General features: G+C 45.2%; 2 protein-coding genes and 1 long non-coding RNA gene across 12 annotated transcripts; 2 read left to right on the forward strand and 1 right to left on the reverse strand.

The window, feature by feature from the left end:
• Nucleotides 1–14,583: 14,583 nt before the first annotated feature.
• On the forward strand, nucleotides 14,584–19,582 carry LOC148051636 (uncharacterized). Its single transcript, XR_015699721.1, has 3 exons — nucleotides 14,584–16,251; nucleotides 17,405–17,671; nucleotides 18,564–19,582. It is a non-coding gene; the product is annotated as an uncharacterized LOC148051636 (long non-coding RNA).
• Nucleotides 19,583–37,686: 18,104 nt separating this feature from the next.
• Nucleotides 37,687–103,465, forward strand: BMP2K (BMP2 inducible kinase). Of its 8 annotated transcripts, XR_015699772.1 has the most exons (18): nucleotides 37,687–37,985; nucleotides 62,725–62,843; nucleotides 63,847–63,964; nucleotides 64,156–64,257; nucleotides 65,965–66,107; nucleotides 66,406–66,527; nucleotides 67,566–67,647; nucleotides 68,305–68,437; nucleotides 70,779–70,882; nucleotides 73,057–73,136; nucleotides 74,798–74,958; nucleotides 76,323–76,501; nucleotides 77,522–77,617; nucleotides 78,361–78,548; nucleotides 80,629–80,786; nucleotides 86,850–86,963; nucleotides 97,929–99,783; nucleotides 100,087–103,465. XR_015699772.1 is itself a non-coding variant. In XM_087736866.1 (17 exons), the coding sequence occupies exons 1-17, from the start codon at nucleotides 37,820–37,822 to the stop codon at nucleotides 99,359–99,361; spliced, it is 3,498 nt and encodes a 1,165-aa protein (XP_087592992.1). In that variant the 5' UTR covers nucleotides 37,687–37,819; the 3' UTR covers nucleotides 99,362–103,465. The 8 variants fall into 8 exon arrangements, 7 of the variants coding, with proteins under 7 accessions (XP_087592992.1, XP_087592993.1, XP_087592995.1 ...); XM_087736866.1 differs by having other exon boundaries at nucleotides 97,929–103,465; XM_087736867.1 differs by having other exon boundaries at nucleotides 74,798–74,940; nucleotides 97,929–103,465.
• A 1,877-nt stretch (nucleotides 103,466–105,342) lies between these two features.
• On the reverse strand, nucleotides 105,343–112,940 carry PAQR3 (progestin and adipoQ receptor family member 3). Of its 3 annotated transcripts, none has more exons than XM_087736878.1 (7): nucleotides 112,572–112,934; nucleotides 112,314–112,476; nucleotides 110,970–111,125; nucleotides 110,018–110,152; nucleotides 108,433–108,523; nucleotides 107,959–108,107; nucleotides 105,343–107,488 (listed from the first exon to the last, which is right to left on the reverse strand). In XM_087736878.1, the coding sequence occupies exons 1-6, from the start codon at nucleotides 112,754–112,756 to the stop codon at nucleotides 107,965–107,967; spliced, it is 873 nt and encodes a 290-aa protein (XP_087593004.1). In that variant the 5' UTR covers nucleotides 112,757–112,934; the 3' UTR covers nucleotides 105,343–107,488; nucleotides 107,959–107,964. The 3 variants fall into 3 exon arrangements, with proteins under 3 accessions (XP_087593004.1, XP_087593003.1, XP_087593005.1); XM_087736877.1 differs by having other exon boundaries at nucleotides 110,018–110,215; nucleotides 112,572–112,928; XM_087736879.1 differs by lacking the exon at nucleotides 108,433–108,523 and having other exon boundaries at nucleotides 110,018–110,166; nucleotides 112,572–112,940.
• Nucleotides 112,941–121,896: the final 8,956 nt, after the last annotated feature.

Genomic DNA, 121,896 nt, shown 5'->3' on the forward strand with positions numbered 1-121,896 from the left:
AAAAAACGTAAGGTAATGTAATGCACTTGATGGAAAGAGGGTGTAAATCAAACACTTTGTGGCATTCTGGTATTACTTTTCTGTGTCTGCCTAACAGAAAACAAGTAGCTTTCTTCTGACGATAGAGCACTCACGCTCATTTTCTGAGGCTGGTAGGAGGAGTTGTACGTGACATTTGGTCTTGTACAGTGGATGATCAGTACCTGCTGCACCAGGTGCTAGACAGGACAAAAAAGTAATTAGGTAGTAAATAGCTCTGAGGTTCCTGTGGCTGTGCTCCAACACTATTGAACGACCGTTGTTCTCTATGTCTGACAAGCTGAGAGCACTTTAGTGTGGGCTATGAAAGGGTCTCTCTTGTCACTGCTCCTAATAATAACAAAAGCGCAGGACCTTAATGTCTTTGAAACAACTGTCAAGTGCGAGTTCACCTTTCAAGCCATGCTTCATAAGGATCTTACCTCGGCTGGCAGTTGAGGTAGGGACTTGGGTTAGGTCAGCGTCAATTCAAAGTGGGAAGGAAGCCGACGGGCAGCATGTACTTGTTCTTCTTGTCCCTGGGTAAGCTGGATTCGTAAGTTATTGAAGAGGGAGGGGGAGGAGGTAAGAAATGAAAACAGCTCTAACCAGCTGGAACTAGATCTCCCCTAGCTGGACAGTTACAATTTGTCAGACAGAAACAATGCCTAACTGTTTGCCTTGCGAGTAAACATGACCAGAACAAAGCCCCAGCTGTATGTGCGTGTGCTTGTGAACCTCCTTGCACTTACTTTACTGGCTGTCCACGTGCTGGCCAGTGTGTGGCTTGTATCTTTAATCAAAGACAAAAGGAGAGGGATGGGCAGGCAGCGACAGGCAAACATAACCCTTCCACGCACTGGGAGGCCTGCAGTTTGTCTATGCCGGGCCTATGGCATGCCTCTGGTGTGTCTGAAAGGTTTCTGTATGTAGTTCCACACGTTAGTAAAAGCGGAGTCGGCAAGTAAGTTCAGAGGAATTAGGACCAGCTACAGTTGCCTCATGGAGCTCTACAAACAAATGAGCTATCCTGGCGAGGCTTATGAGCATAGCTAGTTTGGTTACTAACACGGTCATTAGGACTGCGTGGTGAGAGAGGGTGCGATGAGCAGCTTGGTGCTACCCACGCACCTCGATTCTCCCTGCGCTGCAGCACTGTTCAGCTGCCCGCTCTGTCACCTAGAACGCTGGGGAGCTACCTTGCTGCCTCAGTAGTCTGAAATTCCCCTTCGATTTTGTACAGGGGAACATCTCAACCATTTATCTGCAGCTAGTAAGGCACAGAGGTGTGGTTGCTGATAGAGAATCCGCTCCTCTGCTTCATCTCTCTTGGCTCACAACACAGCTGCTCTGTTCTGATTGTGAAAGCTGGAAACAGTGAGGTTGATGCTTTATTTTCCAATGTCGTTTTCAACTGTGGAGTCTCAAAACAGTAACAATGTGTAACTCGTTTGTCACTGCTCCTAGTGATGGGAGGGAAGAATGAGGGGAATGTCTCCCGTGGTGCCAGAGTGAATTGGAAACAGAACAGCAAAGTTCTGGTGAGATGAAATAAATTAGTCTAATTAGCCTGTCCACTTCATTAAAATTATTGTCTTTGTGTCAGTTTGTCCAGGTTAAATGACATGAGGGAGGAAGAGCTGATGTGTGTCTAGGAGCGTCTGGAAAGCTATGACATTAGGGAGGGAAAAGAGGCCGTCAGGGAGTGGCGAAGTGCAGGACAGGGAACAGGAATGCTGGAATGAGAAAAAGAAGTATTGGGAGTGATGGAGATGGGACGCTCAGTTTAGTTTACTTGCAGACAGTGAAGGATTCCTCCTCCCAGGAAAGGCAAGATGACTCGGTGCTTCAATCTGGATCCAGCACTGAGAATAACATGTAAAGGAATTGCCCTCCCCATAGGTGCAGGGACAGGCTGTGTGATTTAAGTCCCTGCAAATGGAGCATTAAAATCCTCGCTCGTTTTCTGTCTGCTTTCCAAGATCCTTGAGGAAGCCGAAGCGCTATGTTCTCTAGTTATGCCTCAGCTACGCTGTTCTCTCAGAGCCTTTCAGTGCCGAGGCCTCTGCTACAACAGCGGTCTCCTCCTCAGCTGCCACCTTTCAGTCTGTTCTGACCACGGAAGACGATGCCAAATGGCAGCATAAACTGATCCTTGGCTCACGGTACTTGGCAAACCAACCCTGGAACTGATTAGCCTTTAACTTCACTTATCTGCTTAACAGCCCGGCTCTCTGAAATAAGAGATTGGCACTGGCGCCAGCAGACTCAGGAAGGTGACACTGCATTGGCTCGTACTGACCCTATATCCAAAAGGTTTCCTTTAGGGGTATAAGGAAAGCACTTGACGAAGGCTGAAGAATGCATGGCTTATTTTCTGATCTGTACGGGACTAAGCTTGCCAATATCCAAAGGCAAGAGAGGCTTTTGAAGCCCTATATGATGAAACAAAAGCCTGGGAGCATTTAAGTAGCCAAGGGGATGCTTTAATGGGTTATAAAAAGTTCCCAGCACAAATGAGGCTAACATATCAGGCGCCCAAGCTTAACATCTGAAGCCTTCAGGAGATGCAGCCGCAGCGCTCATGCAGTGAGCGAGTAGTCTTTGAGCCATCTGACGCAGGTCCCTCACTGTGTACTTCACGGATTTCCCCTTAGGCCAGCCCTATCCTTTAAAGCACTTGCGTCCCTTTTCCAGCCTGTGCGTTGCGAGTCTGGAGTTGTGCGGGTTGGGGACTTTGCTCAGTTGATCATTGTAGAGGAAGCAAAAAGCTTTTGAAAACTTCCAAATTAAAAGAGGTAATTGTGTCAGAACTGAGAAACGGGGCATTGCCAGGCTCCTGTCATTGAGGGGAGCGGGAGCAGGAGGAGGGGGACACGGAGAGAGAGCACAATGGCAGTTAGTGGCGAGTCCTCGAGTGGAGCAAGACTGTCTCCTGGCAACGCGTGGCGATCGGTGGACGGAGCGACAGGAGCCTGAATGAGGCGCCAGGGTCCATTTCAAGTGTTTTGGAGAAATTTGCTGTTGGCTTATTGCAGACCTGCCTAGCTTATTAATAACGCTGCCTTCTGATGTAACCCTCGCTGCTACAGAAGCGCTGACAAGAAGCATATGTAGGGCACGGATCTGCCCGCGGAAGAGTTGGGCAGCGCTTTCGCTTGGCCCTCTTCTGGACCCGTTCCTTGGCCGTGACATTTTGTTGCCAAGCGTTTGGTTGCCATGCCAACTTTTCAGCATTAAATCATAATCTAAGCACAGCAGGAGGCCAAGAGGCTTTTCAGGTCTAGCTCCTGTTCTCTCCCCGTTGATCGTATAACTGGTCGTGTGAGCAGGATTGGCCGGACCCTTCGATGCCTTGTCAGCAACAGCCCAGATGAAAACTTACCAGCGGGGAAATGACAGTTCCCTTTGGAAATGGGTGCAGAAGTTAATGGGAGTTATGCCTGGAAGATTCCTGGCTGCCCAGCTCTGCCACCTGTCTGAAATCAAGCCCTCTCTGCCAGGCAGCTCGCAGGCTCCGCTGACAGGAGCTGCTGCAGGGCGCCAGGGGAGCACTCTCGCCCAAAGCCCGCCCGGGTGCCGGTGGGCTAGGAAAGGCTTCCCTTGCCCAGGTTCGCTGCGTTCATTAACGCGTGCTTGGCGTTAAGCGACCGCACAGATCCCCTCGCAGTAAGGCTGTTTCCGGACTATTAAAGACATGCTTCAGACTGTCAGGATCAAGGTCTTAAAACAAGAAATACTCCATTGATAACGGTGTGTATTAGATCATTACAATGTTGAAATGTGTTGAGTGCACAGTTCGTGCGTATTTTCCTTCCTTAACGGGTCAAGGAAGAGGCACTTAGTCAGTAAGGCTGAAATGGCTCAAAATGAAGAATCTGCTCTGGGAATGAAAGAACTGAGAGGATGGTTAGAAAACCTGTGAGGTCTGTTTTAGCCAGACCGGATTTCGTGTTATTCGTATCGCGTGAAGGCAGCTGAACATATATCTTAATATAACTCTAAGCTTGTAAGAGCAGGCTGCTTAATAAATGAGGGGTGAATCAGTGAGTGGAATCAGAGCAATTCTGATGAAAAAGCACTTGGTTAGAAGTAAGGCTGTGTGTTGCAGAGAAAAGATGGGACCTGAGTTCTCCCTCCCAACTACTTCTTTAAACTGTTTTGCAGCAGAAAGCTTTTTGTTTGATCATTTAATGAAACTGAATACCGGCAGCTTGTAAGTTATCAGGTGCAGCTTGGAAGTTACCAGGTGCATCAAAACACAGGTCAAAAAATAGAAAAGGATTTTCAGACGAACTTTGTCAGGAAAAACAATTGGATTGGCCCTGTCTAAGCCTTAGGACCTCCATCTGGGCTGTCAGGCGTTGCTGGGGAGCAGTGCATCAAAAGTCTGTGTTTTTTGAATACTTCAAATCTCACCCTTGATTTTGGTGGGGTTTTTTGGGCATTTCAAGAATGAATGGAAGATTTCTCTTTGCCTCCCTCTGGTTATCACAACATGGCTTTGAAGAGCATCCCAACAATACAATTACATTATGTTTTTAATTTCGCTGTAGAGATTCCTGTTAGGCAAATACGACTGCTCTTTACTTGCAGCGTGGGGCAAAAGCGGAGCAGCTCTGCTTGCTATTTTCCTGTTTACCGCAATGTGGTTCAGTAACGATCAACACGATCTCCATGTCACTCTGCCCTAGATTTTACCTGATTTTCCACTTAAATTACTTTGCTAAAACTGTATTTGGAACTAAAGACAGAGTCGAGTAATACCTGTGCAAGAAAGAGCAACAGCTGCCCTGGCATTCGAGAGACTTGCTTCTCAGTCGCAAGGGAGATGAGATCTTGGGTAGCTGAGGGAGCCTGCTAATGCTGCTGAACCAAACAGAAAAAGCTGATGCCGTGTCTAAGTCTGTGAATGACTGAGAGAAAACCGTGTCCTGTAGGTAAGGGGTCCTGAGTAAGTTTTTGTGTGCTTACTGAGTTTTTCTCTTGTTTGACATTCAGAGAGCACATGTACGTGTTGCAGTCCAGTTGATTGTATTTGTTTCCAGCTTACGGACTGTGTGCCATCCGCCCGACCTTCGACTACACCTTATGCTGTCATTTCAACCTGCTCAAAGAGGGGTACAAAGCACTCGGGCTGCTTTGCGCTCCTCTTGTGCTACAGTAAAGCCGAACGACTCCCTGGCATGATCTGGCATGGTGGAAAGTAATGGAGAATCTGGCCCTTGTGCTGCACAGAATAACGATCTTTTCTTTTGCTCTCTTGTCTGAAATGCCATCTTAGGTGTAAATAGAGACCGAGAGAAAGAAAAGGACTGATGAATATGTAGGGCAGAAGGGTTAAGTGAGTGCATGTCAGATGTTACCAGTCTGATCGAGATTAATTTTCATGTCTCTCTGCGCTGGTACAAATGACTATACAAAGAATAAGATACACGAGTAGGGGACAAACCTGTTAAATACAGATACTCATGGAAGCCTAATATTTAAGGTCAAATGCAAACCGATAACTTTTGGACCTGGCCTGCTGTGTTGGGTCAACGAATTCAGGCCATGTTTACAATGAATGCTGTACTTAACTTGCTCTCACTCGCCAGTTCTGTTCAACAGTACGCTAGCACCTGCCGCACTCAAATACTGAACTGTACGCGGGCATCAAGTGAAAGGGAGCCTAACACTGCATCTTTTCTAAATGCCACCTTTTTTTAAAAGTATTCGTAAATGAAAGGGCTCTGTTTGTCCCTAAAAAGGAAACAATGAAGAGTCACGCAAAATGCAAGATCCTCTGAAGGACATAATTCCCGCACTAGTAGATGGCACTGGGAGAGTTTTTTTAAAAACAAATACTGCAGCAGCTCACCGGAGCTCTGGCTGCGAACCAAGACCCGTTGTACTGGCTGCTGTACCAACACCGAATAAAGGCAGTGCTTTGAGTGTCCAAATTCTGTTTGGTTTTGAAGCTAAAAATACCTATTCAAAGGTTCCAAAGATGCTGCCACTTAAAAACACATGTTCTTAAAGAAAGTACTAATTATGTGGTGGATGTTAACTGTAAAGGCACATGTTGGGAAACTCTGATTTCATGCTCTCTAGATAAGTATAGTTCAGTAGCTTGGACACGGTTTGCTCCTTGCAAAAACAGAAACAGTCTAGTGAAGCATAAGTAGTAAAAGAATTTGGTAGTTTGATCATAACTGCAAGTGAAAGCTTGCATGCTAGTTGTACATATATTTTTATCTCGCTTAGCTTTCATCTATGATTTACAAAGGGTCTCAAGCAAAATCATCATTTCTGCTTGACACTGTATTCCACCTCTCCTTTTATACTGTTAATCCTGACATATTTCAAGGAACATCATTGAATTATTCATGTATTGGATGTACTTCAATGAAGTACATAGGGTTTTTTATTACATGAATTAAGGGGGACTTTTTGACTCCAAATGCTTTAAGTCAGAATTGCCAGCCCTTGCGTATCATCGCGTAGTCCTCCAGTGCCTGGTTCTTTTCTTATAGACTAACCTTCTGTGTTAATACACCGATAGGAAAATCACAGTTACCGTGTTAAAAAGAACAAGGCAAAAAGGTTCAGAAATGCGGCTGATGCTTACCTTCAGGGCTCAAAAATCAGAAGAGTATTAGAGGGGAAAAAACCCTGAATTTCTATTAATGTTGTTTGACTGATGTCTTCAATGACTGCCTTCTGAAAGGTGGATACTGGCAGTACATGAATGCGAGCCGCTGGAAGAGACTGCCTGGAGTTTTGCCACGGCTTTTGGCACAGCAGACTCAGGTCTTGGCGATGGCCAACTCTTCAGGACAAGGTTTCCTACTTGACTTTGTTAATTACTCTTCAGCTGTTGTGCAACATAATATGGTACTGAAAACACAGGGAGAAATCAGAGGAAATACCTGTAACACGGCATGGAGTAACCACTGTCAGGACTGGTACGTGTACATCGGCGATCACATATCACAGTTTATCTGCACTCCTCTTCATTTTCATGGCGTCCAGGGGACGGTTGGTGCAGCCCCTAAAGCCAGAGAGCAGTCTGGGTTACTCAACCCTGATTTGCTTCAGGGGACCATTTATATATGTGCTAGGCAAATATGCAGTCACCAGCTGTGATTCTGTAGAGCTCCCGGTCTAAAGCAGCACAAGGGAAATGCTCAATTACTCAGTTTCATGACCGGTCGGAGGCACGGCCGGCAGTGTGAGGGTCTCCTCCCTTGCAGAGCAGTGTCCTATCTCCTATTCAACGCTACTTCTTTGAGTCAGGGTTCCCCTGAGCTGAAACAGAAATGCTGCGATCAAGAGGTAGAGACTGTGGAGAGGGAGGTGCGGGGGGGGTTCTTACTGTAGAAAAAGAAATGTCACTAAGCAAAAATTCTGTCAGAGGAAAAAAGGAAGTGAGAAGGAGATTGCCTTTATGCAGCAGCTCTGTTGTTCTGTTTTGCCGAGATGTTGGCATGATTACAGAAGTGTAAGGAGGATCAAAGAGGCAGTCTTGCAGATGACAGCAGCTCTTGCCAAATCCTACTTCTTTATAGCCTTTGCTTCGGGGAACTCTGACAGCAGTGCTAAAGCTCTCTACTTATCAGGTGGAAGGTTAAAGGAAAACTTGTCTTGCAGGCCTCGCGCTGTAAATGCGAGTGCTTTCTTTGCCTGTGGAGTGTGGTGTCTGCCTTAAAGGTTAGACGCCTTTATACACCTGATTACAGGGACAACCTAGACAAATTTTCCTGGAGGATTAGGGCTCCTGGACGTGGGACCTTCAGGAGAAACAGGATGACAAGCAAGAGGCTACAGGAGGCAGAACTATCCTGTGGGACGGGGCTATCTGAACGGCTGGTCATTGGTAATCCATCACTAAAGTTAGCTTCAAGACAAACTCCCAAATCTCGTGGGGGCAGAGGCAGGCAGAACTGCCACGGGCTTTAGCTAGAAAAATAATCAGAATATCATAATCCTTGGCATGTAAATGGAGGCGTGAACAGAAATGCCATGTCAGTAAGGAATCATGGCTAACCTGGACGTCAGTTAGTATCTTGGCGGCCGGAGGAGATGACTGCAGCTGGTTAGCCACCCATCCTGAAATGGGTGGGAAGGCCTTGATCAAACAGGCCCTAGGAGTTAGCAGCAGCGCTATACCTGGCATCACTAAGCGGCGGTCCATTACCAGTTGGAGGGAGGGGGGTTTTCCTGCAGCATCATCTGTTATGAAACAGTTGAGCTATGTGGAGATGGGACGGTTTTTCTTTTGTCAGGCAACACGTCTGAAAAAGGACCGTCTCTAGCTGGGTGCAAACTGCTCACTGTACATGAAGCTCCAGAAGGCTTTTTTGGAAAGCAGCTGTTGGAAATGTGCGCCCATTTTGTTCGTATGTGCTTCCCTCTGTCTTCGTAGCAGCTGTCCGTAAGGCTGTGAGCAGGCACCAGACGTAGCCTGACCACAGAATGCTGAAGAGGGGCAACTTCCAGAGCAGGAACAGAAACATCGAAAACCACCAACGGCTTCTCAGTGATATTCACTTAGCAAAGAGGAAGCTATCCTTGGGCAAGGCTCTGTACTCTGGCTCCGTCAGCCAAGCCAGGAAACAAGTCTGGTTTTCAGCCCTTGCAAAATGCTCTGCAGCGCTTGACCTGATTGATTCAGGTGGGAGTGGGAAGACAGCAAGTAGGCCTGCTAGTGTCGCTGATCTGGGTTCTACCTGAGCCACACGATGGGGAGTAGGTTGCATCTTTATTGTGTAAACGAGCATCAGTGGACAGATAATATTTCAACGGTAAGGCACAAAAGGCTGTATTCCAGTCTGACACAGAAGCAGTAAATTGCATAAACCAAGCAAGTTGCCAAGGACTGTATGGGATATGTAACCTGTTGGACCCTCAGAAGTTAGCTGGTACCTGCAGGATAGGTGGGGTGGTGATGAAGGAATTAAATCTTCAGGGAAGGAGCGAGGGAGGACTGGGAAAAGGGATTGCCTGCAGAATGCGAAATAACTTAAAACTGATACGCTTGCTCTTGAGCTAGGGGAAAGGAGGAGGAAGGGAGAGGCTGAACTAGCCAAGTAAAGGGGGAGTACGGGGCTGGTCAAGAACTGTATTCTAAAAACGTACTTGCACCCTTGTTTTCACTTGTAGAAGAAAGGAGGAATTGAAGCTGCTCACCATTCTTAGCGTTCCCTCTAGGCTACAAGATAAGTCTCAAAGGGACCTCACAAGCTCATCCTGTTTCTTCTCCTACCCCAGAGCAGGATTAACTACACCTGTTTGTCTAACCTGTTACGAAAACCTCCCTGTGCTGGAAACATCACCATCTCCCCAGGCAACTCATTCAATACTTAATTATCCTTGCAGCTACAAAATTTGCCCATGATGTTTAACCTAAATTTCATTTGATGTAAGTTAGGTACTCCTTTATCTGCTCTAATTAAAGGGAGCATGGCTGCACAGACCGTCCTCTTCCCGTTTGCTATTTTTGTAAATAACAGGCTATGTACTGACGCCGTCTTCTCTTTTCTGGGCTAAACCGCTCCTTCCACTTAATATTTACTCACAGGCCGGGCGGTTTCCAGACTTCTGATGGTTCTCACTGACATCCTCTGGAATTGATCCTGTTCGTCCACACCTCGTTTTGAAGCGCAGCAGGCTACTTGGACACAGCACTCCTGTGGACATAGAATAAAAGGGAAGGGTTACTTCACACCGCTCACATCTTCTATTCTTGCTTAAGGTAGCCCTACTCAGTGCCTGCCCCTTGCCAAAGCCACACGGTACAGCTGACTTGGGCCCAGTCTGTGATCCGCTGCGTCCCCTTGAGCCCTTCCTGCAGAACGGTGGAGCGACAGGTCGCCTCCCTTCCCCTGCTCCGGCGCACTGAGCACTCCACTCGTCTGTACCTAGCTGCACTCTTGTTTTTCAAGTCACGCTCAAATCTAGTTCTATTCTTCTGTGGTACATGCAGGCCTCCTGGCTCAGTGTCAGGTTTTAGAGGCCTGATCTCTATTTTTTTTTTTTTTTTTCGTTAAAAGTATCACCCAGATTTTCTGTGGAAATATTTAACAGCACTGAGGTAGGAAAATACCCCTCTGGAAACTTGCAAAATACATTTTTCCATCTGGAGAGTGGATTATTAATAACTAGAGTTTTCTAGCAGTTTTTGCACTTCCATTAAAATATTTTCCCGTATACTGTTTCTTTTGCTTGTTTAGAACATGAGACAGCCAGGTCCCAGGCCGGAAAGGGAATGCTGCCCTCTCCTCGCTTATCTATGGAGTTCCCAGGATATGATTCAGAGCAGCTGCTGCTTTCCAGGCAGCACTGCGCTGGCTGACCCTCACGTGCCTACAGGCTTCGACCCGTCAGGATTTTCCCGAGGTGCAAAAGCAGGAAAACAGTTGTTTGGGGAGCTGTGGCTCTCAGCTGTTCATATCCCAACTAAACCTGACGGGGATTTCTGGGGGTTAGGAAAAGGTACTTCTTGGGCCACAGGGCACATACCCTGACAAATAATTGGAAATGCTGTTGTGCAATAGAAGCGTGAGGTCTTCTTTAAAGACGGATTTGTTATAATGCAGTATAACAGGCCAGCCTGCTCTTCCTTCTCTAGAGATCTGAGTTAGTACAGATGTTGCAGCACTTTGTGCTGGACTGTAACAGTAGTATTATTATTTCTCCCAAGCTTAAAACAAAAACACTGTGTGACTGCCCACTCTAAATGAGAAGATGTCACTTTGCAGCATTTCTCAGCAGCTGGATCTGAGACCAGTTTCTTTTTGTGGTTGCTGAGTAATGGGTTCAGCATCTCACAGAATCCTTGGAGTTTTTCTTAGCCAGTGTCTCAGGCTTCTCTAGAAACTAGAGTTTCTCTCTCCCAGCAGTCTGTGGTTGAGGAAGATGACCTTATGTGACTGGTGGAGCCCCACGCCAGTCCCCTTTGTCACTGGAGTGGCTCTGGGTAAGAAAAGATAACATGTTGCTTCCATGAGAAATCCACTCCCTCGTACAGATCGCTTACCATAGAAAGCTGTATTACCAAGGCCAGAGCCTGTCTGGCTAGCGTGCCTGCGTGGGGAAAGAGTTTGGTTTTTCACCCTCTGCCCACGCCCATGGAGCCATAAGGAGGGATTTCATGCTTGTTTTACCTTGCGTAGCAAGAGCGATATTCACGCCTGCATCTACAAACCGACCGGTACTAGGCTTACGCCTGGGAGGCACCCCTCCTCTGGAGCTTCCCAAGGCTTCGATCACGGATGCTTAGGGTCGGGTGGGGGGAAATGTGTAACAAATCTAATCTGTAGTGATGAGCGTGCTCCTCAGCTCCATGTTCATCTGCTGCTTCTGGCTCAAGGACTGTGTGTTGTCCTGGGTATCCCTCCTCTCCCTTCCCTTAACACCGAGGCGGAGGTGTGGTACAGGACTGGATTGCGGTCACTTGCCGGGTCTCACCATATGCTGTTGGTGTGACAGGCAGCTCTAGCTTGTGTGGGACCCTAGGACTCTCTCCAGGTCCAGAAGAGTTAAAAGGCGGTTATGGGCTTGGCTGACTAGCTTTCTTAGAGGAAAATATTTTTAAAAAATAATAAATACATCACGTACAGGTCCTTCAGCTTTATTTCAGGAACACCTTTTCTATGCTTTTTCACAGAAGCAGGGCTAGGCTTTCCAGAAGACGCCGCCCTAGCTGCGTTCATCCGGCTTAGGAAATATAACACCAGAACTTTGCCTTGGTGTGCTTCACGGTACTAGGAACCCTTGTTCAACCTAACACCGAATGCACGGCAGGTTGGCCCTCGTGCTAATAAAGGTGAACGTGAGAGGCGTGTGACGCAAGCGGCGCTAAATCTGAACGTGCATTAACGAAGCAGCGCAACTGAGACCCGGCTCTGCTGAGGGTGCTGCTTTTGACCTCCCTCTGTTGAGCACTGCGGAGGAAGCATCTGCTCCGGAGCTCTGGAGCTCAGGGGGCAGGGTGTATCCTCCCTCTTGCCCCTGCCTTCCCTCCTCTGTCTGAAGCGCGTGCTTCTCCAGTCAAATGAACTCTGAGACGAGCCATAAAGAGAAGAAGAAGGCGATGAGTTCCTGGCCTCTTGCACCCCACCCAGTTCTCGCTCTGTTGGCTTTTGTTCGTTTCCAACTCCAGTGAGTAAGGCTATGGCTGACCTTAAGCCTCCTCAGAATCAGGGCTGTGGTTTGGAAATTGCTTTAGGATCTTCTGAAGTACAGAACCCGAAATCCAAATAAAACAGATATTTCTACAGCAACGCATGTTACTTTCAGTCCCGTAAGAAAGCGATGGTTTGTTATGCCTCTGTTTTGCCTTTTCTTTATGTGATGCTCTTGGAACTTTCTACCTGTAAGGCTTACAATAATCTCGATGGTTTGTCTGCACACACCCCAGGTAATGCAGGAGGGAGGCTACTAGATGATTTCTGTGTCCAAGATAAAAGGTATCTGCTGCCCAGGGAATGGTCCTTTAATTGGAAGGCAGGCAGCTATGTTACCTAGAGTGACTGATACTGCCTTCTCTTTCTGGCAGTAGATGATCTCATGCAGCTTTCACTTCGATTTCTGGAGGATTTTGTGCTTTACAGAGGAAAAAATATCCTTTGTTATGTCAGTTAAAGAACGTGAAGCTACTGAGAGGTGTGGCAGGTCGGTATTATTGACTCCATCACTGTAAACCACAAATCTCATGTGAGCTGTTCCTTGTTTGAAATAGCAGCTCTGGAAATCTTATAATTAAGGGAGAGTTTTCTGGGGAATTTTAAATAGGCCTCTTGCATGACGGTGAAGAGAAGCTGAAACAATGAATCCTAGAAGCACAAAATCCGGTAAGCTGAGAAATATTCCTGCTTGAGAAAAGCAAAACCACTCTGATTTGGGTGGCAGTTGGGACTCTCTGGCTTAACAATTGCTTGAATACATGGTCTTCCTACTTAAAGCACATTGGAGTCGTCGATGTGAGGATGTGGGCATCTTGGAATGGGAGGAATAGGCTAATGGTGCAATGCTAACGTAAGCCCTCTCGTATGAGCTGCCATTTGCGCTCGGATCAGTCCGTCAGTGTGCAGTCCAGCCAAGGGAGCACACCTTACTCTTTACATTCGAGGGCTATGGCCTTGAGAACAGTCAGAGAGCTGAAAAAAATCTTTTTGCTAAGAGTCACTTCTGGTAGGTAGCAGTGAGGACGTAGAAATCTGAGCTTTAAAGCAGAGAGGTAACAAACTAGTTAAGACAGTCAGTAGCATCAAGGCTCTTGAGGCAGGGCAAAACATTTCTTGATTTTTTTGTTTTTTAATGAAAAGAGGTAGCTCCTGAAGTATTTACATAACCCTTGCTTAAGAAGCCACCAGAGTACAGTGAATTTAACCATCTGCTGGTTGTAACATTTCTGCTCTGCTACAGCCATCAATGCAGAAAGTGTTGTCTATCCCTTAGGAACAATTGAGCATCCTAAATTACTTGGCTGAGGCCGGGCTCAGGGCTGAGTTATTGCTCTGTGACAGTGCTCCTCTCTCTCCCACAGTTGCTTCCAGCTGCCCCTTGAAGAGAAGGATTTCGATGCCATTTCCAAGCTGACGGGCAGCTGGGGTAGCCAAAGAATGTCTCTGTCAAAACAAGCCTAAGACCCTATCGTGTTCTTTTTCTTATTCACAGTGTGAGTTTTGCGCTGTCCTTTGTTGAATAGTTTCTCAAAAAGCCCATTTTTAGTCTGGCACTTATGTCAGAAGATTTTGAAATGCAGTCCTAGTCCTAAAAGAGACTGTTTAAAAGAAAAGGGGGGGGATGGGACCCACGTGGAATCAAAGTGTTGAGCAGTTCCCTGTGTGTCTCCCTCAAGCAAACCCCGGCAGCTGACGAGCAGAAAGTTTTCTTTTGTTTTTTTAACTGTCAATGTTGAAATGTGGAAGCTGACATTTCAGCTAGGTTTTCTCGCACACATCCTGAAGAGGAAAAATAAAGTCTTTCTGAATTAATTAGCATCTCTCACAGGTGAGATGACAGTGGAATAAAATTCTGCATGCTGTGAGTAACAGTACTGCAACCCATTCCTTGGCAATGTGAGATGAAAAAAGTCTCGCTCCTGTTACTGTGTTTGCTCTTCAGCTCCAAGAGGAGCAGCGAAGTAGGAGACTCTCCTTTCGATTAGTCAGTGGCTCTGGACGCTCACAGAAAAGAAACAAAAATAAACAGATAACTTCATATATGGACTCACTCTGCAGGGTGAAGCTTCCGCTCAAAATTGCATAGGGCGCTTACGAAATGATTTTGTACGGAAGCAGGGGTTAGACTGAAGTCCCAAACAGTTTTTTAACGAGTTATGCACATTGCAACATGACACGAACAGCTGACATGTTTCCGACTGGGACTGAACGCTTTTGCCTCCCACGTGTTGTAGTTCTAGGAGTTATTTCTGATAAAGTAGTTGCTCTGTCTTAAAACTTGCTTCCAAAACAGTACACCGCGTGCAAACTGCTTTAAGATGTGAATCTGATTGTCCGCTCTGGAGTTGCCGTAAAAGAAAGCTTCCCAATGGAAATGGTGTCTGTTTCATTTTAATGCTTTTTTTTTTCCACCAATGTGGACTTCATTACTGACGGAGGTGAAATTTATTAAGTGTTTATGGTGATGTTTCTTTTTGGCAGATCACTAGAAGAAGTCTCAAAGGAGACGAATCTGGCCCTACTTCTTTCAGTGTCAGGCAGGAAGCAAATATTTTTTTTCCGGGGAAAAGTTATAAAACAATATGTGAATCCTTGCAGGGGATCAAGCACCGGAACTAAACCGTTCTTTACAAAAGAGACTTCAATTGCACGTCATCAGTTCGTCTTTGCGGCACTGCTCTAGCCGACCTTCAGTTTATCTTCTGTCCAAACGTGAGACATCGACGCGTCCTGCTTGGCCGCGCATTTACATTTGCACGCGTTCTCTAGCAATTAGCTGTCTCTCTCTTTCCTCTCTCCCTTCCCCCTTCCTTTCCTTTCAGCGTTTGAGCTTCTCGAGTCATCTGCTTCCTGTCCAAAACTCACGGAGTAAACTTGCGCAAAGCACTCTAATAGAAACAGGTATCTAAAAATACTGTGGGTCTGCTACCTTCCCAACTGTTACAGCTCTGAGCGCACGAAACTTCCAAATGAGCTGATCAGATGGAGCGTTGCTATTTTTCGACTGTTTTTGCTGTGTGTCAAGTCTTGACACTGAGCCAGTCTGAATTGGCAGCAGAACTCTGGAATAAGCCGTAGGGAAAGCTGCAAAACAAAGTCATTTATCTCTGAAACAAAAGCCCTGACGATGGAATGTCTGATTCTCTTCTCGTTTAGACTGGTGTAAAGCAGGCGCAGCTCCTCTGAAATCGGGAACCGAACTGCAGGAGGAAAGAACTGAACTCCTGCGCCGTATGCTTCGGCAAAAGCAAAACGGCAATTTTGTATGATAAAGATCTACCACTTCACTGGGTGGGAGTGGAACGGTGAAAAACAAACACTTAACGTCCCTTAGCAAGCTTTTTTAGATTGATTTGGATTTTTTTAAGGTGTATGCTCCTTACAATGCTGGTGTAATTCCATGATCGGTGAGAGCTTCTCTAGGTTTCTGACGGTGACGCTGACAGAGTTTGGTTAAAGCTCTTCAGTTCTCTTGATACCAGGATTTCTTGTCTTAAAAAGTGTCAGACTTCAATCACTTGCAGAATGCCGTTTATACTTCTTGCGAAGGAGCGTGGATCGGCTTTTCACCCCTTCTACTCTCATAGCAATCCAGAGTAACTACGGGCTTAGCGATGTTTTGCTGGCTCGGTGCTGGTGTGAGATCACTCCCGGTGCTTAAAACTTTCCTGTGTTCAGAAGGGCGCTATTTTGAAACAACCCGATCGTGACTGCCAGTACGTACAATGCGGAAGCGAGAAAATGCTGAGGAAGTAAAATGAGCTGTTGAATGACACAGATCTCATCAGATCTTAAAGGGAAACTCCAAGGTTTCAGAAGAGCAGTTTTGAGCAGCTGATGACTCAGAATAACACCCGTGATACGCAAGGCATCTAATACAGGCTAATGCAGGGATGGATCCTGGACTTATTCAACTTGTTATCAAGCGCGACCACTACTGAAGTCAGTAAATGGGACTTGAGCGATATGTACCGCTTTCATGTTACAGAGAGGCAGTCGGTATCTTCGTGCAAGAAAGGGATTTTGTTCTAGCGTCATCCAGTGAATTAGCAGCAGAGACCAGGTAAACTCAGTCCTGTGTCTCAGGGACCTGAGCACAGCACAGGCGGCTTGCGGATTTAGAGCCTGAGCCTGAGCACGTGATGTTGTGTGGTTTGCAGTATTAGTTTGTTTCAGCTTTTGTGGTCACCTTGTTATGTAAGAAATGTAGCTTTTCTCTGTGTGTTTATATACACGTGCGTTTATATACATGTGTGTGTTTACATACACGCGCACAAGTAAACCGAGTACCAGAGGAAAGGAAAAACCCCAAAGGCAATTCAAGACAAATTAAGGGATAACCAAATTTTTAGTTCAAATATGCCATGTATGTTAGATTAAATATATCAAATATTAATGAACAGTCTTAAAGCAACTCTTGACTTTTTGGGAGCTTTAGTGTCATTCTTCTGGCTAGAGTTAAGCGATGTGGGTGATAGAACTCTGCTGACAATGCTATATGTCATATTTAAAAAGAAAAGAACATAAAAGTTTTGTGTGTGTGTGTGTGTGTGTCTTGTAGGGAACTGAGCCGTGTTTATAGTTTGTTCCTAGGTGCTGTGAACTGTGCTAAAGCCCGGGCTGTATAACCATATAATCATTTTCAGCATGGTTGTTTTGTCAAGTAGATGGGACCCGGTACGACACGGAGACCGACCGCAAACAGGCAAACTACGCTTTCCAGTGGATAATTGTTTTGCTCGTCTCCAGCATGAAGAATCTGTTGTTTGTTTGTTTTTTTTTTCCTCCTCTTAACTGCCTGTTTTACAAAAATGCAGCTACACCAACTACGAAATAGGCCCTGCGCTAAGTACAGTACAAAGAAATGGAGAGCTTTTGCCTGAAAAAAAACCCATTGCAAGGTGGGCACAGGGAAAACCAGGGTTTTTAAAACACAAACCAAGCCAGGAAGGTAGCGGCAACACAACTTTTGTTATGCCCTAGTTAAGTTTTCTTTAACTCCACGGTCAGGTAGGAGATGGCTTGATCAAGAAGGGGCTCTGCTACAGAGGAAGAAAAGTGAGGTAAGCTGAAGGGAAGCAAGTAGGATGAAAAAGGCAGAGGAGAAGACAGATGTGGATTATGTTGTCCATCGCTATTAAGTTATTTACATTAGGCAATAAGAGAAATGGATTATTAAAAAAAAATATTTTGAAGATGAATTTTTTCTTTCACAGCATTTCCAGTATAATTTTAAAGAAAATGTGGCTTGTCTATGAAATGAGGATCTGTGTGGTTCCCTCGGAGAGAAACCTGGTCCTGCCAAAGAAAAGAGGAGTTTTGCTTTGTCTCGTCTATGCGGCAGGCACGTGCATAACGCTATGCCGGAGGCAGTTAAGCCGCCGCAGCTTCTCGTGTGGAGGTCCTTGGGTTAAGAACGGCTGTCAGCTACTTTCAGCAGCTCCGTTCACAGTGCAATTACCCGGATAGATGCACTAGCCTAGGTAAGGGATGGTATTTCACAATGTGAGAATTAATTCCGGGACGGGAAAGCCAGAGACAGCTATTCCTTAAAATGGTATTGCCTTTGGCAATTTTCATACTGCTAAGCTTAAGACTTAGTTCGGAAATGCCTACTTGACCCTGTTGTTTTAAGCACAGACCGAGCTGGGAAGCCAGAGCTCGGTACTCTCTGTTGATACTCTCTGCCTCGCGGTTCTGAGACAGGAAAATAAACACGGTGACAATTAAAAAAGGAATAAGATAAAAGATCACATGCTTTAGAGCCTGTATTTCAGACTAAGCAGATGTATACGAGTTGGTGTATATTTACTTAAGTGAGTGAATTTCTACAGTTTTTGGCTTTTGGGGAGGGGAGGAGGGGACGCTCTTTCCCTGAGGAACTGTCTGTGGCTTTCTGCATTTTTCAGTCTTGAACAAATTTCTTCTTTACAATACAAAAATAATAACTAAGCTGCACATTTTTCATTTTGACACGTGAAGGCAAAAAGAATTGTGTTTTGCATTAGTAGGCCAAGATGGTCTGTAGTCTGGGTTCATTTTTAGTTCAGGTTAAAGAAATTCCTTTGCACTGTGTTGGGTGGGTTGAAAAGCTATATTACAGACTTATCTCTGTTCCCGTAACAGTGTCAGTAAAGGCTAAGAGTAATTTTGGCCACGTCTAGACAGTGGTGTAAGACATAATGTTGGCATGTGCCATGACAACCTTCCATTTGAAAACAAGGTCAGTGAGTGCTTCTGGCATTGCTACTGATAATTATCTATCTGAAAGTTGATAGCAATAGCAACAGACAGAAATTTTTATATGAAGTGCTGTTCAATAAGAAGATGTAATCTAACCAGCTATTTATTTGTTTTACTTGGTACCCCTTCCAGGGAAAAATAGCAAAAATTGTTTTCTCTTACTCTGCAATGTGACTAGAACGTCATTTCCACGGCGGCAGGGCAAACGAGCGACATCACAGACAAGAGAAAATGGAGTATGTTTTCTTTAAGAACTATTTGGCATGCAAAACAGAAAAACCTCTGTTTGAAAATCTGGCAGCTCACCTTACAGCATCTTCAAACACGCGAGCAAGCACATCAGCAACTTCCTGTTGCTGGCAGCGCTGTTTAAGTGTACCCTAACAGTATGGAGAGATAATGCAAAGCCCATCTGGAAAGCATGCGACGGCCTCTTCAGAAAGCACTTTGCCTTGGAACAAATCACATCCTATTGCTCTCAAAAAGCAGAGGACTCTCAGAGCAAATCGTCCTCAGAGATTCTGTTCCTGTGGCGAGAGACGGCAGATCATCCCCTCCTACTAAAAACACATGACTCTTCTTTAGATTTGCAGATTTCAGGGCGGTGAAGTAAATTGATGCATAAAATATTTTTTTTCAGCGTAGGCAGCCGGATCACAGACGTGTTAGCCTCATGTCGCCGCAGGTTGTCTGCAGAAGCAGGAAGAGCACCTGGGTCTCCTCACTGTGAGTCCCATGCACGGTTCACTACGCTGTGCACTTCTCTGCCTTAAATTTCCTGCGCACTGCAAAGCGGGGTGACTATATAAGTCTTGTCTCTGCAGCCTGTATTTTTCACAGAATAGAAGTCTAGTGATCGTGAGCATGAAAAGAGTATAGCCTGAAAAGAGCTTGCAAATAACAATTTTTTTTCCAATGCAGTCCTGTCAGAGAACTTGTGATCAAGGGAGGAACTGAAAGCAGCGCTCCCTGAAGGGACAGAAATGCTGTGACATCTGAAAGATCCTTTCAGGAACAGTTACCGCACTGGAGACGTGCAGAGCAGCAATCCCTACATTTGACAGCTACTCTGCATTTATAGCCCTACCGAAAGACTAACTTTTTTTGTAACTAACTCCATTATCAGAATAAAATGCTTGTTTTAGGTGTGACTGCTGCTTCTTTGCTCCTTCTTGTTGAGACCAAATTCTGAGTGACTTTCAGGGAAGCACGAAGTGAACACGATGAAGGGCTGAGCCTCAGTCAAGCCTCCTTTCTGAGGTCTGCGGTGCTGCCGCAGTTCTGCGAGACAGTGTTCATGCTGATTTGAACCTTGTGGGATAATTTTAATTGGCCTGCGGAGTCATTAACCGACGGCAAACAAAAAAAGGCACCGCGCTTGACTGAGCCCTGTTAACAGATGAAGTCTTTGTAGGATCCCTCTTAGCACTGCTGTGGCAAATCGTTGTCCAAGCCCTGTGGCTTCGGCTTCTAAGGTGCACCTCAACTTGCTTTTGCCGCTGCCATCTGCAATGATGTGAACCCCTCGGGAGAGAGGAGTTACAAGGAGTTAAAGGGGAACTGCAGATTACGACCAGAGAAGCAAAAGGGAGAGTCAAGAGGAAGGGGTGGAATTGGAAGGCAAAGTACAAAATCTATGAGAGCGCTAAGGAAGAAGAGTAACATGCAGACAACTGAAGAGAAGGATGACATAGAAAAGGGTAGGATCAAGTGTTACAACATTCAAGAAGGTACAGCTGAGAAAGAACAATGGAGGAGGAGGGAGTGATAATTGATGGGTTTTTCTCCTTGGAATGCTTCTGTGATGACTTACCCTAAATATTCTCTTAAGGGAGACAGGAACGGAACAAGAGGAAGTGGTTTCCTTAGGAAGATGGGAGGTTCACTTTGCTGTCCCCTTTACGCGCTTCTGACCTCCCATCTCTTCCCCACTCCCCATTATAAGTGTCCTAATTATCATCAAACTGATCGCCCTACCCACCGAGAGATATTACCCCTCCTCCTTAATGCTCCAAGGCATTTTCCCCTTCTAGGCAAAACCATCCTGTCTGTGCTTGTAATTGTGTCTGCGTTGTTATGGACAAGGGTCTTTTCATTCCAAGACTCAGTGAGCTATTTTGGCCGAGCACACTGAATGAAGCATTTATTGCTTTCCCTCTAATGCAGTTTCCTTTTACAGGACACTCCATTTTTAAAAAGCTGAGATTAAATAGCCCAGGAAATGTTGGACCAAAATATTACAGAAGAGATTGCTTGTCACAGCATATAAAATATTCCATGATGCTATCCCGTAAGGGACACTGATGATACTCCTGCTGAGTCTCAGGTAGATGAGGTTCAAGAGACATACGCATTAAAACACACCACTTACTTAAAATAAAACAAATGTGTTTAGATGAAAAGGCGGCATGGAAGGAGTCCAGTTCTGGAAAGGACTTTAGAGCACAGAGAACGGTTTGGTTCATCTCTTTGGGAATAAACAACTTGTATGTGTGCATTTTTTTTAAAGCCTTTGAAATCAGGTTATTTTGGGAAGTATCTATTTAGAGAGATGTGTGTAGGCTAAGTGAACTCACTTCTTAATAATTTTCTAATAAATAGCTTCACTGGGACTCGATCTTGCGGTGCAAAATACTTGCCTTCCTCATGGTAAGTTTCTAAGAAACAGAGGCACCAGAAATCAGCGGGGCAACATAACTCACTGGAAGTTACAGATTAAACTAGAGAGAGTCGGTCTTCTGTCTCCTCCCGGCTTGCACTACGTCCAGTCGGAGTCCCTCATCTGTATAGGCAGCGAGCCAGTTATCAGCTGTGTTGTATCAGTTATCAGATACGTGCCCCGCTGAAAGCTTGCTGCATTTCAGTGCCGTGGGGTCTTCCAGAGGCAACTGTACCAGCATGCTTTTGGGCGCAGCGGGGGGACACAGGCTCGAGGGGAGTTCGTCTGAAACCTGCTATTGCTGTACAGTCAACTTTTTTTAAGAAAACCGTTGTTACATGAAAATCAACATACTTCAAGAATTTATCTGCGGGCATGTTTTGTAACGTGGCTGCTCCCTCTCCACCCAACCCCAGTCTAGGGAATCGTGTTCGGGCTTGCATCAGCATGCAGAGTGCCTCAGAAGTACAACTACAGTATTGCTTTCCCAGATGGAGTTCACTGACAAGTCAGGCAGAAAGATGTGCCTCGGGAGTCAGAACTGGAAGTGGGATTTGTATGTCGAATTTGGAAATAACCGGGTAGATACCCGGCTGCTGCAAACATACATAGCTGTTTTCTACAGCCTCATGCTGGTCGATGGCACTGTGTGGATTTAATTAGCTTCGTTAGAGGTAGGTGAGAAATGCCTGTAAAAGCCATGCCAGCGGTGTTTCGAGGTCTGCAGTCCCAGTGTGCCGTCACCGGGATGGAAGAGACCTGCCGCAGGGAAGGTACTCAGGTTTTATCTCTGGCTGTCTTAACACCGTTCTCCCAGGAGGAGGTCAACTGGATGTGTTGCTTGTGCCAAAAAGTAGTATCAACCCTAAAGCAGGATCCAGGCCTCGGGCTCACAGGGCAGCGTGCTTTGGCTGGGAGGTGGCTCCCCTGCCTGCCTTTGGCGCTTCCAGTGCCCTCAGATGCACGGGGACCGCTCTTCCCTGTCTCCCCTGAGCGCTTGTTTCCTCAAAGTATTGCAGAGCCAGGCAGCAGCCGTATTGTCCCTCTGAGACAGCGCAGCGTGAGCACCCTTCCCCCCTTGTTTCCTTGTTTCATCCCGCATTTGTAGGGCGAGTAACTTGGACTGAATTCTTAGGAAAAACTGAGATTAAGTTGTGGAATTATTAGTTCTGATAACCCCGTGATCTTCTTTACTTTCAACTGCAGGGCTGCTGTCTTCATACATTCATTTACAGAATGACTCAAGGAGCTATGTGCTTTCCCAATATGAGAAATTATGCTCCTTCTTCAAAAGAGTTCACCAAACAAGGGCAAACGCCGCAAGATGGAAGTTGGAGGAGAGGGAAAACTAAACACAGGATGCTGGACGAGCTAACAGCAAACTGGACTCTGCCTCTAAGACCGATTTGAATACGGAAATGGTAGGGTTCTTACATGCACATGTGGCGTATTTCATTCCCCTTGATTTGTTAAAGGAACTCCTCCTGTTCGAATGACTTAGAGCTAATGCAACATCTGTGGGAACCTGAGCATTTTGTATTTCCTATATTTGGGGAATGAGGAGAGAAAGAGCATCTAATTTTTTCATCCTCAGTGTTTCTCTTCTGCGGTCAGATATTTGCCATTTACGTTGTGGGGAAAAATTGTTTTGGAAGATGCTAAGCATCCTTAAGTCTGCAAATAGTAGCAAGTCTCCATATAGTGTCTGTACAAAATTAATTTCTGCAAATGGAAAGCATGAACTTACATAAACACAAACCTCACAGTAGCATAAAAGGCAAATAAAGCCTTATATTTTAAATGGGAAACAAATGAAGATGATCTTTGCCAACTTTATCCAGCTTTGCCCAATCGGTAGGCGCTAACAAAGCTTTACTTTTCTTTTTGGAAGATCTGCTTGCTGGGGAATGAAGAAAACACTGTGCTGTGGGAAGGATAAACCAAGACAGCTGTTTAAATTGCTTACTGTAGTATTAGGCTGTTCCTTGTACTTTTGTTTTATTGTTTGTGCATTTTTTTTTCTGTAGTATCCTAACATCGACTGGTGTATGAGGATACAAAGCAAATGGCTGGAAATATATTTGCGACCACGGCTTAATTCTCCACTCGAGCAGGCAGCGGAAGAATAGAAGAAGTTTGAGATGCGCTGCCTGGTTTAATCATCGTAAGCTTGGCTGGGCAGAGGGAGCTTTGCTTGTTACTAGGATAGCAATTACGGAAACAAAAAACAGTCTAACAGAAGCTAGCTTGTGCGTTGATACTCGCCGAGAGAGACACCAGAGACATCCATCTTCATTGTTCAAAATATAAATGGTTCACAGGAGGTCAAGTAGTAATTTCTGTCTTAAAATAATGCTGCACATTTGCCTACCTTATGCAGACTTGAAACCTTCTTTTAACTTTCTATCAATTAAAAGCAGACATGTAGACAAGCTATTGTTGAGGTAAATGACAGAATAAAGGTCACTGAGTTTCAGGGTAAGGATGGCTCAAGCTCAACCTCTCCTGAAAAAACAAACAAAAAAAGAATTGATTCATTACAGATATTTACTCTGGGAATTACAATAGTCAACAGTGAAATTCCCACTGGGTCCCGCAGCAATAATATAATTATGTATGCCACCTGGGGAGGGAAAGCCTAAGAAATGATAATGCCAAGTTGAGTCTGCCACCTTAAGCCTGCTCTTTTGCGCATTAATGTGTCTTTAATAATGTGACATATTGTTTCTCATCTAGAATATATTGGGCAATTTATTCTACACTCTTAGATATGCTGTGTGTTCTGTACTTCAAAGAACTTCAAGCCATTCTTTATCTACTTCATCAATGACAGGCAAGCTCGTATCCTGCTTTTAATGATGCCGCACGTGCATTTTTCCAGAGACGAAGCACGTTCGGGGAAGAACTGTAGAGCACAGCTCAGCAGAAGATGCGTGCTCCCATCAGATTAGGGTATCGTGGTGGTTGTTTATCAGGGTGGTACTCTTTGCAGCATGGTTTTTACCTTCTCATAGGCTTTAGCTGTAGGATGCTAATATAAAGAGCGTTTGCTGCTTACTCTATGTTAGATGCTGAGCTCTCCCGCTTCTGTCCCAGGGACGCAAGCTGCGTGGGATGACCGCGCGCCACCGGCCTCGTTGGGACGAATGGGTGTAGTACGTGCTCTGGCCCTCGGGGTGGGGAGGGCCCCCACCGTCGCATTTTTTTTATCAGTCACCACTGCGGTTCCGTCTCCTTCGGTGCCTTTCGGAAGGCCCAGGCTTAGCATTTGCGTATCGGAATATTGCAGTATCTGCGGATGTATGCGATCGTCAGAGCTGACGAGACACACCGGGGTATAAGCCGACACCGAAGGATACACTCGCTCTCCTTTCTGTGCCTAAAGGATGCTGATGAATACAAACACCGGTTCGGTGCTGTGGTAAGAGCCTACGATGAAACTTGTGGGCAAACGCTTCTTTCTGTGCTTTGGCAGAAAACAGCGCAACCCCTCTCGGTCTTTCATTGGTTAGCAGCATCAGTGTTTCTGAATAGCAAAACCACATTTACGGGTTTGGTTGTCTCCAAGTTATGCAACTTACCTCGTTTCAGAGGAGCAATGATTTCATTTGATAATAGAATGTAGCTTTGAATCTCAGACGTAGCTGCAGAGCAAAAGAAGAAAACCTGTGCTGCAGTTAACTGTTCTCAACGGTTTTCTGTCACGCAGGTTTTTAGCGTATGCCGGTATTGACTTCTGTCCTAAACGTGTACACGCCTTCACCAGGGATACGGAAATGTTAAGTTGATGACTTGCGTTACATTCTCCCCTTTCTCAAAAAGCTGAGTCCGTATCATTGCACACGTGGCAAGTTAGCTCCTCGCCCCCAATTTTCTTTTATACAAGCGTTACACAGGACTACAAGGAAGAATTTATTTCTTTTTTTCTGGAAAAAAGAGGCAACTTGCAAATCTCTGGGTCAACATCTAAAATGTACACGACATCCCACTTTACTCATTTAGCCTTCATGAATGGGTTCTGCCGGAATAAAGGCCTGGATCCCGTTTTTATAGACTACGCAGAAGTCTATCACGAAGCTGTGACTTTTGCCACACGCTTGTTAAAAATGTGCATCATAACGTGCTTTTCTGGTAGACATAGGTGCCTTCAGTAGCCAGCCTATGCTAAGACAATCTAGGCTGTGTCTTCTTCCGTGTCCTAAAGCATTTTATGCATGAAAGCACAGTATTCACAAATGGAAGCAGAGGTCATCTTCTCATCAGCAGCTAAGGCTGACAGAAGCCCAACTACAGATTTCCATACCTTATCTAAGGAATAATATATTCCCAGCTTAATATATATTAGAAAAAGGGAACTTTCACAATGCAACGTACCAAACGCTGCATTTGAGTGTCTAGTGTTACTCCTGGCCCAAACAAGTAAATGAAGAAGCGAAGATGATGGTAGCAACAGTGATTCCCTGTACTGTTGCCTTCACTTACAAGCCACGGGACTGCATGTGTTCCACGCAAAAAGACGGTTACAGCTGAACCACGTTAGCAGACTCAAAGAGAACCGTAATTAAGGCTGAAAAGCTGTTCGTGTCTTAGCTCTGGACAGTTGTCCATTTTAACAAAGGAGGTGTCAAAGGCACAAGAGGGAAAATGTGCTCAACTGCCCTTTGCGCTTCAGCAACCTCTCCCTTACGATCTTTAACTACTAAACTTTTCTCAGCTTCTGACTGCTTAGAGACCACTGCAGTTTCTCGAGCTGTTTGGTGGATCCAGACCGTAACAGGCAGCATTAACAGGCACTGTAACCGTAAGCTTCTAGCAGCCCACATTGTAAATAAGTCCGGATTTGTTGCCTTCTTGTGTAATGTTATTTCACCACAGATATTTAAGCATAGAGGCAACTGTCAGCAAGCACCTCTTGGTGACAGAGAAAAGCAGGAGGATATGTAGGAAGGTTCTGCTTTCCTAGGTCACAGACCGTGTTTTTCATTTCCGGATAACTCCGAGTTATTAACTGAAAAGTAAAGAGTCTGGCTTCATAAGGACAGTGGGGCTTGAAAAGGCTTTTGGAAATGACACTTATGGAGTCAATGAATCTAAACTAAACGAAGCACAACTGTGACATTTTTTCTCATTTCTCAGACTGTATCTAACGTAAGAAAGCTCAGAAAACAATAACGCTGTTTCCCTCAACAGAAGACAAATCCCCCCGGTGGGTTTTGCTTTGAAATAAATGGACCATTTTTTGGAGGAACGTTCACATCTTATTACTGTTTAAAAATCCTAGCACACACAGATATGTGTTCTGCAGACAGATGAGCTGTTTAGGTAAATTAGAATATTTACACGGCGATATTAGAATATATGGTTGTATGAAGTATAATTTGGTAACTGACACTGATTCCTCTAGACTTTCAAAGTGAACCGCACCAGATGCTAAAAAGGAGAAAGTAAACTAGGAGAAATAATGAAGACGCTTTTCCCATTACCTGGAATGAAGCACTAAAGTTAATAGTGCTCATTAATGACTGAATAATTTATCAAGCTGCTGGAGGTAATTGTGACTCTTCTCATTATCAAAATAGATGTCTCCTTTGCATATACCTAAGCTCTTAATCTCCATAACCTTAGTGGCAAAGAGTTCTACAGGTTAGTCCAGTATTATACGCATACATAATCTTATTTCTATGTATATTTATGTATATCTGCTGTCGTATATTTGTATTTTTTTCCAGAAGCAGTTTAAACTGTCTGCTTTTGGGTTTAACTGGCTACCTTATTTTTGGAATACAAATACAGAGCACGCTAAATAAATATGCTTATATCATTCGTTGTTTTACATACCAATACCAGGGTCATAGCCTTATCAACATTGCCCAGTCCAATCTTTACTAACTTTGCTCACGTAGTCTTTTCCTGGGGTTTCTTACAGTAATGCTAACAGATATTAGCTATGGACATAGCTGTCTTAGATTTGGATGTGGTGCTTTGCTGATTTATTTTCTAGACATTTGAGTTTGATACAGGGCAGGATAGCAACAAATAAACGTGACCGCCGTGCTACTCTCCGGGTGTACCCACTGCTCACAGGGAACAGGGGGAAATGATCTCTTTGATCACAGATGAAGTACTTGAGCAAGAGTCTGAATAAAGACTTTGCCTTGATTGATTTAATTAAATCAGTTTAGAAACTGCTTGAGCGGTGTGCATACTGCAGTGATTTAGTCAAGCTCGCATCTACGCCAGCGCTGCTACACTGGAGCGAATGTGAGCCCCCAGAATTCCATCACTATAGGCAGCGGCAAACGTTTGAAATATCAGCTAACGTGTAACGCGTTCTTATCGTTGCTGGATGTTGCTGTCAAACCTGGACTCGGCCCAGAGCATAGCTGGGCTGTCCCTAAAATCAAAATGAAAGAGCAAGCAGAAGTCGAGGGTTTCCCCTTGCTCCCACAGGATAAACAGCTGTGCCAAGCCTTGATCCTTTCTCTCCTAATCGCCTCTCGTGCTGATGCTGCTCTGATGGTGCGTGCGTGTAGAAGCACCGTCGATGCCGAATCGGCTCCATTTTCCCGTGCACCGGCTCCCCATTCGTGTTGATGAGAAGGGGAGTTGTAGCCCCATGGAAGATGCTTTTGCCATTGGGATTACTAAACTCAGTGCGGACAATGCAGCATTCCCTTTATGTCCCAGCTGGAGCGTGAAATTACAGACGATAATCGTGACTAACATCCTGGGCCGGTTGGCATCTTCTTGTCTGATCCCAGGTTTTCATGAATGGTTAGAAGTTCACAGCCTTTTAACTGTGGACAAAATCAACTAGAGACGATGCAGCATCTTCATGAGGCAGGAGGTCTGGAATAGTGACGTCACAGAAACGGTCATAATGCTAAGCAGCTTTTGACAAGACTGCCTGTAAAATTTAGGGGACAAAAAAATATATGTAGAATTTAAATGCTAAAAACCCGCGCCTGGTCTGTTTGAAGGTCTAGAGGTGAGTAGGAATCGCTCACGAATGATGAATCACTCGCTGCTAGAGAGCCAGGGTCTGGTGGCTGCAGTCTAAACCGCTCGTGCCTTTTTGTTTCTTTCTGCGCTTGTCAGCAATAACCGTGTTTATGTGGGCAGTGCCCAGGTTTTGTTCATGGCTCGTTGGACTGCTTTTACTCATCTCCTCTCAAGGACACTGCAAGTCTTAATTCATCACCCTTTCTAAAGATGAAAAGCGTTACTATTATGGGGTGACACTCCAATTAAACAATAATGACTAGGTGTAGGCATTTCGTAGAGACTAATAAAAGGCTGGAAGGAAGCGATGGGCCAAGAGCCTGCAGAGAAATTGCTATTGCAATCGTGAGCTGAGAAAAAACAAGGGAAAAAATGCAGAAAGGATTTTTTTAACAGATTACACAATTTTATTGGCATTGGAAAGCCAATGCATGCTCTGAAAAGAATGTATGTCCTGAAAGCTTGTCAGATTGTTTCAATCATCTTTCAACTTCCCAGCCAGCTTAAAAAGTGAACTTGAAAAACATGTCATGCTTTTGCTGCGTTTAGCTCACAGTCCCTCCTTCCAAACATATCCTGTCACAAATCTGTATTTATGGGCCTATGTTGGTATTTCTGCCGCACGACTCGTTTTTCCTTCTACTGTTAAAGCTAGTTTTCATGTGTTTCGAAAGCTAACCTATAGGACTTGACTGACTTTTCCATAACAATTGGAATAATTTCCTCAGTAAAGTCAACATTACAGCAGTTTGAAGGCCCATTCCAACCAAGCATAGAGGAACACGAGAGTAAATGAAAGCAGCCAGCACGTTGCAGGCTGGACCCACGGATTCTTAAGGTCTGTGACATCTTTGCTACATGTCACATTAAACCGGATTGAGTTAGTGTTTCCTTGTCCTGAATGCATAGGTAGAAATACAGAGTTGAGAAGAACCTGCTGAGCTCCTCTGTCACCATGCACTAAGGAATATCACGCGTATCTACAACTCAACTTTAATCTTTTCTGAACCGATACTTGTCTATTCACCCTTTAAAAAAACCCAAGTGAAACACTGAAAAGTTTAAAGCTTCTACAACCTTTTCGATAAGGGTACCGCGTTTAATGAGTTTTCTTCTATTGCTTCCTTACCCTAATTATAGCAAAGGTTTTCCCACTGTCTAGTTTAAATTTTCTCTCCTGTAAATTAAGACAAATTGTTGTCTTCCTAGGAGTAAATATTGAGAAACATTGATCAATTTCTTGTAATTAACAGCCTTTCCATCACAGAAAATTAACTCACTCTTTTCTCCTCCTCTCTTCTCCAGAGGAATACGACTTGTTGAACCTCTCTTCAGAGGACATCCTTTCTAAACTTCTCGTATTTGCTACATTTCTCTGAACTAACTGATCTTAAAGAACTTGTCTTAACGTGGGATACCCAAAATGGGATGTGGTCCTCCAGATGAAGCCTCAGCAGATTAATTAATTACCTTCATGTCCTACAGATGTCATCTCTTTCAGTATGGACTGAATTTTGCCTTTGTTTCTCTATTGCAGATTTCCGTTCGGACTGTGAGCCGCTGTAGCCCTCAGACCCTTTTTGATAGACTCGCTCCTTTGACAGATACTTCTAATTTTGTACTTAAGAATTTTTCTTCCTCTCGCCCTTAGCTATTGCATTTGTATTTCTTGAATCCTATCGGGCTATTTTCAGACCATTTCTCCATTTCTAAAGATCCCGCTGACTCTGGATTCTCCCCTCCAAATTACTTTCAGCTCCTCTCAGGTACCGAGCCATCAAAACAGTTTGGAAGCGTACATTGTTCCGCCATGCAGGCTATCCAGTAATCTCAAATAAAATCCATCCCGGTGGAGACTACTGCAGTGCCCCAGTTCACAGTCAAACAGACAACGGTAGCCCTAACAGGCGTTCTTCCACATCTTTCTATAATCCTTTAAAATGTTTCCGTCTCAGATTTTTATATCGTTTCCTTACCAAGCTGCCCGTCTTTCCACTGCATCAGAAAATGTTGCTGCTAAGTAAGTCTGTCATGTACCTTTTGGAAGTCATCAGGTGTCCTGCGCTCCTTTATTCCTTGACTTACTATCCCAAGGTCCCATCCATAAGCATCGCGATGCTTGATGAAGTTTTCTGAAGTCCCTCACCCGTGCTTTGCCACTGCTACTCCTTTCTTTACATGGTGAGCTTAATCGTTTTGTGATCACTTTCATTCCATACGCTTCCCTCTTCCCGATTTACAACTACTTTCAACATATTATTCAAAACCAGATCCAACATAGTTCTTCCCCTCATCATCTTCTCTGCTTTCCAGAACGGAAAGTTATTCCCATCTCGTGCCAAAGACTTATCTATCCTATTTAATATGCGCTTGGGCTGCAGAGCATGAAATGACAGTCATTAGGACGTGCAATAGCTCTGTCTCCACCTTTTTGCATAGTGGAACAATGGACAGCCTACTTCAGGAAAGGCTATTGCAAAATTGTGAACAAGTGCTACAATATTTCTGTACCTACTTAGATCTGGCATAAACTTGCAGCAATCCTCTTTTCTCCATCTTTCCCACTACCTCTGTTGCGGCACGTAACTTCAGCTAGGCTAGCGGCAGATAAAATTCTTCCCTTTCCTTAGCCTGGATGCAAACGCTATTGGCTAAACAACTCGCAAAAGTCTTAATGATTTTTCTAACCAAACAAAGCTAAAACGAGAGTTCGTGCCTCCGCAGTATTTCAAATCTACTTTCAGCAAAGAGCTTGTGAGTGGAAATAACACGTTTGTAAAATTAAACAATTGAAAAGCAACCTAACTGTGTTTATAAGTGGGCTTTTAAAGGTACGAGTCAGCCAGCACCGACATCTGTAGTCACTGTAGTTGCACCATTTCGATGTTTTAACGTGCATCAGCACAGAGACTGTTGGTTGTAACCCAAAAGCCATTCTTACTTCCCAGGCTCTCAGTTCCAAGGATTTTTTCCCCTCCCTTCAAGCTTATAAGACTATATAAAGAAGTAAGTATTTTTAGCATAAGGACTGATGACCGGGGATATTCTTGCAGTTCTCTGAGACTCAAAAAATACACGGGGGGAAAAAAAGTCCATTGCTCGTTTTATAGAGCAACTATAACAGTAAAACCTATCTCTGCAAACAGGGTAAAGAGAAAATGGTTTGAAATAAAATAATTTCTTGAACCTCAGTGGTTGTGGCTTTTCCATGACTTTTTACTGCTACAAGTAATTTTGGGGCATACCTATGCCTCTGGGGGTTTTCGGTGACGCTGACGCTTGCATTTTCTTTGTGCTATAGAATGATGTATTTACATCTCAAAGGTACTTAAATGAAGGACGCTACATTCTAATTTGTACGCTGCTGAAATTAAGCTATGATTCAGACTTGCCATTTGTGCTTGACCTTCACCTTTTGTCCTTTTTTTTTTATCTCAATAGCAGTGGTAGAAGCAGGAGAGCAGCATTAGCGTTGCAATTTGGGCTTTCCAGTTTTCTCCTAACAAAGTTTAGCTTTCAGGAAGGGGAACGTTGTGCCACCAGCCAGATCGCTGTGGACTATCAGCAGGCCCTTTACAAACCGTTATATACCACGGTTTAAGAATATCTGAGAAAGGCCACGTGTTTTAGTCACACGCCTAACTTTTTTTTCAAGGAAGAAAGTCACTTTCTGAGACTTACTCATTAACGAAGTTAGGATGGTGGCCTTCCTTCAAAAGGCTGCACAGAGCACACTTCATTCCTGTAAGAGAAACTTTGTAGACGCCTTCAGGGCTGCAAAGGTTAGTTGTTAAAGCGAGGGTGAAATCAGGTTTTGTTTATAAGAGCGAATGAAATCAACTAGACTGCCGGTGAGCTGGGACTACCCAGAAGAAGCCTGGGCAACAGAAGGCAGGGACGAGTTCGACGTCAAGAAGTCAAACATGGGTCTAAGAAGGCTCTTACAAAGCGAGCAGGAACATGTTACCCTATCAAACGAAGCAAGCGTCCCGGTGATCAGGACAAACACAGGAGGCCGTTCTTGTCCAGAAAGGAAGCAGATTGTTATTGACGTGAAGCAATTCACCAGGTCAAGATGCAAACTATTCTCAGCCTGTTATAACCTCTTTCCTCTACCTTCCTCTAGGATTTCTACCTAGGACGCTTACAGATACATCTGCCTTTATGTTTTCCCCGCTTTCTCTTGCTGTTTTTAACCGGCCGAGGGTTGTCATATCAACAAGCAATTTATATTTTGTTTGGTCCCCACGCGGGCTGTAGTACAAATGACCGATTCTCGCGTCGCAATAAAAGACTCTTGACCTCGGCGCCAACGAGAGTTGCGCTGGGTGTCACCAAAGCTGATGCCAGCTATTTGTACCTTAAATACTTTCACCAGCTCGCTCCGCAGTTTGTTTCCATTTTAATGTCAGAAATCAGTGACTTAGTTGTTTTCCACAGCTCCTTTTGTTTCTTTCCTGATTAGAATAGCTGATAGAAACGGAAATGAATGAAAATTTGTCTCTGTTCACAAGGTCAATGCAAAGCCTCCACCGCTGCTCAGATCTTCAAAACCGGAGGAGACGTCAGAGAACGCGCTTGCTTTCTAGCTGGTTTGTGCCATCCCTCTGCACCGAGTGATTTCAGTCTTTTTCTGTGTTTGTTTGTTTGTTTGTTTGTTTGTTTGTTTGTTTTTCCCACGTCAACATATTTTCCATGCCAACGTGTTTCACAACATACCAAAATCTTTCTGCTATTTTGTATATATAGTTAAGCAAACAAAAAAAGCCTTTCATTACTACTACTGCCGCTGAGACGCGGAGCCGGGATATGACTTGATCCTAGAAAAAAGCAAAACCAAATCCAAACCAGTTGTCTCCTGGGGTTTCCTTAGCTTTTAGCTCATCATAAACATTGTGCCTGGCTTTAGTAACTGTGTCTAAAACAGACTCCATCAGGGTCAGCAGTATGAAACTGAGACACGGTATTTAGTAAGATAGGAAGAATGTATAGCTACTTCTCTGTATAAAATGATGTTTCTCACGGCTCCCAGGGGACCAGAAGGAAAACAAACATGCAACAATGAGGCGGTAAAAGGGAAAAAAGAATTAAAAGTGCTTATTGGGAAAACCTTCCCTCTGGCAGTGCTTTGTTCACACTGACTGAATTATTACAAAATAGGAAATAACCCTCACATACCCGAATAAAGACAAAAAAATTCTGCTGCAGTAATTGCTGAACACTTGAGAGTCTGCATGACAAAGACACAGATCCGTGTGTTTTAAATGAAGGAGAAGAATAATGAAGTGACACTTAAAAAAAAATTTTATTACGTAAAGGACATATTTCTAGAAAATTAGAATTTGTTTTCTTTCCTTTCTAACACTCAGCTTGGGTAATCAGAATGAAATGAGTTGGTCCAGAAACAGCAAGAGACAATTCCAAAACAACACTCACACAAAGAAAGTTTTCCACTTCTGTCTTGCCTTCGTAACTACTTTCTGTAAGGGATATTTAATATTTTTGCAGGAAGCTGCTTTATTCTCACGGGATTGATTTAAAACCAATTTATGCGTTGTACAGAGGAAAGAGTCATGAGTAGGGAGAGATGTAAGGAGAGAAATGCTTAAGAAACGGTAATCAAGGCAAAGGCATTTGAACTATTCAGCAGTTTAAAGAGGATTAAATCATCACGTTTCAAACTCCAAGCACTGCCGTTTCATTTTCAAGCAGTGTTCCCACCTAGAACTTTCCTCCACAAATCTTCCAAGTTTTTTACAACGGAGTAAATAATCGCTACGCTAATTTTATAGATGGGAAAATTCTTCATATATGGAGGCGAAGCAGCACACTTAAAGCTGCCTTATCCTGGTTTTATAGGTGGGAAACTTTTTTGTATACTGAGGTGAAGCATCATGCTTAAGGCTGTCTGGCAGCCAAGAGTCGGGAGAGGGACCCAGATTTCCAGCACTCTGAAATAAAGTCACGGGTACGTTATCTGACACAAGCTGTGACTCTCGCCGTCTTGACACTGCGAATACAATTACTGTTGTATTAAAAAACAACTCCGGAGGTTTGCTTTTCTGAAACGAACTGAGAGAAGTTTCAAGATGCGCATTACGTGCTGAATAAAGACAATAAGCGGAATAACTCATATGCCATTATAGATCTGCCATTACACAATTATTTCAAAAGGAAGAACGTATCAGCATTTTAGAAGCCAGGCAATTAAAGACAGGAAGAAGCAAGGCGTACCGATATTGTGACGGAGACGTACACAGCGTGTGACTGGGACTTTTTTGTTTTCTCTCCCGTTTTCATGCAGTGAAAGTTCACTGTTGACTCCACAGCCATAAAAAGCAGAAGCTGACCTTTATTGCTCTTTTACTTTTTTGATAATGAAAGCCGAATATCTCCTTCATGATTCATCGAGTCGAAGGTTTAAGAAAAAACCATTATATAGCAACCCCTCCCCCCCCAATAATGATAACGGGTATCTCGGCTTCAGTGCAGCCTCTGCTTTGAGATTCCCCATCTTCTCCACCTTTGCAGTTGATCTCTCCTCACTTTAGGATTCACACTTCTGATGTTCTGTGCTTTGTCGCTGGATTTTTCTTCACGCCATCTACTGTTTCCCATCAACCAGAAAATAACTGTGCTTGTGGCTACTTTCAAGGCTTTAACATTAATTTTCTGTTTTTTTTTTTTTTTTAAGCAGTGCAAAGACTTTTCCGATCTGTTTGTCACACTGTCAAGCATGCATCGCATTCAATAGGCTGGTTTTACTGCAGGCGTTCCAGATGCAGGAGACGGAAGCACCTCTGCTCTGCCTGAACCAAACGAGAGGTTTCATTCCAGCAAGGGAGAGCAAAGTTTACTTTGGGTTTCATACCTTGAGTGAAAGAAGTCTCACAACTCTTCCTTTCTGGAAACTAATATATCTTCTAGAAACGTCAAAATCTCATTCCGCTGAGGCGGGGAATTAAATCAAAGTCAGCGGGCCTATTCTCGTATTCAAAATTATCACTCATTTACCTGCTTGGAGGATCGGGCCCGTATTTTTTAAGTGATCTTTCAAAATCGTCTCTGTTTTTTAACTTTATTGGCCTATACTTAATAAAAGGGAATCCTTAACACGAAATCTCCTCGCAACGTGCTGGCGTCTTACAGAAAAAGACCACTTGGGTGCCAAGTTTGCGATTAGATGGGCTGTGGAACATCGTAAGGTAGCTGCAGCCTGGCTCTTGCGGATTACTCACGAGAGACTAGTAGTTCTGCGGCCACCTACGCGTTCATGACCGCAACTCGGTGCGCAATACCGATGTACTTATTTGCCGGCGATGCCTAGGAGTTGACCTCCACGTCCTGTAGTATGTCAGGACAGAGATTAGTAGCGTTAATCCCAGCATAAAAAGAGCGCTCATTTTGTCCGGCCTATAAATAACTCAAGCAATAATTCAATCTCTTTAAAAAGAACTAAAATACACAGGCAGGGATAGGGACCCCCAAAACAAATAAAATCTAACCAGCTAACCTAAAAGCCAATCCTACCTCTTGCAGTGACTTTTAGAAAAGACGTTATTTTTACTGAGGACAAGCAAAATTGTATTACTTGCTGGCATTAAACTTAGGTGCTTTTAACCTAGCTGCATTTTTTCTCAAAGGCATAGCTGAAAGCCTATATCTAAGGAGTGCAGGCATGTATCACTGTAAGAACGCCCTCATTAAGGAAACGCTGCTGATCACGCCATTCCTCTCACAGTACTCTGTCCCTTTCATCTGCAGTCAAAACACCTTTCTCTTCTAAGGAAAACTGTGAATTAGAGTCTCTATATGCTGCTGAAAAATTGATCTCCCGTTACTGGAAGGATGGCAACGACTGCACAGATAGGGGACTACTCATGCAAATAGCTGTATCAGTGCTTTCAATGTATGACACGTTGTCACTGCGATAGAGAAATATTGTCATTGTTACCGACTAAGAGGACGGCATTATGATTAAGTCAAAACTAATTTGATTATTGAAACGTTGTTATCCCAAAGATTTAAGCTTCTGACTTCTGCAGAGATTTTATTGAACCGATGGCTGCAATCGATATCCATCCCAAACCTAGGTGTCTACTGTGAAAGGCTGCGCTGTTAAATTCCCTCTATAGATGCCAAAAATGCAGCTTCATTCATTCATATGAGCGACTGACAGGAGATCCTGTATCAGTTTTGGTTTTATGGTATGATGTCATTCGGCAAGGGAAGAAAGAAATGCACGAGTGCCTAATTTGTATTTGCACAGGGGGGGCTACCCAAGGAGATCAGGCTTGGAACGAAGTTACCTTTTCAACGACTCGCCTCTCTCACCATTTGTGCGTGACTAGGATCACTGGTTAAGTACAAAAACTGGCTGTCATTGGCATTGAGGAGTTTGAAATTTGGTTTCAGTCTGAACGTGACTTTGAATTGGAAATTTGAGAGAAGTGATTTGGAAGCGCAGGGTGTTTCCCGAGCGTTGTTTCTAAGGGACTGTGACAAATATTGCCTTAAATAGCCACGCTTGCCGTCTAGCAGCACAGTGAGAACGACGTACCTTACAGTCAGCGGCTCCCTGGCTGCCGCGGCTCCGCGCCTTTCCCATCGAGCTGATAAACTTAAGCAAGGGACTGGGGGACACAAGGCTTCTTGCGGTTCAGAAACTGTTTTTCAAATACGGTTCTTATTTTCCTGAGAATTTCACAGGTGAAACAAAGCTCATGTTGGAAAATTCCCAGGGTTGCTTTGTCAGTGTCTATGGGGAAGAACTCCACGGACGGTACATTTCACACTGGGAAATTTACAGCTGATGTTTTCCTGTTCAGATCCAGCCTTTTACCACTTCCTTTCAGTCAGTTAACTCCTAACCTCTCCTTAGTGCATGCGTGGAGACCCACCACTGGGAATTTACACTCGTCGTTAACGCTTTTTACAGTTACTCCAGTTACTACTGGAAGCGCTCTGCAGACCACAGAGGTTCCACAGGCAACGGCCGGCCTGACCAGGGCGTGCGGAGCCGTTTTTACCACAGCTCTGCTTTCCCCCGCCGCCCCCGCACCTCGCCGGGCTGCGCCTCTCCGCGGGCCCCCGCTCCCGAGGGCCCGTCCCGCCGCGGCTGGGTCAGCCCAGCGCCACCAGCGCCCTGAGGCGGCCGGGGCCGAGGGGCGGCCCGCCCCGCGCGCCTTTCCCTCAGCGTCGCCTCAGGGGGGGAAGGCGCGAAGCGGGCACGGCCGTTGCAGCCCCTAACGGTCGCCGCGCGCGCACGGAGGGGCGCGAGGGAGAGCGCGCGACGGGCCGCCCGACGCGCCTCGCTCCCCCCCGCGCCCGCTCCACGTGCTCGCCCCGGGCTGAGCACCTCACTTCCGGGCGGGGGGGGTGTGGGGGGGTGGGGAGCCGGCGCCGCGCATGCGCGGTGGCGCCGCGCCCGGGCGAGGCGGTCTCTGCCGGCGGCGGGCGCGCTCCCTCCCCGCCCCGGCCGCCGCGGGGCTGTGGCCGGGCTGCGCCCGCCCCCTTCCTCCTCCTCCTCCTCCTTCGCCGCCGCCGCCGCCTCACGGAGCGGCGAACCGGGCGAGCGGGTGGGGAGAAGCGGGGCGGGGGCGGCATGTGAAGCGGGGCAGCCCCCTCCCCGCTCCGGCCAGCCCCTGGGCAGCGGCCGCCGCCCGGCGGGCTTCTTCCTCGGCCGCCGCCTGCGCCCCGCGCCCCGTCCGGCGGGGCCCCGCTCGCCATGAAGAAGTTTTCTCGGATGCCCAAGTCCGAGGGGAGCGGCGGCGGCGGCGGGACGGCGGGGGTCGGCTCCGGCGGCGGGGGCGGCGGGGGCGGCGGCGTCGCCTTGGGCAAGGTGTTCGCCGTCGGGCGCTACCAGGTCACCCCCGAGGAGCTGCTGGCGGAAGGTAACGGCCGGGGACCGGGCCGGGCCCTGCGCGGGGCCGGGGCGCGGGGAGGCAGCGGCGGAGGCCGGGCGCGGCCCTGGGGGCGGGCGGGGGCCCGCTGCCCCGCTCCCCGCCGCCGCGGGCTCCCCCTCCCCGTCCGCAGCCGGTGGAGGGGGTTTGGGGTTTCCTTTTTTCCTTGTTTCGGTGGGTGCCTGGGGCTCCTTGGGTGGCTTAGAGTTTGCTGGCGCGGCGAGCGAACCGGTGCGGGGTGGCCGGGAGAGCGGCTCGCTGCCCGCGGGGCCGGGGCTTCCCCGGGGCGGAGCGGCCGGGCTCGGCGGCGGCGGCGGGGCCGCTGCCTGGGAGCAGGGCGGCTTCACCCTGCGGCAGGCTTTTGCCAGCTAATCTGAAAAAAAAAGAAAAAAAACCCAAAACAAACCAAACAGAAAATAAAAGCCGTGGTCCTCCTTGCTGGCACGCAGTAGCTTTCTGGCAGGGTGACGAGTGAAGTTGCAGTGTTAGCAACTTCTGCTGTGCAGAGCCGCTGTCCTCCCCGTGTCGCGGGGTGCCCGGCGCCTCGTTGCTGCTATTAGCTTCACCTTGGTGCCCTTGGACCTCCAATGGGTCTCAAAGAAGAGTTGCATGAATTCAGGTAGTCGTAGAATCGGCTGAACTTTACTCAGTGTACGACTTTGATAGACGCTGGCATGGGCCGTCATCAAAACAGCCATATTTGAGTTCTGCTCTGCGTGTTTTGGGGGGAAACAGTGCAGTATTGATCTCTCGTAGTTGGTGGCGGCCGATGTTGTAATGTATAAAGTGTAATTCACTTCCTAGGTCACCGAGCGCAGGGCTAGTCCTGCGTTCTTCGTAGCTGCCGAATTTCGCAGCGCTGCAACGCGCTGCTTTGGAGTTTGCGGGTAAAATCATTTATCTTTGTCATTTTTATGTCTGTGCGTTGCTCAGACTAGTTTATGCATATATGTACTGGTAAACTTTCATTGCTTACGTGCATTTCTTGATGAAGATTTAAGATGCGGTTTTAACAAGTACATGCAGATAGTATTACTATTTAAAATAGCAACTTATAGGTGGTACTTAAATTTTCATTGCTGTCTGGAAAAGGTTTGAGTAGAATAGTGGAACCGGTACTTACTATTTAGAACGCATTATGTTGTCTTTGGCTTATGAAAATGAGGTCAGGGCTTTGCCAACTGCATACCCGGTTGCCTAAAACCTGAGTGGTCCTTGCTGAGAGAGCCTTCGAAGTCGTCGTGGTCATTTTTCTGCAGGGCTAGTTGCAGGATAGAGACTTCTTAAAGAAATTATAGAAATAGGAGGTAACGTAAAAACCGTGTATGTAGTGGAAGAGAGAAAAATTGCATGGTGCTTGACTCAGTTTAGCATATTATTAAAAGCTGTCTCATAAAGTGCTGTTTTAAGAGTCACTATAGATCGCTATTCTTTGTTTTCCTCTTCTGCGTCCTGTAGCTTGCAGAAACAAATTCATAGCCCTTAAGGTCTTGGGGGCAGGAGGAGTACAAATTTTAGCAGTTGAGCGTTGTGCAAATTGGCTTCCTTGGTTTTGAGACTAAAATAGAAAGATTTCTACAGCTTTTATGTGGTCTCTTGAATATGGACCCTTGGGACTAGAAGCGATAAGAGTCAGGGCGCTGTAACTTTGCTGCATCTGGGGAAAAGTCTTCCAAGCCAGCACCAGAGCTATTCAGTAGGGAGGGCCCAAAAAGGCTTACAGGAGAAGAAAATAGCAGGTGGCGTAACTGCGTGGTTGGGGTGGTAGGGAAGTGAGGGGGCTGGGGGAGCGATACTCTACCAACTCCTCCGACTGTCGGGAAGCAGCTGGGCTGGCGGGGTGTGTGTGGAGCAGATGTGTGCCTGAGGGTGGCTGTGACCGAGTGTTGAAGTGGCAGCCGGGTACTCCGAACTGACCACAATAGTTTATGAACGAAGAAGTTGCTTCTTCACAGTCAGGTTTTCCCTTGACTTAGTAACAATTAATAGTAAGTAATGGTATGTTATTGATGTTATATTAGTCACGTTGCAATCTATTATCACTACTTAACACTTCATAAATCCCCTGTTTAATAATCCTCCTCCTTAGGGGGCAGGGGGAACAAACAGGTTGGTTTTCCTAGTCCCTTTGCATAAGGCATTATTTTCTTTCATTTTCTGAAACCCAGTTTTACTGAGGGTCTTAGGCTTGTCGGGTAGTTCCTGTTCGAGTGACTTGTAAATGGTGTTTCATCAGCACTAAGAGGCTCATATCAGAGTTTTGGGTTATGTGACGAAGCGTCATTAATGAGTCAATGAATATAATGAACGTAACAAGCCTGTTTCAGAATGGACATATAACGTTCTGTTAGCAGTGATGTGGTACGGATAGGCCTTTTACTAGCTATTAGAATTAATAGCATTATGTATCTGTCGGATTCAAACTGTTAAAACACACACATCCCCGCCCCTAGAAAACTTTGCCTCTGAGCTGTCTTGGGAAGCTAGCTCTTGGTTTTGCGGAGGACTTAGGCGCCCGGTAACTAGAGCGAGTGGCAATAGTGGAGCCAAAAGGCTCAAGCTGTAACTGTCGTGTTAGGCTGCGGTAACGAATGGTTGGTAGATTTCCTGCCTTGGTGCAGATGTTGCCCTCAAAATGCTTTTCTGTAGTCTTTGACAATATTGTTTTATTGCAGTGTTTTAAAGGCAGAAGTAGGTAGCGTTATAATCTAGGGTTTTTTTATGGTATGGAATATCCCCGGGGGCAGCTGTCCCGGCCGTGCCCCCTCCCAGCTCCCTGTGCCCCCAGCCTGCTGGCTGCTGGGGGGGGGGGGAAGCGGCAAGGCCCCGGCTGTGTGTAAGCACTGCTCAGCAACAACACAAACATCCCTCTGCTGGCAACACTGTTTCCGGCGCAAATCCAAAACATCCCCCATGCTACTGTGAAGGAAATTAACCCTAGCCCAGCCAGAACCAGCACAAACGTGCATAATGCTGCCTAAAGCAACGGCGTCCTTTTGTAGTGAAGTAGGTGTAAAGGTTGAAGTGCTGTAGCTGGTCGAGTGTTAGAGGGTTTCTTTTGTTTTGAACACCCCTCTCTTCTGGTGACTTCTTAGCCTTCATAACCCAGTGGTCAGGATGTTGTTGGGTGGAGGTGTTTGTTTTTAAGGTTTATTTCTCAGAGATGGGGGAAAAAACCAATCAATTTGGGTTTAAGGTTTGATGTAGAAAATGAGTTCCTGTCAATTTGGAGGGTGTAGTGGAAGTATGTGGAATAAATGACGGATACAGGCCGAGTGAAGGCCTGTTCTTTATATCTGTGTTGAACGAGAGTATGTGCAATGCAGCTGAAGTTTGGGAAGTGAGATCTGATGAAAATGTGGACGATTCTCTCTTGAGAGTTACAGATGGTGCGCAGGGAGCTCTAGTTACGGTGACTCCAATATCGAAAAAGACTTTGTAGTTGAGAAATTGCAGCAAACTCGATGTGACAAAGTAGAAAGCATCCTTTTAAATTGATCTCCAATGTCAATGCGAAACAATTAATGTTGTGAAGAGTGAAATGGTAAGTAAAAATTAGCAACTTACCAAAACGTTTTTGGTTTATATAATGAGGAGGTAGAAAGTTGTGGCTTGACATGGGGATAATACTACTTCAGTGTTTGCGTTGACTTAAACAGAAAGGAGTTATTGAAGTGTAAGAACTGCGGTAAAACTAATTTTTCTGGAGAGTATAAGGGAAGATACCTCGTTGTCTTATCGTCTTGATTGCTTGGCAGGACTTGGGGGTGGTTACAGTGGGTAAATAAAGACTTGTCCACGTTTGAAGCTGTCTTTGTACCCTGAGCAGACCAAAGCGGGCCTGCTAAGTGTTGTGCTGAAATTCAGTATGTAGGTATGTTTTTAATGAGCGCGGATAAAGCAAGCAGAGATAGTTAGGGATGTTTTAAAAAGAAAACAAACCACAAAAACAACAACAACAACAAAACAAACAACAAAAAAAAACCCCACCAAAACACCACCCCCCTCCCCCCCCCAAAAAAAAGGAAAAAGAAAAAAGGAGACTGTACGTGAAATGTGCAGTGGACTGTAAAGCTTCGCTCTGAAACATGACTGGCTTGGTTTGGAAGCAAATTTGTGGGCATGGGAAGACGATGGTCATACTGCTTTCATTGGTTCCTATGCAGAATTAATTAATGGAATCATGGGGTATATGCTCTTGCCTCTTATTTAAAAAAAAAAAAAAGAGTCGTACTGTGTAGTGTTTTTTCCCCCCTGTGGTACAGGTAATAAACTGTCATCCAGTGTCCTGCATGTCTTGATCTGGTGTTTAAAGTGACGCAGTTTCAAGCGGTTCTTCAGGCTGGCTGTTTTCCTGTTGTCCAGGACAATTAGTACCTTATCTGGATGCTTCCCGATTTCTTAATTTGACTATTTGTAGTCCAACAGAGAAATGAGGTAACTCCACGTCGGGTAGTCGTCCCCTGTTTGTCCCCATCCTGGCCCCCCACCTCGCTTTAAGGGAACAGCCTATGGAGGCACGAAATGTTAGTCCCGTTGGAGGTACTCCACCAAAGAGGCAGAAATCCGTACCTCTCCTTGTTCATGAAGCTAGATGGGCTTCAAAAAAATGAGTTGGGACTTGGTCCCCTACTAAAAGAAGAAGGGCCATGATGGAACGTAGAGCTTAGACCATCTGGGGTTTATACTTTTCAGAGAAGGTAAGAGGGTTGGAGCTTGCGTGTTCTGATGGGGCCCTCTTTTTATTTTCTGATAAAAGCATTAGGTGGCTAGCAGGTAGTTGTCAGCATCTGCTGGGACGCTGCTACTGGACTTGGAGTCATCTTCAACAAAGAACCTGGAAGTAAAAGAAGCAGTGTCCTAGAAAGAAGCATGAGGGCTTTTTTGTTTTGTTTTTTTGGCACATACTGGGAATGCTAATCAGGCTGTGGGTGAGCTTTACTGAACTGGATTTCACAGGATTATCCAATAATTACTGTTTGCCTATGGTTCAGATGTTAACCCTAGTTAGAGATGAGGAATGGCCTAGTGGGCTCTGAATATAGCGCAAGAGGGTGATGATCTTGCCCCTGAAAACCTTGTTTTTTGGGATGCCTTAGGCTGACTGTGTTTGGAGGAAGTGAAACTCTCTTGTCATTAATTCAGTACAGTTTTTTCCATTTTAACCCTTCCACCAGCAAATGCATTGCTTATGAAAGCGGAGGTGAGATGCTGCAGACTTACACAGAAGCAACTCGGTAATACTCTATGCAGCTTGCTCCAGAAGTACCCAAAGTGGATGTGAAGTAGCGGTAGGTAGTGTCGTCGTGTTTAGAAAAGGCAAGAGGTTGAAGCTTTGGATAGGAGGGGTTGAACGCGACACATTGCTGCTCTTGTGCTGTGACTTCCTCTATTTCCTTTGCCCTAGTATATGTGGAAAGAAGTTATGTGTTAGTGGTTATACTGTAGGTTTTTTATCGTTCTAGCTGATGAAATGGTGAGTTTGAAGCTGTTGAGCTTTCTGGTGCTCTGTCTTAGAAAGCTGCTGTTTCTCTTAGTGACCTTATATCTAGGACTAGAGAGGCAAGGAAAAAGCCACTCAAGTGGTGATTGCTTATAAGTTAATTACTTAATGTTTGTATAACACAAAGTTTGCTTCATTTATTTAATGTGATGATTAAAGCATAGTTTTCTGTGAAGAGGGACCTCTCAATAGGGAGGACAAGTGAAAACCTAGAATCTCCCCTTTATGAAATTGTAAATTCACTAGCCTTTCTTTTATAATCCATCTCACACTGCAACCTCTTGGAGTCATTACTGGCAAACTAGTGAAGGAATGAGCTTCTTGCAAGCTCTACCGTCCTACCTAGACTGAGCGCGCAGTCTTTGCAAGTACTTGATGACATTTATTATTCGCTTGGTCTCTTCTTTTTGTGCTGTTCTGGTTGAGGCCTAAGACGACTAGCGCCTTAATGGAGAGGAATCCGAGTCCTGTTCTGTGAGATCGTGTGCTGTGCGTTTGTAGATTGTCGTGCTGTTACATTTTTATCGCGAGTGTCTTTTCCTGGAGGTTTTTATTCAATACATTGTCTAAAGGAAGAAGGGGATTCTTAAAATTTCATCAACGTGACAGCTGTGGTAAAGGTTGAATCGTTTATTGTCCAGAAAGGAGGCATAGTTAAGTTTTTCAAAATCAGTCCTAAAATTAGGATAGTCTTGAAAGTTTTGTTGCGGCTGTTGTTTTTTTTGGGTTTTTTTTTTTTTTTTGTACCTTAGGTGTCTTAGCAATAGCAGTTCAATAAGTAATCTACATAGACGAACTTCCTGATGTACATAAGGTTGTTCTTGCCCTTCCAGGATGCTTTGTTAAGCCCCATTTCGATTAACTTTTCATACCTGATTTTTAGGTCTTCAGGGTAAGTTATCTTGGTGATTTGCAGCTCCTGCAGCCACTATAAATTCTTGAGCGTGCAGCTGCGCAGCGTACGCTGCTTTCTCTCGGGTGAAGCTGTGGCTCGTTTGTTGTGCTTTGTCCTGTGGAAGCAAAGAGGGAGAAGTGCTGTTGTAATGGATCTGTTAACTCTGGTACTTCAAAGCCTTTAAATGTGGTGTGGACTGACTTTTTAACTCCGACATTCTGATTGTACAGTGGGAGAGCTTATTTTTGTGCCAGGTGTTATGAATATAGCTGGTGCGGGGTCACTTTTGTCACGACTATGTGGCACGGCAGTCTCCTCGTGCGCGCTGAGCTGACATCTTCGTTACTGGCGTTCTTCGTTAGTTCGGTGGTTATGTAGCATCTGACTTGCCGCTCTTTGCCGTAGCTACGGTTTTGTTTTCAGTTGGAATCTAGTTCAGTTGTTCAGCTGGATTATGAGCTGGAAGGTTGTCTGGAAAGGTAACTTGTGGAATTTGAGTTGGGATTGGTCGTGTCGATTTTCTTTCAGTGTAACATTACTCAATCTGTGTTCACACGTGACTGTAAAGGTCAAGCCTGTTATTCTGTCTTAAACAGTTTTGCTTTGGTAAAATTTGAGTAGCAGAAATGGTTTATTTGAGTTCAAAGGGAGAAAAAGCGCGGTGCGAATACTTGCAACTTTGTGATGTAAATTTTGGTGAAGTATATACTGTAATACACGTGAAGCGCTCGTGCAGTCCTAATAATGGGCATGGCTGCCTTACTTCAGGTGTAGCTTCAGAGTGGCAAGTGGTGAGATGCTGAACCCAGTTTTGGTCTCTGGGTAATGGAAGATAGGGAGCCGATGCTGTAGCGCTTGGGATGTATCTTCGGGCTTCTCAGGCCTAATGAAGGCAGCTGACAACTTGAAACAAAAGCATTTTTTGGCCTGTTACAGGATGTAGCTGTATTCTGTGTAATGAAAAAGAAAACAAACCAGGAGGCAGTTAGGCTATTTGCGTGTCATCCTGGTCTTGCGTCAATATGCAGGTGAAAAGATCTCTTCATGTAATGTAGCGCACAAAATGAATGCTTTAATTTCAGTTTTGTTTGTCAGATAACTAGCGTACTGACTCAACTTTGGGGTACTTTGGGAGAAGAGTCATTCTCAGCGTACTCTCCAGAGCTGTCCTGTGCCTCATTTGCACAGAAGGAGAAAATAACGGGTTAGGAAACATCCGTGGGCTGACGAACTTATCTGTTGTACAGCTAAGACCAAGTTCGGCTCTTACGGACACGTGGTCTAATTAATGCTCTTCGATTGTCAAGTTATTAGCCTTTGCGTCCCCTAAGGACAATCCTTTCTGCATGGCCACGTACGGGAACGTGTAATATTGCGCCTCTGTTAACTGCACACAATTGTTCCGTTCTTCAAGAACGTTGTCAAGTTAACTTCTGTGTGCCCAGAAGTAGTTAAATACTGAGCAAGTGCTTTGGAATCTAGGAATTCTGAGCTAAGCTTTTAGGATAGTGGCCAAGAGTCAGATGGTTATATGGGAGAAGCAACTTGATTTGTAGTGGTATCATGTTAATGCGATGCACAAACTCAAGCCATCTTTCCTTTGCCAAATTTTGACGAGACACAGATGTAACAAATGTGTGTGCCATCTACTTGCTTTTTTTTTCCTTGGGGATGTGTTTTGATGAAGTATGCTAATGTTACGGTAGTCGTAAAAGGGGGTGCATGTCTGCAGGTGTTTTTACGGTGAAACTCCTGGACACGCTCAAAGGGCAAGGCGGCACGTAATAATAGAGGATATATTAGCTTTGTCGGGGAAAGACTTGGCCGGGCTTTAAAAGAAGCTGTGCGGGATCTTACTTTGGGGGTGTGTGTTTTGTTGGTTCAACTAAAAGTGGTTTTTTTTTTTTCCTTTTTTAATTTAGATCTCAGTATTTTGCATGTCAACATAGAGAAGAATAACTTCGTTAGGCAATGAAAGTAGAATTCATTTTCAGACAGGTGTTAACTAGAAATCAGTGATTCTGGGAAGAGTGTGTTTATGTCTCTGGGCTTTTGTTAGGGTAATATCAGAGCTGTCAGTCATTATCTAGTGTGTTAGCCATATGGAAGTATTTGTACAGTTCTGCTGTGCACGGAGAACTGAAGATAATGCCGGGGATGGGACTTGGCCTCTACGGAGCAGCGTAATTACAGGCTTGCTTCCCTTTCGCACCTGGGATGAAAGGGCATGCTTTAATATATACAGGTGAACTGTGTGAACTTGGACATCTTTCTAGCTGTAGATGCTTGTTTGTTTTCGCTGTAAATGTGCGCACACATGCTGTCTGATGAGCGCTTCACTTCTTGTTGAATAGATGTCACTGGGGGTTCAGAGGAGGAGTGGCCGAGGTCATCACTTTGGTTGTGCTTCTTGTCTCTGGCACTGTTTTGGTTTACAGCACTCTTTTTAAGTCTTCATTCTCAGAACTGTTTAATTTATTAACCTTGGGCTATATTTTGCTTGGTGTGGCTATTTTTTGCCTCCGTAATAGTCCAGATAAGTGGGTTACCACAGTCAAATGAGTTGCTGTTCGTACGCAGCGCTATGTTAACTGACACTATGAATGCTCCGTGCCTGCCAAAATGCAGAGCGTAAGAGCGGTGGGTAACAGGTGGTTCTAGTAAACCCATTTTATTCTGCTTTTAGGACTAAGGAGGAGCACAGACATGGTCGGTCACCTACGTGTAACTTGGTGGCTTGAGATGCTGTCCGTTTCCTACGAAACTGTTAGATTTGCAGGCGTCTGTTTTGGAATGGAAGTTTTTCCTCACGTGTTTTGATAGGTTTAGCTTAGAAGCTGTTAATATACTGGATGAAGAGCTGCTTCCGGAAACGTTGGGAATATTTGCCTACTTTTAATACCTTAAGCTGGAAGTTTGAGCCTGGTTTGGAGATGCCAGCGACGCTAAGCAGCAGTACGCTGACGCGGGTCACGTCGTCTCTAGTCTGTCATTCTGCTGCAGTAGAGATGGCTTGTCCTGTATTTTCCTCTCCAGCCTCAGAAGTTAGGCAGTGAACGTGAAACCCCTGTTCTTTTGAAGGGCTGGGTTCTGTGTTTTCTCTTCATCGTTGTCTAGCTGCTGACAAGGAGGGAAGATGAATGCCTCTTCTCCCGCCTTCCTGGTTGTCTCGGGAATGGATTTCAGTCTCTTGAACGTTTGCCTACTGGTGAAGAAGGTAGGAAACTTCCCCTTCCTCTCCGCTGATTCATGGGTTCCTTGCTCACGCTTGTCTAGGTTAGTTACTTTTTACTGGTGGCAGTGGGATGTCTTGGAGCTGGGTGGGGCGAGTTGTGAAACTGGGTCTCTGAACAGAAGCAGGGCGGAGGAAAACGCACAGAAAAGTACAGGTTAACAACTGGAAATGAAAAAAAATTATTTGATCCTAGGGGTCTGTTTTAATTCAGTGGAGAATATTTCTTTTGGTATGAGTAGCAAAAGACATGCTGCTTTGTTCTTGAGCAACACCAACGCAGGTGTTACAAAACACGAAGTCTGTGTTGTGGAACTGAAAAGGAGCTAACTTGCAGTGTTCTCCTCGTAAAGGTACGATACTCTTTTCTTGGCCTTGATTCTCGTTACATCTGCCTTGCTACTTCTGATGCAAATGGTAAAAATTCTGAAGCAAAGATTATGTAGACTCATGTGAGAGTGAACACTTCTTAGAATTTTTTGTCTTGCTCTTCAAGAGGTGTCAAAGCTGGTATTGATCTGAAGAACATCACATCCCCTTAGGGAGAGTCATGATTCCGCAGATGGAGAAATACAGGAAGACGAAGGGATTTGCCCCAAGTCATACAACAAGTCCGTACAAGAGATACGGGTAGAGTTTGGAACGTCCCGGCTCTGTGATGGTTTCTTCCTCGTGGCTTCTGTAATACGCTATGCCTTGATTGCCATATACAAAACGATGAAAGGAATTCTGATTTTCCAGGACTTGAGGAGATCTTACTCGGAATAATGTATATGTTGGGCTTCCTTCCAAGCTTGAAAGTTACTTTTAATGGGTGAATTTGTTCCTGTGGCGCCTTGAAACTGTAATGTGCAAGTCTTTAAGGGATAGGTGCTAATGTACAGGAATGGTCCAATACTTGGTTTAATTCCTGCTCTGTTGTACTGAGTCCTTCTCTTTTTTTTCAGTCGTTATTTGGACTATGATTTCTATCTGTGCATCTTGGCTTTCCGTAGCAGTTCTAATGACTTACTATTGCAGCATTTTGCCACTTTTCTTACAAAACAAAAGATAGTTTTAAAAGTCAGTGATTAATATGACATGTTCTTAAGTTCTTTCACAATTCCTGTAGGCTGAAAAACTGCATGTGCTTTTATTTAGAGAAATCGTTGCTAAAATTTTTTTTTCTTTTTTGTTTTGGATTATTGTTAAATTACTTGCGTGAAACTATATGAAAGCACCGAGTCTTTGGAGAGACCAAGTATGTAGGAACAAAACTTGGAGCTGATCTTCATCTAACTGCTAAATGTGCGTGGGCCTGACCCGTGCTGTTTAAGAAAACTGACAGAGCGAAGTGCTCTTCTGGATTGCAGTGGTGTAGACGCAGGTGGTGATTCCTCTTCGTACCTTGGTTTTGAACTCTGTCTCAGATACAGAGCAAATAGATCGTGAAAGAATACAAGACACTTTATGACTCTGCTGATACACGTGTGTAAGGACCTTAGTTGAATATAGCATGTGTCCCGTGAGACAAGAATAGGAAGTGTGAATGAAATTTGTCCTGTCAGCGTTAGACATGGGATGAGTTCTGTTTTGTGCATGATTTGCAGGAAAACAAACTTTAAAAAAAAAAAAAGGGGGGGGGGAAATGAAGTAATTATATCCTTTGGAGCCCTGCTGTCTCTCCGTAGAGCTCGGTAGCACATTCTGTGTCCGTAGAGTTGAGACATTGACCTTGAGTTCAGCGTAGACGGGTTCTCACTTACGTAGTATCACTTGGCTTTTGCTTAATGAGAGCTCATGAAAGCAGCAGGATTATTTGCTCTCAGAATGAGCTATCCAGAGATTCCTTAGGCACTCTGAAGATGGAAGAGACAGCTTATATTGTTATGGTAGTTCTAAAAGCAGCGTAACCGTACAGGACCTTATGAAAAGAAAACACCGTGTGCTATATCTAATTTGGTTTAGTCATGTGGACGTCTTCAAGTTTCTACCATCTTGGTTTGAATTTACAGCTTTTTTTTTCGTGCTTTCTTGAAATGTTTGATTGTTTCCATCACACGGACTATTTCACTTCTTGCTTTTGACTTGCTGTTCTCTTAAGCTGACATTGAATTATACAGCTGCATTTGTAGGAGGAAGTTTTTGTTAAAGGACATGTTTGAGTTTAGGTGGTAGATGGCTCGTGATGTTTTGATTTTTTGAGACTAACCCAAAAACATGCGGGCTTCCCGACTGGTCCCTGTAATGAATAACTGCCTTGTTCAGACTTACCGCTGTTGACTGGCTCTGCCTTGAAACACAGTAGATATATGATAGGTATTAAATGTTTTGGATAATCTTGACTCTGATACTGAGAATCCTGTTGCCATTGCAGCATAGGTTGTTGATTTTAAATGATCGAGCTGCTTATACTGTTTGGATTTTTCGATGTCTCTTTTTAAATCCTCAAATGTCACAGTGTGAAGTTGGAAAGTATTATTACCAAATGAATCCCAAGCATACAAGTGATGTGAAATAATTTGGATAGCAGTCTTAATGAAGAGGTGTTTTGTATGCCAATTGAAGTATTCAAATTCTTTCAACAGGTACCAGATAGAGCTTTATGAACTGCCTGCCCCCTTACAGGTGCCAAGGAAACATTTTTACCTAAAATATTTATACGTTATGTTTATTGGAATAAGCAGGTCAAATCTCAGATATTTTGCTCTTAAAGTTTATTGGTCCCCTGTTGTTCATGTGCCAGATAGGTCTCTATCTGCTCCTTCGGTATGCTCAGAGGTTAAACACATAAAAGTATTTGCAGACAGCTCAAGAAGGTGAGGTGAGATAATGAAAATCCTTATACTGATAGCCTCAAATAATCTTATCAGATATTCTTAACAACTCCGTCCAGCCAGTTAATCCAGTTTTGATAATGCCCATGTATGGAAAAGGCTCAATGAGTTCACTGGTGATTACACTCAGCTGTGGAGACGTGAGTGAGACTCTCTAGACTCCTCCTAGCAGTGAAGAGGTATGTGTTTCGTCTTGCTAATTTATGATGTGTGTGATGCCTTAGAAAAACAGTAAACCAGAGAATCTTCCTGTGACATCTGCCTTGGTCTGAAGCGCTTCTGCCATTATGAATCGCTTGGTTTGTCTCGGCACGGCCTGGTGAGTCGCTTGTTTCTGTTGGACCCGAAGGTGGCACTTCTCTCAGGCGCTGCAGAACTAGCCATTTTGCTGAAGCTGCGAGCCTTATGCTTTGCCTTGCTTGCCTGCCGTGGTAGCTTTGTGGTGTTCAGTGGGTGAGTTACTCATGTGTGAGGTGTTAGATCCATTCTCTGACTTCCTCTGCTTTGGGTTCTTATGCTTGCATATTGAAATCAGAATTAAAATAGTGATTTCAAGGAAGATTAAAGACAAACTACAGAAGTAATAAGAGTTGGGTAAAACACAGGTGTGGTTTTTTTTTTTTCAATTGCGTGGTAGCCATTCTGTATGAAAACGGAGTTTAGTTCCAAAAAAGTTGCAGTGGGTGCATATTAGGTATATAACGTATCTGTACCCACTGATTTAACCATTCTTTAAGTGTATTTTATTTCAACACTTGTTTACTATTTTGGAATTAAAATCAAGTTTTTTTTTAAAAATAACTGTTGCGTGCACTAAAAATGCTTAGCAAATGACATTTGAAATCAATCTATAAAACGAATTGTATTCGTGAGTTCTGTTGATGATAACCTCAGTGTTGTAGAACGAGTAACTTCATTTTCCTGTCTATTCTGTGTTCACAGATGATGCCTTAGTCCTGCTTGTCAAACTCCTTTTGCTCTCAGTTCAGAGTAAACTACGGTTGGAGCTGAATTCAGTGCACAACGTCGGGAGGGATGGTGAAAAAAAAACTTTCCACATGTTGAAGATAAAACTACTGTTCAAAGTTTTTTTGGGGGTGGTGTTGTTGCTGTCGTAACCATGGTAGCGCATGCTCGTGATAAGTGTCTTAGCAATGTCATGGACAAGTTGAAAAGCTTTCTTGAGAAAAGTTGGGCAGGAAGCACATCCTGCTACAGGCATCACCTTGGTTATGTCTTGAGTAACATGCCTAGCGTACTGAAGCTTGAGAGACTAGAGGTGTAATGGCACAGAGAAATGGAATTGTGTTAACTGTTCTGGGCTAGATGACACAGCATAATCTCTTCTATAAAAGTTTAGTCAACAGTCTTGATCTTGCCCAAAACAAAATACAGTGTTCAAGTTGGTTGGTAGGGTTCTGTTGTGTGGGTTTCTATTTGTTCTTGAAGCTTACTGTTGGGAAAGGGAAGCATTGGTGACGTGAAGCTCTGTCTCTCGGAGAAAAATCTTGCTTGCTCCTGCAAACAGCTCTCGCTCTTGACAAGTGTTTCTTGGCTTCGGAAATGTGGATCGTGTTTCTTGAACTTCTCTCTTTCTTTTTTATTTAATTTCCAGAAGTGCTTTGTGCCAGCTAGGGAGATCCTAAAAAAGACAAGTTAGTAAGGGATGCAATTATGAGTATTGGACTGCACTGTGGATGGGAAACTCAACAGCAGTACTCGACAGAACGTCGTAGGCCTGTACAAAGCACACTCACTTTGAGAATGCTGGCCTGCTCTATCAAGGGAAAGCATGTTTGTTGAAGGACTTTGTGAATGAAGCCCAGGGGATTGTGACTTGTTGCCAAATTTTACCATAATTTCCTACTTCTAAGTTTCTGTCAGTAGAGATAATGGACCTGTTTAATGCTGTCAAGTAATTCCTGTTACAATGTGATTTCAGCATCTGTAGGTGAAAAGAGGTTCACGTTTTGATCTTCACGATCAATTAATTGAACTGTTGGTGATCTACTGGTGGTGTTCTGTGCTCTCCTCATTATCGAGAGAATGTAAGTATTAGTTGACTCAAATAGAAGAATCGGTTCAATACAGTTGTAGAGGTAAATGCGTTACATGTTTTTTTTCAGTGAGTAGCCAGAGGAGGTGATGACAGAACACATGAAAGGAGTACTGTGGTTGTGACTCATTGTCAGGCAGCTTGATTCAAAATTAAAATGTAGAGAGGTTTCTCATGTTTCTCGTAACAAGAGTATGTGGTAAAGAAGGGATCAGTTTTACCCTAAGAAATACTATGTTTTGTCTTAAGTGCATAAGATGTATGACTTACAGGGTGTAGCAAATGCTTGCCACTTTTTTTTTTAGAGCATGCGTTAAGTCAGCTATTCAGTCAATGTGGTTTCATCTTCCTTAAACTTGACGGAATGTTGCAGGAATTGCAAGTGCGTCTACTTCAGTAGCTGTGTTCAATTCAGATGGTTTGCAAATTTATCTGCGTTAGGAAATTGGGCGGTTTTTGTTTCCCTAGAGGCAAAATAGCCGAGGCAGACAGTCAGAAGATAGCACAGAAGCGATGTTGTTGTTATAGTAGTCAACTATGGGTAGCAAGTCACCCGGATGCTCCGAGAAGCATGTAGGGTGAGTAGCATGGTCATCTGAAATGCAGGGCACTGAGCTTTATTCCTTTTGTTGTTGGCTAGATGAAAGCTTGAGCGTCTCAATCGGCCAGCTGTCAGACAAAATTTGCGTAAATCTAGAGCTATAATGTTAGCGTGTAAATTTGGAAGTTGCTTGTAGTAGGTCTAGTTGATGATCCAGCGTAGTGCTGTAGGAGTCTAGCTCACTAGAAGAGGTTTGCTCCGTACAGAAAAAGTATGTTCTGAAGTCTGTGTTACGTCAGTAAAGTCTTGTTTTCAAAATGCACCTAATACTGGGTTGACAGAATAGATGTCTGTAGAAAGTCTTTTTGTGCATGGGGGCGGGGGGCTTGATCCCAGCTTCTCTCTGGGACGTTCTCACAAAGAAGTCACACTGCCAACTGCAGTAAGAAAAATGACATCTTCTGCAGTCTGTGGAGGCTTGCCTGTTACAAGGCCCGTTAATGGTATCCTAGTTTGTTGCTCTCTCACACACACACACACACTCACACACTTTTCTTAGGCTTGTTCGTCTTTAGATATTTTTTCCTTGAGTGAGAGAGATGTTGCCTGGTAGGAGGCGAGCAGAGGCTTTACAGGGGACAGGATTTTCAAAATTTAGCGTACTGGACGCCAACAGCTGAAATGTCTGTCCATTGACTATTTCAGCCTTCCTCACTGGTCCTTACGGGCCAGGAGGGAATGACGGCGTCGTCAGAGGTGATGATGGCTAAAAGTTCTTGTTAAGGCTTTTTGATGGAACTTCAGCACCGTGAGGAAAAACCGTCAAGATGAGTGCTGTAGGAATGCTTCTTGGGATTTATAAGAAGAATAAGATGTCAATTTGGGATGGATAATTTTAATGTTCCTTTGTATCCCACCCCCTTGTGTGTGTTACCTGTTGCCTGTCCTGATGTGAGGGGATTTCCTGGGATCTCTGGGCAGTCTCCTGTAGCAGGTTTTGTAGCGCGTAAATTTGCAGAGAGTTCATTTTTTGCATTGTAGCAAGCTTTTAGGATCTTTGGTGTTAAGAGAAAGTGTAGTTGACATGTTGAAGCCTCGAAGTCTGTGAACTCTGCTGGGGTTAAAGGTTTAGTACTGCTTCATGATAAAAAATACTAGTACCTATTGGCATCACGGAATTCTGTGGGTTTTGGTTATGACTGCACGCTGTATCAATTGATCTCATTATTTTTAAATGGCTAAAAAATTAAGTGATTTCCGCATTTGGCATTTGTACGCTCTCCTTTGACGTAACTGCTTCTCTTTTCTTCCCAGTAGGAACGCCAGATGAGTTTTTCTTTTTCCAGCTCGGTACCTGGGCATGTCTGGTGCGTAGGTGTTACTAAATGAGAAGTCTTTCCGCAAATATCTATATCAGACCTGAATTTGTCTTTCCCAGAGCACCTAAGGAACGTGAAGTGTCTGGGATGCCCCAAATATTCTCAGGTGCTTGTGTCAAAGCTTTTTGCGGAGTTGGGCTGCGGTTGGTGCTCGGGGAAATAAAACGTGAGAGTGCCTGCCCATCGGCAGGGCTAACAGTCCGATTAGCGGGTGGAGGTGTGCGTAGCAGACCCGCTTTTTACGGCGCGTGCTGTTGGTATGCCATTCACAGCTGTTATTTTCGCAGCGCTGCTTTAAAAGCAGATGCCGGTTTGAAGGAAGCAGTGCGTCTTGTCTAAACTAGCCCCGATATTCAGATACTTACACAGCGGGAATTTGCGGGGGCAGTGGGAAAAGGAACAATGGTATGTGTGTCCCTTGGAATGCATTGTCTGCACGCTTAAAATAAAGCGCAGAAATATTGAACTCCAGAATGCGTGTGTGTAGACATGGATTATTTTAAAGGTAGGAAGCTATTTCTGCTCCCCTGTTTGGGAACACTGAGCTCTCGAGCTTGCAGGCAACATCTGTCAACTGCTCTTCCGAATGGAGCTGAGTCTCAGAGCCTTGTGCTCATGACTGAGACTTGTGGAATAGGCTTTACTAAAAATAGATGCACACATGTGTGCACACATAAGAGCAGATTTATAAAGATATTAAAATGTAAATGTGTGTGTATATATAGATGATTAGTGTAATTTAATACTGCCTTTATTCAGCAGGAAGGCCTCATTACGGTGCTTTCGGGCCAGTGAGTACACACAGATGTTACGGCTTCGGTTAGCAGCCGTGTAGCCAGGGTGGTGGGACAGCTGATGCGTGGCACCTTCCCGGTAGCTGGAAAGCTCTGGCTGAGCTCAGGGCTAGCAGCGCCTGGTGCAAGGAGGGAGCAGCGTAGGAGCGAATAAGTGGTGGCAGCGTACTGGCCTGATGAAAGCTGGATGACCTTCAGCCACCCTCTGGAAGCCTGGCATGCAACGTGAGGTGTAGACCAGCTGTTGCAGCAATTCTTGCCGCATAGCTGGGAAAGGGATGCCTTCATTAGTGGGGTGTCCCATCATCTTCTCAGGCAGAGGTGGTTCCGGAATGGAAAAGCAGAATCACGGTCAGTGGCTTCCTTGCCCTGTGGAGGTTTGGACAAAAACGGAGCGCTTGAGCAAAAATTCTTCATGAGGCTTGAAAAGCGCATGATAAGTTTCTGTTAATATGTAGCTTCTCAACAATCACACGCTGTTTGGAGTCTGATGAAAAATTTTCAGATGTTTGAGTTTGGTGTGTTTTTGAAGGTTTCGCTGTCACGGGTAGATGTATGTTTTGTTAGCTTGAAGAACTAGTGTTCTTTGCACAAAACTGAAGTATTTCTTGTGTATGCTTTTAGTCTGTCGCTCCCATGAATGTGCCTGCGATGCAACATCCGTACTGACTAACGGAAGACAGGGCTTCCTTTGCTGCGGGAAGGAGGGAGTTTCTGATCATTTGAAGAAGTGCCCTGTAATTATCCTTATAGGATGCCGGTGAACGTACGGAGTTGTTGGCACTGTAGCAGTACACCAAGAGACGAAATGGAGCAGCAGGATGGAAGGGGGGCTGTGTGGCACGATAGCAGTGTATCAGGATCACCAAAGTACTCTCTGAGCTCCAAGAAAGCGCTGTGTTGATTACATACCACGTGAAGAAGTGATCAGAACTGAGCTACAAGAAATAGCTCTTGATGTGGGTTCATCTGGAACTGGCAGAAAGAAGCATACTCAAAATTCCTGGTCAAATAGCCCATCGAGGTGGTGCTTAACGCTTACTGAAAAAGGGCCTTTCCCAGTGCTCTATACGGAGGCGCACGTGGGTATTAAGAGCTGTTTTTTCATGAGGTCATGCTTGCCTTGTGGAGAAGGATTACTACTTTCCTGGTTTTCTTCGTAAGTGTCATGTTCTTAAGGACACTGGCTTTTTTGGTGTCCTGGTACGTCATAAAGCTATAGCGGTCACAGTTGTGTTGGTTTTGTTTTTGTTTTTTTTTTTCTCCTAGCAAGGAGCGTGCACTTGAAATGTTTAATGAGGCCTTACTGCTGTCCTTCATTATGGACTTGCAAGAAGCTTTTTATTTCTTGATATTGCTTGGAGCCTATCTGCAGGGCGTTGATGGTGCTACTTTGAGAGGGACTGGTTTTATTCTGTATTTTCAGTGGATTCGTAGTCTATAAAATGGTTCGCGCTTGTGCATTGGGCTTGCCAACTATAGCGCTCAGACGGCTATGCAATTTCAGGAGGCGTGTAACTTCTGAAGGAGGGTCTCTCCGGCTGCAGGTCAGCCTGGTTTTGGGGAGGTACTTGAGACATCTGGATGCCTTTCGGCTCTAGAATTAACGGAGAGCACATGTGCACAAAGTGATCCAGGCATCAAGTGGCCCAGGCTAAGATAGCAGCGGAAGTATTGCTGAAGGCCGACGCTCATTCAGAACGCAGATGAATACACCTAAATTACTGTTGTGTGTTAGATCATCTGAAATGCAAAAAAGCCAGATCTGGTATTTTAGAAAACATTATCATGTGGGCGGATAGCCATCTTGTTGGAAAGGGGCGGGGGGGAAAGGTTAGCAGCATTTGTGTGAGTAGGTGGGTCACTGGAAAAAAATTTGCACTTCAACCTGTTTATCCAGCTTTGCGGAAAGAGAGACACAAGGCCGCCTTGCTGGCCAAGGTCATGCGAAGCTGAGAGCCGAACTTGCAAACTGGCTTCACATTAGAAATAAATTATGCCTTAGGTTACTCAGCTTTATTAAGAACAACTTTGCATAATGACTACAAAGCTAGTTATGGGACGGTGCCGTAATGGAGACAGTCGTGTTGGCCTTACAGCCCCCTCCTAGGGCTCCCAGCTCTAAGGATTAGTTTTTTCAAAAACTGTCCTTTTTTAACCCAAGATTACATTTAGTTGTTGAGGAAGTTACTAAACATCTGACTGTCCACATTGTGTAGGTATGTAAGAACCACTAGGATCTGTTCCTTCCCACATGTATTTCTTCATTCATTTCAGATTTTGGAAATGTACGGGAAAACTGGATGTTAATACTGTAGCTGAAAATACAGTTTTATGTAAAGATTAGCTTTATAAAAACTTATTTTTGAGTAGTTATTTGTGCCTACGTGACAATGGATGTCGAAATTCGGCCGCCTCTCCGTCGCAGCCGGGTTTTAATGCGTTGGTAAGGAAGCTTTTTTTACCTCGCTGGTTTGTGAGAGCGACTGCAGTAGCTACTGTTCCTGGTTTCAGCGCTTAGAGGTGTGGGTAGTGGTTATTGCATATCAGTATACCACTAAAACCCTTCTGCTCCTGACGTTCTGTTCTGCTTGTCTGAGACTTGAGTATGCAGTCGAGTAGCTCACCGGCTGGAGGAACAACATTTGGTGCTTCTGTATGTTTTGACGGTATATTGAGAAAATCTTACTGTCTGCATATCTGAAATAGGCATAACTTTGTTCAGAATATCTTTGTTGACATTCTTCTAGTCTGTCTTCACAAACTGATTGTCAGCAGTCTGAAAGATGGTAAAGGTACTGGAAGATTCCTCAGCCTTATTTTGTTCTACCTGAGTAAGCAAATAGGATATTTTGAATTCTGCCAGCTACACTGTTTCCTGGTTGGAGTTTCAGGAATGTGACACGGTAAAGCATAAATAGGACATGGAGGCCCGTGAAATTTTTCAAGGTTGACCTTAAATATGCGTAGGAAAAAAAAACCCACAAAAACTCCAAAACATTGCTAGTTAGCTTGTTAGTAAGATCGCAAAAGTGGATGGATAAGATGAAAGAAGTGACTGTTCGAGGTGAGAAAGAGGTGTGAATTTCCACTTGCTGAGCTTTGTAATGAGTTAGTCTGTCAAAGCTTTAGGGTTTTACTTCTGCTAAGTATCTACTGGCTCACATAGCGGTAAATGCTATAGAAAGTCGTTTTAGCAAGTATTTTAAGGACAAGTCGTTTGTGCAGTGTGACGGTCCTGTGCACCTTTTGAGTACTGAAGTCTCGGATGAGTTCGATGGAAATGGAAGGCTGTAAGGTACAGCTTTTACAAGTCTTCAGTGGTTTAATCCTGGACGGCAGCTAAGGCCGACACAGCCGCTTGGTCCACTCACCCCCCGTGGGATGGGAGAGGGAATCGAAAGGGCAAAAGTGAGAAAACGCATGGGTAGAGATAAAGACAGTTTAATAGGTAAAGCAAAAGCTGTGCGTGCAAGCAAAGCCGAATAGGGAATTCATTCGTTACTTCGCATCAGCAGGCAGGTGTTCAGCGACCTCCGGGAAAACAGGGCTCTGTCATGCAGAATGGTGACGTGGGAAGAGAAACGCCATTACTCTGAATGTGTCCCCCCCCTTCCTCCTTCTTCCCCAGCTTTCATTGCTGAACACGACATCGTATGGTATGGAAAATCCCTGTGGTCAGTTGGGGTCAGCTGTGCCGGCTGTGTCCCCTCCCAGCTTTCCGTGCACCGCCACCCTACTCGGGGCAGGGTGAGGAGCAGACGAGGCCTGGGCACTGTGTAAGCGCTGCTCGGCAGGGACTAAAACACCAGCGTGTTATCAACACTACCTCCAGCACGAATCCCAAACATAGCCCCATGTAAACTACTATGAAGAAATTGAACTCTATCCCAGCCAAAACCAGTACCGAGTCTCAAATGCGGGAAAGGGGATAGAGATAAGTTGATTCTAATGGTACAGCACATGATGAAAAGGATGTGGGTATTTTGAGGGGAAAACAGCGTCTTGGTAGCTCTTTGTGGCAAAGTGTGAGAGTAACAGAGATGAGTCGGGGTTGTGAGGCCCAGGGATGCAGTGCCTCCTTGAGTCACACCTCGCAGGAAGGCTGTGGGATGTCCTTGCCAAGTTTACGTGGGCCGATACAGGTTGGCTGGATGCGGTGCTGCTGTCATCATGCAAAATGATACTTTCTTTGCTTTTGCTTTGCGCGTGAGTCACTTGGGAACTGCAGTCAGTCCATATTCAGGTCTGGAGTGCTGGCTGTGTGACCGGCCCAATGGTTTCTTCAGTCACTTTTTCTGTGGCCTCTCAATTTATATTTGAGTTGGCTCTTGAGGATGTGGAACAAAAGAAGGAAAATGGGATTGTGGCGTTGTGCTCTCTGCCTATGCCTGGTAGCCTGATGTACTGTTGTCTTGAATATGTTAGTGGCAATTTTTAGGTGGTATCTAAAATTTACTGACAAGTAAGCTCTTTAGCTTCACGGAAATACTGAAATGGCTAAGGGTGACGAGGTTCATATAATTGTATTGCCAAAGCCGTTGACAGCCTGAGCACATACGCAGTTTGCTAGGTGATTACATTGGGTCACTGTGCCCTTTCTGTCAATTTTTAAACAGAGGTAATGTAAATTTTGGTGCTCTGGTAAAGAAGACCACCCCATTTTATGTTACTTTTCAATGGAAAGGCCTCAAAGTTGGCGAAGCTGTTGCTCGTTGCCCGGTAGGTGTAAGGATATGTGCTAGTCAGTCAGTGCCTGCATACCTGTCGTGGGCCCAGCTGCGGCGTGTCGTGGTATTTCTGGTCCGTGGGAAGATGGGGAGGTCCTTGGGGGATGCTGTGGGGCAGTTGTGACTTAACTATATCAGGAGTTTAGGCAGCAACCAGAATTGTTGTGATGGGTGGTAAAGAATGGAAGTGTGTAGAGAAGGTAGTGGCTTAACATCTAGAACTTTTTTGTTATCTTCTTATGTGCCATAGCTTATGGCAGGTTTCTTTAAGCTTTTCCAGATACATTGTATTATGGAAAGCCGAGGGTATTTTCTGTCTTCACTGATACAAGATAAGAGAAATTTTTTTCAGCTTCTGAAAATGTTGGTGAAATGCCAGCTCCTCTGCTGACGGGCACTGCAAGCGTGGTTCTGTCCAGTCTGCGATCTTGAGTCTCTGGGCAAAGCAAGTACTCGTTATTTCTGGTTGTGTTTCTGTCCAGGACAAGGCCGTGTACGTACCCACCTCCTTCCCCCCAGCCCTGCCACAGATAGCAGTGTTGGATAGGAGTTTCCATGAACACTTACAGCACTGATTATTGCTTGTTTCGGTGCATCCAGTGCAAAGTTTTAACGTCAGAAATGACTTAAAAGGTTTGAAGTGTAATGGTTCGGGGTTTTGCTGAATAAAGATTCCCACACGAGTGGTGGCTATTAACTTTCCTGTACATACTAATATACTCGTTCAAGCTTTGTTCAGAGTTACGCCAGTTGGCTCTTTGATGAAAGGACTTCTATAACGGTGATATTTACTAATGGAAAGTTATTCAAGGTCACGTATCTACTCCTCAGCAAAATGGGGAATAGGTCTGCTTTCAGAGCTCTTGCAGGGTTCGAGTATTAGTTCATATTGCCACCTAATGGCGAGAAGAGCAGTTGGCTGAGTAGGTAGATTTTTTTCCACTGCTTTCTATGGATTGTTTTTTCCCAGTCGTGTCTGCCGCGGTTACGCAAAAGCAATTCTGAGGGAAGCCTGACATCTGGCAATTTGTTCTCGTCCTCCTGCTAGTCATAGAGAATTTTAAGGCTATAAAACGGGTTAAAAAGATAAGAAGTGATTTTTGTCTTTTAATCGTTAGGCTGTTGTGCTTTACTGGAGTATTGCTTTATACTTTTGGTCAAGTATTGCTGCTTAAAAAGGAAGTCTCTTTTTATTGAGAGGACAGTACAAAAAAGTCTTCCGCTAACGAAAGTCTGCACGTCACTCTTAACATAATTCCCCAGGCTGGTGTTAGGGCAGCCCTATAGGATCGTTTCAGCCCCAGCTGGAGTTTGGCATTAGAACTTGAGTAACTTCAGAGCAGGCGTCCTCTTAATGTTTTGGCAAGGCCCTATGTAAACTAGGTTAAATATAATAATTTTGCAGAGCTTAGGCTCTTGTGTTAAAGTTGGCAGTAATTCTGTTTTGACGGCATAGCATCTCATTCGGCTAAGTGAGCACTTCACTTAAAAAATAATAGATATTGAATCTTCAAGAAAATTTCCTAATAAAACTTCTTCAATTGTAAATTTTTATGTGCACGTTTGTTCGAGCACATGAGACTTGGATCCAATGAAGTGCTTTCTGCTTGATGAACGCTGCTTGCAGGTGATACCAGGGAACACGAAACGCGGGCATTTCAGTTGACTGCCTGATTACCGCAGTAGGTAATCATTTTAATGTACGTATTTCTGTCCTGATTGTACACCTGAGTTTTTCCACTAGTTGAAAGTTCCCGTGGTAATAGTTGGCTTACTATCAGACAGCAGTTAATTAAGGAGAGCATGGATTGACATGAGCTCTTCCGTGAGATGGGTTTTCTGCAACTGTGGGAAAGCTGTGCGTGTGAACCTGGAGGTGATGCTAATGTAATCTGCTTGAGGCCTTGAGCGGCAGTTAAGACGAGCAGAAGACAGATAAGACAGGAGAGCGTTGCCGTTCGGTTTGCCTGAGCGTTTGGAAGTACTTTGTGTAGGCTGTTTCACTTTGCTTCTGTCTGTAATTCCTGTCTGCGTGATTCTTCGCTGCCGGCGAACAGAAAAAGAAAAACCTTATAGTGGGAAGCTGGGGGGTGGGCTCGAGTATATGGCTCACAGTTCATGCCGCTGTCGGACTAGGAATGCGCCGGATGGGAGTAGTTGTGGGAAAAACGTTAATTCTTAAGTGCCTATTTAGTATGGGTTTAAATAGAAACACTGCGTTAGAGTTGGTTGCTTGCACCGTCTGTGATCGCGAGGAGGCTCTACCTGTCGTGAGGCTATGCTGAAACGTTGCGTGACTTCGCCGGTATCTCTCAAGGCTTTCTCTTCTCTTAGTATTTTAATTTTTATGTTTTAAAATGCAGGTTTAGGGAATTAATATTAACCTTTATCAAATATTGGGGGATTTAGAAATTGTGAAGATCTGGAGAATGCCTTCACTTTGTTCAGGTTTCTGGACGACTCTGAAAGTACTTCAGGGTTGATACCTGAACACATAGTTTGCACTAGGGTTTATGAACTTATTTGAATGTGAAAATCCTTTTCAAATATTTTCGTTTAATGTTCCAACAAACCATTAGGATCCTTACGTTTCTGGCAAGAATACTTCACCGATGTGAAATGGATTGAGGTAGCAAATATTAATAACTTTGTAAGTGTTCGTTACTCTTCACTCAATGACTGACGAAAAGACTTTCTTACTCATTTCTTAGCATGCAGTGATGTTGCCTAGAGGAATAGCAAAAACTCAAGTAGCTTCATATGCTTCTACTCGTTTACTTCCAGGTGGCTTCTCAACTGTGTTTCTGGTACGTACCCATGGCGGGATACGTTGTGCACTGAAACGAATGTATGTGAACAATGTGCCGGATCTCAACATATGCAAGAGAGAAATTACAATTATGGTAAGAAGCCCATTATTCGTAACTGAAGAACATACCAATTTGTAATATACGTATAGCAAATGCCTCTTTAATGACAATCGCTTTTAGAATCCCTTTTCTTTGGACCTTGTGGTCCTGATTTTGCACCGTTAGTTTCAGAACCTAATGCTGAGTTTAGGGGTGGTGCGTGATTAACTTCTAAAGCAATTCTGAAAAATGCATTTGATACCGCAGTCAATTTGGTCAGTACATTTCTTTCAGTTCTGCAGTGGTGACTTAAATTCTCGAGGCCTCTGTGTGCCACAGCCTGGTTAGCTGAGTGACGCTGCTGGTGGCTTCCACAAGTATTGGCATCTTGAGTAGGCGCAGGCACGTTCTTGAAGTTGCCGTCCGATGTTGAGGTTACTGATGCGAACGTAGCTCAACTCTCCTACGTTACCGCAGTTTCTGTTACTTTTCAGCAGATGACTAGCAAAGAAGGAGAAATTGGAAGGTTTAGTGAGGCACACTGGGGTTTATGATTGTTTGGCAGGTAAAAAAAAAAAATAAAAAATTAAGGAACAAAAATTAGTTGCTTACTGGGCAAGAGAAAATCTGATATATTGCTTTCCAGCAGATACTATGAAGACTATTTATCTCCATCTTCATACACTTCTAGCTTACCTGCGTTCTAATTGTAGCAACACCTGTTTTATTATCTGATAGAAGAGGTACTTTTATGTTAACTTATCTTACAGGCAACAACTCTGTAGTACAGATGCAACGCGTGTATAGTCAGATGTGAAACAAGCATTGTTTAATTCTGCATGTAAAATGATTCTAAAAGTTGTTTTTTTTTTTTTTCCTTGGTGACACCTTCAGTTGCTTGTGTGTAATAACTTTGTAAAACTTTGTAATAGTTCAGACTGTAACAGTTGTGGCTTTTTTCTAGCTGCCTTTTTTAATAACTGAGAGAGACTGTTCTTCAGTTCAGTTTAAGATGGGCACAAGTAGCTTGATTCTTCCGTGTCTCCTACGTGTCCAGGCTCTAGCTATGGCTACTGCACAAGGTTCTTGGAGAACGCGACTGTTGGGATGTGTTTGCACGGTCCCGCCAGTAGCACGGCAGTGTTCCTTTCTGAGTGGTCATGGCATTGTGTTTGGTAAGGAGCAGTCACTGCGACATGGCTGGCAGCGGTGACGTTATGGTCTGTCCTTGTGCAGTCTCTCAAGAGCAGCGGATGTGGGACGGGGAACTTGAAATCGTAAATGGTTGTCTGAAAACTTGTACTGTCTTTTATCCGTTTAAATTTTGCGGTGCTGAAGTGTAACGTGCATTTTCTTTTCCAGAAAGAATTATCTGGGCACAAGAATATTGTGAGCTATTTGGATTGCGCTGTTAACTCTATAAGTGATAACGTTTGGGAGGTACTCATTCTCATGGAGTACTGTCGAGGTAAGAGTAAATGCAGGGAAAATGTTTGTGTTGATCGCCTGGGGTTCCTTACTTAGCATTGTTTCCTTAATATAAAAGGTGAACATGGATATCTCATAGCTGGAATCCAATTAGTTCTTCTTGCTTTTCAGTTTCTCTGGCTGTTGGGGCTCTGAGCTGTTGAACACTGAGAAACCGTAAAAGTCGGTTTCACATGGCTTTGTAATTAAGTATGATTAGAAATGGGTAAATTATTTGTGTAAGAGTAAAGTGAAATTGTTCTGTTCTGCTGTTTGTGCTAATCAATGTGTAGCTAGAACATAGCTCGATAGTAAAGATTGGCAAGCTTTTCACTGCTGTTCTCTGTTATTTTTGTTTTAGATGACAGTATTAAAGATGCTTTACTCTTATCTGACAGGTGACTTGTTAGAAATGAGCATAGCGTAGTTCATGTTGATAATGCTGGCCAAAAAAAATAATAATCCTGTGGTCCTGCGTTATAGTGTAACTTTGTTTCAAACAATCTGTAAAAGCGGGTAGTTTCTAGTTCGAGTTTTTTTTTTCCCCCGCCTCACATACGCCTTGGAATAAACTTGCCACTGAGTTTAACTTTGGAACTTTTTCTAAAACTTAAGGTAACTAGGCACTGCCCTCGTAATACGAGACGGTGGCTAACCCAAATAGGTCATGATATTAGAACAAGTGCTACCAGGAGAAAGTAAATATTTCTAGACGAGAAAGAAAACCCACCCCATTGTCCGTAATGCTCGAAGAGTACTTTGAGTTGGGATTGACGCTGGCTTTATTTGCAGTAGAAGCGGCAAACGTAACAGCTTGTGCGATCTGTACCGTAAGGAAGTAAAGACAGTATTCATCTATGTTTTGGGGAAGGGAATAAGGAGATGGCCAAAAATGTGGCCGTTCATTTTCAAGTTTCCTACCCTGCCTGTGTGGGTGAATTTCTGTACCCTTGTGGGAGCTCACTTTTGACTCCCTGTTGGTAGCACTCTTTCCTTAATTGTAATGGTCAATAGGCACGTGGATGTCAACTGACAGATGACTTGACACTGTTAGGTTTTTTGTTTTCAGAGCATCCTTGTTTCGAGGGAATGCTCACTGAGGCCCTGCAGATATTGAGTCTTGCTTCATCTGTTAGTGTTAAGTGAGCGTTGTGGTAGGAAGAGCCTAGTGTTACCTGGTAAAATTACTTCAAGAAACAGGGAGATAATGATTCCCGGTCTTAGAGAGAAACTTGTGAAGAAGTTAAGTGAGGTCATTCTGGAAGGGTGGATTCAGGGCTCGTTTTTTCCTCTTTTTTTTTTTTTTTTCTTTTTCCTTTGCCTCCCAGAAAGACAAAGAGACAGGGTGTCTAGAATAGGAGTTAAATTGAAGTCAGTTGGCTGACAGGATTTTGGCTATGGATCTAAACGCAAGAGACACTTCTGAGGTAACGTCTTTGTGTGATGGGTGCTTCTTTGGGTTTGTGACAATTCGTCCCAAATGGGTTTCAGTCATAGAGACTTTCTTTTCATTTGAGACAGAAATTCTTCTGTCTAGGATGATAGAAGAGTGTGCATTTGGAAAACCAGGTTTGTTTGATTGAAATATAGTGACTGTGGAAATCTTCCTTGCATCTTATTTGTGGACTTTTTGCATATAAATTAGTCTTTACTTCTGCACCTGATAGTAATTACTCAAAAAACCCCCAAACCCTTCTTGTTTTTTTAGCTGGGCAAGTTGTGAATCAGATGAATCGGCGTCTGCAGACAGGCTTTACTGAGTCAGAAGTTATGAGAATATTTTGTGATACCTGTGAAGCCGTTGCCCGGTTGCATCAGTGCAAAACACCTATAATTCACCGGGATCTAAAGGTAGGAACTGAATAAAAAGGAACATCTAGGTTAAAATCAATGATCTACTTAAAAAGCATTGAGAATATAGGATGCATTTCACTAAGACTGACTTCTAGTGAGGGAAGCGCTTGCTCTGGGTGGAGCTGTATACAGAGAAACTAAGCCATAGGGCATCACTCATTGCTAGTGCCAAGTCTATCAGTTGGTTTTTCTGGAAGCTTTCCCGTCTGCGTGCGGGAAGGCGTAGTAACAGTGAACTCGGAATTTAATGCGGTTACTTTCATCTCAAGTTTCTCTGTGACCATTTCCTTTCAAGGTGGAGAATATACTGTTAAACGATAGCGGGAACTATGTTCTCTGTGATTTCGGCAGTGCCACGAACAAATATCTTAATCCTCAAAAAGACGGCGTTAATGTGGTGGAAGAAGAAATTAAAAAGTAAGTTCACTTCTAAGTGGCCTGTCATAAGCAATGATTATGCTGCTAGTAAACTCCGTGTGCTATGGTGCAGTGTGTACGTATCTTGTTAATATGAGTTAAACTTAAGGGTTGAACTTAAGGGTTGAATTTGAAGGAATGTTGACATAAATATAGTAAAACAGTGGAACTACATGGTAACGTAGATTTCTTCCATTTAAGCGCAGATTGTTTTTGCAAAACTGAGACTCTTCAGAATAAAACTGTTGGAAAAAAGCATGCTGCTTTGAAATTAAGTCGTTGAAAAATATAGGTCTGCTTACTGGCCATTTTAGGAGTTTGATATTTTAAATTCGTGCTATTTCAATACAGCTAACAGTTTGAGAGAAAAAGAACTGATGTAAATAAGAATTGGATTGGATTTACGTAGAGTCTTATTTATACAGTGAGGTCTGTGTTTATTCTCCTAAAAGGGACGAGAAAAAATTTTTACCTTGTATTACAGGTGCACTCTTGAAAACCTGTACTAGTGTGGTTTTACCCCTTCAGGCTAACTACTACAGAGGAATAAATACAGGCTACTTGTTCTCAAGTTATACAGAGATACAGGGTTTTTTACCAGCTCTGAAAAATACTTTGACTTCCAGTTTAGTAACTATTTTGAAATGTTAGTTTTTTGAAGTCCACATTCTGTATGTTTCAATACACGATAGGGAATACTCTTGTAGGACTCGTCCATGACATGTGTCAAATGACTGGTTTTTGCATTATTTAAGCCAAGTGACTCTTGCAGAAGTCACGTGCTGGGGAAGTAACATGAAAAGCAAATTTTAGCTGACTAAATATTTATTCTTGTGCGTGATAATTTTATGTTACTACTCCAAATATTCTCTATGATGCTGCAAATGCAATGAATGACTTGCATTGCATAAGAGAATTCCAGGCGCATGTATGAAACGCGGGTGTGAACGGTGTGTGCGTGGCAGATGCAGGAAAACCACGCTTTCCGTTCTGAGGCACGCTTTTCATCTATCTCCTTTTTTCATTACATACTGCTAGGTATACAACACTATCGTACAGAGCTCCCGAAATGATCAATCTTTATGGAGGAAAACCAATTACTACCAAGGCAGATATCTGGGTAAGCAAAAAATCAGGTACTATGAAATATGGAACTAATTGGGGGTGTGTGTGTGTGTGTGTGAAAAGCACCGTTGACTAACTGAAAAACTAATTCTTTGGAAGTGAAGTACATCATGCAGCTATACAATGCAGAATATAGTAGAGGTATCTTTGGTAGCTGTGTTTTGTGTCAAGAAAATGAATGCCACGTACAATGATCATTTTGAGTCAAGGGGGTCGTGATTTAGAATTTCACACTTTCCGTCGGCTCAGGTTGCTGCTTAATAGCGAGTGGTGTTTCCTCCTGGAAACCTGTTGGCAGCATGGTAAGGGAAGGTGTGTTCATGCCGTGATGTGCAGTGAAGTAAATGAAGACTGAATTCAGGGGAAACGCTGGTGGTATATCTGGGTGGTGGGACAATGTGCATGCAGCTCTTGGGCGTGCTCTCATTTTGGTAGTTTGCGGCCTAACGTAGGAGTCAGTAAGGAAGAAAGCCTTTGTAGATCTGCTTTATGTATCGGCTTGTCACAGCAACAGCGTTTTGTAATGCAGCTTCTACATAACAATGTGAGCATGGGCTGTAGCTAGGATGCAATTTGTTTCTTGTTGGTGCTGCTTTATTGTGTACAAGGCTTACTCTCATTGCTTTACAGTGCCTGTATTTGTTTTTTACAGGCACTTGGCTGCTTGCTGTATAAACTTTGTTTCTTTTCACTTCCCTTTGGAGAAAGTCAAGTTGCTATTTGCGATGGAAGCTTTACCATTCCGGACAATTCCCGATACTCTCATAGTATACACTGTCTGATAAGTAAGTATCTGGGCAGCAGAGCAATTCTTATGGCTCATAAATCAAATGAAACACAGAAGATCCCGCTAGTGTAGGCGTGTGACTTGGATGGGTGGTGCGGACTGGCTGGGTTCTTGAGTGAGCAGCGGGAGTTGCTCCTGGCTACCGTCCGTCCTGCAACTCCTGCGCTTGCCCTTGAAAGGAGGCTTGCGTATCCCTTTGCTCCACGGAGGACTGTGCCCCAGCGTACAGAACTCAGGTGCCCGTCTACGGAGGAATTTCAGAAACCTAGAGGAATCTTCTTTGAAATGGCGCTAAAAGTAAGCCAGGTGAATGAAGTACAAACAAGGTTTTCTCCTGGACAGCTGACATGCTAAAACCGGCTCCTGTCTTGTGGGCGTTTAATGGATGAGTTCATGATAACTTCAGAATTGAAACAGAATAAAACAGTGCAAAGACCCGCCAGATCAAATTGTACTTCTCAACTCAGAAGAGCTTTGTTGGAGTTAAAACAACTTTTCGGTTTCTTTGGGAGGCATGGATGATTTCTTTTTTTCCCATTAGGTGGCCATAAACCACAAAGGGACATGGGGAATGGAAAGACTAGCTCTTAATTTAGTCATAGTTCCTATTTGCTCTTAAGTGTGTATTTTCTATGGAATGTCAGACGGCCAATAGTATTTTCTGTCCAAGTCGGACAGTTGTGCTTAGATGAAATTGAAGTGCAGGTTTAGTTTAGAAACATAACTGTACTGAGGTGAACTGTGCTGGGGGAATTTTACAGTAGTTTCGTGGTTTATGAAAGAACAAAAACCTGATAGAAGTTTGTGCAACCTTAACTGTCAGAAATGAACTCTGACAAAAGTTTGAAAACACGAGTATGAAGGAAAACTTTGGCCAACAACAAGCTCTGACGCTAGCGATTAGTCTGTTATCCAAGTACAGAGGATCTAATATTGACGGCAGTAATGGTGTTTTCAGTTGTCTGTGGTTTCGACTTTGAGCACGTTAACTTGAAAGTGCGACTGACAGGATATGAAAGATTCGGCAAGTTCGAATAGGACCTCTTTTAATTTATTTCTTAGTTACAAATGTGTTGACCACATAGTTTATGCTTTTATATAATAGGAAATACCGAATCCAAGGTACTTTTTTGAGCACACATTCATAATTGAGAAATAGCAGTTACCACGGTAAGCGTTTACCTTCTGCAAATACTTAACTGACAAAATGAGACTGATTTTCACGTGACAAAGTTCTTTTCTCTGTGTCACTCTGCTACTTTTAGAAGAGTACAGGTTTTAATCCTGTCTCCTTGTAAGTATGAATGCTGATTTATTAAGATTCGATGAACTGCGGTGCCAAGATGAGCATTACCGGCACGGAATAGATGTGGGTGGGTAGGAATCTCATCATGTAAACTTCCCATCTTTCCATTTGGAATGGAAGCCAAAAAAAGCTGCGGTTGGTCATAAAAGGTATTTCAGGGACTTCTGGCTTCGTCTGAACATTCTCCACCTCCGAAATCTAATGTTTCAGAATCAAGTGGCAGGAGTTGCGTCATGATAAGTGTTGTTTCCACTTAATGGTGCTGTCACTGTTAGTTTAAATCGGCTTTATTTTGTAAAACCCATTAAAAGTAAAACTGTGCGCTATATTGGCCATGAAATAATGGCTTTGAGTAAAATTGTGAGATCTGTCTAAAGTTATACTAATTAAAAAAAAAAATACTTCAAGACTTTTACAAAATCTTGTTTAAGGTTGGCTGTACTACTGAACAGTTTCAGAAATGTAGCTCAATTTTTCTCAACAAAACGGAGAACTTAGATTATTTTTTTTTTTCCATAGGTTGTTCGTTTTCTTTGTAGCTGAACATATTCTTAGAGGCTCAGCTTGTTTAGAAAATATTCTTAAATATACGACACTGTGCATAGCCTACTAAACCTGCAAGACAAAAGATGCTGTAGAACCTTAGCCTGACGCAGGTAGATGTATCTGTTAATCTTCTGTTAGCTACGTGGGATTTCGTATTAACCCTAGGAAATTCTAGTACTATGAGTTGCTTTTACATTGTTTGTCTCTGAAGTTATTAATTACTTCCTCATTTAGCTACCTTTTCCACAACTGAGTGTCAAAATATCAAACAGCATACATCTTCTCCAATTAGATTTGACCCTAGAAACTGTTTGATTTGACAAAAAGGACTGAAAAACCACCCCAAAACCAACAATAAAAATTACTCTTCCGGGGGCAGGCTTGTTTGGCGGAGGTGCTGAATTTCTTCTTGCTGGTAGCACGCTGTCTCAACAGACGTTTTGATGAAGTGATAACAGTGATAACTTGGTCTTACCAATTTTTGCAGGATATATGCTTGAACCTGATCAAGAACAGAGACCCGATATCTTTCAAGTATCTTACTTTGCCTTTAAACTTGCCAAAAAGGATTGTCCAGTGTGTAATATTAATGTAAGTAGTCTTGAATTTTTTCTGTGTTTTTAGTGTAGGTGGCATTGAGAAAACTCCATCAAATCAGCTGAGAAAGATCATTTCAATTTCCTCATAAATCTTGTTCCTACATGTAAAACATAGAGCAGAATACACTTCAGGTTGCTGTTGCGTACGTACAATATCAGCTCTCTAAACAAAATATTTTTTTATTTTGAGGGCAAGGCTTCATGAATTATATTTATACACACCAATACATGACTTGTGGTTTTAACCGTTGCTAATACCTTGTGTCTAATACCATTAGTATGAAGTATACTACAGAACTTAAACTTGTTGACAATAGAAGGTTTAATGTCTTAACTGTAGTGTCATGGGCATTTATGTTTGTTCTAGATAAACCCTTTGCCTTAATCGTCCTTAGCAATTATGTTAATCCATTGGAAGGACTACAGTGAAGTGGAAGGCAAACAGAGTAGTGCCTCGGTTAGCCTGCGTTCCCACCCTTGCTTTCCATGTAGTTTGAACTTGGTTGGAAAGCCTGAACTGTCTCTCAGAGATCATCTCATTCGCAGAGCTAATGGCTGTGCAATGGAAGTTGAGGGCACATCAATAACGTTCAGGATTATACAGTGATACTCGAGGTGGGCATCAGGACAAATCCATCTCCAAGTTCATTTTGGAACAAATGTCAGTTAGAGTAAACTCTGCCTTCAGAGGCAGGCGAGTGGACTTGCTGAGACCCCTTTGAATTCCCTTATCGTTGATCCTTGGAAATGTGAGCGCTCAGTCAATGTGAGCGTTGCTTTTTGGAACCTTAGGTTAAAAAAATCAGAAAACCTTGACGTTCTTACTGTTTGTAGGTAAAGGCTATATTTCAAGTGATTGGAACGGTTTTGCGTTATGCTGTTGCAACGTGTCGTTAGGAGGTGCAGTAACTATACTTTCCCTCAAATACTTTAGCCTGAAATTTGAGCAAGTATATAACTTAATCTTGACATAACATAATTTTTGGGAATTTACTATGTTACTCTTTGGAGGAGCAGTATCACCTCACACAGATGACTTGAGAATACGTCTGTTTCTTGGATGTTTTTATTGTTCCCCTGCAGATAGGAATTGCCTGCTTGCTTGGCCCTTTGCCCCGTGACAGACGTAGAAAAGTAAAAATGCCTGGAGTGTTCTTACAAAGTGAAGCTGTTGGGTGTATTTGTTTTTTCCACTGGTGTGTTAAAACAGCCTGTGCCCCGGCTTCTGTTGCTGTTCTCTGGTGCTGCTTGCCCCTCCAGCATGCACGTCTGCCGTCAAAGAGAAGCAGCACAAAAACGTGCGCACGGACGCCCCTGGCCCTCCCCGTCGAAGCTGGGTGGGAATATAAGAACGACCAGTCTAGGTTAGAGGAGAGGCTGGCTCAGTGCCGTATGCCGCCTTTGGCTGCAGCTTATTTTTTCACGGGAGCGTCAGAAGTATGCCTGTCTGTCTCCTTGCTGGGCTCCTGACTAATGCCAGTACGGGTGGTAGTCTTCAGAAGCAGTATTTGATAATCGATAACTCTGTCTCTAATTACGAAGGCACTACCTCCTTACGTACAGTGAAGAACACAGATCTAAATCTGGTCACAAATAGTAGAGACCATCTTCCTCCTCCCTCCCCCAAAATGGCCGTTTTCCTTGGTTAAATGTGGTTTAGGTGAAATGTAACTCCTTCAGGAACTGGACTGAGATGGGTTAAGTTGAAGGGCCATGGAAGCTTAGATGCTGCAGGGTTTTCCGGAACTTGTGTGGAGGTGGAAGAGCCGAGTGGACTAAAAAGCTACTGATGTTTCATCCAAACGTTAGGCTTTGTTTTACTCCTTAAACGCAAGGCTAAAATAAGTCTCTGCTCTGTGCAGTTACAAGAAAACATTTGGTGACAATATTTTACTTTATTGTGGATAGTTGGTAGTGTGTAAATGAAGTAAAGCAGTTGACAGAACAGTCAGACCAGTAATGGTTTCGTTTTACTTTGGCGACAGACAAGAGAACATAGAGATACCGTTCAGTTAAACTACTTGTAATGTACAGCCGTGTGAGTGAATTCTGCATGAAGCCTTGTAACATGAAAAACTTGCACCCAAGTGTTCTTCTTCAATATGTAATGATTTTTTTCTTTCAGGATTTTGTTTTTTTAATTTGTTCCAATTTATTTTTCCCAAGAATTCTCCTGTCCCTTCAACTCTTCCTGAACCCATGACAGCTAGTGAGGCAGCTGCTAGAAAAAGCCAAATAAAAGCAAGGTGAGCAGCAGATGTGGCTTTACTGTTTTCTTTTTTAACAAATATTCTTAAGCAACATGTTGGTCTGAAACCTGTTTTCGTATGGTTGTTAATAAATGAAGCATTATCTTAGTAGCAGGGATCATTAGAATAGGCAAACCGCAATTCTAAGCGCTTCAAGTCTCTCTGGATTCCACTCCATTGCTTTTTTCGTTGTATCGAGAATCCACGGAGAGAACCCGAGAGCCTGTTTCGGGGTGGAGTAAGTGCACGCTAGCACTCTGTTTCTGATCTGCTTTATTTCCTCCTAGTGTGATGAGTGAACTTGGAAATACAAGCTTTTCAGTGGCAGGTGAGGATAATATGGTGCAGGTAAACTGCTCTTAGGAGTTGTATTTAAATGTGCAAATCAAATCTGACTGTAAGTGGATTTCGTTCTTCAAAAAATTCTGATTTTTATACCGAAATACTCCTTTTTTTCTTTTACCTTGTTAATAAAAATAAAACCAAAACCTCGGGAATTTCTGTTCATGCTTTTCACTTTTGCTGTGGTCTGCGGTGTATGCTTAGTGCTGATGCTGGAAGACTCCTCTATGCTTTTATTCCTTGGTCATGGAAGTTGTTTGGGTTTTAAATCTACCAACGTGTGTGACTTGGGTAATGTTATATTCAGCTATAATTATCAGCTCTATTTCAAGTCTGACTTCGTTAGCCTACTGTGAATGAGCAGCAAATGAAGGGTCTCATCTAAGCTGTGTTTGAGCTATGTCTGTGCCAGTTTAAGGTAATGTCCTGGTCTGGATGTGGTTGGTTTTGCTGGCTCTGCTGTCAGTTGGTGATGTGCAGCGGAGGGCGGGCCTAGAGTATCCGTGGAATCGTGTTTTCAACGCCAGCTGAATCGGCTAGATGATAGTGGGAAGATACGGAGTTCTTGCTAAATGAGGTTTTTGTGACGGCCCTAAGTTACAGCAGGTTAAGGCAGACGGTGTCTTGATACAGTATGGTGGGAACTAGCATGAGGTGTTAGGTACTGGAGCTCAGATGGTGAATCAGTGTGTTTAAGCAGTTGGACAGTTCTTAAAAAATGTGTATACTATAACCTGGTAACAGGATTAAAGCTGAAAAGGACTTTGGTTTTGAACATCTTCATTACCCTGGTGGACTATTACACAGCTCTGAAGTACTGCAGGGAAGACGCAGATATTGCGAGCGGTTGATGGGTGTTATAGCTGCTAGAGGCTAAATCTCTAACAAAAAGTAGAAATGGGTTCACTTAACAGATAAGATTGTTCTTAATCTTATTTCCTTTATGTATGAGCAGTAATCGTATCTTTAGTCGTGGGATTACTGACTCAAGCGCTGCACATCACTTTGGCTCTGTACTGCGGACTGAGGAAAGCTTATACAGAGAAATTTCACCTCCTGCCATGGTCTCCCTGGGAAGGCGGCTGTTGCGTAGCTCCTGCTTAGTGGTGTTGTGCAGCAGTCATTTATCCTATGGCTGCAATGGGTGGTGAGTGGAATCTCAGGAAGCTAATTTTCAGGTATTAGAATCCAATTCAGAAGTAAAGCAGCACAGGGTTAGGACATAACTGAGCTATTAAGAGATCTACTGTGTCTAATTTGAAGAAGAAACAGTCTTTTCTACTCAAGTGTCTCTGATGGAAAACTTGCCATTTCAGAATAACAGATACCGTTGGACCAACAGAAACCTCAATTGCACCACGACAAAGACCAAAGGCCAATTCCAGCACTGCCACTTGTAGTGTGCTGACGATCCAGAGCTCAGCAACTCCAGTCAAAGTACAAGTTCCTGGTGAATTAGGTAATCGTGGGCAAAAAGGTAACTGAATCAAGTCTAAGGATGGACCAAAACAAATGCAGAATGAATTTTGTGTTTCTTTTCCTTCTTGCTCTAGTAGGGATGACATTTAAAACTCAAATTAATCTGTTTTTTTTATATGCCAAAACCCAAATCTTTATTCTTTCTGAAAGGCTCTAAATGCCCAAGTAATAAGTTCGACCAGATGCCGCAAAAAATAATTGCGAATTGTTGAGAAGCGAAGGTATTTATTTCCTTGTGCTTAACACTGATTTTGCTCTAACTTTCCCACTGCGGACTGTGAGAGAAGTTCATGCTCGGTTTTGACTTGAAAAAAGTCACTAAAAGTACTGAGCTCTTCTGTAACAAACCACTTTCGTTGTAGCAGGAAAAATATTTTCCCTGTGCCTCAGGAAGTCATGAGATCCCAGCAATATGCTGGTATGTTTTGTAGGCTGGAACCGTGTAAAAACGTGACTTGGCTAACGATCGACCGATGCGTTTCGCATGGCGCTGTGGGTGCGATAGAGGGGCAACAGAGGAGTAATTGAGGGAGACTCAATCGAGTGAAATGGGCTTTCAGTAAAGCCTTTGTGAGGTTTCCTTTATCTCATTCAAAAAGAGTTACGGCTCTGATAAGTATTCACTTAAACAGTTTTTACTTATTTGTTGAATACTTCACTAGTTGCACTTTGTGGTGTTATCTGTCTGGTACAGTGTGGAAAGAGTAGCTTGGGGGATGGTATTGGGAAAACCTCCAGTCAAAAAGCCACTGAGAACGTGTGTGTCCCAGGTGTAAACAACTGGTACGAGGCAGGATCCAAAAACGTCCGACTCGGAAAGCTTTTCCTGTTGCGACAGGGAACAGATGATCCCTGGGCACTTCAGAATTCAAATACAGGGTGCAAGAAACTGATTTATGTTAGTAACTGCTTACTTGAAAGGCCGCAAAAACAATCGAAGGGCGAAATTAATCCGGTGTTCTGTTTAAAGGAATTTGACAAGTGAGCCAGTAGTTACCTTAAAAAAAAAAAAAAAAAAAAAAAAAAAAAAATTGTGTGTGACTTGTGTGCGTTGAGATTTAGGGTTTGAGGTACTAGAAGGTGCAACTTAAGTAAAGCAGAAGTCTTGAACCCAGCTTTCTCTGTTGCGAGATCAAAGGAAGCTTCCCGTGTCTTCGAAGTGGAAATAGTGTATTGAGAGGCCTGCAAGTATTTTCGGAGAGGTGAACTTATTAACTACCAGCTGTAGCAGTTGTCAGACCAGGAAGGGAGCCTTATAAACTGTTTCACCTTGAAGTGTTAAATGAAGAGGTTAGCTGCCAGGGAGCTTTCTAGCTAAACTTCAGCGATGAGTGTGTCAGTAGGGTTGTCTGAATGTTACAGGAACCACGCGACCAGGGAATGGACAAGAAAGCGTACCGTCCCAAGGGACCAACCAGCACCCTCCGCAGCAGAACAGAGTTCTCCAGCAGCTGCAGCAGGGGGACTGGAGGCTACAGCAGCTACACCAGTTGCATCACCAGCAGCAGCAACCTACGATTCAGGATGCTTATATTCAGCAGGTAGGAGTCAAATCTGTTGAACAAGTTTCTGAGAGACACGTGCTTGTTAATAACGCTTGGAATCACGTGCTAGTTAAACATTTCTGCTGTTGCTGCCTGGTTTTCTCCTGCGAGGAGAGAGAGAAAGGGATCATGGCTCCTGCCCCTTCTTTTTCCTTTGATGTGTCTCTTTGTAGGCACTGTAATGCTTATCCTAGAAAGCAGCTTTCTTTGTGCTGTCTTGTTTTTGTAGTTTGACCCTGAATGCCGGCTCGCTTTGAATCAGCACCGTGTGGCCCAAATAAAGGTTTTGTATATGTGTAAATGCGCTTGAAGATGAACGTTACGAATTATCTAGGTGACAATGCTACGCTTGCAGTAGATGGCTGTACGTAGACCTTCGGAGTAGGGTTTTTGCAGTTTTGGCTTTCCTCAGTTTTTCGTGGTGAGAGCTTCCTTTTTGTAGTTGTTCTGTCTGCCAGATTTTTCATGGATTTTTTTCATGGTTCCCACCTATTCTAACAGTGTCCAGTTTGCATACTGTCAAGTATAACTGCTTGAGCTGCGTAGCACCACTAACTGTAACCGTAGCAGAAGAGCAGCTGGGTCAGACAAGAACTTTCAGATTCTGCCCAAGGCACCTATTGCTATTCTTCTCTTCCCCCCACCCCTGTTGAGACATGTTATGCTTTAAAGCACAGCTGATTTATTTTCCAAAGGGGCTCAGCACTGGTGAAAATTGCAGAAGTTGGGATGTTAATAGGACTGCAGTAGAAAAGGCAGCGCTGAATATGTAGTCTTGTTTTTAATTAAACAGGCTGGTATTGATTGGGGGGAAAAAATGGAAAAGCTTACGAAGACAGAGTCATTAAAATGCAGTGACTGAATTGCAAGCTGATTCTTCGTTATGTGATGTCTTCAGGGAAAAATGCTGTTGAGTCACAGAAGTGTTATTTTAATCGATGTTTCTTCTAAATATCTGGATGTTTCTAAAGGGGGGATCGTGACTTCTTCAAGCTATTTTCTTCTTTTAATCTATAGTATCAACAAGCAGTGCACCAGCAGATGGTCCAGCAGCAGCTGTTGATGCAGTCTGTGTACCAGCAGCAGCCTTCCCAATCTCAGTATCCTGCTATGGTACGTCAAGAATGGAACGTAGATGGTACGGTCTTAGAATGCGTGCTGTGTTTTTAAGTCTGTTGCGAAGATGGAGTAAGAGAAGTTTGTCCGTAGTTCTAATGAGCTGTGGATGCGATAAATAGTGTCAAGTTGAGCATCTAAAATGATACTCAGTTGAGGGAAAAAAAGTTACCCCAAACTTGGTTGCAAAAGCTTATCTGGAGTTGCACTTCTGTATTAATGGGATGGGATATATCCTAAACTTGATTAGGCGGGTCTATTCTAATTTGAAACATACTTTGTGCTTAAGGTTTCCAGTGGTGACCACAGCAACACGTGTGTGTTACGGTACAAAGCGCTAGAAGATGTGCTGGCATCAAATTCCTACTTGAAAAGCAAGAGAGTTAACTGGCATAGTATGTTTTTCAAAAGTCAGGAGAAATTGTCCTGAAATATTGATGATTAATATTTAAGAACAGGGTATGATGAAAACTAATGTGTTGCTGCTGCTGTGGCATATACTTAGCTTTCTGTAATTATTGCAACCTGAGAGAGAAACGGTGTTGCTGACCTGTCAGGGCAGTTTCTTTTTACCTGTATAACGGACAGGTCTGGCTTCTTGCTTCTGCTGAAGCTACCGAGCTGTTCTGGAGTGTGGTGGTGGTTAGGGCGTTGGGCCGCAAGGCCGATATTGTTACTTAGCAGACGAGATGGACGCTGGCCCACGTGAATTGTGGTAATGTGATCGTTGTCATACTTAGGTGCAGCAATATCAGCAGGCTCTCCTACAGCAGCAGATGCTTGCTCAGCAGCAACAGCGGTCGCAACAGGCGCGGTCTCCTGAATATATCGCTTCTCCACAAGACTTCTCACCAGCCTTAATCTCCTACCCTGGGTCGCTTCCAGTGCATGCTGGAACAGTGGCAGATTCTCCCTACCCTGCAAGCAGGCAAGTATTCTGAGATAAACGTACCCGAGGGTTACTTATTGCTTACATTGCTATTTGCGGTGAGCGCTGCTGAATCCTTTCGTCACAAATGACGTGCTTCAATAGTAAGCTATTACTTAAAGCAGTTGGATAGTGGCTGTTGAGTGGTAAAGGATGTTTTGGGAGGAAAGTAGGACACTTAACTTGTGAACAGATGAGCCTGAGAAAGCTTGTTCAAGAACCCGTCTGCCCGTTTTTCCTGTTCATGGATTTATTCCAGTAACTGACTGCTAACCACTCTGCTTAGGATGGTCAGCAGCCGATGTTGAATGAGGTTATTGGTGTGTGAAAGTCATCTCAAACACTCTGTTAAGAGAAGTTTTATGTATATATATATATATTCATTTGCTAGGGCTTCTAACTCTTGTGTCTGTTGCTCGGCGGTCTGACTTCGCTACGTTGTATGATGGAGTACACCTCATCAGCGATGTGGTCCTGTTGCAGGGGCTTGTGGACTTACCCTTGCTCAATAAAATAGAATAAATAATGATTTTCCCCTGAACGCTTATGAAAAACAGTGTGTGGAATAGAAAAACCCTTCCTTTTTTTTGATTTTAAAAATAAGGGAATCACAGATTTGTCCAGTTTCACTCACGTTATGAACTAGGTTATACATTTATATAGGTTCCTGCTATACTGTATTGCAAAAGAAGTCCTTTGCAATTGTGGGAGAGCTGCAGTCTTTGGTGCAGTCAGCCTTGACACAGGCTTTCAGTTAATGCTGTGGCTTACATGTTTCAGGTGCTGCTCTCAGTCTCGGTCTCTTCTAGGTTACCGTGTATTGAAAAGAGCAAAAGGCAAAATATTTGCCCGCTGTAGGCGGGATCGATATAATATCATGTGTCACTGTGACCCGCTTGGCTTCATCTCGCCAATTAGGTCGTCTTATCCCTAGCAGAGAGTCTCGTCCTGCGCTTCTGTGCCGGTATCTGAGACTTAACAGCTGTACTTCGGTCAGCTCTATTGCCAGAGTACTTAAGTCACAAATAATTTCTGAAAGGAATCGTTCCAGTCTGAAAGTAAATACGTATATTTCCCGTTTCTCTTCTGTGTGTTTGGCTGAAGATTTTGATCCTGCTGTTCAGCTGCAAGTCAATGACTGGGAGTTAGCAATGGTTTGCAATGCATAAGATGGATCTTTTAAACAAAAAATATGACTTATTGTATTGAAGGAAGGGGTGATGAGTTTCTTTCCCCTTGACATAGTAAATGCATTGCATTGTATCGCACGTTGTCCTTCTCTCACGAGAAAGAGCCAGTAGTCTTGTGGGATGGCAGCACCCAAGCTGACAGGAATGAGCCCCTTCCCTCTTCTCTGGCCTTGAAGAGATGGTTCCACGTGGAGCGGGGCTGCAGGTGGGGCCAGCAGAGCCTAGCTGGCCATGAAGAACCAGTTATCATGCAGTACCTGGCTGATAGCTGCCTTTCCAGTCCGCTTCAGACAAACAGAGGAGCGGTAGGTGTAATTGGCTAAAACAAGCATCAAAGGAAAAATGCATCTGGTCAAAGGTTTCCCTATCCTTATTAGATAAGACAAATATAAGCAGAAGCTGTGATGTCAACTGGTTAAGTTAATTGTATCAGTTGGATGGATATAGGATTCAAAAACACTTAATGTGCCAAGAAAAAATAATCTGAAAAATCAAGAGAACCGATGAAAACGTCTAACATATTTAGGAGGCTCTTTTTTTTCAGGAAAACAAGGTAGTCTCCTATGGCAATATAGAAATGACTACAGGTGAAAGACAGTTTTTGCCCTCGCATGTCGCCTTGGTGAAAGAGTCTGTGCTGTGGCTACAATTAATAAATTGAAAAATAAAGGTCCAGGGATCGCATACGGAAATGGTGCGATCAAACCCCGTATTTCAAGTGATCCGCTTTCCCTTAAAATAGCTTTCGTATGCCTTTGGGATAAGCTATTAATGCGTGTGTGTTACTTGTATGTAGTATTTTGGCATGCTGAAGTATGTCATAGGTTTTCACCCTGATAAATAATCCAGTAACGTTTCTCTTTATTTGCTTCCATGAACTGACTCTACAGGTCAGGTATTCCTGATGCTGAAGCAATTGCCAGTTACCCAAAGCAGAGCATCAATAACCCACCTGATATGTCAGGCTGGAACCCTTTTGGAGAGGACAATTTTTCCAAGCTGACAGAGGAGGAGCTGCTGGACAGAGAATTTGACCTGCTAAGATCAAGTAAGGGACGCTTGAAGGCTTATTTTGCTTCACAGTAGCTAAGGGCTCTGTAGTTGCTCAGCAGTTCCAACACCTGTCTTGTGGAAGGGCCGTGCGGTCTGTGTACAGAGAATTCTTTCTGAGCATTTGAGGGCAGAGTTGGGCCTGTCTTCTTCCTTTCCTTTCCCTTCTTGAAAATGTGTGCAATAGGAACTCACTGTCTAAAATCGGTAGTTACTGGCTCAAATACCGCAGAAATGGTAATATCTTAGCTCTTAAATACCGCTTGTGTCACCTTGATTGTCAAGAAGCTCTGAACGGCAGAGGTATGTTGTCAGATAGGAAGAAAAGCGTGGCTGCTTGCTTTATTCCTTTCCAGCTTTTTTCTTGCACACCAGAGCAGAAGATTCTGTGGGTCTGATACGTCCTTTGAAAATGCCCGAAAGAAAATTGATCTCTTACATTATGTTAATGTTTTGTAATGTCCTTTTTGATGAGTGGCTATGTGTAAGGGCTGCTTTATTGTTCTGATATGGCAATAGTTGAATAAACTTTTTCCTCTTCAAGTCAGTTATCGCCATGGTTTTTACTTGGAATTATTTCCTTTTCTTAATGGCTTGACACATGCTCATTAGATGCTCTTCCGAAAACTGGTTTTGTCAAGGTCAGACTTACTAGTGAGACTTGTAAGATGTGACAATGTCAAAAAACAGGTTGTGTATACTTGGCTGACTATCGGCAAGTTCCTTGCAATTAAAATTGCAGTGAAGCTGAATTTCAAGTAATTGAAAAAAATTGGAAATGGAAAAAAACCCTGTGCCTTCAGTTGAGTCGTCGTCTTGGATTTCTGTGTCCTTAAATGTAGCTGAATGAGATATGAGCCTTACCTGTTAATCCTTAAGTGACTGGTTTTTTTCTTTGTGAAACTCTAGTTGATTGTTTTCACTTGTATGCCGTGCTGATCAAGTAAGACTCCTATTTTTGAGACGTGGATGTAAGCTGCACACATTTTACAGGAAAATGACTTCCTGGTAGCTGGGGAAAATGAATAATGTACCAGCTGAAAAATAAGCATTCTTTCCGAATCCAAGTTCAGAATTCAAAATTATTTAGTATTAGAATTGAATATCTGTAGGCGTGCTGCTTCCAAATGAAGCCTTGGAAGCCTGTTGAAATAATACGCTCTTGAATCTGGAGGAGGTTAGCTTGAACCAAAAAGTCAGCACAACATTACCCATTTCCAGAATCTTTAACTGACTGTTGGACTGCTGACTGCGGTTATGGTAAGTTTGGAGATCGATTTGGTTGAGCCACATGTTTTGAAAAAAATCGAAGTATAGAAGAAGACATTAACCAAGGACGTATTTCAAGTGGCTTTACAAAAAAGCTGGAGAATGCTATACAAGAAATGCGCTTGCCTGGAGTAGCTCAATAGGCTGGTTCTAGTAAGCTGGAGAAATAGAAAATCATGGAATTGTTTAGGTTGGAAAAGACCCTTAAGATCATCGAGTCCAGCTGTTAACCCAGCACTGCCAAGTCCACCGCTAAACCATGTGCCTAAGTGCCATGTCTACAAGTCTTTAAAATACCTCCGGGGATGGGGACTCAACCGCTGCCCTGGGCAGCCTGGTCCGGTGCCCGACCGCCCTTTCGGTGAAAATCCGGAATTGTGTGCAAACAGTTGGACTTAGTAAAGGCTGGAAGAACTTGGAGCTAAGTGCTGCTAACTGCTGTCTCTAAATCTCCAGCAGAAAGAACAGTTTGCTCCTATAATTCCATTATTCAGTTTTTGTACTACATGTCTGAAAATAGTCTGAAGTTTTGAAAGACCAAATCTACTTAAGCATGTTTTCGGCTCACCTCTTAGCAGAGATAATTCAATGCACAGAAGAAGTGGATGTGATAATAAACTTCATATAGTCCATCAGAGAAGTAAACGTAACAGCATAGTTTTGCTTAGTAATAACCAGCGTTAGGGTTCTTTCAGTCACTTGAGTACAGAAAAAGTAAAAATAAAAAAAAGATTTGCTTGACCAGGAGTACACTAGATGGCAGCCTTGTTCATACACGACATGAGGCACAGTTACAGCTTTTCTGAGGCCTTAGGCTTGATGCCTGCTAGAGGTCCAGCGGAGGGGGAGCGTGGCTAGTTTTAGTCTCAGTGTACGTGTGGTTGTGTGTACACAGAGATACATACATGCAAGACTTGAAAGACCTTTTAACTTCGTGTTTTGGTATTAAGGATGTTGTGCCAAAGATGGTATGAACTTACCTTGCAGTGTCAATGCCTTGACTGCAGTCAAAGCAAAAATATTTATACTTAATTTTGCCTGCTGGTACTTTGTCGAACTTAGGTGGATTAATGAGAAATGGAGAGATTTATTGTACAATGAAGGCTTATACCTATACAATTGTCATTAACTGTATAATGCTTCCTGGGATTTCCTCAGATGTGTCTTAAGGGGTCAAGGCTTAATTCTCTTCAAAGGTAGGTTATCTCTGATGAGAGAAAACTGCTGGTTACGACTAAGTAATTTTTTTCGCTCAATTTTTGAGTTTACTGTGAATCATTTTGCCATCTAGAGGAAGGAGAATTGAAGATACGGGTTTGATAAATGGTTATGTTTTCTGTTACTAAACGCGATGGCAGTCCCATACTTCGTAACTCCTGAACAGTGTTGTTTAAGTTTGTCGCTTTGTGATGTTACGTGGTGCTGAGTAGCACTCTAAACATTAATCCTTTCTTTCTGCTTCTGAAAGCCGGGTTTGTATTGCTGAGCTGATGCTTTATTTATAAATTAAAAATATTTTTAAATCTGTCAAATATTTTTAAAGCTGTTGTGTTCGTGACAGTAATATATGAGTGAGTAAGTATACACAGCCTTTGTTAGAGGATTGAGATGTCATCATTATTTGTCAGGCTAACGTTACCGTTGGATTTCACACATTTAGTAGCTTAATGTCGTAGTGCGTGCAGTGATGTTATTGCTGTGATGATTAATCACTGTTCCTTCAAAAAGGGAGCTAACTCATAGAACAGAACACCTCGCTTAGGCTTCCTGAAAGTTTTCATAGTAAAAAGATGAGAGTTGCAGTAAAAGGTAATGCGCAATTGAATGAAGATTTCTGAACTGAGCACCTTTGCGGAGGAGTTTGATGTGGAGTTACAGGGTGGAGTTCCTGGTTCTTGTGTACGCTGATGTTCGTCTGTCGTTACCATCGGTATTAATGGCGGTCCAGAAGCAGCGCGTGATGCTGAGATTCTGACAACGTTGTGAAGAAATGGATTTCTTAGAAACAGCTCCTGTAACCACTTCATCTGTGCAGAACTGGGAGCCGAGAAAATGAGTCGTCTTTCTCACTGGGGAAAAATACCAGCACAGCCTTCGCACTGAATTGCACAAAGATTCGTGTTAGGCTGGGAGTCATCTCGGTGCTTCAACAGAGAGACCTGTGGGCGCAAAGCCTGCGAAGCTCGGTGCTCGTCATCTTCGCAGTGTGTGTAGTATGAAGGCACTACCTGGGCCATCTCTGCGGGAAAGAGCTCTGGTTCTCACCAGGCTTTCCTTGTGGACGAGTGCTTCTCGTGCCTCAGAAAGTCCCGAGTCGAATGGAAACAGCTGGGCTCGGGTTCCGTGTTCGTGGTTGTCAATAACCGCGCTTTTCTGCGGGAGGGTCCGCCGTGCCGTGTGACCGCGCCTCTGGCGGCGCTCGGGGCTGCGTGCGTGCGATTACTCAGTGAGGGGAAAACCTGGGATCTTCAGCTGAAGGAAGTTGCATCTGAAGCGCAATAAAGGCTCATACCGACAGCCCCGCTGGATCTGCCTCTGCGCGTGTGAAGCTGGAGAAGCCATCACCGTCTCATTTCTCTCAAGCACTCTCTGACGAAGAGAAGCGGATTTTGTTATGCGGTGGACAAATGACACTTGTGCCTCAGAAGACTGGAAAAACAGACTGTCCTTTTCCCATAGCTTAGATTTCACGATAAACGGACAAATTTTGACCTTGCTTTTCCAGGGAAGTGTATTCCAGTACGTATATGCCTAGGTGCCATGCACTAGTTGGGACCTTGTATTTACTCACTGTACCTAATTTTTCTTGCATGGTTAGCATTTAAATCAGTTTTGTTTTCTGTTAGCTCTGCCGCATAAGTTGGGAGATCTGATAGTCATCTGAGGGCTTGAACTTGCCTAGTCTTGCGTGCCAGCATTTGCAGGGACTGTCTGAAGGGTAGTTCAAGTTGTTGCACCTTTCAGAGTTCCTCTAGAGCTTGGTTGCCTGCAAGCTGTACACCAGTCAGTGAACAGGTTTTCCTCTGGAGGTGAGACACTGGGGAGAAGAGGACAAAAGCATCCCTCACTCAGTCTGCATTTGTAAAGGTGCAAGTTGAAGGTCACATATATTTCTTCTAAGACAAAACAAAAAAAAAAAAAAAAAAAAAAAAAAAAAAGCCCCCCCCCCCCGACAAAAAAACAAGTAAGCAAAAAAAAAACCCCCCACCCCCTAGAATTCCCCCCCCCCAAACCAATCCAAACCCCCAAAACCTAAAACCAATCCCTTCTTCCCTGAGGAGAGAAAAAACTGTGGGTATGACTGTTCAGAATCAGGAGTAAGTACTGCTGTTGGATGTGATGCTCGGCAGTTGTTTGTCTACAAGGCTCAAAGCTGATGGTATAAAACACGGAGCTGCTAGTCTGTTGTGCGTCTCGGCTAGTATTCTCTTATGCATGGCTGTGTTGCTGTAGGATAATTTCTTTCAGGTGGGTTAGTCTCTGCCTATTTTGATCTGTATATGTGGAAGTGAGAGCAACTACTTAACCTGCACTAGGAGCCCCCAGTTGTGCTTCTACTTTAAGTAGGGGTTGTCTGTAGTGGAACAAGTCCCGGTTGTATTTCTTTGGGGAGTCTAGCGGTAGGTAAGATTAAGATAGTTGACATCACGGACACTCGAATACGAGCAGAACACTTGTCTGTGAAAACTGGCATGTCATTTCAAAACGCTTGGGCTTTGTATGCAAGGTTAATGTGTCTGTCTGAAGTAGATGAGCTTGCTGCCTAGTCCCTGGTTGTCTTAGGGAAGCCTCCTGGGTGCTGTATTGAAGGACTGAATAGGAAATGTGCAGGTAGCTTGGGGTAGGTAATTAGGGCACAGCTCAGCGGCATCCCTGCGGTGGCAAATGGTCAAGAAGGTTGTGCTGCCGATGGCTTGGCGGAGCAGCTGCTTGCTGTGAAAAAAGGGGAAAGGCAAATGCTGTGTCTTCTGCGTAGAGGAGGTAGGGTGTTAGCTGAGGGCGGAGCGCCTTGTCAGGGCGGTGGTGCTGAGGGGCTGGCAGGCCTTGCTGGACCCTCCTGAATGGCCGCAGGGTGCTTGGGCGGGGTGGTCTCGATCTCAAGCTGGCAGCAATGTTAGAATAAGAGCGTAGACAGAAAAAGTTCTTTTCCTACTGCTTTGAATTTTTGACTGCTAAAAACCTTTTGTCTCCTTTAAAAAAGAAAAAAAGATTTTTTTTTTTTAAATCACTCCTAAGGGTCGAAGACCATACAACAGAGACAATACATTTCTCTATATTATATGCCACTCAAGTTGTTTTTAATTACTAACAGATGTTACATGCTTAATAAAAAGTACTCCCAACTCTTCTGCTGTGATTGTCAACTTCTCTCTTTTTCTGGCAAAGGCTGGCCAAAACTTGGACAAAATGAATGATTTTATGTGTTAGATAGCAGGGTGATTCTGACTTGAAAACCTCAATAGCACGGAGGACTAGTAGTTTCTATTACAGAGCGCACAGGCTGCACATAACATGTAAGAGAGATCCTCATGTCAAGCATTCCATCACCAAATACATGCTGCTCTGGATGGGACAGGGGATTAAGCATGGGTTTGTGCAGGTGAATTTTCCTGAATGATCAAGAAGTATGAATTCAAGATGTAGGATATCTTTAAAACATCAACCCCTCCCCCCCCGCAACTGAGAGTATATTCCTCCCTCACCCCATACAGTAGATATCTTTGCATAGGCATAAGACCTGCCATTTTTATTTTATTTTATTTTTTGTTCTGTTTCGTTTTGTTTTTTACAGACAGGCTGATGGACAGGAGAGCATCTTCAGATAAGAATGTGGAGCCACATTCTGCTCCACAGAAAAATCCTCCTGAAGATCCCTTTGGTTCTGTTCCTTTCATTTCTCACCCAGGCAAGTTACATCTGTAACATCACTACCTCGTATATATATGTATACGTATGTACATATATATATATATATATGTATCTGTTGAAGTATGTACATCTGGTTAAATGACCAAAGAATGATTAAGGTGTCAGCTGTCTCATGACAGTAGATGGGTTGAAGAGATTTTTTTTTCATGTTGATTACCTCCAATTAAAAAATACTTTTGCATCCTGTTCCTGGTACTTGCACGGCGTACAGACTCCGTAGGCTTCGCGGTGCAATTACATTGGGCCCGTGCAGTGTGAATCACTTGCGTAGAACCAGGAGTGCTTTTGCTAAAGGCAAGTTACTTGCTAAGCCCAAATTTCGCTCCTTGCCTGTAGTCTGCTTCCAACTCATGCTGTTCCTTTAGTTCAGTTCTCCAGCCAAGTTAAGACTGTAAGTTTCTGCTCTGTTTAATGCGTAGTTTCGGTGCAAATTGAGTCAAAACAACCAAAATATCTAATGTTGTCTGTACATTTGGAGAGGAGGGAGGGATTCATTATTGTGTTTCAGTTCGGCTTTGGCTATTTTTACCTTGGGTGGAAGTAAAAATACGGTTGTATGTCAACGTTGACTGTGAATGTGAAACTGCATCATCCTGCAACTTAATTGCCAGCTTTAACATTTGCTTGATCAGCACTTAAGGTTGTTTTTTTTTTTTCTTTTTGGTACCTGTGGCAAAGCAAAGCCTACCTGCCAGTGAAGTGGGAAAAAAAGAGCTTCAATTATTTACGGAGCCACTTAGGCGCCTACCTAAGTTTTGCTGAGAGCGCTTGTGTGATAAAGGTGCCTTAATATGACTTCTAAAAACTGTTCCCACAGAAGTTCAAAAGCTCAGATAACGTGCCTTACAATAAATCACTCGGGGTCAACCTAAGTCAGCATCCGTGTTTCCTTTCGCTTGCCTCTTGCGTTCCTGAAGCCTGGCTACGCGGGCTGCTTGCTGCTCACGAGTGCTGTTGTACCGTACGTGGTGAAGAGCGAACAGCATAACGCTCTTGTGTTCTGCAAGGCCATTTGTAAGAACACCTCTGCATCCGTATCCTCTCCTGTAGTTGGGAAGACTTGAATTAGTTCTGCTTGCTCTATTACTGCGTTCTTAGTTTCTCTTCTTGTTCTGCTCGTTCAGAAAGGACAAGTTTATCTTCTGTCATCCTGGTAATATTCACTACCTGAATACAGTGTGAAAGCAATTCTGAAGTGAAGAAATGGTTGCTCTATAGGTACAGTCTATAGGGGGCAGTTGGGAAGGATTTACCCTAGAGTCTGCATTAAAGAGGTTGCTTTGTTTTATAGGTGAGCCTAAATTCGCGTGCAAAATGAACAGTAGTATTGATGCTTCATCTGAGAGGGTGACTGTCAGGTGCTTAGTCTCCTGTCTTGACAATTGATACCTGTGTGTCTACGGATTATTTCTTTCTTTCCTCACCTTAGGTCTTAAAAATGTATTTGCTCATTGCTGCTTTTCAAATAGTTATAGCTTAGATGGTAATGAATGGCCTCACTGTGTTATGTCATATGGTTTGTTTTTGCTACCGTGAACCCAAGCTTTAATTCTTGAAATGCTAAAAAACAAGGGGAGATGCCTTCTCTTAAGGGGGGAAAAAAAATGAAGTTCAGTCACGACTGAAAAACCAGACTGCTTGAGAGATGTTGACTTGGTTGTGAACCAAGTCAACCTTGTGTTACCTGTTTCAGTGGAAAAAAAAAAAAAATCATATATTGTTCAACAGCCTTTTTTCTACTGACTTGTAACTGGAATCGAAACAAGTGTACATACTGGCATGATTTCAAGGAAGGTATTCTTAGTTCTGTGTTAACAGCGAATTACACTTAGCAAACTGATCTGAAATGATAAATCTTTAAATCTGAAGATAGGTCTTTTAAGAGCTGGTTTGTTTTCCCCACGGAATTCTTCTTGGAAATGTCTTGAAATGAAGTGTTGTAAGACAACTAAGAAAAGGAGGATTTCAGATGTATTTTATTTCTAGTTGAGGGTGTTCTGGCGAAACTTGACAAATGTCCCTAATATTTGGATTTCCTCTTGTACTGAACATTCCTGTATAATATGTTCTTTCTGGTTTGTTCCTTGTGATTGTGAAAGATGGAACTGAGAAGTAAAGCACATGTGTACCTCACTGAGGGCATCAGAGGGAAGATGTCCAAATAGGAAGTGGAACAGAGGTTGAATACCTTGAGCACAACCCGGCGTTCGGGGGAGAGGCTGGCTGTGTCTGCTTAGAGCAGAAGTTCCGCTTCCTTAGAGTAGCGTCTCTACGGCGCAAAGTCGGATTGTGTTACCACTGTTAAACCGGGTTTCTGACAACTGAATGTAGACTTCTTGAGTTATAATGAGATCAAGTGTTGATGTTATCAATACAGACTATTTAAAATAAATAAAAAAAGAAAATTTTACTTTCTTCCAAAGTGACAGTTGCTATTGAAGATATGTTCTACTGTATTAACAACCTGCTTTGTTTTTTTTCTGTGAGACACAGGTCTCAGGTTGGTAAATGTTGTTGTATATGGACTGTAGCTGATTATTTCTGTTGTTTTGGAGGCTTAAGGGTTCTTTGCTGAAAGCAGCACTGGACTAAATTCCTGACTAAATTCTGTTGTCTGATGTGAGATAGCAGCAAGAAGCCGAAGATCACATACCATCTTTTGACTTGACAACTTAACATAAGGTGCTGGTAGTCCAGTGACATAAGTGCTATCAGGTACGTTTATATGTGTCTGGGAAGGTGGTGCAAGGGAGATGCAGAGGTTGAAACTGGAAACCCTTTGTCATTGCTGGAAAGGACCAAGGGTTGCTGAGAGCTGTGAGCCCTTGGGATCTTCCCTGTGGAGCTGAGTGCGTTTCAGGCCGCCGCTGCTGCAAGGATCGCCGGAAAGGAGAGCCTGGAACTGGATGGACGAAGGCTGCTTATCCAACAGAGCTTCTGTGCTTATTCTTCTCAGGTAAAAACGGAGAGCTGGCAACACCGTGAATGGCACTTGTCATGCCGTGCAGAGGGCGAATAGCTGTGTGAAATGAACTAACGTGGTACTTGGTCCCTCTTGCTATAGTTGATAGGAAAACAGTGTAGAAGCGCTTAGGGTTACTCACGCTTGGTGTATGTCCTATTAAACGTGTTTTCACAAGTACTATGTGTAAACTTGCTATGCACACGATTCTATGCCTAAATGTTTGTGGAAAATAGTAATGGCTTGGAACTCGAGACGGCTGGAAAAGAAAACTGGATTGAGAAAGAATTACAATGCTCTTCAATGAGGAAGAGAGAAGAAAGCATGGTTGAAAAGCCACTAATGAGGCATTTAGGACAGGCACCTAGCATGTGAAAAACAGGTTCTGGTTCTTGAATGCCTGAAACACTGGATGGTGACAGAGGAAAAGTCGGCTCCTGCGGTCAGCGTTGTGGAATGGAAGCTTTTGATTGCAGCGCGTGTTAACAAGCTTGTTTTGTAACGTCCTTTGTTAACATCAAGTTGAGGGTTTCAGAAACTCTTAGAAGAGACACCCATTTTCTGCTGTCTTCCCATTGTAAGAAGGGAATGTCACGATTATAGTACAGTTTGCTCGTGAGTTGTACTCAGTGGCCTTTTGCCATCTTATGTTTGTTTACACTAATTCTTTCTGGGATTAAACTGGGCTAGATTGCCTTTTGTTTCCCGCAGCTCAATACTGGAATTGAGAGAAGTAACAGAAGATTTGAGGTAACTCTCAAAATGATACGGATGGACTGTGTGAGAAGTGGAGATGCTGGGAAATCCTTGACTGGAATTTCTTCACAAGGGCTGCTGAAGCTGTCTGCTAAGCATTTTGCTCCTACGGAGAATCTCAGGGAGCGCTCTTCTGGCGTGTCTTATTGGGACAAGGCTCTAGCTCAGGTCATCTGGTTACCTGTTCTACTGAATGTTTGTGAAGCTCATCTTCTGTACTGTAGACACAGTGCTTCTTGACCAAGTCACTGTTATTTCTTCTAAGGTACAGAGGTAACCCCTTCCCGGTCGCTGCATGCGTGCTCCCTGCGCAGAGACTGGTGAGAAAATCAAGTTCAGTTCTGTAGCGCCTTCCTTACGGCTTCCTGCACTCAAAGACTTGGTCATGTCTTTAAATGATCATTATGGGTGTCTGTCTTGGAATAAGCGCAATTTTGTGGTGCGGTATGCAAGTCGCTAGTCACAGCTGCGTGGATCTGGCAGAAAACCAGCCCGCTGCGTGCCAGGTAGCAGTACCAGGGAGATCGTCCGGAGGCTTGGGCACACTACGTCTCTGAAAGGACTCTGCTGCGATAGCTGGTTATTGGCATTCACTGTGTTACAGCAGAGGCATGAAGAAATGTGGGTGACGACTCTTCGTTCGGTTACTTTTTGGTATACCGCTCTGAACGAGGTTTCAAACCGCGGCTTTGGGCCCTCGGACTACTGCGCAGTCCGCAGCTTGAAATGGAACACAACTCACTCCAACTTAGCAAGTAGTCACAGACGTGACAACAGGAGTAACCAAGAGACTGGAGCCAGGTTCCTCTAGGACACTAAAACAGCCCGTGCCATCAGTTCATGTTTCTCTGACAATTGATGTTCTTGAGTTATTTGTTAAAAGATGCCCAGAACTGCGGTTTGATATGGCTGTTGTACGGTGTTCCGCCTTGAGCGAACTTGACAATTAAAATAAGTACGTAGCAATATTTGCACTCGCTGGAAATACTGCTTATGTTACTTCATGACCTATCCTTGGCTGTCGTTTCAGGTATTCATGCTACTTGCTGAACGCGGGTTCAGGATCTTCCCCTGTATCAAGATAATCTTGAGGCTTTAACTTTTCTAGATAACACTTCCAAAGTATCCTGAGTTTATGCACACGTTACAAGAATAAATGATATCTGTGGGTTGTGCCAGTGGTGTGCTTTTTCTCTCCAAAACGATGCAGTGATTTTTATTTTTTCATTTTCTTTTTCCCCACGAGTTACAGCAATCACTCTCACCTTTCACCCCTTTTTTATAACATGCTTCACCCTGTAGATTAAGTATCTGAAAGAATATTGAGGCAGTAGATGCCAGGCAGAAGTGTGGTGTTCTCCCATTTTTGTTCTTGAAAGTAAAGGTGGTAAGCAGCGTAAATCCATTACAATATTCAGCAGCTGCTGCTCTGGCTGTTGTCAGAGAAATAGTGCAGATTTAGTTGCAGCACGCCGGTAATCCTTGGGCCTGACATGTGGCAAATTGTTCTGAAATGATGGTGGCAGTATGTTACCAATTCCAAGGAAGCTTAAAGCCCTTATGCCCCACTCCTCCGCCCCCCCGCCGTACCCTAGCAGGCTCAACCAGCAGAAGGCATGTAATTACGGCAGTTGTTAGAGGGAATTCATCCGCTTGTAATCGGATGTCTCGAAAAAGAACATCAGAACAGAAATTTTCCTTGAAGATTGGGATCATCTTATATGATTAAAGATGTTCCACCTGGCTTGCATTTGAGGGAAGAACAATTGTCTCCTACAAGATGCAAACCTGATTAGAAGTGTGGTAATCTGAACCGTACATTACAAACAGATGTTACTCAACATTTTGCAGCATTTTTTTTTTTATAAATACGTGGATCTGAAGAGCCTCTGCAGCAGTTGCGGTTGAGAAGATTGCATGAAATCAACATGACAGAACACTTCATTTTGGAAATCTGTTTGGCCAGAGCATTAAATTGTCATTAACCAGGGAATTTTCCCTTTTGGGGCATTGGTTCTACTTGCAGTGCTCTTGGTATTTATTTAGTTGGCTAGTTCTTTAGGAGTGAAGGAGGAGGAACTGCAGTGTAGAAAAACAAAAACCAAAATATTCCCGTCACGGCTTTGAAACTGATAGCATCATGGAGCGTATTTTGGCTTCTTTGGTTTGGTTTCGACAGCAGTCTGCTGTGATTTTTTTTTTTCTCCCTGTTGTTGGGACTAAACCAAAGACACGGCAGGTGAGAAGGCGCGTGCAGAGACGGTTTCTTCCATGAGGTGTGGCTGTGTTAGAGTGTAAGGTGGTTCAGACTAGTCTCTTAGACTGATGCCTGCTTGGGAAGACGCCTTTGTTTACAACACCTCAGCGCAAACTGAAGAATAAAGCAAGATACGTGCGCTTTTCTGAACGATGCAAGGGTAGGAGCAGTGAGGTCACTGCTCCAGAAATACTTCAGAAATGAAAGTGCTTCCTTCAAAACTGTGCGACAGGAGCGGTTACCGCTCCCGGTATCATCTCCCCTGTGCCACCGACGTTCCAGCTGGAGTTGCGCTCGTAGGGTTGTACGTGCTGCTTCTGAGACTTTAATACTATTGAGCTGTTTGCTGTGGCTTGCGAGTTGCTAATCGCTGCAAAATTCATGGTCCTTTCAATCGTTCTGAGTCTGTACACAATACAGTACCGTACGTTTCCTGCTGTGACAAAGAAGGAGTATTCCTCCCTCTGGCAAGGAGATGGGGGATAGGGAGGAATGGCAGGGCTAAAGAGCCAGAAATCCAGCATCCCTCTTCAGAAATCCTTTGTAGTGAAATGAGGGGTTGGAAGCTGATGAGCTAATAGGCAGTTAATTGCCCGGTGCTGTGATGATGTTATGGCTAGAAAAATAAATACGCTTGCAGTATCTTTGAGTGGCCTCAGCATGGAGATATTGCAGAAAACGTTTTCTTAGGTGCGGGGAGAGACAGTTACAAGTACAGAGGCTCGAGCTCCTTTTGCCTGTGTGCGGCTTCGTTCTTGCTATCAAGAAGGGTGTTGTATGCTGTCTTCAGCAGTGGGGGGGCTTGGCCCCGGTGCCCTTAGTACAACAAGAGGCCACACAACTGGCTAGTGCCGAAGCAGGGTGCTGTGTGGGAAGTAGCGTAAAAATGCACAGGTTCTTCGAATTTTCAATACTCTTGCTGGCTCTTCAGGCGCCTCCCGTGTCTCTGTCAACGAGCAACGTGCGCGGCGTTTCCTTGAAGAGTGGTTCAGAGCCCCGCGTGCGCGAACAAAACGCGTAGCTTCGTACGTGGTGAGCGGGCAATCTCTGTACTGACTGTAGAACAGGAATCTCCGGCAAGGGGCACTGCTCAAGGAGTCCTTCCTGACTTCGTCTGCTGCTAGGGATAGCAGTTGTTACAATAGGGAAAGGAAATTTAGGATGCTAATCTAGATTCCTTAAAAACTAGGGTGTGTGGATGACTGTTTCCCAGAATCATTTGCTGCGTGCTGTCAGCAAGAAAAAGGGTTATAGATGGGTTTATTAAGAGATGTTGGAGTGGCTCGTGTGCCAGTACCGGTACGTGGAGCGTGCTTTGGGAAGCTGTTCTGAGCGCTTTGCCGTGTGTGGTGCAGTCGTGTTTGATGCGTGTTCTCTCCAGAGGGGTCTGCTGCTGAGAGCTGAACGTCGCGTGGCTCGAATGACTTGTTCAGCAAGCCAGCGGCTGTTGGTAGGGGTCGGGTTTTTTGTCTTGTCGGCGTACTTCGCGGTTGGTTTCCCAGTGAGTGTGGCTGCGGCAGCGGTGAACAAATAACCTTTGAACTTTCGGGGAAGTCAGGTATATTGGATATACTGTGGTTCGATTCTTGTCTTCAAAAAAAAAAAAAAAAATTTGTAAATGGTTTTCTGCCTGTGGAAATTACGTACAAAGGTATAATCGTTCCTTGGGAGTGTGAATTCATGTGGGTATTGACATAGGTAAAAGGTTTGGGTTTGTTGTTGTGTAAGTGGTGGTAACATGTAACCTAGAAATATTTCCTTTTTCTTTTCCTTTTAAATCTAATCACATTTATGTTAACATTAGTGTTCCAATAAATATCGGCAACAGCAGGATTTGGAGGATAGGGGGTTATACAGTGCCATCTGAAGGCTGTACCTTTGGGAAATCTAAAGCAAGAAGTCAAATAATCCCGATTCTAATTTAGCGGGTAAAGCAAATATGTAGTATTTAAAATTGCAGTAGATAAGAACAATCTGACACCAAAAGCCAAGAAGAAACAGCTCAAAGCCCTAATCACCTGATGTTTTTAGTCATTCGGGTCATCTTGTTTTTAAATCCATACATAAAATATATTGCTGCAGAATTTTTATTCTTATTTTAAGTGTAATTGCAAAAGAACAAAATGACTACTGGATGAAGAAATCTGCTATGAGTTCCTTATCAAAACAGGAGGAAAGTGTTCTTGTAAAACTGAATATTCTGGTCTGAACTGGAGCAGAGAAAGAAAAAATCCAACTTGGCCTGGAAGTTGCATGCTGATTTCCTTGTGGAAGAAGAAATTACCTGAGAAATTAGTGTGTACGTTACAAGAACAAGAGGGTTACAAACTGGGTTCTGGCTGAAGGTTTTTTTCGGAGAAACAGCTGGCGCACACGTCCATCCCCGGCTTTTTCGACCCTGTGAGCACATCGCACTGATGAAATGTCAGCAGTTGTTTAACCAAGCCGTAAACGGAAGGCGTTCGTTCTGGTGGGGGGAGAGGGCCGGCAACCCGGCGCCGGGCTGTGACCGGGGCTCGTTAACAGCCGCTGTCATGAGGCCCGAGCCCGGTCCCCGGGTCTGCGTCGGGTGCTAGAGGCAGAAGCAGTCTGTACCCAGCCCTGCGGCTGCAGGGCGGGTGTTGCACAGCATCTCGCTAGCGAAGGCTGCGAAGTGGGGTACGGGGATGTTCCTCGCCGGGTGAAGGTGACCTTGGTGCGGCCATTAGGCAAGCTTAAACTCGCTGGGCGAGCAGAAACGCAGTTGGGCTTGCCATTGTTCTGGTCCCCATCAGAAGGTCGGTACCCACGTAACATTCAGCCTGGAGGGGCTGTAATATAGCCTCGCTTTGGAGGACGGCACACAGATTTTTGGTAGTTGCTCTGTGTCTGCAAAGAGGTGAATTATTGCCGTTATTAGTGTTACGTGTTCAATTACACGTTCTTAAAGCAGCGTGGCTGACGTGCGATCTGTGTCCTAGGGAAAAGGACATCTCAAGAGCACGTATGCTTTCCTCAGCTGAGATCACGCGGTTCGCTTTTCCTCCTACTCATTCCCTTCAAACAGAAATCCGACAGTCCGTTACGCTCCCGAAAACAGCTCTGCGCAGCAGCGGGGCTCCGACATAGGGAGGAACTTGCTGTGCCGAGTCTGATGAGTGCCGTGCCGATGGCACTCTGCGGGCTTATCTGGCCTGCGTGCGCTTCCCGCCTGTTTTGGTTACTGATGCAAAGTTTTTTCTGCTCCCGGTGTTTCGAAGCCAACCACCCCACAGAAGAGTCGTCAGGGGATTGTCCTTAGCTTGAGTTGCCAGGTGGGAAATAGCGGGGTGAAGGTGTCGGAGTACCATGAAGAGAGAGATTTCCTTCCCGTGGAGAAGCTGAGCTGACAGACCCTATTCAGAAGCAAACAACAAAACAGTTCTCTCAAACCGAAGTTCAAACAATAGCTTTTGGGGCCTGAACGGCTACGCTAGAAGTTAGAAGGGGCTGAATCTGAAGCTTCAGTGTCACCAGAGAAAGACACGTTCCCTAAGCATAGGTTTGACACGCCAAGGCAAGCATTGCTTTCAAAAAAAATAAATAAAGTAAAAGGTCTCCCGCGTTGCTATCGCAGCGTGTTCTTCATGGGGAAGGCCCTGATGGAGAGAGGCCGTTTCTGCTGAAACCAAGGGGGAGCGCTTGGGGAGACCTTGCCAAATCCCCAAATGGCAGCGACCATCAACCTTAATTCTCCGTGGCATTTATGAGTCCAAATTACAGTTTTGGTGCTGACGACGGGGAGAAGGGAGTATTTCAAACCAAGACATGTTTCGGAAAGCATCCTTGCCCCTGCATCTCCGTTTCCATATAGTTACGTTAGCCGATTGCCTTGCGATCTCCCCGTAGGGCTTGCTGTCTTGTCCGCGCCCCTTTGTATCCCTCAAAACACGCTAGCGAGGCAAAAAGCCCCAAGCCCCGCGTCTCAGTTGCGGCTGGTGGTGGGCTCCAAGCCCCGCTTGTTCAGCTCACGTAAGGAGTTGGTGCCCTCGAGGGCCGGACAGAGAGATCGTGACCTCCCGTCATCTTCCCTGCAGCCTGGACATGAACAAACTTCTTCTCTCTCGCCCACTCCCGAGTTTTCATAGACGTTAGAGAAACCTGATTACCTTGGAGATGTCGCGTGGGATTGTCTTGTGCTATAAGGCTTGGGAGAGGAAAGACTGGAGATGAACAGGGTGTCATGCACTCGTTTCCCTTTTGAAACTACGTTGAATATGTCAGTATTGCCACACGTATCCGACTGCGTGGTAAAAGCCTTAGTAGGACGGGCCTGTCTTGGAGAGCCTCTTCAAAAGGCAGGTTTAAGGGATGCGTTTGTCAGCAAGGTGCGTTTGCTTTCTGGTACGCAGAAGCTGCACAGCAGCCTGGTTGGCAGGCCAGCTGAGCAGAGCCCTCTGAGCTCTGTCGTTGCTGTAAAATGCTACCCGAGGTCTGGAGTGGAGTATCCGAAATCGCTAAATATTTTTCTTTTGCCTACGCTGGCTGTTTCCATGACTAGAGCAATGAGTTTGTCAGAACAGACTATCAAAGCAGAAACGCTTCAAGAAATAGGTAGTCTGCTTTTAAAAAAAACCCCTAACTTAAAACCTTGAAGCACACCGGCTCCTGTTTCCCTGGAGAGGAGCGGATGCGTCCTGAGCCCGCTTACAAAGCTGGCTCTGGAGATGACCTGGGTCCGTCGGTCCCTCCTCCGTGCCCCAACAATACTAGTAGTGTGTTTCTAGAAGTCTTGTGCTTGAGGAGTAAAGCCAGAGGTTCTGACTATTGATCAATTTTATGGGTGGTGTTTGAAATATTAGATGTGATTTTACCTCATTTCCCTCAGTAAGTACAGAATGTGTGTTTGCATCAACTCTTGGTACATGTGGCTATGGCGTGTGTGGAATAAGCATTGACTTTAAGAGTGTATTTCAAGTTTTGTTTTGCATTTTTCTTCGGACCTGCAGGTTCCCCTGGAAAACAAGCGGATAACTCGGCCAGCCATCAAGGAAATAACTTGGGGACCCCAACCAAGGCTGGAAAACTGAGCCATGCTTTTAGAGATCCCCGGCCAGGGAGGAAGGCTGCAGAGGGACAAGTGACAAAAGGTGGCGATGAGTCAGAGAGCGATTTTGAATCTGATCCTCCTTCTCCCAAGAGCAGCGAGGAAGAAGAAGAACAGGAGGATGAAGAAGTCTTGCAAGGAGAGAACGGAGACTTCAATGATGACAATGATACGGAACCAGAGAATTTAGGCCACCGACCTCTCCTCATGGACTCTGAGGAAGAGGTGGAGGAAGAGGAGGAAGAGAAGCAGAGTTCTGACTCCGATTCTGATCGAACCAAGCTCAGCGCTGCGGAAGGGCTCCTGAGCAGCAGGTTCAGAGAGGGTGTGGGCAGCGGTGAAATCAAAGAACCCAGCTCAATGCATACGTCCTTGTCTGACGTGCCAAGCACTGTAGTCAAGGTGAACCCTGGCCAAGAATTTGATGTGTTTGGGGCAGTGCCCTTCTTTACTCTGCAGCCTCAGGCAAGAGAGAAGATGGACAAAGATGTCTCTTCTCAGGTGGCTTTTCCCGGCCTGAACCAAGAGCAGGATGACTTCGATGTTTTCACAAAAGCCCCCTTCAGCAAAAAGGTGTCTCAGCAAGATGGGCAGGTGGTGGGAACGGAGCCTCTGCTCTCCCCCGCCTCTCCACGGAGCGTCGATATTTTTGGCTGCACCCCATTTCAGCCTTCCCTTCTCCCCAAGACCGGTGGGAGTAAAGAGGACCTGTTTGGGCTGGTTCCTTTTGAGGAGATCGCAGGGAGTCAGCAGCAGAAGGTGAAGCAGCAGCGTAACCTGCAGAAACTGTCTTCCCGCCAAAGGCGCATGAAACAGGAGGTCTCGAAGAACAATGGCAAGCGCCACCACGGCACCCCAACCACCACGAAGAAGGCGTTGAAACCGAGCTACCGCACCCCTGAGAGAGCCCGCAGGCACAAGAAAGCCGGCCGCCGGGACTCGCAGAGCAGCAACGAGTTCCTGACTATCTCGGACTCCAAAGAGAACATAAGCGTTGCGTTGACTGACAGCAAAGATCGAACCAACCCTCTGCAGACAGACGAGAGTCTGCTGGATCCTTTCGGAGCTAAACCCTTCCACCCGCCGGACTTGATGCGGCATCCCCAGCATCAAGGGTTTAGTGACAACCGCGGGGATCACGGCGCGGTGGTAGTGGCTGGTAGACCTAGGCAGAGCTCCTTGCACGGAGCCATTCACGGCGGTGACGGGCTAAAAACAGACGACTTTGGTGCAGTGCCCTTCACGGAACTGGTTGTGCAGAGTGCGCAGAGCCAGCAGCAGCAGGCGCTGGAGTTGGATCCCTTTGGAGCAGCTCCGTTTCCTTCCAAACAGTAAATGCTTCCAACGGGTTCCCCCCCCTCCACCTCTCTGAGTTACTTAATAGAGCTTTTAATTAGTGGAGTAATTTATCTGGTTGAATTGACAGGGACGTGGGTTGTACAGTGTATTCAAGGTCAAGAATGCGTGGCCAACTTGCACGATGAAATTTAGAACGATGGCAAATTTTTACTGTTGGTTTTTTTTTTTATTTGAGAAAAATAGAAAAAACAAATCGGGAGCATCATTCTGTTGTGGCAGATGGCTCCCAGAATGAAAAGAAAAATCAGATACGAGTCGTTGTCTGTCACTGACGTTGGGCCCTGGAACATATTGTCATTCTGCACTTTTGCCTTGCCTTTGCGGTCCTCTGCGATGTGCTGAGATGGAGAGAGGGGGACGGGCAGAGATCCCATGAAAAACGTTTTCCATACGTGCAGGTAGGCTGGTGGAACCACGGTGGCTCTTCGCGTCTCAGTCGCACTAGACCTAAGAACCAAAATGTGCTAATATCCAGAGTGATCGGCTGGAAGTAGTCAAGTCTTTGCTTCCTAGGTGAAAACTACCTATATTAATCATAAAAATAAAGAAGCCGAGTCCTCGAGGGGCTGCGGCCCGGACTTGCAGAGCACGGCTAGGGCTTGGGACCTGGTAGGCATCTACGCAGCTGCAGACATGAAAGGCGGATTATTTTTTACGTGTGCCTAACCGTTCAATTTTTTTTCTTTTTTTTTTTTTTACAGTAAGTGCCATTAACGTAAAATAGCAAACTGGAAGTTTAGAGTTAAAAGTAAAGATACAGAGAATATAATGGTTTGCGAGACGAAAAGCCTGAATGTAGGGGAGTAACCCAGCCGGGAGGCAGCCGGTGTTGGCAGCACTTTGACGACTACTCAGTACGCTGGGAGGAGAGGCTGGCTTATGCGAGGAAATCATTTGGCACGTACGGAGTGCTTCACAGGACTTGTACGGTTGACTGTGAGGTGCAACCGTTAGATTTATTGGATTACAAATTGGGATTTGTGTCTGAAAATACCTTTTCTTTTCCTCTTGGATTTTTATTGCAAAGAAAACGTGTGTTCTTTCAAACCTGTTGTTTTTTAAAACAATAATGATTTTATGAAACAACTGTAACCTAATATTCTCTTAAGTTGTCATGAATCTATTATTGTACTTAAGTGTATTTTATAAGAAAGTTTTGCTAAATGCACTGAGCTTTGAAGAAACTTCTCTGAACCTGGATTTGTTTGCCGCCAGCAGCAGTAAGCAGCGGGTGGCTTGCAGAAGCCGACGGCTACTGCAGTAACCTGCGTTCCGCACCACGACGCCTTACAGGCAGGACCCCCGTCCTGCCGCGCAGTACCTCTCGGACATCGGCCGCACGAGGCGTGGCCGAAAGCTCGGGAGCGTGCGGTGCCAGCGGGTGACGGGAAGGCGACGGGAGCGGACTCATCGAGGACGAGGTTTCGTTACCGTGTTGTAGAAGTACGCCGTCCGCGGGGCGAGGACGACGCGGGAGGGTCCTGTTTGTTCGCCACGGCAGGCCTCAAGAGGAAGGAGGTGGTTCCTCTGCTTGTCTCAACGTTATACCCCGCTCTGCTGAGCGCTGATGAGGAGATAATTGGATGTTTCTATACGGAGGACGTAGGCGTTTCTGGTTTTGTGTCCCCCGCTTTCACGGGAGGTCAAGTGAAACACGGAGGGTTGTGGATTTGTGTTCCAAGTCTCCCGTGGGTTATATAGTCGTCCTGAGATCGGGGGGGGGGGGGGGGCGGGGGGGATCCTTTACAAGGGTTGCTGAAAACAACACATTAAAACCAGGTCGCTTGACTCCTTTGGGGGTTAGTTTGCTAAAACGCTCCCTCGCATATATGTGAGATTGCTTCCCCTGGTCCTGGGATTCGAAAGTAGCTCGTAGGTATCTGTATACCTTCAGTACTTTCATCTTCCTCATGTTCGTTTTTCTCACAGGGTGAAAGTGAAAGATTACAGCCGTGCTTGGTTACGTATGCCTTCTTCAGGCTTAGAAACAAAGCTCTTAGGAGGTTACGAGTAGAAACGTTTCACCTCTATTTGCACAGGAGTTTCTTAGGCTTTATTACTGCTGTTCTCACCTGGGTTTTTTGTACCAAAGGCTGTAAGAAGCGCACGCCAAGTTTTGTAGCATTTTCCGATACTCAGGTTAACTGTCTTTTTTTTTTTTTCCCCCCCGCTCTTTTCCTCTGTGCGTGCTTATGAGCTGCCTTCCTGCGGTGTCCCTCTGAGCTGTTGGTGACCTGCCTAAAGAGCTGTCGGAGCCGAATGCGATGACAAATGGGGCAGGCGGGTGGAAACACAACGAGAATAAAAAAACAGGCAAGGGACCCGTGGCCTTAAATGCGGGTGGTCCTGGCCGAAGCCATGCTGGCCGCTGCTTTCCCTGGTGGCAAAGCAGCTTCGGGGCTTGCTCGGCCGTTCGGTGCCGGAGGAAGGGGCTGACAAGGCGCGTGGGACGGAGCTCGGCTCCCCTGCCTGGAAGGAGAGGTGGTCCCAGGTTGGACACGCGGGGAGGAGGCTGCGCGTCGGCAGACGTAGCGTGGGCCTAGATATTCAGGTCAGCGGCGGATAGAAGGAAGCGTGTTTGGTTTTTGTCTGTTTACCCCGAGACGCGAGGCTGAGGAGCGCTACAGGTTTTCCTTGCGCGGCGGGTTGGTTGGGTTTTTGGCAGGGGGGCCGTGAGCGGTCGCGTTGCGGTCCAGGGAAGCTGGAGTGAGATTGTACGCAGGGACTGAGAGACGAGAGGAAAGCAAACTGTAAACCCAAGTTGCTCTAAAACTGGTCTCGTGCCTCTGGCTGCATATGAGTTATGGCCGATGACACTTGCTTTCTAATGGCCTTACTAAAGCTTGTTCTTTGCATTCTAGTTAGGAAACAGGTTTTTGCATCCATGTAACTTTTTCGTTTCTAGAGTTAAAATTATTTTATCCTTTCTTGTGACTGAGAAGAGATTAGTGTCCCTCGCTAAGTTGCCTTTGCGTGGTATGTATCGTTTATAGACAGCTAAACCCGAGCTGGCGTTGAAGTTCAGCTGAGATCCACTGTTCAACAGAGACGCGAGGTGGTACTGTCGGGGAACGTGATATCCTTTTGCCTTTATTTGGTGCGTGTGCTTGCCGTGGAGCGTGCCGTGGAGCGTACCGCGACCTTGCCCGAAACACGGGAAAGACCTTGCTGCGCTAGACAGGTACCGAGCTGTCTGTGAAGGCGATAACGGCGAGGTAAGGAACTGACGCTTCCCTTCCCACAGACAATATCGATTGAGTTGGACAGCTTTCCTTTCAGCGCGTTGAATGACTGAACCACGGGCCTTTTAGAATCAGCTGCTCGAGGGAGAGAATCTGTCAAAAGGTACTAGGAAGCCCTTAATGGCTGCGGTCATGGAAGGAAAGATCAGGCGGTCGCGTTTCTCCGCAGGCTCTCGGGGGGCCGGGAGGTGTGCGCAGCTGCGTGGGCCGACCTGCCCGAGGTGGGACCCGACACCAGCAGCTTGGGAGGAAACAACTCGTAACCCCGCTGGGCGTCCCAGTGCGGGAAACCAAGTACTGTGAAAATAAGTTGATATATTTGCTACTGTGAGAATAAGAGTTTATCTGGAGTTTTTTTATACTATATTGTGTATTTTTATATACGAAAAGTATATATAAAATATACACGTGCTCGCACACATCATGTATCTCTTGGAGTTGCTGTGTTTTTAGTAACACAGCCGCCGCAATCACTTGCGTGTGACTTGAGGGAGTGACTATGAGTCAAGGCTGCAAAAGACAAAACGTGCAAAGGGTGGCTGCTGCGTTACTTTTCTGTAGTGCTTAGTTCGAAAGGAAAACCAAGGAAATTGTGTGTATAGCTAAATTTGTGACTAAGGCATCACCTAATATTAAAGAGCGTAAAAACTGTTTTGAAATTGCTGGCATTCAGCTTTTAAGTGCACTTTCCTGAACTACACTTCCATTTCTTGTTAGACTTCAAGTTTCTAAAGCTTTTTTGTGTACCACTAAACAGAGAACTTTTAACTTTTTTGTGAAACTGATGTACATCATAAAACCCTTGCAGTTGTTAAATAAACAAACGTGATAACAGTGACTTTGCAGATCTCCTTAAACGTTCGATTATTACGTATTCGCAGTTAGGCTTCAGTTTACTCCCTACGAGCGATGCTGCTTCTGCCGATTGCTTTTCGCGGCTGTAGGCTCCCGTCGCTCTCTAAGAAATGTTTTTACATACTGGTATTTGCTGCCCAGTCGTCTTTCTTTGTCCGCCTTGTTGAAAACCTGTTGATCACGCACCATTTTTACTTCCCGAGGTTCAGTGTTCCTCTTCGGAGCCTTCCTGCAGCACAGTTCTGGAAGGAGGCGTTCCCATTCCGAGGCGGTAACCGAAGCTCGGTCCCTTTTCCATAGCCAAAACGTTAAGCACGGTTCCCAGTGCTAGCTCTGTGCGGGTAGTTCTGCACCTAACCTTCTAGGCAGAATTTAAATGTGATTTGCCCCCCTTCTACCAATTGCTTACTAGAGCAGTTTCTTTTGGATGCTGCTTGTACCGATTTTACTCTTAGGTAAGCTCCAGTAAGGATGAAAAAGGTCAAGGAAAGACGGAGCGGCAGCGGGACTCAGTTACTACAGAGCAGCTCCCGTCCTGACTCTTCTGTCTCCTGCCTGTTTCACTCTCATTTGGTTCCAAGCAAATCCAGAAGGAAATACAGCTTAACTGGAGGCTTCAGCTTAAATGGAAGTTAACAACCGAGGCTGTTCAATTCTTGCTTTAAAGCAGGTTTTCATGGATCACGAGGTCTTTTCAGTCTGCACGCTGCCTGTGGTTTAAAGGCTTGGCAGAGGGCGAGAGGCAGAGGACGTGGGGCAACCCTGAGGGTTACCGGTAACAGCCCTTCTGCGAGCGCTGGCAACCCTGAGGGTTACCGGTAACAGCCCTTCTGCGAGCGCTGGCCCCGTGCTGCGGGGCGGGATGAGAACGGCGCGCAGTCGTCCCCGCTCGCTGCGGGCGGGACACGGGCACAGGCAGGGCGTTTCTGCCCCTGCCAGCGCTGACAGAGGCTCGCTTTGTTCTCAGCCCCTGCAGTTACAAAAGCAGTTACAAAATGCTCTGGCTCTGGGGTTTTTTGTTTTGTTTTTGCAGCGTGACTGCTAGCACTTGGTTTCTCATTGTTGGTTTTTGCATGCGGTCGAACTACTGTTAGGGCACAAGCACGTTTAGGAAGTTGAGGTGGGACAGAGCCCTGTTGTTTCAGTCTAAGCTGCGTCAGGATGAACCTTTCCTCCTTTTGGCAAGGACACAGCAAGCGAAATGGCCGCAGCTCGTAAGAGATGAATGAGGCCCTGCTTGGAAACTATCTGGCTCTAAAGGCGGCAGGTTGCAAAGCTGAGTTCATCCGCAAATTCATCTAGAGATGCTCCTCTGAAAACGCCTGTAGCGCACTACGTACCGCGAGTAGCGTGTACTACACACAACCCGGGAACAGCGCGGGTCGCCCACCTGCCCTGCCTGTCCGCGCTCCGCCTGGACGATTCAAGAGACAGGCTCCCTCTCTGTGTACAACCTGGGGCGCTGACAGAGGTTGCAGGGTTGAGAAATTCCCATCTGTCATTGTAGTAGGTGAGATGCAAGAAGGGTGTTACTGCATGTAAACATCCAACAAAGTGAAGTTTATTTACAGGTTCAGTATGTACAGACAGACCCTCATGCAGCTGGATCAGTTTTGTCAGGGCAGTGACAATGTACAGCTTTGCACTCAGTTTCCTTATCCAGTCAAAACTGCTACAGTAGTTAGAGTTTACATAAAAAAAATACATTAGCAAACTAGTAAGTCAGTATGCTTTCAATACACAAACACCTATTCTTCAAATATTGTTCATATAACACTGGAAACAAGCTTTTATACTTGCAAGGTCCTTCTCAGGCTCCCATAGTAGTCATTAGTGCACTTGAAACTTGCTTGGCTGTCAAGTTTAAGAAAAAAAAATAAAAAATCAGTGTTTACACTGAAAGGCTCAAAGGTCTGGGGGTTGAATCGTAAATGCCAAGTCCGTTCCTGCCAGTACTTGTTTCTGGAGTTGACAAAAAAACCCAGCCCACCCACTGAACGTAACGGACAGCTAGCGTTGCTCTCCAGCATCCCAGCAGAGAAGCGAGTACCCTGCTTTCTCCATCGCCGATGAGCATTCAGCTGCCTGACCGCACGTTTCCATCGCTGTTCCGCGTCTCCTTGGCACGCCCCTGACCAGGAAGGCTGAGGGAGCTGGGCTTGTTTCACCCCCGAGGGAGGAGGCAGCGTTGGGGGGACCTGCCAGCAGCCTGCCCGCCCCGAGGAGGGTGCTGCAAAAAGCCAGCCTCTCCCCGCCTCCGAGTAAGCTCCATCCCATCCAGGGACAACCCTCCGGAGAGTAAAGAGGCAAGAGCGTAGCACTGACAAGGCCGAGAGGTCTTTAAGAGCTTCTCGCGTGTTACGCAGCTTTGAGCAGGGTTGCCTAAGGCTTTCCTAGCCCGCTGCGAGGCAGCGCCGTCTCTCCCTGCACCTCAGCTGTGAGGCAACTGGTTTGAGAGCTTACAAGGCCCCTCTCGGCGTGTACGAAGCTGGCTGTGGTCAGACAATGGCAAAAGATGAGCGAGCATGCTGGGACGCTATCGAAGGCCGCGCCGCGGGTAACACGGGGAGTTGTAGCGAGGTCAGCGAGGCCAGTTTCTAACCCCAGAACAGAAGGGTGCTGCCTGTAGCCAAAGCAGAAAGAGTTAGGCTATCTGCCGCTTTCTAACGCTAGCCGTGCCGCTGCGGTCACGTCTTGCAACAGCTCTGGTCCCAAACTTGAACCGCTTAGGATTAAGTCCTAACAGCATCTTGAGGCAAGCAGAGTAACCCCCAAATGGCTAATGCTGACTAACGTTTGATGGTGCGAAGCAGCAGCATTTGCTAGCGCTGCGCAACTGAACTGTAAACACAGGCACAGCTGCTATACAGCAGCCGCCTAAGAACGTTGGTTCTAACCCCGAAATCCAAACTATTCCAGTCCTATTTGAAAAACTGGCAGCCACTGAGCTTAATCACGCTGAGCTACCGCTACCCAATAACCTGGGTGTTTCATGTCTCCCCAGCGTTGCGTTGATGAGAGGTGGTTTCACGACAGATTCTAAAACCCAAGGCACCCTTTTTGCTGTGGAAAGCGTAGGGCGAGAAGTCATTTTCAGTACCAAAGTCTGCACGTACAGTATAATACATCACACCTCAAAAGGCCAAAGTTCAGTGATTTGAATCCCCAGCAGGGTCAGACTCAGGGCGTGTTACTTCATCCTGTTAAACAAGTGAAACTTAAAAAAATTCTTAGCGACTGCAACGTAGTAACAAACATGAAGACGCAGGCTTAGTGCTACTCCTGATATATTTTAAAATGCTAATTCCAAATTACCAAAGGAATCTAGAGAAATTTCTTGAAGTGATGGCACCAGCCGTATTGGGGGAGGCAATTTTTAAGATCTGAAATGAAGACGTAGCTATGGCGGATGACCTGTGATCTCATCTTCCAGAAAAAGGAAAAGAGCTTGTCCAGAAAAAGAGTCCACCGATTTTCATTTTGTACGTTACCGTACCGATGCTGAAGCGTAAGCACGTCATTCAGACGAAGACGCTGCGGGATGCAACACGCCGTACCGCTGCGATTTACATCCAAGACCGGGTCCCGCAGTTACCATGGTTTTACAAGCAGGCTGTCAGGAGCAGTTTCTTCACTATGCGCTTGAACACAACCTGAAAACCTGGTACGTGGGCCTGTTAGCTCAACAAGGGCAAGGATTTCTGTTGTTCGTGTTTGCCAAGCAAAAAAAATACTGCTGCGATCCGAATGCTGAGTTTTAAAGCCCACCTTTCCGTTGATCCACTCTAGGAAGACCTGTTTTGTACTTGATTGCAGATCAGGAAATGAAGGTCAGATCCTGGGCACCGCTCTTGGTTTTTTTTCAAAACTCCTAATAATATAGCGTCCCAGCAAGCGGGTAACAGTCCAGAAGTCAGAAAAGGAACTGCCTCAGTGCTTAACTCGACAGCTCAGCTCGTTAGGGAAGGCCCAGACCCTCCAAGTCAGAAATTTCATCGCCGTGCCTCTGAAATAGAGCAGGGAAACAAGTTTAGTCACTTAGTACGCGTATAGAATTATCAACTCTTGCATGATTTCCAAAAAACCCCGATCAACGCTTAGTAGGCTGAAAACCTGACAAAAGCCCGAGGAAAAGAGTACTTAGGAAGAAATCGTAAGGACTGCTTGAGGCGATTAAAATTGTGAAACAGAGCTGAAAGGGATCTGGCAGAGCTGCGTCCAGCCTGTTCTCAAACGCTGCTCAAGGGCGCTGCCGTCTCGTGGAGCCTCCTGCAATCCGGCAGTACAGGCGAGCACAGGGCCTGGCATCAAGATGGCTACCTTTTCATTTACAAGCAAGTATTACACCAATCAGCATTTTCTTTGGGGAAGCTAATTAGGGAGGTTGACTGAAACTTGTGCCAAGTTAAAGCCAGGATTATTTAGCCCAATACTTGTTAGAATATCCTATTCCCACGAGTACGAGAGCTGCTGTACCTTCCCTCACACGCCTGCGCTATACTCGGGACAGGGCTTGCTGTGTCGATATTGCATGATGTACACCGTGGACTGATGCCACCAGTACAGCATCACCACTGCAAGGATATGCCATACTTGGTGACTCGAGCCGAGGTAGTTCAGCTGTCCTGTGGGGAAGAAAAAGGGCAAGTGGTTAAGTTGTTAAATGCAGCAGTAACTAACTCACGCAAGGCAATTCGCAATCCGTCTCCTCTGAAGCTCAACTATGCGCTCCACTTGTGGGGAGGCAGTGCAGGTTCTTTAACGAACTTCATCAGAAGTCGTCTGCCTTCTTTGGATGCAAATACACGCAACGCTTTACTCCATATGGGAATACTTCACAGAGAACATGGTCAACCTGTTCTCTCACAGGAAGGTCAGGACTCGCAGCAAAGACTGCGACACTGCAAGAAGCTTAACTGCAGAAAACACACCCAGAAGAGGATTTCCTACCTGGGAAGTATCTTTCTGGAACTTTGGAAATATAGAAGAGAAAAGCTACAGCAGCGATGAAGTACATGACAACTACACGCGGAGCAAACTCCTGCAAAAGAAAAGGAAGCTCTCCTATTCTCTTAGAAGGTAAAAATAGGAACAAAAAAACGTCCTTAAAGATAAAAAAAAAAAAAAGGCATGACAAAGCTGAATCTTACTTCACTGCTTATGTTATCTATGGACAAAATCCAACAGGGAAGCAACGGTCAAAGTTTGGGAAAATCCGAGTGGGAAGCAACTTGTTTTATCATGCCCTCTCTGCTTCAATACACGAGCTGCTTAGTGTTTCTGTGCAGCCTGCAGCAGACGTGGAATTTGTCAGTAAAAGGACGTCTTCCAATACCCTGATCTTACGCGGAATGGCCGGGATAAGCGAGAAGGATGATTTCAGTGCAATATCTCATTTACCGGTTGGGATTGCGGCCGCTAGAACCGGAGGCCACAGGAGTACTACATACCGGATGGTAAATCATCGCGCAACCCATTCGCGAGTTGCTTTTTGTTTTCCTTAACAGAAAGTTTTGTTACCAGAAGCGCAGCGTTTTTCTGCAATACGGAAACAAAATGCCTACCATACCTACCGTTCTGCCATGCCAGAAGAAACTAAATGGGGGAAGACGTGGTGGTGGTGGGGTAATTACCGTTTATCCCATTTTTAGAAGGCCAGTCTTAAGCGCCCTGTCTAAAGACTACCTATATTCATAAACGTTGCTCTTCCACATTCAACAGCAGCTCTGGACCGGGCTAAACCATCACCCCAGGTGACAGTCCTCCAGCAGGGCCAGTCTAGGAACGCGCACAGTTACGGCTTACTGTGAAAAAGAAACGTTTTCTTCAGCACAATTAGCTCTCCCTGGGTAACTGCAACGCTTTCTGGGGTTTTCATACAGGGGCATACTTTACTGTCTTTAGCTGTACTGTGCTGCTGTTTTTCAGAGCATAACTCTAAGCGGTAAAACAATTACGGGAAAATAGTTCAGTAACCTCCCAGCGATGTTCAATGAGGGTTGCGTAAGAGACAGAGGGCTGAGTAGGCAAATACTGATTTTTCCTGCCAACCCAGGGAACAGAAGGGGAAGCAAATAATCATCCCATCAGTGCCTCCTGGTTTCCCCATTCTGCTCTCGAGCGGCGGAGGCAGACAGCCCGGAGCGCTCGCGCAGCCTGACAGACTGCTTCCCGCCACGCAGCTGAGTCAGCGCTTCGCTCCTGTCCCTCGCCCGGGGGCGAGCGAGGGTGCGGCCCGCCTACGCAGGCTGCTCCCTCCCTCAGGCAGGAACGCTCCCTCACATTTGTACCCGGTTTTCATTCTCACGGTGCAGCTGTAAATCAGTAAAGCAGATTTCATCTACTCAACCCATTTACTGCTTCTCAATAAGTTTCTAAGCGTTTGCATACGGATCGTATCGTCCGACAGCATTCTGTGCGTCACGAAATTTTCATTGCCGCTGCTTCCCCCTCATTTCCCGAAGGGTGAGAGGACGGAAGGAAGACGTCAAGTGAAAAGCAAAAGGGCCTCTTATTTCCTTCTTTTTTCTTTTACCTGTACAATAGATGCACCAATGCCGCCGTTGAGCCAAACCCAGTGGACGGTGGGAATAATGCCGTATCCAGACACCGAGCAAAAGATGATGGAGCGCAGTCTGTGCCACTGTTGTGTGAGGTAACTGGGATGAATCTGAGCAAAAAACACTGCCAAGATCATAGCCAGCACAGTGATTAAATATACCTGACGCCAGTACTGAGAAAAAAGAGAAACAAAAGCAAGTTTGCGGGTGTTCTCATCACGCGTAAAAGTAAACTCTGGGTAGAAAGTCTGCGTTACTAAATGTAATGATCTGTCAATCACTGTCACTGCTGCGAGCACAAATGATGGGGTTTGAATGAATGGGCTTGTGTTTATCAAGTGACAGCGGGGGGAAGGGACTCTACTGCTCGGGTACACCGGGTAGAACATCGTTTATTCCAAGCACCGCCTTCACCAAAACATTTTTAATACACCTCTGCCTAAGCAGACTTGTTCGACTACCCGATCGCTGCATCCGTTGCAGACATGGATGTCATCTAGGCCTTTCAAGGGAACTCATTTTACTCGTCCTTTATTAAACGAAGAGAAAATAAGCTCGTTTCTGCCTCACGTTAAGCTACCTGGAGGGAAACGTTTGAATTACTTGTGATGGGGAGACATGCCATCATCAGCCTCATGCATTTGACAAAGGTAGGACCTGTAAAGTTTACCCAGCCTTCATAGAAATTTAAAAATTTTCTTGAGGCTTGTGTGATTGACAGCTCGAAAGGAAAACCTCAATTTGCCTCTCACTTCAGCAAGCAAAGTGCTGCTTGTGTCAGAAGGAACTTGGTTCAGTTTCCATCTCCGTCTCCTGGCTAATGTTCTGGTCGGTCACTCTGCAATGAAACCCCTTCCCACGGCATGGAAACTACAACAACGAGACCGCGGGAGCTAAACCTTACGTGAACAAGTGCTTCAAACTTACGTTATTACAGTAAAATGCATAAAACACGCCTGACACATAGCAGCCCAGGATGCCAATGGAAATCCCCGCGTAATCTAATGCCATCCATCGTCGGCTGGTCTTCTCTGAGCGGTGACAACAGAAAAGATGATATCCTACTGAGCAAAGCATACAGACCTATACAAATGTTCAAACAAGGATGCATTAATCTCTTCAAAATTAACAGGCAGCATAGCAAGCTTAAACGCCGAAGCTTAGAGCGCGCGATCGACCCGTTACGCGTTTTGCAGTGCAATTTGGTGTAGGCAGTTATGATGCCTGCCAGTAATCAACAGAAACTAGCGTGAGCTTCTCTGGCAGACTGAAGAAGGAACGGAAAACTTTGCGAGACTTGATAACCCCAAGCTCCACAGCTGCAAAAATGGGGCTGTTGAGGCCTAGACTGCGAGGCCAAGCGAAAAGCCAGCACGCCAGGGAGCAGGGCCACGTCCGCACGAGCACAGCGGGTCAATGACTTCTGCTTGGCCAAACTACCACAACCAGAAACCAAAGCCTGAATCCGCCCTGACTGCCCGACCCCCAAGTTACTTCAGTGAGGGAACACACAAGAAATTAAACTCCTACGCACGGGCTGCTTATTTCCTTCTAGCCTGGCATCGAAATTTTTCCCTGAGAAATGTTTTTTGTGTTTCTCTGCAACCCTCGACAGCAGTAGGGAAAAGCACAACAGCAGTGCTTTCCCAGCCAGCAAGGGAGCTTTCCCTGCTTCTAGCTATGCAAAGGCATCCTGGACTCTTCAGGGAAGGTATACAGTGCCTTTAGCTCCTCACGCTTTTTCAGGGACAGCGTACTTTACAGGAGCTTCAGCGGTCAAATGCTGACATGCTCCAAGTCTGCTGCTGACAACAGATTTCATCTGACACAGAAGGCAAGGCGTTTGAAAGCAAGCCCTGCTGCCCTTCCCGAGCAGCGTCAGGCCATGGCTGATTTTCATGTCCCGGTGGGTGACCCCTTGCAGCAGCAACCGATGCTGGCTGGGAGGCACATCAGACCCGACTGACCCCCAGCGCCCAGCTGAAGCTGTGAAACGTGGCCTGGGAGCACTCAGTCGTTTTTCACAGGCCCTCTCCTACGCCAGCTATGCTCAGTCCTCTCTGGTTTATTCCATATATTGAACAGGTCTAAATCAACTCAAGCACCGAGCTTGGTCAGTTACCTTTAAAAGCAACACAATGTAAAAGAGGCTTTCCCAGCTCTGACCCGAGTCCCGCTTGCTCTGCAGTGTCTGCAAGCACTGGCAGCGGCCTTTAACGCTCTCCCCTTCTCAAGGAAGGTGCTCCCCTGAGGAAGCTCCCCGGCCCCTACCTGGAAGCAGAAGAGGCAGACGGAGCAGATGACGAAGTCCTCTCGGGAGGCGCCGGCGGCCGGCAGGACGGCCGTCAGGTCGTAGATGCCCAGCGTGAAGAAGAGGACAAAGCCGAGCAGGTGGCTCCAGATGTTGACGGTCTCGTTGGAGAGGATGAAGAGGCTGCGAGGAGACACAACGGGGGAAGAGGTGTGTGGGGGTGTGTGTGTGAGGCGGGGCTCGGCCCGCCGGGCCCGGGGCGGCGGGGGTGCCCTCACCTCTTGAGGCAGAGGCGGGAGGGCAGGTAGGCCCGGTAGCCGTCGGTGATGTAGGGGTTGTCCTTCAGGAAGACGGGGATCTGCTCGTAGGTGTAGAGGCGGATGCCGCGGGGCACCAGCACCGGCCAGTACTGGTAGCTGCCCAGCTCGATGTAGTGCGCGCTCCGCAGCAGCTTCTGGTGCATCCTGCCCGCCGCGCCGCCTCAGCGCCCCGCCGCCGCCCCGCCGCCGCCGCCGCATCGGACCGCCCCGCCCCGCCCCGCCCCGCCGCCGCTCCCCTCACGGGCCGCCGCCCGCGGGGACGGCCAGCATCGCCCGCCGGCCTCCTCCCGGCTCGGCCCGGCCCGGCCCGTGGCTCCGCGGGACCGGCCTGAGGGCGCCGGGCGCGGCGGGAAGGGGAGCGAGCGCGTCGCCGGGTGATGACGTCAGAGCGCGGCGGCGCCTGCGCCGTGGCGGCAGCACGTGCGGCGGGCGCGCGGGGGCGCCCCTTCCCGCCCCGGTCCGCCGCGCGCGGGGCGGCCGTTATCCCCTCCGCCCTTCCGCCGCCCTGAGGGCGCCGGCGCCCGGCTCCCGCCGCCTTTCGCAGGGAGCAGCGCCGCCCCCGGCCGCCGCGATCCAGGTGGGAAGGGGCGGGCGAGGCGTCCCTCGAAGCCTTCGGAAGGCAGGCGGTCTCGGCAAGCGGAGGTTTCAGCTCGGGTGAAAGCTGGGCGCGTCATGTCCGCGAGGGCCCCGCGCCGGGGGGAAGCGGTGCAAGATGCCGTCATCGCCGTGGGTATAACTCTCCGGTTACAGCTCTTGCAGCGTAACGTGTGCAGTGAAGCGTTAGATTACTGTCACGGCAGAGAGTTTTGTCGAAAACGAAACGGTGCACGTCTCTGAGAAACTTCTGGAGAAAGGTATTTCTTTGGGAGAATCATCCGGTTCTGTCAGGTAGGCTTGAAAGGTGCCGGCCTTGCTAAAACAGAGGCCAGAAACAGACATGTGAAGTTAAAAACTGCTGAGGATTATCATCGCCTGTGGGACTTGTACTTGCACTTTGCAAGAGCAATCTCTGGGTAATTAAGACTAATGATTATTAGCATTGTCCCTTTTTTTTCCCTGTGTACTCTATGAAGTACCAAAAAAAAAAAAACAACCCCAAAAAGCTTAGTAGTGAAGAAGCCTCTTCCATAGGATTTGCTGATTTGCTGTGCCTAAATAAGAAAAGTTGTGGGTTGTTTGCCGGGTGCCTTCAAATTTTTTTTTTTTCTAAACTAAAAAAAAAAAAAAATGGGAGAAAGAAGTTGTTCTCTAGGGATTATCTGGCTCTTGTTTGCAAAGTTGAAAACAAGTGTGCCGAACGGTAATCCTCCTTCACCTGCCCCTCCAGTCGTGTGCCATGCAGAATTCTTCGAAGGTCTTCTGTCTCATTAAACAAAATGTGCGAGCTTTTCTCCGAGATGGTGTGACAAGTATGAAAGATTTACCCGTGATAGAGAGATTTGTATTGTCAAGTAAAAGATGCAGGGTGATGGGTGTTGGAAATCAAGAATGATGGTAAAGACCAGGTGTTCAAATCCTAGACATCTGCAATCTAACCAGCTGTGCTGCATCACCCCCAAATTTCTGTGTTAACACCATTTGGTTACCCAAATTCAGTTGCTTTTGGTCAACAGCAGCTCTTGAATATTTCTACTAATTAATCATTCACTGAGATTTCTTAACGTCAGTGCTCTGAAAACTGTATTCCTCCTGCCTCTGCAGACCTCCTGACAGCGCGTCATGCCTTCTCCCTCCTTCTCAGCTGTTCTGCGTGCTGCGTTCGCTTTTCTCCTGCAGGTACTGCAGGACTTTGGAGAGTTATCCAGTGGCATCTTGTTCATAGTAATAATTCAGCCGGTTCAGCTTGTAGAAACTTGCTCGTGTTCCCACCTTTCCGGGATGTATCTGAAGCATGTCTCTGAATGCTTCGTTCCTATCTGTTGTGGTTTAACCCCAGCCGGCAGCTAAGCCTCCGGCGGCCGCTCGCTCGCTCGCTCCCCCCCAGCGGGATGGGGGAGAGAATCAGAAGGGTAAAAGGGAGAGCGCTCGTGAGTTGGGATAAAGGCAGTTTAAGAGGGAAAGCAAAATCCGCCCACGCAAGCAAAGCAAAGCAAGGAATTCGTTCGCTCCTTCCCGTGGGCAGGCGGGCGCTCAGCCATCCCCAGGGGAGCCGGGCTCCGTCAGGCGTCACGGGGAGCTGGGAAGACAAACGCCGTCACTCTGAAGGTCCCCCCCTTCCTCCTCCGTCCCCAGCTTTCTGTGCTGGTCCTGCGGTGCCGTGGTGTGGGATGTCCCCGGGGGCAGCTGGGGGCAGCTGTCCCGGCCGTGCCCCCTCCCAGCTCCCTGTGCCCCCAGCCTGCTGGCTGCTGGGGGGGGGAGGCAGCAAGGCCCCCGCTGTGTGTAAGCACTGCTCAGCAACAACACAAACATCCCTCTGCTGGCAACACTGTTTCCAGCGCAAATCCAAAACATCCCCCATGCTACTGTGAAGGAAATTAACCCTAGCCCAGCCAGAACCAGCACGCTATTTTACTTAGTTTCTGCCTTCCTTTCTATATGGCTTCTCTGTTTCTGTTTTTTCCCTTCACCCAAGCTTGCTAGTAATGAAATTAATAAGAATAATTTAGGAAAGATACACAGACAAAATGCATTCCAAAAGAAGATCCATAGACATAGTTCTTTTGACAGGAGGGGAGAGACCCGGATCGTACTGCTGGCTGCGTTTAGGATGGAGCACAGGAAGTTCCTTCTGCAGAGTCGCGTTAGGTACGCCGCGAAGCACGGCGTGACAAAACGCCTTGCGGAGTGGTGCAGCACTGGGAAGAGCTAAGCTGGCCCATACTCAAGAGGTGGCCTGGGGAGTCTCGCACGTAACAGGGTCACAGCGGGTCTGAGAATTCAGATACCAGAGCTTCTGGGAAACGAAATCTTAGGAGGCCACAAAGGTGTTATCTGGTAGCTTGCTCAAAAGGGAAATATTTCATAGGCTGTTGATGTTTCTGTTCGGTGGTGGAAAAAGGGTTCCGTTTCCAGCTGACCTGTATCAGCTGTGCTAAAAACGGCAAACTGTCCTGTTCTGGTCAACCTAGTGCACTTGGAAGCTTAAATCTCTTAGACTAGTGGGACCAAGCTGACAAGAATGGTATCTACACGGTGGCGATCTTTTTTCCTAACAAGTGTGCCGCTGACTTTTCTCTTTGCAATGCTCCCTTGGAGAACGAGGGAGATAATATATGTTTGTGCAGACGCATGCGTTTAAAGGAAGAAGAATACAGCTGCCAGGTTAATGCAGGTGGGCGAACTCCGACTGTCCCAAGGGGCCTCTCGCTGCCGCGGTGAAACTGAGCAGGGGGAGACGCGTTCCTGCCGGCTCCCGCTGACAAATGAGGAGATGCACTGTTCGCTCGAGCGGTGGCTTGCTTTTGTCGAGCCAAGTACTGCTTAGAAAGTTGCTACCAAGTTAAAACCTTAATTAGTCTTAATTGTCCATTGAATCATTAGCTCGCTGAGAACATTATACCTGGAAAAATAGTTTGTTTCTAAGCCCTGTGCAATTTAAATGAAATCCCGAGTGCTTCAAAGAGTTCAGTCAGAAGGAATCGGAGCTGACAGCACTTTTTTTTTTTTAATAAAAGAAGGTTTAATTGGCTGTTGAGTTAAACCTTTGAAGCTTTGATAGGAGAAGTGTTATAAGTTAAATTAATAGGGAAAATTGAGAAACAATTAGGGCAGCTTTAAGTTAATTACTTACACTATTTATTTTGAGCTTATTGAACAATTGTGTTGTATGCGTAAGTGATTGAAATTAGCCATCTGTGCAAGATAGCTTTGACCTAAATTGACCTTCCTGGGTAAGTCAGTAGCTTGCCCTAATTCCTGTACGGTATCCCTAATTTTACTGGCAGATAAGCTTAATGGGGACTGAAGATGAACGTGCCTGAGAGGTTCCCTACTTTTCTGTGGGAACTGAAACGACCTGTGCGGGCAACGGCAGGGAAGGCTTTCCAAGGGGTGGCTGAGGACATCACAAATGAGCTAACCTGTTTCTTGTTAACCCTCACTGCGCCCTGCTGAGTTCCGTTCTCCGGTTGTCGGCCGTGTACCTGTAGAGCGTCCTGCTTAGGCGCGTGAAGTGGAACCCTGTAACCACTGTTGAGCCTGCTGTTTGAGGAAAACCTAGGACGGAGCAGCGAGTTCATTTGTACCGTGTGGTATCGGCTCTGTAGTACCGACGGGATCTTTTTATGCCCTGCTCCGTTCTGCTCTGTTTTTTCAGGCGGCAGCAGGAGGCAAATGACTTGGAAGAAGAATTATCCAAACAAAATATCGCAAATGCTCATGAGAAAATGGGAGCAAAAAAAAAAGTTGTTCAGTTTTGAAACTGAAAGGGTGAAAGTATTCCTGGTGCTGAATTTTGAGGCATTGAAACATTTCCCCCCCCCCCCCAGTTTCCCTGTTTCCAGCAGGCCCGTCCCAGAACCCCCCAGTTTCCCTGTTTCCAGCAGGCCCGTCCCAGAAGCGCTCCAGCGGGGGCTCGGTACGGCGGGGGGCGGCCGGAGGAGGGTCGGAGCAGCGAGGGGGGCCTGCGCTGGCCCCCAGGCCGGGCCTGCCTCCCGGTGGGAGCATCCAGCGCCCAGCTCATGCGTGGCTCTCCCTCCAGGTGTCAGTCTGGCACTGTGCTATCCGCCCGGCCGCCCAGCAGCCAGCTCCAGGAGCTGCCTCTTCATCCGCTTTCGAATTAACAAAGAACGGACACCGTGACTGGGCTTCTCATCCCGGCTGTGCCCTTTCTTGCAGACCTGTAGCAGCGCTCGTCGGGTCAGTGTCAGTATTCCTGAAGTAGCTGTGGCCTGGTGTTTGATCCGCTTTTTCTAAAGTGACCGACAAAACACCTCCTCCTGATTTTTGTTCGTGGGGCTCTGGCTTTTCATATGTCTGTTGCAAGCAAAGAAATGGGAGAGGCCCTGGGACTCCTTTTCCCTCTGTTGGAATCTGCTACCGTGTGGGAGAATTTGGCCTGCTCTGGGTTTTCCAGAAAAGGCAGTTGAGCGCCCAGGAACGAAATCTGTCATCAGGCTGACCTTAGTTGAGAAAATACATTTGGGAATGTTGGTCGAAGGTATCGCGTGTCTTCCTTCGCATGGTGCTTACAGCTGCGTCCGTGTGCAGCTCTGTTTTTCTTTACCTGTGTACAAAACCAGTTGTGTTTTCCCTTGGTATGGGAAGAAGGAGGTGTATTTCAGAATCCCGTGTTCAGGAGTATGTTTCAATGCAAAGCCTGCGCATAAAATACATGCACTGGTTTATGACCACAGAGACCGTGTATTTATTCATGTGCATAAAGCACTTTTGGTTCTGTATCGGTGTGCAAAGAAAGCTTGCAAAGGGCCACGTACAGGATATGTGCTTACCGACAGTTACATCAGGGAAGAGAGATATGTGAAGCCCCTTGTCATGTAAAACAGAGAGATCCTGTCTCATCCTTTCTTGGACGGAGCCAAAGCATCTGTGAAATTAACTACTGGATGTTGCTATGTGGTGGAGTTGCACGTAAGAAAAGAAGGTTCATAGCTCTGTGGAAGTCAAAGAGTCTTTGAAAGAGTGGAAGGGCGGGGGGAAGAATAGGAATCCCAGGAGACCCCCGATCCATGAGCTCCCTTCATGAGAGAGCATTAGGAAGGCAAGTAACCTATCTGTGATAATTAGAGTGACCTTAATACCAAGAAAACTTGATTTCAAGGCCCTCTTCCCTGAAGATACATCTTTCTTCCTCGCACTGTCCCCGCTAGGGTCTTTGTGGTGGAGTTCGCCGTGGTTTCCCGCGGCGCGCTCCTCGGTATAGAGCCCGAGCGGCTTCCAGGAGTGCCCAAAACAGAACGCCTGACATCTGCTGTGGGGGGTTCAGGCTCTCGTTCCTCTCCCCGTGGAGAGATGCATGTGCGATGTGTGCAGTGAAGTGACTTGTTTTGGTAGGGCTCTTCCTTCTTTTTTTTTTTTTTTTTGGCGTTTTTGTTTTCTGATTCAATCCCTTTGGCTTTCAGCTCCGGCTTCTGAATCTCAGCATCTGTCAGTGGTGCGATAAATTCTCTTTGGTGATAAGAGAACAGCTGCCAATAGCAAGAGCAAGGATGGCATTTGGACTTTTTCCTGCCGTGCGAGAGCTTACAGTCAGCAAAAATGCACTGTGCACACAATGGAAGAAGGCACCTCTTGTGCCCAGCCTACTATTTTTTTTTTCCAATATAGCAGCATCTTTTTCCTTCCATATTAAGCAGATGCACATGAACAATTGTGCAGCATAATAGAGTCCTGAACCTAAAGAGCTGGAATTAATTGACAAATGGCTTTTTTTCTGGATAGGTTCTGAAGGTGAAAGTGGTGATGGGACAATAAAGGAATTTTTTCGAGAAATTAGGGGATTTTCAGGGAAAGAAGGAAGCTGCTTGGAAAGCTGCTTAGTCCTGTGGGATGGTGTTTCACTGCTCTCAGTGAAAGGGGTAGGGAAAAAAATGAACTCCTTTCTGTGGAGTCCTGAATTTTAGGAGCATAGGGCTTGGTGGTTTTTTTCATATTTAAAAGTCTCTGACTCCAGCTTGCCTATAAAATTTTATCACAGCTGGAATTCATGCCATGACAGAAGGCATTTTGAGAGAAACTATTTTGCCCACAGAGGTTTTGTTTCTCTAGTTGTGGTGAGTTTAGTTGATTTATTTGTAATGAGGGTGAAACTCCACAAATTGTGGACAGCTTTGGTCGATACGGTAATTTCACTCTTGGACAACTGTGTGGGTTCTGACTTTGCTGAGGTAAGAACCAGACCGCTCCTCTCAAAGTCTTGAGTCTCCCCTCGCCCGGTCAAAGCGCGACAGCAAATTTCCCCAAAAGGGATCGTGTTTCTAAAACACGGTTAAAAGGAAAAATAGCCTTTCTGTAAAGTAGTCCTACAGTTGTGGTTTACAGGACTGCAGTTTCTTGAGTAGCTTCTCAATAGAGCATGAGAAGAGAGGCTGGACTTTCAGTGATGTTTAAGCATGTTTTGAGCTGTGTGGACACCCAGAATGATTTCTCGGCGTCAGCACTTTTGTTGTAAATCCACGCTGTTGTTGACTGACCTCTGTAGGTATTTGGATGTCGTTGTGAATGCAACAGGAGGCACGCGCTCGCATTTGGTTCTGATGAGGATTTGTATGCCTAAATCGATGTGACCTTTTTCAAAATCCCTTCCAAACTTTTAATGTGCTCTTAAATTTGATCTGTGAAGTGTCGCTTTAGTCCCAAACAAGGTCTGGGTACTTGGCATTTGGGATCATCTCTCTGCACTTACTCTGTTGTCTTGCTGCTTCTTCCTCTGCCAAGATGAGCGCATGCGAATCATGATTTTCTTCCTGACTGGGTTGCTAAATGCCAAAATCTCCGCTAAGTAGCGGTGGTACGGTTTGAGAACTGGAGATGTCAAAATAGAGGTTTGCCTTGCCTCCAAAAATGCTTTGGGATGGAAAGATGTGGGAAACGGGGAGGAAACGATTGTCTCGTTTTGCTGACTGCACTGTGGATATTGTTGCCTATCTGCCAGGATTGGGTTTTTCGCCTTGGTAGTTAGTTTCTCTTAGAGATTTTAGGTTTTCCTCCATTATCGTGATTTTTAATTATTAAACATTAAGCAAGGTCCACACAAGATCGTTTCACAATCTCAGAAGCATTTGTTACAATTTTTCTCTCTTTTTCTCCAGTTGCATCTTCCTTGCCATTTCCTTTGGTTCACAAACCGTGCTTCGTACCGTATCCTGTCGGTCGTACAAGACTCGTCAGCATACCCCAAAAGCGGCTGCAGAGCTCTTGAATTGGACCGACCTTGAGAATTCTGTTATGCTTCTGCTCCTTTTCCTGTAACCTGGGAATAAAGATAATAGACGCTCTTCTCGGGATGCCGTACTTGGGTATAAGGAGGCAGTGATTTAGCTCCCTATTAGTGCTGTATGCATTAAGCCATAAGGAGTTAGAGTTCTGTTACTCTTGCCCAAAGCCCATCTTTATTCTGTTTTGTGTTTTCCTACAGTCTGCAAAACTGATGGATGCCTTCTGACGGTATTCCTGCCTTCTGAGTGACTGGTGGATTGAAAGCTTTTCACTCCGCAACAGACATATCGCTGGAGCTACTATTTTGTCAGCTTCTGCCGTGTCACTGGGAAGTGATCTTACAAACACTTGAAGCGTGCCTCTTCCCCTTCTAACATCTTTTGACTCTCGTAGACACGCTGAATGATATGAGTGAGTTATGAAAGCTTACAGCGAACCCGCTGCTCTGTGCTGCTAGGGAGGGATTTTGAGTGGTAACTGGAGTGCAGCGTGGGTGTTATGGAGTGATAGGAAGTGAGCAGAGCTCAACAGCGCTCTTGCTTGTCCTGCAGCCATGTGTCACGGAGAACAATCGGTCGGGCTTGGCTATTATGGGTATTTCTGGCAAGCTGGGTTTTTTTTCGGCAGCCTTGCAAGGAGTCAAACAGCCACAGATGCTTTCTCCTGACTGGAGCTGGAAGTTTGAAGGGCAGCTGAATTTGCTAATGTTCGTGCTTTGATACAGAGTGTGAGAAATGTTGATGAGGCATGAGGCAGAACAGCTTGCTCTATTGCTGCTGTATTGACTCTGCAGTGCTGACAGTAGTTAAAAAAATGGCTTTTGTACATAAGCTTAGTTAATATATAGAACTTGGAAGACAGCTAGGAACGGCTATGGGCAATGGCCCCGGTCTCTCTCTGTCTCTCTCTTTATAATAGAGTCGCTTCCCTGCCCAGAACTGCACTTCAATTTTCAATCACTTTAGTTTCATTAGGAAAGGCTGACATTTTGGGAACATTTGTACAGTATAACTATGAATAACAGCATCCATGCTTTGTCATACAAGGGGATGCGCAGTGAGGTCAGGGTTATTTTCCCGGTTGTTAGCAATGGTGATATTTTTGTTTCGAGTACAAAACATGGTGTTCTTCTTGCTGAAGAGTTAATCCGAAGCACAGGCTCGGCTGGGGTCTTTTAAAACCAAAGACCTGCTGGATGGGCTGTGCTTTCTTGGGTACCCTGGACCTATTTGTGTGCATCCCGCCTTGAACTTCCCTGAGGAAACCTCTGCTGCTGTGGCAGGAAAGCCATTTTAACAGCTGTTGAGTGCATTCTGTCCATTCTGTGCTTGGCCCTCTCTTCTGCGTATCAAGCAGGAAGAGCAGATAACTCTGCCAACGGTGAGAAGTCTGGCCGGGCACGACAGGGCAAAGACCAAACAGAACACGGTTGCCACCTCTGATCTGG

Source organism: Nipponia nippon, unplaced genomic scaffold (assembly GCF_047370975.1).
Source record: "Nipponia nippon isolate SJK-2023a ecotype South Korea unplaced genomic scaffold, ASM4737097v1 scaffold_6, whole genome shotgun sequence".
NCBI lineage: Eukaryota > Metazoa > Chordata > Aves > Pelecaniformes > Threskiornithidae > Nipponia > Nipponia nippon.

What these genes read in the sequence shown, in the direction of transcription:
- BMP2K (XM_087736866.1), top strand. Translation starts at nt 37,820, where the DNA reads ATGAAGAAGTTTTCTCGGATGCCCAAGTCCGAGGGGAGCGGCGGCGGC. An exon ending in AGAGAGAAATTACAATTATG is followed by an intron (nt 62,844 to 63,846) that starts GTAAGAAGCCCA and finishes CTACGTGTCCAG; the next exon opens with GCTCTAGCTATGGCTACTGC. An exon ending in TAATTCACCGGGATCTAAAG is followed by an intron (nt 66,108 to 66,405) that starts GTAGGAACTGAA and finishes TTTCCTTTCAAG; the next exon opens with GTGGAGAATATACTGTTAAA.
- PAQR3 (XM_087736877.1), bottom strand. Translation starts at nt 112,756, where the DNA reads ATGCACCAGAAGCTGCTGCGGAGCGCGCACTACATCGAGCTGGGCAGC. An exon ending in TCTGCCTCTTCTGCTTCCAG is followed by an intron (nt 111,126 to 112,313) that starts GTAGGGGCCGGG and finishes ACATTTGTATAG; the next exon opens with GTCTGTATGCTTTGCTCAGT. An exon ending in ATGCATTTTACTGTAATAAC is followed by an intron (nt 110,216 to 110,969) that starts GTAAGTTTGAAG and finishes CTTTTTTCTCAG; the next exon opens with TACTGGCGTCAGGTATATTT.